The sequence below is a fragment of the Sinohyriopsis cumingii genome, chromosome 11 (genome assembly GCF_028554795.1).
Source record: "Sinohyriopsis cumingii isolate HCF-2022 chromosome 11, ASM2855479v2, whole genome shotgun sequence".
In the NCBI taxonomy this organism is placed as follows: domain Eukaryota; kingdom Metazoa; phylum Mollusca; class Bivalvia; order Unionida; family Unionidae; genus Sinohyriopsis; species Sinohyriopsis cumingii.
This window is the reverse complement of record NC_142971.1, coordinates 88,936,904-89,081,082: the sequence shown is the minus strand read 5'-3', so window position 1 is coordinate 89,081,082 and position 144,179 is coordinate 88,936,904. Positions and strand designations below refer to the sequence as shown.

Sequence of the window (144,179 nt, the reverse complement as noted above, 5' to 3'; positions counted from 1 at the left end):
GGCTTGTAAAGATTTCTACTTTAGAAAATGTGAAGTATCACAAGTTATTATCACAAACAGAAGTGGAACATAGGGGCTTGCAAGAAAGAAAATAACCCAGACAGTTGGTGTCATCAAGAGTGCTAGAGACGGAACCCGAACTTGCTTGCCTGCTTACTTGAATTAAAGTGATTTTCGCTCTAATGGAGCATGTATCACTGGTTTAATAACGCACCACGTGATTTTTAATTACTCCTGGGGAAGGAAAGAGAGCCTCATCCCCCAGGCTTTTATGTACTCACAGACTATTTTTAAATTTAGCCACTCAGGTGTAGGATTAACTAGTCCTTAACAACCTGACTGAAAGACTTTAAACATGAGTGGGAATTGTCTCACCACACACTCATTTTTCTGTCCGAGCGTGGTAAAGGAGGAAAAAGGTGCTCAGCAAGACAGCCATGGATGTTAAGTACTCACCAAAACGCTAGCCCGTACTTATTTCAAATCAAGTCCCGTTTTTGCTAATGGACAATAAAAGGTACCAATAATGTGTTAACCACCTGTGCAATTAGTTCAAATCTAACGAGTCTGTTAAATTTCCTATTTCCTAACATATCTGTCTAATATTAGTACTTAGTATACATAAAAATAGCCATACTGATCTTATTTTAAATTATTATGTCTAAGCGACATATACCAGTTTGGTCACTGTTAGGTTTAAAAAGTTAAGTTTGTTGTGGTGTTCCAATGGGTCAAGTTTGTTTCGAGAATAGTTTAGTCAAGGAGGGATACCAAGCCAAATATGGTTCCCTATTTAATAAAAAGCAATCTTTTGGAGCCCTAAAAAAAAGTCTGTTTTTTCTGTTAGAAGGTAACACGTCTCTCTTTTGCTTTCACGTTCTTTCCCGCACTCTTAGTCTCATGATTCTTGATATCAGGAAATGCGTAGCCATGATGGGCGGTAATGTAAGCAGCGGTTTCTACCAGTTGACTGAGGGGGTATCCAGTGTAGGCTTGTCTGTAGAATTGGGGAAGAACTCTGACCCCTAATCCCCATTGAGAAGGTCTTGGTTTAAAGGTGTCTAGAGATTTATAGGCAACGTATTGTATGGCTGTAATAAACTGCCCTGCTATGTTGACGTCATACAATGCTTGATCTAGCCCCATTTCGGTGTACTTCTCAAGGAGGGTCAGCGTCCCCCTCCTCCTCAACCGCCTCAATTTCCTCTTCTGGTTCTGATACTAATTCTTCAGTTGAGGTAGATAGTTTCAAATCCGCTGCTATGGTGTCTGTCGCTGTTATTGTTGTTGTAGTTGTTCTTTCAGCTGAGATTGCCTGTAGTATCGGAGTGAGAAAAGAACGTAGTGCCTCCGATAATTACATTTGAGTTTGCCATACCGTTTGTGTAACATAATTGGACCTTTGTTTTGCCACCACTCTTTCCGGGACGGGTTGTTTGTTAGGTATAGTCGGCTGTTGACTAGCTGTTATTTGTGTTCTCGAGGTGGGTGGAGTGCTAACTGGCTAGGTCTGCATTTCTTGCTCCCGCTGCTGTTGCGTATATTTCTTCCCTCCACACCGAGTTCTGGACCTAATTCTTTAAATTTCGTTGTACCCGAACTTACATTATCCATATTATCACCAACAAAAGAAAACAAAACGCACTGACCTAAAAGAAACACTCATTCACTTTTTACAGAACATTACTATTTTTAAAATTTTGATAAGCGACGGAAACGAACAACTTAGAGTCACACTTTCTAACCAAGATAAAGAAATCATGTGCTGATAGACTCACTTCTGTATTTTTTCTTCTAACTGACTAACGTATCATAGGCAATGGAATGTGATTTCTTTTCGAGAGTATGGGGTAGCCCTGAAATTTTTTTTGGGAAGTTGAAGCTATGGCGATCGCTTAGGTTATAAGATGACGGCCTCCTCTGACGACAGGCTTTCTCACAGGATAAGGTCTGCTTCTTCGGAAAGAGAAGAACTCTTTGGTGTCGATAAAACTGTTAACAAAGCCTCTGCCAGGTTCATGCTGCTGCTGCTGTTGCTGCTCTCTCTGCTGTTTATGAAGTCTGTACTTCTCCGTCCATTCTTCTTTCTCCTTCTTGAATTCCTCCTTGAAGAGCTCTTCTTTCAGGTCTTCAGTGACTTTCAACATTATGATATTGTCTATCTCTTCAGGTCTCGGTATCAGACTTGTCATGACCCTATGCAAATTCACATAGGCTTCGTTCAACTTGGCTTATCTTGAGCACATCTTCGTAGGAAGATGAGTCGACAATGGATGGACAGACTGGAGACACAACACAACACAACATTTTTGAATTCAAAAATGTCGACTTCGTTCAACTTGGCTTATCTTGAGCACATCTTCGTAGGAAGATGAGTCGACAATGGATGGACAGACTGGAGACACAACACAACACAACATTTTTGAATTCAAAATTGTTGTGTTGTGTTGTGTCTCCAGTCTGTCCATCCATTGTCGACTCATCTTCCTACGAAGATGTGCTCAAGATAAGCCAAGTTGAACGAAGTCGACATTTCTGAATTCAAAAATGTTGTGTTGTGTTGTGTCTCCAGTCTGTCCATCCATTGTCGACTCATCTTCCTACGAAGATGTGCTCAAGATAAGCCAAGTTGAACGAAGCCTATGTGAATTTGCATAGGGTCATGACAAGTCTGATACCGAGACCTGAAGAGATAGACAATATCATAATGTTGAAAGTCACTGAAGACCTGAAAGAAGAGCTCTTCAAGGAGGAATTCAAGAAGGAGAAAGAAGAATGGACGGAGAAGTACAGACTTCATAAACAGCAGAGAGAGCAGCAACAGCAGCAGCAGCATGAACCTGGCAGAGGCTTTGTTAACAGTTTTATCGACACCAAAGAGTTCTTCTCTTTCCGAAGAAGCAGACCTTATCCTGTGAGAAAGCCTGTCGTCAGAGGAGGCCGTCATCTTATAACCTAAGCGATCGCCATAGCTTCAACTTCCCAAAAAAAATTTCAGGGCTACCCCATACTCTCGAAAAGAAATCACATTCCATTGCCTATGATACGTTAGTCAGTTAGAAGAAAAAATACAGAAGTGAGTCTATCAGCACATGATTTCTTTATCTTGGTTAGAAAGTGTGACTCTAAGTTGTTCGTTTCCGTCGCTTATCAAAATTTTAAAAATAGTAATGTTCTGTAAAAAGTGAATGAGTGTTTCTTTTAGGTCAGTGCGTTTTGTTTTCTTTTGTTGGTGATAATATGGATAATGTAAGTTCGGGTACAACGAAATTTAAAGAATTAGGTCCAGAACTCGGTGTGGAGGGAAGAAATATACGCAACAGCAGCGGGAGCAAGAAATGCAGACCTAGCCAGTTAGCACTCCACCCACCTCGAGAACACAAATAACAGCTAGTCAACAGCCGACTATACCTAACAAACAACCCGTCCCGGAAAGAGTGGTGGCAAAACAAAGGTCCAATTATGTTACACAAACGGTATGGCAAACTCAAATGTAATTATCGGAGGCACTACGTTCTTTTCTCACTCCGATACTACAGGCAATCTCAGCTGAAAGAACAACTACAACAACAATAACAGCGACAGACACCATAGCAGCGGATTTGAAACTATCTACCTCAACTGAAGAATTAGTATCAGAACCAGAAGAGGAAATTGAGGCGGTTGAGGAGGAGGGGGACGCTGACCCTCCTTGAGAAGTACACCGAAATGGGGCTAGATCAAGCATTGTATGACGTCAACATAGCAGGGCAGTTTATTACAGCCATACAATACGTTGCCTATAAATCTCTAGACACCTTTAAACCAAGACCTTCTCAATGGGGATTAGGGGTCAGAGTTCTTCCCCAATTCTACAGACAAGCCTACACTGGATACCCCCTCAGTCAACTGGTAGAAACCGCTGCTTACATTACCGCCCATCATGGCTACGCATTTCCTGATATCAAGAATCATGAGACTAAGAGTGCGGGAAAGAACGTGAAAGCAAAAGAGAGACGTGTTACCTTCTAACAGAAAAAACAGACTTTTTTTTAGGGCTCCAAAAGATTGCTTTTTATTAAATAGGGAACCATATTTGGCTTGGTATCCCTCCTTGACTAAACTATTCTCGAAACAAACTTGACCCATTGGAACACCACAACAAACTTAACTTTTTAAACCTAACAGTGACCAAACTGGTATATGTCGCTTAGACATAATAATTTAAAATAAGATCAGTATGGCTATTTTTATGTATACTAAGTACTAATATTAGACAGATATGTTAGGAAATAGGAAATTTAACAGACTCGTTAGATTTGAACTAATTGCACAGGTGGTTAACACATTATTGGTACCTTTTATTGTCCATTAGCAAAAACGGGACTTGATTTGAAATAAGTACGGGCTAGCGTTTTGGTGAGTACTTAACATCCATGGCTGTCTTGCTGAGCACCTTTTTCCTCCTTTACCACGCTCGGACAGAAAAATGAGTGTGTGGTGAGACAATTCCCACTCATGTTTAAAGTCTTTCAGTCAGGTTGTTAAGGACTAGTTAGTCCTACACCTGAGTGGCTAAATTTAAAAATAGTCTGTGAGTACATAAAAGCCTGGGGGATGAGGCTCTCTTTCCTTCCCCAGGAGTAATTAAAAATCACGTGGTGCGTTATTAAACCAGTGATACATGCTCCATTAGAGCGAAAATCACTTTAATTCAAGTAAGCAGGCAAGCAAGTTCGGGTTCCGTCTCTAGCACTCTTGATGACACCAACTGTCTGGGTTATTTTCTTTCTTGCAAGCCCCTATGTTCCACTTCTGTTTGTGATAATAACTTGTGATACTTCACATTTTCTAAAGTAGAAATCTTTACAAGCCGTACAAAATACAAAACTTATATGACTTTGGCTTTTGACACTTGCACAGACTCTTCACTTTATAAGTGTCACGAGAAAATTGTATATCCAATTTTTACCATTTTCAAAAACACGCACACACTTGCAGCTTGACCAGAAATATGTATATCTTGTTTTGTGGATAAGTCACAGACAAGTCCAAGCATATATAGGTGGTTATGAACGTTAGGAATATCCCCTCCTTTTTTCAGAAATATCAAAGCTTGTATGTGCATTTTCCCTTTTCCACTCTATATTAGTGCTTAGATTTGTTCCAAAAAAAAAAAGAAAAAAGAAACGAAATAATTTTGAAGAAAAAGAAACAACTGAATTTTGAATTCAGGTTTCTCTCTGTTTATAATTTTTTTCAAGTTGACGGTGCATGACAGAGTACATTCGCCTACCTTTCCAAAGTGAGAGGCATTTCTTCACATGTCATTGCCTTTGTTAAATTCGGTTTCATTGGTTAGTTATCGTTAATCTTTAATTTTTTTCATGCATTTCTTTTTGATAGAAGATTTAAGGCTTTCTATTGTTGTAACGGTATTTATGTTGTTTGGTCTGTTGATGAAATTATCTATAGCAAAGTGCTTAAGATTTTTCAGTTTTTTTTATTATTTCAAGCCCTACAAAAGGAGACCAAGTTTGTCTTCAAAGACGATTGAAACTCTAAATTACACGGGCGTGAAGGAAAACATCGTTGTGTTTAATCTAATCATGCTTGCCGTATCTCTTTGTGTTTTAGAGGTCATATTTCTTCTTAAGTAAATACACGCATCAATAGACAGACAGATTGGGTCATCATCCTTGAGTTTCACTGTACTTTCGGTTCTTTACTTCATACAAACCCCAAATTTATTAGTTTGAAAAAGAAAAGATAACATGCCCCTCAATACTGTAACACGTCTGTTCTGACTCTACCGATGTGAGTGTTTATGTCGAAATGTTTAAGTGAGATATAAAAAAATGGTCAGCTTGAAAACGCGAACCAATACTGTGACGCTCAGTATTTTGATGTGGTAAGAGGAAATGGTACAACACACACAAAGAGGGCTTGTAAGTTCACATTTCAGTCTGTCTGCACTGTAATGGTAACAACGCAAGAACATAGGGATTATTATGCCACACAACCCTAGAACAAAACAATGCATCACCCGTTGTAAGCCATTTCATTGGCTATACTTATTTTCTTACCGCGTTCGCTTCGAATTGACTTGAGTAGCTATTCAGACAGTGACGAGAATGGCCATGCTTTACTGGGTCTATCCTATAGGCGATTTATATAAAAAAATATTTTTAAAAATTAAACTAATGCACAAACAATCGTACCATGGGCGATCCCATGGAAATTGTGTCCGTCTTATTGCAAAATACATCAACATTTAATTTAACCGTGCAGATCGCTAGAACAAACCTCTGATAATATACATTTTGAAAAGTGTTGTGTGACACGGATCGCCATTGTCGCTTGGTGTCTGCTTTCTTGTTCGAAAAGAGATCGTTTCGTCTTGACTATAAAAATCTAATTTGACTAAGTTTTACGCACTACTTGAACTCACACATTTACGTTGTAGGTGTAAGCCGTCGTTCTCAGTTTTCTGGATGTTCGTTTTTGCGTTTCTCAGATGTGATACTATTTTTTATGGACCGAACGAAATTTCTTTTGGCGTGAATCAGGACTCGTGGTTTTGTGGCATAATTGGAGAGCATTGATTAAAGCTCAGTTATGTCGTCTTCGAAATCGCTGACACGGATTTGAACTAAAACTTCAGGTTTTGTGTGAGGCGATACGGTACATCATTGCTTTTTACTTCCTCAATGAAATCGTTTCATCTTATTGCAAAATTACATTTGACTAGGTTTCATACGCAGCAGGTCCATGTATATAAGGAGAGTGTCTTAGCGTCAGAATATTCATTCCGCTCTCAAACGATCAAGAAGATGGAAGAGTCAGCACAGATCGACCTGCTGGTCAAATATTTGCTAAAAGTCATACGAAAGCATAATTCACATGCGAAAGTGGCAACAAAACTTACTCTTTTGGTCGTTGATTTGATGAGAGTCATACGAAAGTGTGTAAGTGCTAATGAAGTTTGCTATATCTGCAAAGGTAAATGGGTATTTGTCTCCAGAATACCTGCTTCGTCTAAGAAAGAGAGACAAAAGTCAAGATACCTAATATCGTTGTCAGGAGAAAGGACACTGGAATTCAGAGTGCCCTACGAGAAAAGAGAAGAAACAAAAACAAGACGAAACAGAGAAGAGGGATTCAGAAGAAGAAGAAATTGAAGATGATGAAGAACTTGTGCCAGTAAAAACATGGAAATGGAAAAATTGACAATGTGAGCCGATGTGTTGGCATTGATGTGAAATTTCATACTACCTTCTAAAAGAGAATAGACCAGAAAGAAAACGTAAGTGTCTCTTGGTCTTGACATTGTATAATAAGGATGGCGTGTTTTGTTTTTACTCACACTTTATGAAATTGTGCTCTTTCACCTCTCTCTATCCCTCTGGATCATGTTTTAGTTAGAATTGAAATGGAAGGATGTTTTCCTTCACGCACGCTCTTTAGGCATGCAAGTCCGTAAACAATAGTCAGTCTATTCGTCCATCATTTTGTGTCTTGATGTTTCCTAAATCACACACTGATGCCATAAAATAACGGGTTAAATGGGTTTTGTAGTGTTGGGAGTGGGGGTGGGTCGGGTGTAGGTGTTTGGCAGAGTTGGTCATTGCAGGTGAGGGCTTAGGTGCTTTCAAAAAACTTTTTCTTCTTCACTCTGTGTTGATGGAATATAATGGGTTATTTTCTTCACTCTCTGTTGATAGTATATATATAAAGGGTTATTTCTTCACTGCGTGTGGATAGTGTATAATGGTTTTCTTCTTCTTCCCTCTGTGGTGTGCGTGTGTGTGTGTGTGTGTGTGTGTGTGTGTGTGTGTGTGTGTTCGCGTACGTTTTGTAGATCGCATATTTGGTTGTTTTTCTTCTTCTTCCTCCCGAGTGTGGATAGTATATTTGCGGTTTGTATGCGTTAGCGACGTTGTGTGGATAGTATATTTGGGGTTTGTATGCGTTCGCGCACGTTTGTGTGGATAGTTTATTTGGGGTTTGTATTATCTCCCTTCTGTGTTGATAGTGTATTTGGGGTTTGTATGCGTTCGCGTACGTTTGTGTGGATAGTTTATTTGGGGTTTGTATTATCTCCCTTCTGTGTTGATAGTATATTTGGGGTTTGTTTTTTCCTCTTCCCTCTGTGTGTGTGTGTGTGTGTGTGTGTGTGTGTGTGTGTTCGCGTACGTTGTGTAGATCGTATATTTGGTTGTTTTTTCTTCTTCCTCCCGAGTGTGGATAGCATATTTGGAGTTTGTATGCGTTAGCGACGTTGTGTGGATAGTATATTTTGGGTTTGTATGCGTTCGCGTACGTTTGTGTGGATAGTTTATTTGGGGTTTGTATTATCTCCTTCTGTGCTGATAGTATATTTGGGGTTTGTATGCGTTCGCGTACGTTTGTGTGGATAGTTTATTTGGGGTTTGTATTATCTCCCTTCTGTGTTGATAGTATATTTCGGGTTTGTATGCGTTCGCGTACGTTTGTGTGGATAGTTTATTTGGGGTTTGTATTATCTCCCTTCTGTGTTGATAGTATATTTCGGGTTTGTATGCGTTCGCGTACGTTTGTGTGGATAGTTTATTTGGGGTTTGTATTATCTCCCTTCTGTGTTGATAGTATATTTGGGGTTTGTTTTTTCCTCTTCCCTCTCTGTGTGTGTGTGTGTGTGTGTGTGTGTGTGTTCGCGTACGTTGTGTAGATCGTATATTTGGTTGTTTTTTCTTCTTCCTCCCGAGTGTGGATAGCATATTTGGAGTTTGTATGCGTTAGCGACGTTGTGTGGATAGTATATTTTGGGTTTGTATGCGTTCGCGTACGTTTGTGTGGATAGTTTATTTGGGGTTTGTATTATCTCCCTTCTGTGTTGATAGTATATTTGGGGTTTGTTTTTTCCTCTTCCCTCTGTGTCTGTGTGTGTGTGTGTGTGTGTGTGTGTGTGTGTGTGTGTATGTGTGTGTGTGTTCGCGTACGTTGTGTAGATCGTATATTTGGTTGTTTTTTTTTCTTCCTCCCGAGTGTGGATAGTATATTTGGGGTTTGTTTTTCCTCTTCCCTCTGTGTGTGTGTGTGTGTGAGTGTGTCTGCGCGCGTATGTTGTGTGTGTGTGTGTGTGTGTGTGTGTGTGTGTGTGTGTGTGTGTGTGTGTGTATTGGTCTCTGTTTGTCCCTATAAAACTCACTTTATCCCTATCAGATACACTCTACCTACCTACCTACAGTAGCGCGTATTCAGGTCAGCCACTTGCAACACTGTTGCCATTTATCCCCTAGTGTTCAGTACAGTGACGTCACTGACGCTGGAAATTTTGAGACTATAAATATCGACTTGGGGATTTCCACATTTTGTAGCTATACATATATACTAGAATTCATAAACAGGAACGTCACTCAAGCTGAGGCTATAAAAAGATAGTGGGATTTTCCAAAGGAAAAACCCACAAGTTGGAGCTATAAATAGATAGTGGGATTTCATAGGAATTTCAGCTGATTATAGATACATAGGTATTTATCCACGATCGTCAGAGAAGTTGATATTGTAAGTAGTTACTAATTTTATCCATTTTAGTCTAAACCATTGTAACTTAATTTTCGGGGATATGTTTATTTTCCTTTAAATTCTGGGACAATTTCGTCATTTTAACGTTACTTTTAGTCACATCCATTTTGTCGTTGAGCATTTCCTTGATTATAGCTATTTATAGCATCATTACAATTATGCAAATTTTTGAACACCCCAGCAAGATTTCAGGTCTTGGTAACGCTTTATATATAAATCCCACGCTTGTACTAGTGTATGTATGTTTCTGTCTCTGTTGTGTTTGACCCTCTACCATCATTGTCCCTAGACAATCCCACCATGTTCAATTCCCCTTGACGCTATACAGACCCACCATGTTCAATTTCCATATGTTAAATTCCCCTAGTCCCTAGATAGACCCACACTTTATTCCCCCATGTTCAATTCCCCTTGAGGCTATAGTGACCCAAGACTATTTCCCATGTTCAATTCCCCTTGAGGCTATAGTGACCCAAGATTATTTCCCATGTTAAATTCCCCTTGAGGCTAGAGTAGCCCAAGACTATTTCCCATGTTAAATTCCCCTTGAGGCTATATTTGCCCACGATTTTTCTCCATGTTAAATTTCCATTGAGGCTATATTTGCCCAGGGGTCTCTGTAATGCTAATTCCCATTGAGGCTCTAGTGCCCCACTTAACTACTCCCCCCCCCCCAAAAAAAAAGTGTTGTTATGTGTCCATTTATCCCCCAAGGTATGTATGTTTGGAAATTTTATAAAAGAATTTTGATCAAAATTTTAGTTAAAACTAAAGTTTTGATGGGGTATTTATTTTCCTAGTGTAATTTGAAGGGTTATTCATCCGATTGTGGATTTGATCTCCAGTATCGGAATCCCTATCCTTGTTTGTTGAGTGATCTTTGGCAGAGATCGCCTATGTCCCGTGTATTCTATGTGTGTATTTGCTCTACTGTTTGTTTGCTAGATATTTTTATATACGTACGTCAGATTTTATCAAGTTATATCCCCAGTTGACTTGTCATAGGAAATTTTTCGGTCGTTATGAAATGTCCAAGTGGGTTTTCTGGGAATTTTGATTACATTTGAAAATTTCGAATTTTGACGAGAATCTGTGCGGTATATAGCATTTTAAAATGAAATCCTTGTGTTTTATGTGTGTTAATTTTGTGTCGTTTCTCGTTATAACTTAATTCGTAACAAGATCGAGAAATGCTATGCCTGAGTTAGGAGCCACATTTTCTTTATTTATTCATGCTTCTCTTAACTGCAGGTAATAGCCTTCTCATTTTTCATTAAAGAAGAATTCCAAAATAGTTTTAAAAAAGAGATCAGTTCCTAAAAATTAGTATGGGTAACTCTTTATGTTATGCTTACCCTTTAGTTAGCCCCCGTGGTTGTGTTCTGTTTGTTGATGTCCGGTATCGGGGTTTTTCTCGCGCACTTTCGCAGGCCAGTTCACTTCGCATAGCGCTTTTTGACATTGCCCTGCGACGTCTATGCATCATACTTCATCCGCATGGAGGACTTCACCCGCATGGAGGTTCCCTGTTTCCCTCAGGACTTTAAGATGGAAGAGAAGAGAAAAAGTTGACCGGAGAAAGAAATAAAAAAATAAAAAAAAAAGACGAGAAGAGAAATAGGGAAAGTAAATTAAAATTTGTGCTTTATTAGTATTTTAGTATTCTCAGTTACCAAGTTAGTTTTTTGTTGTTGGTTAGATTATTATGTTTTGGATATTGGTACCGTGAGGTGAGAGATGAGGGCAAGGTTCCAGCCCGCGCTCAGGCCGGTACACGCCTCTAAGTGGGCTGTAAACCGAAGCCCTACTCCCTCTCCGACCGATTTCTCTTCTTAGAGAGTTGTTGTTGTTGTTGTTGTAGGGTTTAACGCCATTTTCAGCACACGATAGGCTATACATGGCGGCCAGTATTAATGGTGGAGGAAGAATCCCGGAAAGAACCACCGACCCACGAGAAGTTACTGGCACGCTTTCTCACATACCCACATTGGCTGAATCCGAGACTCGAACCCACGCAGACAGAGCTAAGATGGCAGTGATCCGTAACGGAGAGCGCTTTAGACCACTCGGGGCCCCTTTATTAGAGAGAAAATATTTGTAGCTTGAACTTTAGATACTGTAATTTTAGGTGTTGGTACCGTGAAGTGAGAGATGAAGGGAAGGCTCAAGCCCGCGCACAGGCCGGTACATTACAACATTACAGCTGAGGAATCAGTGTTTGCTGCAGCTGTACACATGAACGTAGATTGTGTGCATCGAAACTAGAACTTTAAATATCTTTACATCGATACCTTTCTTGACGTAGCAAGACAATAATTTTACTTGATCAATGGAGTCAAAAGCTTTGAAAAAGTCTATAAAGAGTCAATAAAAACGAACTCCTTTTTTACTCGGACATTTTTCAACCCTTGCTTGAAGCGAGAAAATATTATCTATAGTTGAGTAACCTTTGCGGAATCGCGTACCTCTATCCAACATGGTAAAAGCAGATCAAGGTAAGGACACGAGTGCTGAAACTCCACCTTGATGATTCACGTAGTCCATGATTACATGGCAATGATACTGATTAATGCACTGCAATACAATTACATTATTTACTTCATGTCAGATTACAATTTAGAGATTTCAAGATGGCGTATTATAATTACAACTAGGTATACATAGTGGTAAATGTGGATTGTTGATCTTAATATCTGGGTGATGACAATTAAATTAAGCGATTATTGCGTGATATACTTCCTTTACTGTGACCAAAGCACATATCAAAACGTGTATAATAATTGATAGCGAGTATACTCTCGTACGAGTCCCACCGCAAACTGCATCGACCCAGATCTGATGTAATAGAATGCGCCGCCAGCAGATCAGGGTCTATCTTGTTTGCCATTAGACTCGAAATACAAGAGAGTATATACGGTATGAAATAAATTTTTGCATGGCCTTTTACATACTTGACTAACTGACGCTGTTTTCCTTCTGTGCTGCTTTTCAGAGAAATACAAATTTAGGATGCGAGACATCTTGGTCAACTCATAATATCCCTTAGATGTTTTTGGTTTACTTGTAGACTCGATTAATTTTTTATATTTTTTTCTTCCATTCATTAATAATGATGTTATTGAAATATCCTCGCGTGGCTTTGTTCATGTTTGTTTCTTTCAAGACAGTATACTACTCGAGAAAGAATTAGTCGACCAATGTTTACAAATTAAGTGTTTATAATTACTATAATTACTACTAACCATGCTTTATGGACAACATTATTCAAGGTGGTTTGATTCAGTTGCTATTGTCGACGAAAACACCTGTGTAATAGATACACAATGGAAGCGGCAGTACACTTTGCTTGACAGAAAAATTACATTACCTTGCTATTCGATAACATTTGCTTTTTTTAAAAAAAAACTTGACCTATTACTTAGTATATCGATAAAGAAACCGTCTTAATGTTTCTATATTGAAAATAATAATAATAATAATAATAATAATAATAATAATAATAATAAAACACAAGAAGACAACGAAACATAGATTTTAATCATCTAGTTGGCATCAATAAAATAACGGTGTTATGTTGACGAAATGCTTAAATTATCTTGGAAGTGGAAATCAAATCCAAATTTCTTCGCAAATGAGGTCATGTTCAAAGAGTAATGTGCCGAAAAAGGAAAATATTCAATTTAGATTATTAAAATAAAAAAGGGTAATTATATTTTGTCAAATGTTCAACAGTTTTTCAAAACAAGTTTTTTCTATAACATCATTGTAATGTCTCGGATATCCTTTATCTTGAGACATCAGATTCGTAAATTTGGAAAACAATTAGAAATGTCATCTTAACTTTTACTGGATGTCACACAATTTAAACTTTGATTTTCGACTAAAGGGATTTTACAAAATACAAACAATTCTGATATGCTCTCAGTCTCCACTCCGCTTTCGGGTTGGGCCTTGCTCTGTACCCATCCACCCCGGATAATGACTTCTATATGAATAATAATTACATGAATGTCAGTCCATACCGGTTATAGGACTAAGTAAAAAAGACTGTGTTATGTCACCTAGTGCAAATATGATCCACACGACGTACATGACAAATGCATACATATCAGGTGCTTTGCCTGGAAATCACCGCTCCGGTGGCCTAGTGGTTAGAGCGTCCGCCTCGGATGCGGGAGGTCGTGGGTTCGATCCCCGGCCGAGTCATACCAGAGACTTACAAAAATGATCCTAACAGCTGCCTCACTTGGCGTTCAGCATTAAGAGGTTAGTGTTAGGACTGGTCGGCCTGGTGTCAGGATAATGTGACTGGGTGGGACATCATGCTACATGTCTGCGGCATGATGCCCCAGTGCTAGACATCACTATAAACTGCCACATTGCAGACATCGTAGCGATATTCATGCTACATGTCTGCGGCATGATGCTCCAGTGCTAGACATCACTATAAACTGCCACATTGCAGACCTCGTAGCGATATGACTGAAAAATTGTTAAACCTACGTTAAAAATCCCAATCACATCACATCACATTGCCTGGAAATCAATGAAATAGATAAAGGTTATTTTTTTTTAAGGTTATCATATCGTGATTTTTATATCGTACCACGTAATATAATATATGTCACGTTGTGAAGAAAGCCCTCATATATACAACTTACCTAGGGTGGAGAATGTCGCCAAGACAATGGCGACTGACCTTTGTTGCGCAAGACTGCGGACTGAATAGGCACTGGAGTGAACAAAGAGGCGGCTATATTCAAAGAGACAAAGTAACTGGTAAAATCGTAAGAAGTTGTTTATTCACACCCGAGCCGTGGCCTAGTCGCGGGAGAAAGAATTTTGACATATGCGTGAAAAACAAGGCAGACTACAGTTCAAAGAGACCCCAGTATAAAAGCAGGGCTGTGTTAGGGAAATATGGGCGGGGCACATATCCGAAGCAGACCATTTTCCTACAGGTCATTTTACGATCACTACAGTATACGCCAGGATTTTGACCAGCGCAGAGGTCAAGTAAGTTAGGGAGCGAATACACAGAGTTATGCAAGAGTTGTTGTTCTTGAATTGCGAGTAAAAACTGGCATTAACGTGTGCTATGAAGCTTTAACTGTAGGAAGACAAGTCATATTTGATTGGGCAAATAAATAAAAAAAATGTGATTCCAGTTTTCGGAATGTCCCCGCTTCTCATTGCCGACCCTCGTATTTTTCCCCAATGGTATAAAATTCGTTTTAAAATAATCACGTGGCCGAAATTGATTGGTGTATCTATAGTCTGACTATACATCCCCGTTTGTTTGTACCCCCTTCCGATTTCAATTTCGAAAACGTTTAATGTAATGAAAAGTGCACAGAACTAAGTCAACTGAATCATTGATTTATAATTTCTAACCTGACTGTGACCAGAATGGCACTAATACTGGCATCACCGGTACCTTTCATGCTTAACGGACTTTCCAAAAGAACAAATGGGTTGGTAATGTAAGGCTATAATTGAGTCGGTTTTGCCCAGTACTTTGAAGTGCTGAAAATATTATCTGACTTATAGATACTGTTTATATAACAAAATGAAGAACAAAAAACACAAAACAACGCCTAACATAATTTTAAAATCAGTGAAATGGGAAGCACACATCACAGCCTTTTTCAGTCAAAAGCAATATTTTATTTCATAAGCCATAACAAAACTAATTTGTGTCTAAATAGCATTTCTTACTAGTATTTAAAACCGAATTAAAATTATAAAATTACTTTCCTACGTCATGAAATTGTTTTCATTTAGAACTAACTGCAAGATCACAAGTTAACTTCTTGTTTGCTGGCATTTTATACAGACCCTGGAAAGATTACTCGTACATACGGGCTCTACTAAACAAATGGCGGTGCTGATGAAACTGTTTATCGGTACATTCTAATAGGCTTACTCCGAATGACCAGCATTCGTACAAGGAAGAGCGGGAATTCAGACTTGAAAAGCTTCTTAAAGAGAAGCTTTCGGTGTTGTTCAATGTTGTTCAGGTTGGATCGAGTGCCACCCAAAGGTAGAATAACGGAGGCAGAAGTTTGAAGGCTGGCCGAAGAACGGACGTGGAGAAAGTGGAAGGGTGAAGGACGTAGTCGAGGGACGGAAGTGGTACTGGAGTACCAGTCAAGGAAAAGGGAAAGGAAATAATACGGACATAGAACACAATTAATTTTACTATATGTTCTCTACATTTGTTTCTCAGTACTGACCTTTGCACTGTGTGACAATCAATACAAATCATACGTTAATCTAAAATGCCTTTAAAGATGACTTCACGGTGAAGTTCTCGTCAAAGGTTGACCTGCTCTTTTTTTTTAGATGCTGGACTGTCAACATAACAGCATGTAAACAGAACACATATTTCACTTCCGGATCATCACCAAGGCCTTATTACTCACTGTGCACTGTCGCCGAAATACACACAGACAACAACACCCTGAGCTCATATTCTCAAGAATAAACAATTATCTTTAAATCCCTACCAAAAAAGCATAAATAAAACTCTTCTATCACTACCAAAATGAGAGAGGGAAAATGATCTATAAATAGACTAGAACTAGTGAACTGGAAGTATTAATTGCGACCCGATTCCATACAGAATTCTCACGTTGCACATCAGTTAATGAAATTGGCAGGTTAAATAGGTCGACCGAGTGGACATTGTGGAAATTTACTTCTGTTGTTTGAATATTTAGATTTGTTATTAAATTGTTATTCCTCACATTTTATTTTTTGTATATTATCCACCTAGACCCCGTCGGCATTGCTGACTATGGGCTCGGAGCAATATATATATATATATATATATATATATATATATATATATATATATATATATATATATATATATATATATATATATATATATATATATATATATATATATAATACCCTAGGAAACAACGTTACAATATACTATTTGAAACAATCATAACCCTAACAGAAGTTCTGGAAACTCAAAGTTGCCCTCTTCACGACAATAAGAAAAAGAAGTTTCAAGTTTGATTCGATCAACTACTAACATAATAATATTAACAATAATAATAATGTTAATAATAATAATAATAATAATAATAATAATAATAAGTAACAATAATAACACGAACAAGTTGGGAAATATTGAGGCAGACAGAGTGAACTTAGTTACTTGCTGAGTAAGATCAAACAAAGTTAAATTACAGGAATGAGACAGATGGGATAAAAATTAAACAGTGGGCCAACAAAGTCCAGTCATAAATCCAGCCATCATTTCGTGATACTTCCTTGCAAGGTATTTAAAACTTCATACATAAAGTTAAGAAAAAGATATACGTGGACGTGGAAATCCATTGTAATACGAATGTAAACTTTTGAGTTATGCTTACACTCAGAAGAGGTACCCGATTTAAAACAATTCAGTCGATAATTGTGTGTTTTTTGCATAGTTGCTCCAGACATTATCGATGTTGTATTTTTTTTGTCAGGTAAGTGCTTAAAAGTTATACTTCTGAACAGCAGTCATCATTCACCCTTCCCCTTTTAATGTCGCAGAACACTTTAAAATGCATCATTGTTATGGGATTAACTCTATAACACGAGGGTGCTTTGTAGGCTACTCACACCGATATATATTAACAGTATGTTAGAGATCCTGGAAGATTCAAAATTAGGAATAAATTAGGATGAATTCTCTCTAACCAAAAAAAAAAGAAGCTATGAATCGGTTGATGATATCGCTCTTATTGTGACAGCCCAGTTTCATTTACGAGCAATGCTTGACATCGTTTACATCTATTCAGTAACCTGGAATTTTAAAATCATTGGGAATAAGAGATGCGTCATTATTTTCAAATGGAATAGACAGAAGGAAAACATCAGTTTCCGGTAGAAAGTTCCTCGAAACCTTATTAAAATTTCCCGAACTACCTGACATGTATCTCTATGAGCTATGACACGAGTTGTGCAGCCAGGGTAGAAAATCATTGTTCAAAAGGAAGAAAGCCAATATATTTCCTTATCGCTACTGGGAAAACGGAATGTAAATTAAACCCCTAAAGTACAACAGGTATATAACAATTTTAGTTATTTTAACATAAATTCCTGGTTGCGAAAACTGTTCAAAGTTTGGATCGATGGACATTAAGCAATTAAAATTATTTCAGTATCAACGTGTGAAGCAAATTCAACACTTCTTCCATAAAACCAGTGTTACATGTACATTTTATTTGTATTATTTGTTGACTTTTCTTAATGATTATATGTTATGTGCATTTGTATTTTGTACGTGATATCTGAAAAGTTAAGTTAATGGTGTACCTGACAAGTAATATTTATTTTTCTAAAGATCATAATACAGTGATAAATATAATATTTATCTATGATTATGGATTAAATATTCAAATAATTATCAAAGGCAGCAAACACATCAGACGCCAGGCCATTAGCACGTTCAAGACCACACATCAACACATTCGATATTGGAACATCTTAGGAATTCATTTTGAACTTTATACTATTAGACTTGTGATAAAAGTTTAATGACTATTTGAGATTTAATTCACAATACTCTAAGTTCTTTTTTTTTAAATTTCACCTCTTATTCTAAATTATTTTTGAATTTTACAAAACTTCTTCGTTTTCTCTCTTTCCTGTTACTTAGTTTAAGATCATAGATTCGTAACGCCAGGGATATAATGGGCAAAAGATGAAGAAAAAAAATAGATTGAATATAACTGTTTTGTAATTGTATTTAATATAAGGACATTAAAATAGTGATTATCACCACCTTACAAGAAATTCATAATATAGGGTGAGGCAACTGTTATTATATATATATATATATATATATATATATATATATATATATATATATATATATATATATATATATATATATATATATATATATATATATATATATATATATATATATATGCGTTATATTGAGAATGATTGATGGATCCGTCAGGAAAACGATTATTGAAGTTTCGAAATGAATTAAGTTTTCTGGCAATGAACATTTCATGAAAAGTTTGAACGTTGCAGCTGCGTCTTATATAATGACAGGGAATAGACTCTTCCTCAAAACATATATCGCCAGAACGACAACGATCGTTATTTCATTATTTATTTTATTAGCTTGATTATGATAAAATGATTATTATTTATTCACTACTGCAGTTGTAATGATTTAGCTTACGACTCCACACTTGGCGTATGTATAATTGCCTAAAAATTGATAACACGAGGATAACTATAGAAAGGTTCTTATGTGAGTGAGCGAAGTGGGACAACAGTCGTGTGCACGAGGTACGCGTCTTGGAGAAACAATTTTGTACTGATAATTTTAGTTCCTATCTGTTTATATGTAATCTAGATCCTTATAACTGTGTATATTTGATCAAATATGTATTAGTAGAAAGCAATCAATTACATTACTGTTAGCTCACTTCTTGCGCTTTGAATTTTAATTAAAGTAGATGCAATATATATCATGTCTGGACAAATTATAAGCTGTATTTAGAGAGGTCAAAAAAAAAAAAAAAGAAAACCCAATAAATAAGAAACTTTCGTTGTTTTACGAGAATGAGGCTTGTTAGTTTTTGGTTCATACAAGAGAGTAAGAAGATTATTATAGTTCAATCGTTTCCTGACATACCTAATAGTAGAATCACAATTGGTAGATGGTTATCAATATATACATTAAGAGAAACAAATCGTTACCTGTCCAGCGTTACGCACGTTATGCATCATCCATGTCAAAGATAAACGTTTCGTGTAATACAAAACATGCTTTTCGTAAACGGGCATTGATGAATTTACTTACAATTTAAGATCGTGTTGGGCATGGCCACAGCGTAAATGAATCTATTAAAGAATTGAAAATATTATTTGTTGCATTCTAAAATGATCCATACAATGTTAGGTCCTTTGTCTTAAAGCTACTTTACTATTCAAGGGGAACAATCCAATTAAGACAATGCATCAGTCTAAACAAACACAAACAACTTCATGCGGTGGATATTAAGGACTGAAAGCTTTATAGCCTACAACCAATTTTCGACTTGTTTTAGATGGCTTTTTGCAGATCACATCGTGCTTGTTTCATGTTAAATACCTCATAGTGATCAGTAAGCGAATTCCAATGCAACTGAATAATGTGCTACATGTATAAAAGATTTTACGATAATTAAGTTTTTTTGTTTGTTTGTTTATTTGCTGTTTTTGAAGAAATCTAGTTTCGGAAGTCAAAATGTCTTGTCTAAAAGCATTTTTTTGTTGTTGTTGTTGTTTTTTTTTTGTGGGGGGGGGGGAGGCACCAGACAGATGCCCCCTCCCCTTTCCAAAAAAATAAAAAGTATTTTATGTTTGTCTTTCCTCCTCGGATGTGTTGTATGTTTTATTTAAAACAAAATTTTATATAATAAATTTAGTTTTTAGAATTTTTGATGGGGTATTTATGTTTCCTTAGTGTTATCTAAAGGGTTGTTCGTCCGAACCTGGTTTCCCTCACCTTCCCCTAAGTTTCTTCATTTGAAATTTTTGTGACCTTTGCTAGAGGTCGCATAGGTCTCAGTGTTTGCTATATGTAGTGGTGCTATCTTGTGTGTGTGCTATGTTTTCTGTATGTCTGAGATAGCAAGTATAGATTAAATATCTGTCCCAGTTGTATTTCTTCCTAATTTGGATCTAAGATCCGTTATGATGTGTTATATTTTATCGTTTAATTTGTTTTATGGTTTTCGAATTGTGACGATGGAACGGTGTACTAATTAGATTTTGTTTTTAAAAAAAATTCCTATTGTATTATTCGATTGATAATATGTATCGTTCCTCGTAATAGATTTTAAAGATGTTGATTGGTAGGTTACGCTCGATCCAAGGTCCACGCTTCTTTTATTCTCTATGTGTTTCTCCTGGGTCGAGTTAGGCTTCCTTTATTTAGTTTATCTGATTATTCTTTATTCAAAATTGTTTATGATACCACATTATTGTGTAGTGGTCAACCACACAGTGCGGGAGCTGTATGGTTTTTAAGATATAGAATAAGTTAGTAGGGTTTTAAACTAAGTGTTATCCAGTATGTATTTGTGTCTCTGTTTTGTCTGTTTATGTTCTAAATGGGGTGTTTTCAAAGACTCTTGCATGGCCCTGTCCACTTCACGTAGCGCCATGTGACTTAGCCCCATGATGTCATCGCCTTTTACTTTCCCCATATAGTTTCCCTGTATCCCTTACTATATATGTCTTTAGAATTTTCTTTCAGAAAAAAAAGAAAAATCAAATTATATTTTAAATAATCTTCTTCTTTTTGTCCTTTTAAAAAAAAGGTTATATGGGTTATTTCAAAATATTTGAAATATAATTTAAAATTTTCTTTGAAATATGGCTGTTGTGGGGTGAGAGGTGGGGGTATGGGTATGGCATCGGCTCGCAATTGCGCTAGTTGACCCTTCGGTCTGTAAAACCGATTCCTCCCTCCCCCTCTCTCGCCCATTTCCAACATAAATTGCGTTATATCAGACTGACGGTAAGTATCTGTTCGTCGTAAGACGTATTGAGTTCGTATTGTGGTTAATATTCTTTTTTGTACCACGTATCTTATTTAAAAATCTTTATTACCTGTTCATAGGATCTCATCGTAGTTACTATATAGTCTATAATTTTTAGGACGATTTTGTTTTCGTAGTCTACATCTATGAATAAAATGCTATTATTGTTGTACTTATATTTGTTTGCAAATTTCCATTATTACCATTATCCTAATATGTTTAGTTTTATCACATTTGTCAATCGCGTGTAGTTTGGTGAAGTTCGCTGTTTTACGTAAAGGGCATTTCGGCTTTATCCTCATCATACGATGTTTGATTGCTTCTTCGCCTGTTAGCAAGTTTTGCATTCAAGAACCTAATACGTACAAAATATTCATCACTGATACTATAGCGTATTTATCGGTTTTCCTTCATTGTATGTAAAATTAAACTGCGTTAAACAATCGTATCATCCCAAAGCTTCCTGTTTTCATTACTTCCTCTAGAGGCGACACGTAGGCTCGATCGTTAGGATGCCGTATTCGCGGTTGAAAGGGCACGGTTTCAAATTCTGCAATCGGGTCAGTCGCGACAGGATATCCTAGTACACAATGCTTTACCTAAATCTGCTAAGTATTATCAACCAACGTTGTGTTCCTATGTCGTAAACACCAACCGAACCATATCAAATATCTCCCTTGTTTATCATATTGTCATTAACATTTTATAAGCAATAATGTTGCCGCATTTTTACAAGTACAAAGCAAACGCTAGTTATATTAAAATGGCTTTTGTTTTCTATTCTCCCTATTCCTTGAAGCAAGACAATATTTAGCATTATATATATATATATATATATATATATATATATATATATATATATATATATATATATATATATATATATATATATATATATATATATGAAGCTCTCGTGTAATAAAAGCCATATGCAGAGTTTCGACACGACGGAAACTGTAGTTATATCGAGTTTTACCACTGTTTTGTTGCTCTGAAGTAGTCTGAAAAAGATGTCGATGAGCCAGTAGACTCTTTGCATTTAATCTTCTCGTATTCCCATATGAAACCATTACAAATGAAAATTTAAAATGATTGGACAAGTATTAACAATTTTTAAAACATGAAATTAGAATGACCAGACCAGTACTGTTAGGATTATTTTGAAAATGATTAATCTTACTAGACAACACAGACATGGATATAAATTGGAAAGCACAACACAATTATTCATCTGTTTTGCACAGCGTAAATAATGACAAATTGAAACAGTGTTTAGAGAGGTGAGATTACTATTTAACGAGTTCAGCACGAAAAGGGTAATTTTGGCCCCAATATATAAGATATTTTATTTTTAAAATTTTGGATGGATAAATGTATGGCCACGAATAGTAACACAATAGCATTACAAAGAGTACAAGTTTTTAAGCGGCAACACGAAATGTGCAACAATGCTTTATAAAAACAAATAAATTTAGATATTACATAGAGATAAACAACACAAACCATAATAGTAACACAGTGAAAACAGTGAGTTATGAAAAGGAATAAAATACGTGTTTGATATGAGTAAATGCACTTTATTTGTATTAGGCTAAATGTTATGTAGAAACGAAGACGTCGTGGACTTTTTTGATTCAGTCGTACAACCAATTAAACCTCAGACGTTATGGATGCGAACGATGAATAAAAAACAACAACAACTGGTGGCTCTATAAGGGCTCTTTTGCAACTAACCAGCAGAACAGAAACATTTTATGTAATCTAAAAACATTCGTACTTCGCAAAGTATTATTTGGAATTTAAAAAATAAATTTGTTTTGATTCTTTTGTTCACTGAAGGTTGAGCATGTACCAAAGGCAGAATCTTTTGGTGTAGTAGACTCTTGTTCTTTTTATAAACGTCCACTTTGGGATTTTCAATTTTTAAACGTCCAGTTTGGGATTTACAATTTTTAAACGCACAGTTTAGGATTTACAATTTTTAAACGTCCACTTTGGGATTTACAATTTTTAAACGTCCAGTTTGGAATTTACAATTTTTAAACGTCCACTTTGGGATTTACAATTTTTAAACGTCCACTTTGGGATTTACAATTTTTAAACGTCCACTTTGGGATTTACAATTTTTAAACGTCCAGTTTGGAATTTACAATTTTTAAACGTCCAGTTTAGGATTTACAATTTGTAAACGTCCAGTTTGGGATTTAAAAACAATTGTTGTGAGTCTTTTCGAAATTGAATGTAGGAACACATCTGAGTATCCTGTAGGATTTAGTGAAGATATGGTTTTAGAAAATTAACCTAGTCACTATTTAATCTGCAAAGTTAACTTTAAGAAGCGAAATTAATTTCAAATTAAATTATCTAAATAAAAGTGATGGTGTTACTTACGTTTCCCATGCACGTAGAATATAAACCATACCTGGCTGCCACGAAACCTCCCCGTGTTGCAAGACGTGTCAATATAACTTCTCAAAAAGTGCAGGGAGGAAATTAGAGAACGTAAAACATGATTGTACAAACGAAAACAGAGCAGACTGGATTAAATAAATGAGGTAACGATACCGTTTTTGATTTTTGACTCTGGTCCAGGGACTTGAGGGTTCTTTTGATTTTTAAATTTGATTAGGGGATATTAACGCGAGTGTCAATGAAAAACATCATTAATAGTATGGTGTGGGGATACGACTATATGATTTTCTGTTGCTTTTTAAAAAGGAAGAGTTCAGAAATGTTCTGCATAGAAAAATAATAATTTACACTGGAAAACAATTGACTGACTTAAATCGGATTAAATCTTGTTGAAGAAATGGAGTCGTCTACGAGCGGAACACCTATATTTTTAGACTGGATTCTTCACAGACCTGATGATAACATTCTACGGTCCTCCTTGGTATCCCACGACCTTGCATCAGATCACCTCTGCATTATATGTCATCTTGACGTATCAGTCCCTAACCCTCCACCTTTATCTGCTACTAAGAGAAACCTCCGTATGACAAAAAGAACCAAACTAATGCACGACGTCCAAGTAAACCTAACAACTTGCTTACCTCCTACCGCAGTACAACTCGATAGCTGTCTGCGTTCATTACTTGACAAACATGTCCCAGCTACCAAGTGCAGAGTAGCATTTCAAAAGTGTTATCCATGGTATAGCAGTGTTAGGGACCAGCTTCGCACTGCCAAAAGAGACCGCCGTAAAGCTGAGAGGCTCTGGCTTTCCACCAGACTCACTATTCATAAGCAAATCTATGAAGTGGCTAAGAAAAATGTCACAAATATGGTCCAAGCAGCGAAATCATCACACTATACTACTAAGATCATGGAAAGTTCCAGCTGCAAAGAGCTCTTCGAGATCACTAACAAGCTAATGTCAAGGAACAAATCAACACCACTTCCAACTACCTTCTCTCCAGTCGACCTTCCGGACATATTTGCAAATTTCCTCCATGACAAAGTACAAACCATATAAGCTTGACACCATAATTTCAATTGACTCGTCGTCACCATACAGTTGGGATACAGAATTTGAGCAGCAACCATTAGCAGCAATTGAACCTGTCTCTATGGATTTCGTACGTACAATCGTGATGAAGAGTGCACAAATGTCACGTAAACTTGATCCAATTCCAACATCACTGCTGCTTGAGTGCTTAGATCCAGTATTGCCTTCACTAACTGGTGTTATTAATACCTCTCTCTCATCAGGGGAATTCCCATCATTTTTCAAAACTGCCATTGTAAAGCCTCTGCTCAAGAAACCAACACTAGACCACAACGATTTAAAGAACTACCGCCCAGTTTCTAATCTCCAATTCATATAAAAAATCTTTGAAAATGTAGTTCTATCCCAGCGTGCATCTCATCTAAATTCAAGCAGTCTTTTTAGCAATGTACAATCTGCATATCGCCCTTGCCACATTCTCTCTGCGTTGGATAGCGGATAAATTACAGTCCTCACCCACCTTGATTTGTCTGCTGCAGTTGACACAATAGACCATGATATACTACTTCACCGTCTCCACCATGTAATGTATCTGCAAATGGAATACACTCCAGCCCAGTTGATCTATGTTTTTGTGTTCCACATGGGTCTGTTCGTGGACCTGTTCTCTTCATTCCGTACACTCAGTCGCTGTCATGTGTCACAGATCATCATCCAGGTCACCATATATCTCACTAATTGTACGCTGATGACACCCAAATATACAAATCTAGCCACCCAACTGAAGTTCGTGCTACCATCCAAGGTGGAGAGAGGTGCATTTTTGATGTGAAATCATGAATGACATGTAACAAGTTGCAGATGAATGATGATAAAACTGAGGCCATTCTGTTCACAACACAAAGACATTCTCATTCACATCCTTTACCTCAGACAATAAGTATCAGCAAAACCAACATTAAATTCACACAATCAGTACGAAACCTAGGTGTTACTCTGAACAGTACTCACATTGCACCAACATGTCATGAACATATGCAAGGCTGCATATCTTGAGCTGAGACGCATCAACTTAATTCGCAAATATCTTTCAGTTGATGCCACTAAAACACTTGTGTGTTCATTAGTACTTTCAAGACCGGACTATTGTAACACAATTCTGTCTGGTTCATCTCAATATCTGCTCCAGAAATTTCAAAAAGTTCAAAACACAGCTGTTCGGATCATACTTAGAGTACCAGGATCAGAGCACACCTCCCCGCTGCTCTGTACCCTACACTGGCTATCCATTTAATCCAGAATCAAACAATTTTTTTTCTCTGTACTTTATTTCACTGACGGACTCTACTCCAACATACCTATCCGACCTCACCCATGTGTACACACCAGGAAGATACTTACGCTCCTCTTCTGACAATCGTATACTCATTATTCCCACAATAAAAACAAAGTCATATGGACAGCGTTCTTTTGGATACCAAGGCCCAGCAACGTGGAATGAATTGCCCACTGAACTTAGACATAAAGACACAGTGATCCCATTCAAGAGGGCTCTAAAACTCACTTATTCCGACTGCAAGAACAAACTTAAAGACCTATCTTAAATATTCTCAGCATGTTTTTTAAAATATTTTCCAATTTCATGGTGTTTGGTTTTGTAATCATATCATTATATGTTTTTATCTTATAGGTGTTTAATGTTGTAAAGCGCTTAGAGCTTCTAAAGATTAGGCGCTACACAAAGTCCTCATTATTATTATTATCCGAGGCGGACGCTCTAACCACTAGGCCACCGGTGCGGTCAAAACTTAAAGAAATAAAAGGAAAAATGTGTACTCTGGTAAAGGAATGATAAGATATAATAAATGTTTAACCCTGTGGGAACCAAAAGAAAACGTTGCCTTACTAAAGTAGGTCACAATAAATAAATGTTATGTTACTAAAGTAGGTCACAATAAATATCCCTAAAATCATCTTAGTCATATGATAATGTTACGACTTTTAAAAATATGTTTGTTTTGCCCACGTCTCAAAGGTATTTTTACTTAACGTGAACAGTAGCGCCCATTGCTACTGCAGCAAATGAATACAGAAGGTTTGTAAAATAATTCAGTTTAGGTTGCTCGGGTTTTCCTGAAGCGATAGTAGAAGAATATCGACAAAAAGCGTCATCCATCTTGCTTGAATATCCAGTAGTCAAAATTTTTCTCTCTTGACTTTTATCATGGCTTGCTTCTCTTTTCATCAGCTCCATTGGAATCAACCAATTTACACAAAAAATTTACTTTCTGTACAAGCTAAACTATTAGCCTGTACACATAAATTTACTTTTGCAGTGAACTTGGTATTGTATCTAAAATAAACTTCAGTATCTGCTGTTTTTCTATTTTTTTTAAAAAAAATCCTTATTGAACAAAGTAAAATATTGTTTTCCTCCAAATATATTAATTTCGATTCTACTATTCTTTACCATTCCATATTAAGTACAAGATTACCCAAATTTATTTGTTAAATTTCTTTCTTTATTTTTAATGGATAAGAGAAGATACATGTGGCTTATTACGTGCTCTTCCTTTATTATGCAGATTTTTAAAAAAATAGCTGAAAATATATCGATACACGCGTTTTGAGCTTTGAATAATTTAAGTTCAAAACATAGCGACCGCTCCGGTGGCCTAGTGGTTAGAGCGTCCGCCTCGGATGCGGGAGGTCGTGGGTTCGATCCCCGGCCGAGTCATACCAGAGACTTAAAAAATGGTACTAACAGCTGCCTCGCTTGGCGTTCAGCATTAAGAGGTTAGTGTTAGGACTGGTCGGCCTGGTGTCAGGATAATGTGACTGGGTGGGACATCATGCTACATGTCTGCGGCATGATGCCCCAGTGCTAGACATCACTATAAACTGCCACATTGCAGACATCGTAGCGATATTCATGCTACATGTCTGCGGTATGATGCTCCAGTGCTAGACATCACTATAAACTGCCACATTGCAGACCTCGTAGCGATATGACTGAAAAATTGTTAAACCTACGTTAAAAAAAAATCAAATCACATCAAAACATAGCCTGCGATTCGTTTGCCAATATATGCTTTGAGTCACGTGGTCTAACATGAAATGCTAAATGACCCCTTCATTTACTATATGCTGTTGTTGTTGTATGGTTTGACGCCCTTTTCAGCACAATTATGACTTCCTCAAGTATTTTTTCATATTATAAACCTTTTGCATATCCATTCTGACGGTGTAGCCACGTGGTGGCTAGAATAAATGGTGGAGGAAGAACCCAGGAAAACCCCAGAAAAGAACCACCGACCCACGAGAAGCTATTGACAAGCTTTCTCACATACAGTGATCCGTAACGGTGAGCGCTTTAGACCACTCGTCCAGTCGGGGCCCCTACTGTATTGCTAATGAACCAGATCTTTTTTTGCATTGTAAAATAAATATTATGTCACCGATATAGTGTCACTGAAAAATGGTTTAAATTAAATCGTTCTAACACATTGTACAGATTAGCAAATCGTTCGAAACGGATTAGTAAATCGTTATAATGGATTATTATATCCTTTGAAAAAAGCATTACTAATTTGCTTTTCTTCGGAGTAGAAAATCGTTCGAAACGGATAATTATTTTCCGTTATAACTGCTTAGTAAATCGTTCGACCGCATTGTCACTTCACTTGAATGGAGTAGTCGATTAGCAAAAGGGATTAGTAAATCCATCTAACTGATTACTGAATAGTTATAACGATTCAATAATTCGCTCAAACAGATCAGGACATCATTTGATTAGTAAATCGTTCTAATGGATTACTAAAAGTTGCATAGCAAATCGTTTTAGAGGAATACGTAATCCAAAGGCGTATATCTGATATGTATTTACAAAAGAAAGCGTCTGCAAAGAAAATCAAGAAAAGTGACTACAATGCAGACCAAACGGTAGTATAAGACGGCGATGTAGCCTCAAGATGGAAAATCCTTCATTAAATCGGTTTTCTTTCATAGGATTAACATGTTTGTGGTGGTGGAAGGGGAAGGGTGATATGGACTCTAGATAGGAAAAGCCTGTGATGAACATTTGGCCATTTGGTTTAATGCTTGTCCAAGCAAGCTGCCCATAAGTGCTACACCGTCAGAATGGATATGCAAAAGGTTTATAATATGAAAAAATACTTGAGGAAGTCATAATTCTAGTTAATGGGTTTATGTGAGAACTTTGGAAGACTAGTTCAATTAAAATAATAAAACAGTCATGGAGTGGACTGTACCTACATACAACAAATACAACAAAAGGTGCTTGAAATTTTTTAAAATGAAAATATTCTTTTTCTGTCCAAACACAAACATACTATCCAACAATCCGTTAGAGTGATCATCACTCAGTTATGTATCATCCAACACCCAAACAATACCATCAGTATGCCGTTACAGTGACCAACAAGCAATGATCTAGTGTACAACACCCCCACTATACACTCAACACGTTGTTGGAATAACCAGTACCCTTATAAGGTTAACACGTGGCAATTATCCTAGTTATTCAGTATGCAAGAATCATTCCGTTTCATCGACACGCCATTGCCGTGAACAATACTCAATAATCCACTATACAGCACCCACAGTATACACCAGGGGTGCAAAACACCTGGCCCGCGGGCCGGATCCGGACAGCGAACGTGTTCTGTCCGGCCCTCAAGGAAAATTAAAACAACACAGAAATCTGGCCCGTAAACAGTACTTATATTAAAGAAATTAGTGTTTGCGTCCCTTGAGTGGTCTTAGAAAATGCAATCTGGCCTTTGACAGAAACAGGATGTGCACCACTGTTATACGCCAACCTGCAGTTGTTTATTAGGAGAGAATAGAGATGTTAATGGCGGAGAATCATGCTAGTTTTATTTGAAAGGGTTTTAAATCTAATTTAGATTCATTCTTTTACAATTAGTTGGGGATAGAGGTTTACCTTTGTAGCAGCAGAGGGGGTGAACAGACCGAAACTAAAATAGTACTGAATAGACAAAAACAGTTTCGGTTTACTTATTTCGACGATAAACCTTTCCATGACGACCACAGAATAAAAAAAAAATATCCCTGAACGTCGAATAATTTCTCTCGGAGAGACTCTTCGACGACCGGGGAAATGCAATAACATCCGCGCGCTGACGTTCTTGGTTTACTTCAATAAATCTGAAACTATTCCCCCGCGGGTCATCATTGACACGGTCGGTCGGTCCAGCCCCCCCCCCCCCTCTGCTGCTCTACGAAATGAGTTTCCAAGGAAAAACATTTTTATGTTAGCGGAATTAAATCATTGACAAATAAATAATGGCAAATATTGGAGAAGCACATACGACTAGATTAGCTCGAGAACGTCTCGAAGCAATTCAGAAATTTCTTCCTGTCCGTGATAGTGTCAGACAAAAATTACAACTAAGACAGCAAGCACGGGAAGGCTTTGCAGAGACTACGGAGGAATTATTTAAACCCGTGACCAAAGCTACTGAAAAATCCGCAGCTGTTACCAAAGAGGCTTTAATAGAGCAAAGGAAAATTTTACAGGATATTTCAGCTGGACTTAAACCCCCGCCTCCACCCGATGAAGTTGTTGTGTCAGTACCTGCTGGTAAGCGAGTAACAGGGAGAATTACTGACCCCGCCAAAAGATTTACGCCGGATTATATTGAACTTCTTAAAAATGTACCAGAAGAGAAATTACCTGAGACAATACTGTTAGGATTGATTAGAAGAGATGTGTCTTTAAACCCAGAACACGGTTCTATGACAGATGATAATTTTATCAAATATTCGTATCGTATACGTGAAAATAAAAAACAAATCAGCAGGGACGATACAAAATACGATAGACTTGTAGATGCTATACGTAAACTTGAAATTCCACCATCGCAACCTCAAGAAGAAAAATCACCGTTGCAACACACAGAACGACAACAATATCCTTCACGGCGAAGAGCAATAGATCCTGACCTAACTCCGTTAAGTGAATACGAGGCTGCATCTGAAGGAAGTCCGCGGGGGCAAAAATTCAAACAAACTAGGTCGCCGATAATTAGCTTAACAACATCTTCTGAAAGTTTGCCTCAAGACATTTTATCCCCAAGAATTGTACCATCAACAGGGGAGGGTTTAGGATCCGGTTTTATTGCCTGCCCTAATAATATCATCGATGATGTATCACGGTTGGAAGTTCTCATCGGAGGAAGACGTGCCGGAAACAATTCTCCGGAAATTATAAATGAAGCCGCAGATATCTGTCAGAGACTATTTCAGCGTGGCATCATGGATATCAGCATCTACCGGGGGCTCATTGATGAACTCGCAGACGGTTACCACAGCGACTAATAATTAAATTTGCTAGCAAATTCAGTTAGATAAACAATAATTAAATAAAATGATACTACACGATTCTTTTCGCAGACCAAGAAGTGTCAGAGTAGTAAACTCACGATTACCAGTATACGAGGTTGTTTACGGAGATGGAGTCGGTGATGTTGTTAGGGATTTAGTCACAAGAATCGCTCCGAAAGCTGGACCGTTAGCAAAACAATTCGCGATGAAAGCCGCTGATGTTGTCAAGGATAAAGCCATTGGCACTGTTGGTAGTCTTGCCGGGAAAGCATTTCAATCAATCAAGGATCGACTAGCACAGCTGATACGAAAAAAAAACCCAGTCGAGAGGTTGGTGCCAGTAAAACTACCATCCACTGAAGCTATGCCGGCAAATGTTAGTAGCGTAGTAAATAAGGCCATAAATCAGAAATTAGCTGAGATCGCAACAGCAGGAATTACCTCCAAAGCGTTGCAAGATAGTGTAACTGCTAATTTGATAGCTGGTAGTGGTTTCCGGTGACGATAACATTTTAATTAGATCATCACAAATAATAATAATGTTTGCACGAAAATCCAATGACGCGTTTGATATGTCCAAACCAGTACTTAAAGATGATTCTGTACGTGATTTTCAATATTATTCTTATGAAGCACGTGATCCTAACCAACGCGGAAGAATTGAACTACAGGTCCAGGATACAAGTAGATACTTCTTGCCCGCTGAGGCCTTCATCGAAGTTGAAGGTAGGCTTTTAAAGAATGATAACACTAACTACGGAATCGGCGACCGAGTTGGATTTGTTAACAACGGCATCATGGCGTTATTTAAATCCGCTATTTACATGATAGATGGAAAAGAAATTGAAACAATTCATGATAACGTCGACGTTGCCACAACAATTCTCGGGTTGGCGAGATACTCGGATGATTACACCAGATCAGCCGGACCATCAATGATGTTTGCAAAGGATATAACCGACAGCCCCGAGAACAGGAATGTAACAATGAATAATGCCGGTGACGCAGTTGCATCGATGAACGAAAATTTTAATTTGGGTTTTGCAACACGTAGATCGATGTTAAGTGGAGATGAAGAGTTCTCAGGTGTGATTCCATTGTCTCACATCTTTGGATTCTGCAGAGATGTCCACAAGGTCATATTCGGTGCCAAACACACAGTTGTACTTGTGCGAAAACCTGATGATAATGACGCTATCTGGCGAGATGCTGCTGTTTCCCCTGGTCAGGTAATACTAACTAAACTGTGGTTGTGGATGCCAGTGTTGTCTCCGTCAATCACCGAAGAACAACGACTGTTGTCTTTCATGGACACGGGCGGTAAATCACTGCTATCCTGGAAAACAACAACCACAGACGTTATTCAGGGTGATAATGGTGGGTTGTTTACATGGCATATATCATCGCAACAAGGAGTATCAGCACCACGACATATTTTCATTGCATTTCAATACCGTGCTAGAACAGATAGCCAGGAAAGAAATCCAATGGTATTTGATACACTTGGAGTTTCTGAAGTTTCGTTGAGAATAAATGGGCATCAGGAGCCATCTGAGGATATATTAATAGATTTCGAACATCATCGTGTCGCACGCGCGTATCATCGTCTGATGTCATTTATGGGGCGCGACCTTAATGTAGACACTGGCCTGCAAATATCACAGCGAGACTTTATGAGTTTATATCCGATTTATTACTTTTCGCTGGAACATCTTGATCTGGTTAAACAATCTGTTGTCGACCTACATTTCCGAGCTCGTGTAGGTGTTCCTGCTGGTGGTTACAGAGCGATTGCTGTCATACTCTCCGATAAAGCAATGCTGCTTGAAGGTGTTGGCGGACGAATGAGGGTCATCGACGCTCCAATCGAGAATATGTAACGCAATTAAAATCAAACTTAGGATATAATGTCATACAGTCATGTTAATGTCACCTTGACTTCCGGTCAAACGAAGAAATTGCAATCAAAGAACGCAAGCACGTGCGGGACATCAATAACACTAAAACGAGATCAGATTACTGGTGGTCCAAACAAATTGTCGTTGACTAATACTCAGCTTAAACATTTTAATAAGGCACTAACAGCAAAAACCGGTGTCCGACTTGATTTCTCTGCTGCAGCTATCAAGGACATGACTAAAACCGGTGGAATATTTCCTCTTCTCGCAGCAATACCGGCGTTGATTGCCGCGGCAGCACCAGCCGTAGCAAAAGCCGCAGCACTCGGTGCAGTTGGAACTGCAGCTGGAATGGCACTAAAAAAGGCAACGGGAAAAGGATACAAGAAAAAAAAGGGACGCGGTCTAAGACTACCAGGAACTCCACCATCATGGTATCCAAAAAAATTCTAACGCCGTTGAGCAATTTTGATTTACTCGATGCTGTTAAAAAATTGCGTGTAAAACATTTCAGAGGCGTATTTATGCGAGATCAATTACCGCAACGACCGAATAATCCAGAAACTGGCATTATCAATCTCGACAACAAAGATGGTCCGGGAACTCACTGGGTTGCTTACGCGATCGATCCACGTGGAATTATCTATTTTGATTCGTACGGTTTAGCACCGCCAGTTGAGTTTCTCAAGTATGTCAGCAGATTTTCTAATGTTCCAGTGTGGCAGTCGACGTTACCAACACAAACATTAATTGATCCGCCCATTTGTGGGAGGGAGGTTTTAAATGTTCTTGATGCAATCTCAAGAAATCCAGCAACTCCTCCTCATAAAGTAGTGTATGAATATACCGCATCGAGAAATGCTAGCATTTGAAAAACAGCAATAAGAATAATGGTGGATATTTACGGAAGACCTTTCACACGAGGAGGTAAACCAAGCACAGATGCTGATCTCTCAAAATATGCGACCAAAGATGAAGTCGATAATCTTTTGAATATAGCTGGAGTTGACCCAGATGAAGTTGCTATTTTCCAAGACAGGCAAGGAAAACTAAGAACGAGCAACATTAAGTGGAATGATATAATTCGCAGAGTTCTTGGAGCTACCAAGGATAACTTCGTTGCATTTAGTGATGGCGGCCGGATCAAGGACTCGAATATATCAATCGCAAGCATCAAAGACAGTATTGATAAAGGTGTTGATAAATGTGTGAAAAAAGCCGGTGACACGATGACAGGCGAACTCAGCATGAGCGGCAACAAAATAACCGCGTTAGCGAATCCCGAATCCGACCAGGATGCGTCAAACAAACAATACGTGGACATCGTCAACGGTAAACTAAATACGCTGCGTGCAGAGCATGATGTTCACGTGGGCGCGTTTACAAGATTTCGAAGAAACTTCGTAAAAACTGATGAGGTCGTGGATAAGTTCTTTGGAACTCCTCCAGTCGTCGATGTAAAACTCGCTGATGTAAAGACCGACATTAACACGATCAAACAAACACAGCAGGATATCGTATCGGGTATTCCTGATATCGTTAACAAAACCAGTTTGATTAAAGTTCCCACTGGAGTTACTCCGGGGCATATCACCAACATCGTATTCACGGTATCATCGGGATTCGCAACATGGTCACGACAAAATAACACTATCAAATATACAGCAACAGCCACCGGTGTTTACAGGTTGTCTGTGTTTTCAGCCGCTAAATTTGAAATCTTCACAACATATCCTTGGAGACATTCCACCGATAAGTATTCCGGGGTTTGCACTGTAATACTAAACAGCGGAACCGAGGAAACATTTATGCTTGAAGCCGAGGACGATAGTTTAACAGCAACATCTTACTGGTTTTGTTTGGAATTCGTCGCTGCAACGCCTCAATTGGTTACCGCGTAATTGAATAATGTCAACGACGCCAGATGCTCAACAATATCGATACAATCAAGTCCGTGAGTGGCAATCTGAGTTAAAAACTGTCATCGAAGTAACTAGTCAAAAAGTAAAAAAATACAAGCGCCGCATAACAGTGCTGGATATTATGGTTTATTCAGTATCTGCCGTTGTTGCATCTGCCGGAGCAATACTATCAGCGGTCACTCCGGTAACTGCAGCAGTCGCCGCCACGATCTGTGTTTCCGCGGCCACAACAACAGCTGGAGTTTTCGGCATCATAGCAAAAAAAATATCATCATGTGCTAACACAAAATTACACGATTACACGACAAAATTAAATACAGCCACGACCGCATATCAGAAATTATCATCGCTGATATCATCATCGTTAGACGTGCAAAGTAGCGACGCTACGATATCAGATTCTGAATTCAAACTAATGTCAGATGCGTACAATGACTATTTGAAAACTAAACAAATAAATAATGTCAATAGAACTGCTTCAACAAATAGTCACAAACACAACACCGGTAAGGACCACAATGATCTCAGTGTCCTCGACGACACCAGAATTCGGTATTAATTTTCGAACTCCAATTCCAGTGAGTGAAATCGCGTTAGCAAAGCTCAGTGTGTATCACAGCTGGCCCAATGTTAGGTCGGCATCATTTGGTGGTCTGCAGCCAAATAATTCATTCGTGTTCGGGAAAAGCAAAGCCGACTCCGGCGAACAGGGTGAACTTGACTGGAATACAATTACACTTCCCACTGGGAGTTATCAGATCGAAGAAATCAATAATGAGATACAACGCCAAATAAAACGAATCACCGGCAAGGAAGCCAAAATATCTATAACAGCTCATGAACCAACGCTGTCTGCGGTCATTGAAATCTCAACGCCAGGATACGCCGTGGATATTTATAACAGCTCAATCCGAACATTATTAGGATGGCCAAAGGCCCCCGAGGTTAAACCTCGTCCACCAAAACCTGAAAAATCGGATTTTATGACCTATAAAGAAGCACTACACGACCTCGAGTACAATTATTATTTACTCCTTGCAGATCAATTACTAGCAAGAAAAAGTACTTTAATGCCCGATACTTGGAGTATAGAAGCTCCACGTGTTAAGGGGGGGCAGGAGCTCCGTGTTTACCGTCTAGATGATATAGAATCTGAATTATTTATTCCGATCAATCTAGTACATAAACAACAGCTACAACTCCTGCGAGTATATTTCCAAGATTATATTTCTGATTTAACAAGTCCGCGTGATAATATTATCACAACCATAGAAAAACTAAACAAACTCGCATCGGCCATGGAAACTATAAATCTAAGAATAATTCAGGCTTTACTGGATCTTAAAGACTATATCGATGATAATTATAGACAGATAGCCAGAGCAGATTTTGCAATTAAATATGGTATTCAAGTGAATGATATTTCAGATTTTAAATTTCCTGGATATAACGTGCCCGAGCTGAGAAAATCAGTCTCTGATCTCATCGATCAATCTTTCGAAGATATTCTTGCCGCGTACGAACGAATAAAACCACAACCTGTTATTCTCAAGCACGACAACAGTACAGCATCCGATGGCAGACACATCTCACCCGGGATCGTAAATATCACAGATGTTATTGCGGTCAATCTTGTATGTGACGTCATCGATGGCAGTTACAGCGCATCAGATACTACGACGGCACAACAGGGGTTTATCCTGTATACGTTCACACCAAGAGACCCCCCTGGTTTTCTGATTGTGCAAGAACCAATCAATCCGGTCTATCTACGGTGTCATAACCCGTGGTTGTCAACGATAAATTTCAAACTCACCGACCAGAGGAGGAATTTGTTGGACCTGCGTGACGAGACTGTTAGTATAAACTTACTGGTGAAGTCCTAAGTCAAGGGATCCATAATATTTATAATAGTTTTTTTTTCTGCACTGATCCATTTTCGTCATTTTATCGTGCAAATACCCTATCAAAACCAGCATAAGTTATCGTTGAAAGTGCTAGCACGCATTTAAAAAAAAACGGTTGTGTATAATGTATCAACCCGAGTACATTCATGCACGAGTTCATATTCATGATAAGCAAATTCTTTACGAGGCAATAAAAACCGCATTTCAAATACAGACATTCCCAGAACAGTATTTCCCCGTTAAAATAGTTATTGACGTGTATGGTGACGAAGACTTCTTGTTAACTCCGTCACAATTAACAGAGCTACAGCAAAATCATATGATCATAGTTTGGTGTCAACGAGAACAGATTATGAACTATTCTCATTCCTGTATTGATGTTGAAACGCTTAAGCAAATCCTGAAAATCTGAAAGCGCCCTTCACTTGAGAAACTCTTTGAGTTTCCAAGGGCAAAAAAAATAATACACTTTTTTTTTTACCCGTGGAAATGTGCTTTACACTCCAAGCGGGGGGGGGGGGGGGGGCGCTAGCGTTCTCAGGTTCTACTTTCACTTTGTGCTGTGAGTCACACGCTATGCTAGGTTTATACTTCCTTGTCGGCCTCGTAGTCAGAAACACTAGTATTTTTGTCAGAAATGCAAGGCATTTCCGTGTCTAGATTCTTTATATAACCTTTTAACCGTCTCACCCTGGTGCTAATTAATTTTCGAGTCTCATACTCTTGTGACAATCCAAGACGAATCTTCTCAACTGCACGGCACAGTGGAATAAATTCAGATACCTGATTTTCAGTTATCCCGGCAAGTGATCTGTAAACACGATCTTGCAAACCCTTAATGAACCTATAACGAGCAGGGAGATTGTTCTTCCCCAAGCGTGATAGCTCATTCAAGGATTCAAAATCTGACATAATTGTTTCAGTGTCTAGTAAAATATTAAAACCTCGCTGTTGTAATTCTTTAATTTCAACAAGTATGGTATTTATATTTTCGTGATTCATATTATTATATATTTTTATATTTTTAATACAAACACTTTGCATAAAAAACGCTAGCTTTCCAAAACAAAACGAGACAGTCGGAAACATTTATCCCCTGCAAGGGCCTAGATCGTCAAATAACGTTCTAGAACCCCACGAGGACTGCTTCCGACATGACAATACAACATGTAACACCAAACACTTTATCCCCTGCAAGAGCCTCTAGATCGTCAAATAACGTTCTATAGGCTCAAGAAGACGTGTTTAGTGAATTGACAAGGACAAACATATAACACGTAACTTATCCTAAGGACGGACCCCTCTGACTGCCAAGTGACTCAGAGGCACATTTATTTACAAGACGAGACAGCCCTGGCTTCTAGGATCGAGTTCTCTAGCAGGCCCGGCAAACATTTATTTGACAACACAAACAACCTTTACCTCTGATTCGAGTATCACAGCAAGCAAAGGTACAATGAACATGTAATCTTATCCTAAGAGACGGTACAGAACAGACAACCTTTACCTCTGATTCGAGTATGACAGCAAGTAAAGGCACAATGAACATGTAATCTTATCCTAACTTATCCTAAGACCTTATCCTATGACGACACAAACATACACAGGTGGGTCATTTTCTACGGTCAGCAGCAGAGCAAAACCATCCATTGAATCGACCATTGGATGGTGCACAAAAGACACCCGCCATTGGCGGATTAAATTTATGGTTTTGCTTGCGCGTGCTGACTTTCGATCGACCCAAAGGTCTTAGGGAGCGATTTCGTATATAACCCAACTGTTACTTGCGAGTTGGAAATTCGCTCTAGCAGTGGGCGGGACTTGTTTAAAATATTTTAATTGTATGTTTTCTTAAGCGCGGTCATATAACAAGCACAGAAGAGCAAAACAGTCGGATATATTCAGTAAAACGAGGATATTGTTTGTAAAAAAATATATATTCTACGGTAAATAAATGATTACATGTTATGAACTCGATAAAATATTTTATCAAGGTGGCTTTCTTAGGGGGAGCAAATCCTCTGACCAGCAACGACAACTCTGCAAAGCGTTACACACTCTCGGAGGAGTTATCGTCGTTTGTGTCAACGATAAGAGTTATATAACAGAATGAAATCTTCTGTTTGAGCTTCTTTGAAAATGCTGTTTTGTAGATCCCATCTGCGACATGCTGTACAGAAGGTGGACAAATACCGAAATACCTACCGGCGGCGTTTATTGACTGGAATACAATTTCTTCACCTGTAATTGCGTTTATAGATTTAATAGCTCTTCTTGCAACTGTTTTACAACGCCCTGTGTTACCCAGTAGGCAGTTCTTGCTCTGAGTGACCACGCGAAGATTGTTTATAGAGTTATCAAGTATGTTACCGTTAATGTGATCAATGACAAAACCCTTAGGGATCACTCCAAAGAAACATTCGTAAATAAAACGATGACATAAATACCTCTTTCCGCACGTGGCAGTAAATCTTGAATAACCACCATTATCAACTCCACCAACTGGTCGTCTTCGCGTGCAGTGTCGTACTATGCCATCTCGGTTTGCCTCATAATTTGGAATAGTTGGATGTCGGACGAATTCTTGATTCATTATACTATAAGCAAATCATTTGTCTAATTCATAATTTGTCTGAAAACTTATTTATGTAATCACGCTCCGAGAGAGCGTTATCACAGTCTGGATTTTTTTTATCATAATACCGTTTTAGTTCTCGATAGCGTTTTCCCCCACACGCTGAACATAATTGCGTTTTTCCTCGTACTCCAATGCCGCATCTGATACACGGTATCGGTCCTAGACTCCCACCGCGGACCTGTTGAGCATGTTGTCCACAGTATTCGCCTCTGCAGGGTTTGCTACACGGCGCTGATGAATTTAGTTTGATCCACTTGCATTGGTTCATCATATAATATATTTGTCTATTTAAATATTTGTCTTAATTATAATAATGGGTTTTGAAAGACTATCCAGAATAAAACCCATATCAGGTTCTAGATTCGATCTTGACCGGTTAACCGCTGATCCACGACGAAGAGAGTTAGCAGAGGTAATTGGTGTTATCAAGAATGCCAAAGAAGAGTTTCGTCGTGATGGTGCCGCACACACGTGGTCTTCGTATAAAATTATCCTCGGAAACGCGAGCGTTTCTCGGGAAATGCAAGGCATTTCTCGTGACCGTATCATTGATGCTACCATGAACGATACAATCGCGCGTAACATAATTGGGTATCTCGACGATAGAAGATATTTCGTACAGATAAAATTTATTGTTGGAGTCGGCGAGGGAACGTGGATTATCAGAGACAAACTAGACCCTGTTCTTGATGCCAGAAGGGGCGGAAAAACCGTTCTGTTAAGTAAAGACTCAAAACCGGGAGTACTTGTTGGGATTGATATACCATATTATTCCAGAGCGTATCCTGTGACCGCAGTCATTTATGGAATTTATCCGATGAAGAAACCACGCGTTGATAAACTCAAACCGATGAAGGTGTCGCCGTTGACAGAGTCAAGGATGAATTGTGTAGCTGAGCGAGTAATGGAACATTTTAAAAATGCAATGCGAGGAAACGGCCTAACACCGCTAAGACAAACTAAAATAACAGCGTGGGCGACACGAGTAGCGGATAAAGGAGCGTCAATAAATGATGTTGCTGAGCTAGAGCGATTACTAAAATTTCCTATAACGGTTTCATCGTTAACCGGTGAGGTATTGTATGAGTGTAAATACAATTCCCGTGGAACACCAATAACTATTATCGATCATAACAGTCACGCCTGGACTGACTCGGTTAGGATATTTCCGCAAGACCGTGTTGTGAAGTATTATTCGCAAAGCAATTCTGGGAGCATGTTTGATTTTATTTATCAGATAAGTAAAACCGATCCAGTGTCTGTGTGGTTATTCAGAAGTAGCGAAGATGGAGAATATGATCAGTTTGTGAGACCCAACGGGGAAATATACAGAACAATGGCGTTACAGCAGGAAATGAAAAAACTCGCAGAAAAATATCATGCTGGCAACACTGATACGTTACTGACACACTGTTTTACTGTCCCGGGTGTTGTCGCGCATGTAGCCCGGGAACGAAATTCATGGAGACCAACTCCGAAAAGTTTTCTTGCTGATATCCAGCAGAGCTGTGTCGAATACGGACACGGCGGTTTGTGGAATACTCAGTATGATCACCGCGGTATGATATCCGTGGACATGACGGCGTGTTATCCAGGAAGTTTCCTTGGGCGTGGAGAATGCAGCGAATATTTTAAACGGTTTGGCCACGCTGGCAATACCATGACAAGAGTAGCTGTCAACGGTGTTTTACCCGATTTTGACTTGACCGGATTTGCTTGTGTGTCGTCGTTTAAATTCGCTAAGGATTTACATCCTGTGTGTTATGTTTGGTTTGGCAGACATTTCGTTGAGAAGCGATGGGCACCGATAGTGTTATTGCGATACATGCTTGACAGTCGAATACTGTTGTCGCTGACGGTCAGCGAAGCGATTATATGTTATTGTCGTCAAACCGAAGTTTGGTTGCCAACTCCAACGCCGGTTACGTTAGAAGAAGTCATCGAAGATTGGTCACGAGAATATCCAGAAACTTCTATCGACGCTATCATCAAGAAAGCTCCTGAAGTACTTAAAAGCAAACTCAGAAATGATGAAAGCACAGCAAAAGATCTAGGACGAAGAATAATAGGGAAATTCACTCAAGGTGGAGCGTATGATCATAAACAACATCACAGTCGATTAATCATGGACAAGACTGAATTGGATCTTATTGTCGCTGATGCAGCCACGAACAACATGTTCTGTAACCGCGAAGATGTGTTTCTGTCAAACGGGGAAAAACTAGGGACTGTTTTTAGTTATATCGACGGAGAATCATCTCAGTACACACATTTGAGATCTTCGATGCTGGCTTATGTATCCATAAATTTGTTGTCGATGATCAATAGATTCCCCGTTGCCGCAGTGAGAGTTGCAACGGATTCATTTTATATCGATAAAAAACACTCAGCGCTGTTGGATAATGTTATATCGGATGATCCATCGTGGGGCTCGTGGAGAATAAAGAATGAAATGTTACACGGATATTGTGAATCGGCTGATGTTGAAATCGAGGATGAGTATCGCAGCGCAGAAATATCTTCGACGGTTTCGTCGGGGACAACTTCGTTGTTGCCGCCGGTGCACGATCCTGTTACAAGACACAAAACAGTTTATCTGAACGGTCCTGGTGGTTCCGGTAAGACAACTCGAGCGATTGAATTATTTAGAAACTCTGACATGATTGTGCTAACACCCACACACAGACTTGCCAGGGAGATGAGACAACGGGATGTTAACGCGAGCACGTATCACAGTTTTTTCAAATACAGCGGCGGCACGTGGACACCTGAACGAATGGGAACGAAATATATTCCCGAGAAAATCATCTGGGATGAGATAGACACTGTGCCGTTGGATACATTAAAACAGTTTCTGGATTGGCTGCTAAAGAAAAATACCGCAGTTGTTATGTGCGGCGATCATGGCCAACCACCGCCATTTACAGGTGAATCTCCACACGAGTGGCTGAAAACTTTTGTAGATTATTATGAGGAAATAACTAACGATGTTAGAGCACTCGATGAAACGCTGAAAGAGTTTAAGGCACTGATCAGGCTACAAACCAATAAAGTCCAGTGTGAGATAATGCGTGAAATAATTCCAGAGACTTCGCTGAGCGACTTTTGGGAAACGTGGAAACCAGGTGATTTAATTGTGGCAAGTAGAAAGATAGTCAGGGACACACTTCAGCAGCGGTTATTTCAGTTACATCAGAAGAAATTTCCCATGTTGCCAGTGCCGTTGTGTTATAGACCAGCTGATACGCGATTGCAGAATATTGATGTTGATATTCCAGGGCGCCTGACTGCGTCGGGTCCGGAGAAACAGAATTTAGTATTAAATGATATTGTCACAGTTGATGTTGATGCTGTTGAACAGGCACTGAAAATGAGCAAATCCCCGTGGACGCTAGGATACGCTATGACCATCCACAGTTCGCAGGGACTAACTATTTCAGATACAACAGTTTGGATTGTTGATGATCGCATCGAGTGGTCAAATTTAGTTTATTTAGCCGTGTCAAGAGTAAGAAGGATAGGTCAGTTACGAAGAATTGTATTAGATGATGTTGTCAACGACAGCTCAATCGCTGATGACACAATAAGAAAGAAATTAGCCGGTTACAAACAGAGCGACAAAAAAAATGGTAGAGAGTTTGATCCCAAACAAAGTTTGGATGTTGAATTTGTAATACAATTACAACAACAGCAGAATAATCACTGTGCGAGTTGTAATTGTTTATTGCTGTGGCAGTATTCGAAAAACGACCCAAGGCAATTCACCGTAGATAGAATAGATAGCAGTCGCGGTCATACACGTGAAAATGTGATGTTGACCTGTCTTGAGTGTAACCGACGCAGAGGTGTTGCTGCAGTTATTTAAATGATTGAATCACTTCAGTGCGGATCACTTTAGTGATCGGGGTGGTAATTGTGTATCCTCGGGAATCACCTGAAGTTGCTCGCGTTTAAATCCGCGTTGAGGAGCAGTCGAATCTAATCTGTAGATTGCGTTTCTCCCAGTTGATCTGGTTATGCTGGATATCTTATGTGTAGTAACACTCCATGTGGGATCGGTTGCTCTTTTTTTTCCTCCTTCTAGTTCGCCTGGTTCGTATAAATACCTAACGGTGACATTACCCAGCAGTGGGGACGCTAGCGTCCCTGGCTGCGTTGAAACATTTTGTTGCTGTTGTCCGCGTTCACTGACGCGGGGTATATATTTTTTTGTGATTGCATTTACAGGTCTCATGTTTGTTGTTCTGGTAATTTCATTATTCAGTGCGGCTATCACGTTTGGCAGTCTTGCAACCCATTCACGAGATCTCGTATCGTAAATGAATTCCCTCGCGTACTGGTATCCGAATAATCTCTCAGCGAGTGTTCTATTAAATCGCTCAACAATTGCCTGATCCCGATGAATTTCAGTATGTCCTCGTCGTATAACAACGTTATGCTGCTTTGTCAGTGATGACACCGCGCCCTGAAATTCCTTGCCAGGATCAACTTGTAATAATCGTGGCCAGTTTAGAGGTCCTCGCTGATAAATTCGTTTAAACGCAGAGGCAACTTCAGTGGCTGTTTTAGTCGCTAACGGTTCTGCTTCTTTGTATCTACTGGCAACATCAACTACTGTTAGCGCGTATTTGTATGTTTTTCTACGGACAGTATCATGAGGCAGGAATAGTATGTCAGCCTGATGAACTTCATTGGGGGTACTAACATCAAAATGTGCAAAGTTGATTTGTCGAGGTGGTGGTAAGTAGATTTGCCATATTGCTTGTTTTGATAGCCAATTTTTGGCAACCTCGCGTGTTACTGATGCCGCGTTGGCGAGTTTATTAATTGCTGAGTTACCTCTCCAGTATCCGATTGGGGAATAATAAATCGCTTCCATTGTTATTAATTATCCAGCGCCTAATGCTAATTTAGATTTCATCGCTGATCTTATTAACCAATTAGCGAGTGACTCCTTAAATGATTTATTTTTTATGGCGCTTAGTGCATGAATTAATTTCACATCCGCGATATGCCTGTCTTGTAGATCTTTACTTCGATAAGCAACATCATGTATGTGACACGCTGCGTCGATAGCGTTTATCGGATACTCTCCCGGTTTTGGTTTAGACTGTTCATCAAGTCTGATATCTAGTCGTGTCCCTGGACCGCAGTAATTGTATCCTGGGAGATGTTTTTCTCCGGGATACTTTGCCCAGGGAGTTCCGGGGAGCTTTCCAAGTTTGGCTGCAATGTCACCTCCGCTAAATTCTCGCTTTTTTTTTGAAATCTAAATTTTTTTGTGCCACATCGCGTACACTTACCAGAAAGTGCTTGTCTGTTATTTTTTGTTGTAATGGTTGTTAGATCATTCGTAGGGGTTCGTGCCTTACACTTCACACAATATAGATCCATAATTATTATTCTTTATATACAAATGGAAATTACAGATTTTTCTGCGACGCGAAGAAAGGAGCCAGTTAAGCATAATTCAGTGCTACCAAACTCTATCAGAATGATCATCATAGGACCGTCAGGATCGGGTAAAACGCAACTGCTGTTGAACATGATAATGAAGTGGATGAAGTGGGATAAGCTGTATTTGGTAGCACCATCTGTAGATGATCAGCGATGCTATAATGTTATAAAAGATTTTAATGAGAGTGCAAAAGCGCTGAGTGAAGACGGCGAGGAAGTAGTTGAATTTATCACTGATATCGAAGAAGCTCCCAGCGTTGAAGACCTTAACGGGGAAATAAATAACCTAGTAGTGTATGATGATGTGATGCTGGACAAGCAAAAAAATCCTGCAAGAATATTTTCCCGGGGTCGTCATAAAAACACCGATGTCATTTATATTACTCAACGTTACACACAAATACCAAAAGTAATCAGGGATAACTGTAATCTTCTTGCTGTGTTTAATGGAGTTGATGTTCATACGCTGAGAAATATTCATCAAACCTGGTGTAGCGGCGATATGGATATTAATAAGTTTAAGAATTTCTTTAGTCACGCTCAAAGAAACCAGCACGGATTTGTGACAATAAATTTACACGACCCGCGGACACGATACCGTATCGGACTTGATACATTGTATGGTTAACATAAAAATGTTTTTCCTTGGAAACTCATTTCGTAGAGCAGCAGAGGGGGGGGGGGGGGGCTGGACCGACCGACCGTGTCAATGATGACCCGCGGGGGAATAGTTTCAGATTTATTGAAGTAAACCAAGAACGTCAGCGCGCGGATGTTATTGCATTTCCCCGGTCGTCGAAGAGTCTCTCCGAGAGAAATTATTCGACGTTCAGGGATATTTTTTTTTTATTCTGTGGTCGTCATGGAAAGGTTTATCGTCGAAATAAGTAAACCGAAACTGTTTTTGTCTATTCAGTACTATTTTAGTTTCGGTCTGTTCACCCCCCTCTGCTGCTTTTGTTTATTAGGAGATTCTATGAAAATCATAAGGTAATAGATAAATTAGTTTTGTTTATAAAGAGGTTAAATTCTGTATACATCAGTATTTTGTACTTGAGCTTGTACAAAATCAATGTCACTCTGTTCATGCCTAGTGACATTTACTTTGTAAACAACATAATACATAGCTAAACTGTTCTCTATGACTGTGGATTAAATATTCAGATCATTATTAATTGTAAACATGTTTACTTGAATCTGAATATAGAACATTGGTTTCTCACTTGGCAATTTCTAAACGTGTTGACCACTTTGAACGTTTTTAAGGAGACTGACCTACATCTTGGGTCTGTTATTGTGTCTGAGCTTTTTATATAACATTGATTACTTGAAAAAATTGCACATGCTTGCCTTATGAGCTGAAGCAGAATCAGTCTTACTTTTGTGTTCAGTTTTTAATTTGGTTGGAATTATTTATTCAGATTATTATTCACTTGAATTACACAGTGCCCAATAATATTCTTGGTATCAAACATTAATTTGGAAAGATAATAAATTCAGACAAGGACCTTTTGGATTATATTATTGTGATACGTCAAAAGGCTGTTAGCACATTGTCACACTTCAGGTCATTGGCACATTATCACGTTCGACACTACATGCACATCAACATATTCAATGTCTGAATTTTTTTTGGAATATCACTGGAAATAAATTGGAACTTAATACATTTTGACTTGTGATAGAACTCGTATGACTCTTTGGGATTTAATTCACAATAATTTAAGTTCTTTTAAATGTTTACTTTGCATACTGGGAAATAAATTGTTTGTTAACTTTTACAAAACTTGCTGGTTGTCGCATTTTTCTGTTACTTAGTTTAAGATACAGAGTCGTAAGAATATGCTTTCTTTAGCATCCTACACTGTGTGGTCAGCAAACTAGTGGCTGTTGGCTATCATACAACGTGTTGATGATACAGTTTAGGTTTTAGATTGTAGAACATTGAGTCTTGTCCACCTCAAAGGCTTGTTGATGGTGTATTGTAATGGTTTGCAGTAGATGACTAATTTATTATTTATTCCAACAGTGTTTATGATATAGTGTGTATTGGATAGTAGATTATCTGCTGTGAGTCTCTTGAAACTTCGTTTTAATGGTATATTGGGTATTGATCATTCCAATAGCGTGTTGATGGTATAGTGTGGGTCAATGAGAAGATATAAATGGATGTTGGTCACTCTAATTGTCAGTTTGGTGGTAAGAGTGGGATCGAATAGAAAATAAATTCTTTTCTTAACAATTGCATTTTTATATGTTATTTTTTGAGCGTGGAAAAAAGTCTATACCAAAGTAATCTTAATGTTTAAAATTAACTAGTGCTCCAGAATTCTCATGAGTTACACACTGGCTGGAATTAGGTCTTTCGTACATCACTTATGTAGACTAAAGTTTTCGCACAATGATTCCGACGGCGTTAAGCTTGGGGCAGCATTTTCGTATCAATAACAAGAAGTTTCGTGTTTGAGCAGGAGCGAAACGATGCCATTTTACGGCCAAGTCGTCCAGTGAATCATCAATGTTATATTTAGAGACATGATAACGAACCAAAGTAATTTCTGAAGGATGATAAAAATGTATGGATTTTATCTGTCGAGACTGGAATGTTCTCAAGAAACTAGAATTCATATTCTTCATTTCTGTGTCTCATTAAACCCCCAACGACTGCATTCAAGAACCATTATTTTATCAGTGTCGGGACCGTAGCGTGATTCAAAGGAGACCAGTATTGTATGCTGGTATCATTCGAAAGTACATTTCCAAGAAGACCGCTGCCTACGACTCTCGAGATAAAAAGTAGAGACATGTTCTATAGAGAGAAAGGACATTGGGCTCCAGAAGACCAGCACGAGGAATAGCAGAAGACAAACCCATGCTAGTGAAGAAATTCAAAAACAAGGCAGTATAAAAATAAGGCGATAAACGAAGTTTTGTGTTGTGTTTTGAAGTTTAATTATGATTTGATGACAATATAACAATACACGTAAAAGTGTATCTGTCTTGATTTGTGCTTCTATTACGGGTAAGATGACACAAATCCACACGCACATACATGTCTGATAATGGTATATTTTTCCAATAAATAATCACTTTCTCAGTAATGCTGATGTCAAATAAGTATAAACGAATTGCAACAGTAAGCCAGTGACCTGATACATGGTTATTTTTCTTTCCTTTGTGCGTTTTCAGACTAGAGGAGAACAATGTTACAAATTCTGCCTTCAATTAATGTGAACAAATTAAGTATGACATCATTTGCTTCTAGGTCATATTTCATTCACTGTGCGATAAACAAAACACAAAACATTTGTAACAAGTGAACTAACAGTGCGTGAAGTCAGTGTATCAAATCTAGAGAAAGCATCTCGTTAATTTGTAACAAACTGGAAAGAAGCAATGGCTTCGCAACAACACTTTCTGCTATCAGATTTGTAAAAATGATAAACAATACTTAAAAAGTCCCACTTCGTTTCATTAAAGAAAATGTCCGTTTAGGATGTCATTTCCATATTCCTCGTACCCATTGTGCCATCTCCACTGTTGTATCCTGATCGCCATATCTATGTTACATTCCCGTTATTAGCCATAGAGGCCCGTGCATATTATATCTATGAACGTTCTAACATTACATTAACGTTAGATGCCGGACAAACCCAGCATGTTCAAGTAAGACTCACCCATAACATTAAAATCTTACATTCCCCATTAGAAAGGCCCACGATGTTAACTCTTGGTCGACATTTTAACATTTGATTTCCCATCCTGTCTCCAGACTGCTATATTATGATAATGTCTATTTTGAAACTCAATTTGACATTTAGTGTCTCATTTTGACCTCAGAGTGGCATATAGTGTTATTCCTATTTACATGTTTAGTACAGGAATTCTCATCTGGAGACCAGGGTATCATATAATCTTTCAAAATTTAAAAATGTGAGGCCAAAACGCCCTCACATTTTAATCTTATGAGAAAAGAGAAGAAGAAAAAACATAAAACGATTGAATATATGATTTCTAATGTTTGAGTCTAGATCGAAGTTCTATACTAAATTTAGGTTTGCAATGTCGTCACTTTCTATGCGGAAGAGTTCCTATGGTAATTCCTACATAGCAGATATACAACAACAATTTTATTCATCCACTAAAACGATTTACTATTTTAATATTCAAACTAATCCGTTCAAGTAAATTAATGATCGGTTTGAACGAATCACTAATCGGTTATAATCATTTATCAACTCGAAAGAAAGATTTAGCAGTCCTTTATAGGAAATTACTAGACCCTTGTAACGATGAATTACTCCGTTCGAATGATGTTACAACGTTCAAACAAATTTGTAATCTGTTCGAACAATTTACTAATCAATTATAACGATATAGTAATTCGTTCAAAAATGAATTAGTAATCAGTTTGAATGATTTCATAATTCGTCATAACGATTTACTAATCCGTTATAACGATGAGCATATTGTTTCAGACAAAAATAGTAATCCATTCAAACTATTTATTAATCAATTATAACGATTTACCATTCCGTTAGAACTATTTACTATCCTGTTATGACAATTTACTTTTGTGTTCAAACAAATTAGCAAGCCGTTGGAACGATTTACTAATACGTGATTGCAATTAAATTCTTATTTGTCAGTGACAATATATCGGCGACGTTGAATACATTTTTTTACCAGTGTTCAGTATTATAGATTGTTGACATGTATTTGCTTGGTAAATATGCAGTATAGGTTCATGTCTCTTAATACAGAACAAATGTACCGTTAAGTAAGAAACCCCTAAAATGTAATGCAGGCTAAATTTACGTCATGCTAGGTCAATAAACAGATAAAATAGATTTGATTCAGAATATATATATATATATATATATATATATATATATATATATATATATATATATATATATATATATATATATATATATAGACTCTATGGTCTTAAAAAGAGTAATATAATTAAATCCAAAATAATCCTAGAAATACTAACACAAGTCTTAATGAATAAAGTTCTGAATAATCGTTAGTGGAATTCCAAATAATTTCCATCACAGAAGGTGTTGATGTGCCTGTAGTGGCCTGTAGCCTCTACTGTACAAATGTACCAATTACCTGAATTGTAATGATGTGCCAACAGTCTTTTATTGAATAGCAGTAATATAACCCAATGTTTCCTTGTCTGAATTCACTTCCCAGTTAATATCTCTTTCCAAAAATATTACAGACTACTTTGTATTTCCAGAGAATAATACATAACGTCACCCAACCAAAATCTGAATACAACAATATAAATGATGTATGCCCAGTTGTTAATTTTCATCCAAACAAGATTTATATATATATATATATATATATATATATATATATATATATATATATATATATATATATATATATATATATATATATATATAAACAAGACATAAAAGGAAAACCCGGAATTAGAGTTCATTATTCTAGAAGAATCTAAATTATTACTAGGTCTGTTACTAAAATTATAATTTAAAAAACATGGTAAACACAATGTTCTGACTCAGACCAAGATAAATATGTTTATTCTACTGATAATTATCGTACTATTAAACTCACATTTGTAGAGAAAATATTAGCTATTCAATTGTTGTTTACAGAATAAATAAAATAAAATCAGTGATTCAGGTCAGGTGGACGACGAACTTGGACAAGGTCAGCTACAACATACAATTTTACATAATCCCTATCATATAACATAGCATATAATACAATTATATATATATATATATATATATATATATATATATATATATATATATATATATATATATATATATATATATATGCGTGAGAAAGTATGAAGAAGACATTAACTACTACAACTTATTTTTAAGAAGGCAACTTCTCTTCAAAGTAGGTTGCTAGATTTGTGTCGTCATGTGACTCGGAATGCCATAGGTCAGATCCTAATTTTAGCAACGACGTAATTTCGTCTCGTCTGTCAGCGGATTAAAGACATGACGAATACTATGCTCACGATTTTTGAGAAAATAAATGATATTCCGATCGATATCATGCATCTATATCTAGATGAAAGGTCGTTCAATTTTGCTGGGTCGGCTAGTAAGCGGCTACACCATGCCGACACCAATGGTGTCGGCGAATTCCAACTTTTCGATAAGGAATGGACTCTGACCCTACACCCCAGCATAAATATCCAAATATAAAAAATGGGGTGGCAAGGGTCAGAAGAAACTCGGTCTAGTATTACTCTTACCGTGCTGTATATCCTACGTCATATTCAACCTATGAATTGAATATTTGTCTTAGCCCGTACACCTTATCTGCAAGGTAAGGGTTATGGTTAGGATCAAGAAACCAAAATGGCACAGATCGAGGTAAACCTGTTGATGTTTTTGACAATTTTTGTGGGTAAGTTCACACTTTTATTCATCTGAAACTATACAGGTGCCAAAATCCAAACACAATTTACTGGTCAAGAGTGCGCTTCGTACTTTAGGCACGCTGATCTCACTGTAATCAAATTGTTACCGTATAACTTCGTTTTCTGTATTAGGTTCCATGTATTTATTCACTAGCAGGATATGAAAGAGAGAGAGAGAGAGAGAGAGAGAGGGAGAGAGAGTCTGTCGTTTTATCAATAAACTGCAATGGAATCTCTGACAACACGAAATCATCTTATCTATACCAGTGTTAATTTGTGGTACAGATGAGGTGATTTTGTGTTTTCCGAGATTTCATCCTACTTTATTGATAAACGTGACAACACGAAATCACCTTATCTGTACCAGTGTTAATTTATGGTACAGATAAGGTGATTTCGTGTTGTCAGAGATTTCATCGTACTTTATTGATAAAACGCTAGACTCTTGGAGAGAGAGAGAGAGAGAGAGAGAGAGAGCTATTCGAGGTGTCATATGAGATATCAAAGTTAAACTCTAGCACTTAATAAAATAAGATCAGTAATTAGTATTTTCATGGCTCCTAGTTTCCTTGATACACATTAAAGTGGTTGTAGGTTTTACATTTCTTTTCTCATTAATGAATTTGTTGATGAACCAGAGGTACCAGTATTATAGTAGTCTTATCTCGCCCTGTTAGAGCATATGAGTTTACACAAAACTGACCCCCCCCCCGCGAGAACCACAGAAAAGATAAAGATTAATAGAAGGAAATCAAATTCGAGAAAATGTAAGCAAAATATATTATAGTTGCCGTGCATTGGCGTCTAAAAGTGTAACTCATGCGTGTGCACTTTCGTCAAGCACGCGGGCCGTATAAGCGGTTTGGAAAGTCATACCAGTAGCTTGCACATGCGTGGGTCGGCGGTTCTTTCTGGGGCTTTCCCGTGTTCTTCCTCCGCCATTAATACTGGCCGCCATGTATTGCCTATCTTGTGCTGAAAAATGGCGTTAAACCCTATAACAACAACAACAACAACTACAGAGCTTGCACATGCTTGGTGTACGTTACTACCATGATGATCACAAAATAAACCAATGTTGACATACACCATGGTCCGTCATTCCTATTATGGACGTTAAGGGACAGACCATTTCATGTAGGGGCAGGGTGGAGAGGCATTGGGATTTTCTTTCCAACCATGATTATTTCTATCTGAATAGAAATTTCTTTTCCAACTAAACTTGTGGTATTTTTCTACATATCAGAGGAAGAGAGTTTGATTTTTTTTAAAATTCTGTACACCACAGTAGTGAATAGGGACCCTATTCACTACTCACCACCTTCTCTAGTACCGTTTAATGCTCGGGTCCCTACACCATATTGCGTTGGTTCTATGACCAATTGTCTTGAAAGTTTACATTATAAAATGTTGTGTGGGATACCAAACCATATCACAGCCTCTTCGCCATATTTATGCTAAACGTGTTAAGATGTTGATTATAATTATTAAGGCCAGTGATAATTAACTATAGTAAGTATTTACTGCATAATATGTGTAAATTAGAAAAGTTATTTTCGTCAAAAATCGATGTGTTGTTATAAATAATTATGCCAATTTTATTATTGAATTTTGGTAAGGGATAATTAACACACGTCGTTCACATCAAATTTTGGTGCTTTTCCCTCGCATGGCCGTTTAGTACACATTTTGATATACACTGATTTTGTTTGTAATTGCATACACATCCATAGCCTTTATTTTGGAGAGAGAGAGAGAGAGAGAGAGAGAGAGAGAGAAGGAGGGGGCACGTAAGGGGTATAATGTCTCAAATCCGGACAGAAACAGAGGTCAAAACCCCAAAATGAAGTCGGCTAACTGTTTATGATAAAGAATAAGAGTACTTGTAACAACCGAAACAACAACAACAAGGACTATATATTATTACTTTAGAAAAGTGCCAAAACACGAAACAAGTGAAATTGCTTGAAACAGGTGTTACTGTGTTTCCTTTTCCACGAAATCAATGGAAATTAAAGATTTTCACTTGTTTCACGATACTGACAAAAATATGAAGGTTGCCGATAAGATTGAACCATCATGTGTTTCATTTTTCTGAATGCAGTCTCACCTGCTTCGTTGGTTAATACTCCATGTACAGAGCAAAGCTATATTTCATGATTTATTTTTATTTCTGCTCTTGTAAGTGATAAAGTTGAATGCATGCATGAACTTAATTGACATCTATCTGTGCTACGTGTAACTGAATAAGAAATTCGTAGAGCATGGAACGTACTACTGCGAGTTTTCTCTAAGCTTTCCCACCACGTTTAAGATCTTTTGGATTGTAATGATTGTTTCGGAGGTCAATAAAAGACTGTCGAAAAGATAGAATGAACTTCGGACAAGAGGCGTACACGTATGCTATTATTATACTTGCGTACACGTATACTATTCTTATGTTTCTTACTGTCTGTGGTAATTTCAAATGTGACCACACCCATCATATGCCATAGCTGTATATACAAAGTCTCTGTGATCACTATGATCAGCTTTGCATATAATTACTAGTGCCCTCTATGTACAACATACCATTTAGTGAAAACTCGATACGATTGATCTGTGGTCACTTGAAATTTCGCACATGACACAATGCAGTATGTTGTGTCTGCACATCCAATGATTTCCGGTGTTCATTGCCAAATTAATCGTGTTCGCTGGACAAATCTTACCACAGTACGTTTCTAAACTGTTACACGTGTCTCGATCCTTCGTTTAGTTGCTAATATGAAAAATGTTCTCCCACAAATCGGTTTTTCAGTGGAACAAAGTACCATTCACCCTAACCCCCAATCCTGCAAACCCCAACCCCCATCGCTCGTTTTGTCCATTGAAACCTAAACATAATTGTATAAATGTGCACATGCACCACACATTCTTATCTAACTTGAGAAGGCCTAGGATTTGAGCCACCCTTTGTTTGCATATCCAACAAGGAAGTTTTCTTTTGCTTCAGTTAATAAAACAGCCCATACTCAAATTTTTTACTTTATATCTGATAAGAGAGCGTTATAGCATCCATAGCAACAAAGGCATCAGTAAACAATATGCGTGTGTTTTAGATTTTTAACGTAGCTTGAACGTTGTTTAGTCATATCACTACGATGTCTGCAGTGTGGATAATTATAGTGATGTCTAGCACTGGGATATCATGCCACAGTCGTGTAGCATCATGTTCCCCCAGTAGTATATCCTGAAACATGTCCAAACAGTCCTAACACTAAATCTCGTAATGCTGAGCGCCAAGAGAGGCAGCTGTAAGTACCAATTTGATGTCTTTGGTACAACGCGGCCGGCGTTCGAACCCGCGATCTTCTGCATCCAAGGCGGACGCTCTGACCACTTAGGTCACAGTAAATAATTTGTATTCAAAGAACTATTTGGCTTATGAAGAATATATTTAATTTGTTATGACCCCCCCCCCCCATCTCCGAATTACAGCTTGGGTTTGCTTAGTGTTTGGCGGCACATCGTGATTGCTAAGATTATATTGTGCTGAGTCAAGTGTCTCGCACAAGGATATAACACGCTAGCATATCTGGGTTGATACTATCTTGGGAATGTAACCCCCCCCCCACCTTTCTGATAAACACAGTAACTATTGAGTCACACTGGCTACTCAATTACGCCAAAGCGTGATAGATCGAGAACAAGGGAAAGATTGACTAGGTAATTATCTGAGGAGGGGAAAAAAAGCCAATACATATATGAGTGAACCAATCGATAGCTAACATGAAAGATTTACTTCGGAGCTCATTTGAAACTTACTGACAGAGAGTATGACAGAGATACAGGTAGACAGAGAAACACATATACCTTCGCATGCAGCTAAATACACGCATTATACACACACACACACACACACACACACACACACACACACACACACATATATATATATACGTGTGTGTTATACATGGTGGTCAGTACATAGTTACATACATACATACATACATACATATGCAGACAGACAGACACTGCTGCAGCTTTTCCTCCATTTCTCCCCAGGAGTCACATTTATTGAGAAAATAATACAAATTAATGTCGATTGCCATAAAGAAAAAGAGGGCATCCCTTCATCATTGATTATTTAATTATCAATGTTCACGTGACATTAAAGCAATTTATTTAAAGGTTTATAAATGCACGCAGACACCAAGCCCGTAGAAACTTCTGTTCATGCAAATAGACACCGAACCACCACAAATATATATTCTTTCATATAGCCACCGAGCCATCACAAACGTATATATATATATATATATATATATATATATATATATATATATATATATATATATATATATATATATATATATATATATGCATACCGACACCAAGCCGTCACCAACACATTCTGAAGAGTTCACTTTACAGATGTTATTTAAAACATTGTTCCAGCTTTGTTGCTACCGTAAATAATTGGATGTTACTACTTTAAACAATCCTGCAGTCATGAACCTTACTAAAAATAGAAATACTACAACCACCATCACTACTGTTACTAAATTTCAGTCAACTGTTGCTGCAGTAGGAGTATTAGTAATATTAGTAGTAATAGAGTAGGTGGTATTAGTAGCCAGGCTCTTTCAGAGGATGACAGATGCCCGGGCCACTTCGAAAGTTCAGGCCACTAGAGCCTTGTCATATTGAAATTTGGAGTTGAATCGAATGCCAAAATAATCCCATATAATTTATTTTGTAAAGATTTAAAATACAACTAAGTGCACAACCAGAGTATTTAAGAGAGCTAAAACAACTGATACAAATATGGGCCATTTAGAGCCTGAGGCCCGAGCCATTATAGCCCGTGCTCCTCCCGTCTTTGATTGAGTTTGTTAGCTGAAGAGAACTCGTAATATCTTTTGTCTTTTCAGGTCATGCGAAGACATATACTACTTGCTATGACTATGGTTATACGACTGCAAAATACTGCGAATACGACTGTTGTGGATCAGGTGGCTATCAGTATTGCTGTAATACATACAGATACAGAACAGAGTAACTAAATGTTATATAATACTGCGTACATATTTTTTTGAAGCATCAATTACGCTTGAAACCATTGAAACTGTCAGCTTTTGATATATTTTGCTTTTTACTATCCTTTTTGCGCGTCTCACTTTTGCGAAAAATCCCCCAAAATGAAAGATTTTACTTCATTTATTTAAAACCAAGTCTTAAGCCTGAATTAATCTCTATATGGAAAATATAGTGAAGTGTCCATCCATCAATCCATTTTTTGACTTTTTTCCTTTAACAGGGTTCGGGGGCCCCGAGTGGCCGAGTGGTCTAAAGCGCTCTCCGTTACGGATCACTGCCATCTCACCTCTGTCTGCATGGGTTCGAGTCTCAGATTCGGCCAATGTGGATATGTGAGAAAGCTTGCCAGTAGCTTCTCGAGGGTCGGTGGTTCTTTCCGGGGATTTCCCGGGTTCTTCCTTCACCATTAATACTGGCCGCCATGTATAGCCTATCGTGTGCTGAAAAATGGCGTTAAACCCTACAAAAACAAAAAACATTTAACAGGGTTCCCTCGCTTCCGAGGAATCCGGAAAAAGTCAATAGAACAAATAGGTTTATTCATGACCAGGAAAAGCCCTTGCAGTATACAGATATTGATCAAAGTCAGGAAGGAACTGGGCACCGAATTGTAACTAAAATATTCAATTTAATTTATTGAGTTCTTACCGGAATATCGTGACTCTTCAGCAAGCTGAGATAAAGATGCAAAATAGATCATTTTGGTGCTTGCCATAAACATATTTTAAAGTCTTTCCAAGTGCCCAGATGACTGGACTAGTAAACTCCTTTCCTCCTTGTCCGCGACATTTGAATACTTGCTTTGTTGTTGAAGCTACGAAGACCAGTTTTGCGTCACAGTGTGTTTATATGGCAGTAGTGAATGGGGTCAACCTAGCGTCAAGGGGAATTAGCATTACAGAACCCCTTGGGTCACTCTAGCGTCAAGGGAAATTTAACATGGGGAAAAAATCGTGGGTCACTCTAGCGTCAAGGGGAATTGAACATGGGAAAAAGTCTTGGGTCACTCTAGCGTCAAGGGAAATTGAACATGGGAAAAAAGTCTTGGGTCACTCTAGCGTCAAGGGAAATTGAACATGGGATTTTTTTTTTATAAAAAAATAAAAAAAAATAAAAAAAAATAAAATAAATAAAAATGGGGTAGGCAATTGAAAGTAGATCTCTTTTCGAGAAATTGGAGTGGCCCTGAAAAGGGCCTTTGGGTTTCTTCTTCTTCTTCTTCTTCTTCTAACTCCTTAACTTCTTTATCCATCCCCTTATTTTTTCCATCATTCCTTTCTTCTTCTTCTTTTCTGTTTCCGTTATCCAGTCCGGGTGACCCATGGCTCGGAACGTTTCCTGGACTTTGATCCAATTTTGATTGAGTCTCTCAAACTCTGCCTCTTTCTTTTTGTTTTCCTGATCTTTTCTTTCTTTATTCCATCTCTCTTTAATCTTCTTTACCTCTACCTCCATCACTTTTCACATCAACTCCTCTCCTTTCTTCAGTCTGTCCTGACCTCTCTCCACAAAAGAGCACTCTGTCCCATGTGACATATTTTCAAGAAAGCACCTGACTTTGCTTGCATTGTCAAGTTCTTCCTTTAGGCTTCCCACTCTGACATAGGTGGGATTTATCATACCTCTCAATCTCTTTTCCTCCTCTTCTATCATTTCTGCTATCACTTCTTTTGCTACGTTTAGGCATTTAGCGTAGTCCAGATACTCTGCTATCTTCCATTCTTTTTCTAGTCTCTCCACTACATATATACCATCCATTATCCAATTGTATATATGTACCAAGTTGTTGAACAACTCACTTGCAACCACCATCTTCGTTTTTATTATTCCGTAGAATGGTTCAAACATCAAACCTTGTGGGTTCTTATAGTTAAAGCGCGTACGTGAAGGAAAACATCCCCATAAAACAAAATTGATATTACCTAGATCATAACCAAACAACGCGCGGACGTGAAGGAAAACATCCCCTACTTTTCTCATTCCATGTAATATACTATCCACATAAGTGAAGCAGCAATACACAAACCCCAAATCTACTATCCATACACGCAAAGCATTAAAATTAAACCCAAATCTACTATCCACACAAACGTACATGAGCACTTACAAACATACACACACACACACACACACACACACACACACACAAATAAAAAAGAGTCATTGTTCATATTCACACTACTCTACATGCACACATTGGCAAATCGATTATTATTTCTTTTCTAGAGTATTGGGTAGCCCTGAAAAGGGCTGTTTGTTTTTGAACTCCAGTGCCACCTGGTTAATGATGGCACCTTCCAGGACTGGCACCACACACACATCTTCCCCAGTCTCCTTTCACTCTTTTTGGGGGTAGAGCAGAGGCGGGATAAGTGGCTTCAGAACCCCAATCTTCTGTCTCTGGGATTCTGAAATTTCTTCTGTCCTTTTCTTCCTCTTCTTTGTTTCTTCTCTCTTCCTCTTCTTTTTTTCTTCTCTCCTCCTCCTCCACCTCTTCCCTATCTCTTCTCTCCTCCTCCTCTTTCATCCTTACCTCTTCTATGATAGCCACTGCAGCCAGCTCGTTTACTATACGCCTGGCATATTCCAGGTGTATCTGGAGTTCAAAAAGTTTTTCAAGTCTCCTACTCATTTTCTGGTGTTGATCAATCAACAAGGGTAGCTAGACTGCCGAACGATTTTTAATTTATACTAAAAGCGCGGACGTGAAGGAAAACATCCCCCTAAAACAAAATTGATATTACCTAGATCATGACCAAACAACGCGCGGACTTAAAAGAAACACTCACTGACTCTTTTATACTACCCATCACTATTCTAAAAAATTTCATTAAATTAATAATATACTATCCACAAATTCAAACCAGTCAAATCAAACCCAAATATCTGCTATCCACGCACGTTAAACAGCAAAAAAAAGAAACATCATCATAATCTACTATTCACACAAACGTACTTGAGCCCTTACAATCACTCACACATATTAACCTATACAATCACACCAGAAATGAGTGAGTGTTTATATTCACACTACTCTACATACACACATTGGCAAATCGATTGTTATTTCTTTTCTAGAGATTGGGGTAGCCCTGAAAAGGGCTGTTTTTTTTTTTGTTTGCGTCAGATTGAAGCTAGGGCCATCTTTTAGTTTCTAAGAATGTGACGTCCTCTGAAGATAGACTTTCTGACGATAGGTCTGCTTCTTCGGAAAGAGAAGAAGAACTCTTTGGTGTCGATACGACAATCGACAAAACCTCTGTCAGGTTCAGGTTGCTGCTGCTGCTGTCTCTGAAGTCTGTACTTCTCTGTCCATTCTTCTTTCTCCCTGTTCACTTCTTCTCTGAAGAGCTCTTCTATTAGGTCTTCAGTGACTTTTAACATTCTCACATTCTCTATCTCTTCAGCTTTCGGTATCAGACTGTGTCTGACCCTATGCAAATTCACGTAGGCTTCGTTTAGCTTAGCTAGTTTGGAGCACATCTTCGTAGGAGGATGAGTCGACAATGGATGGTTTGACTGGAAACTACCCCGGTTCTTAAAGTCAAAGCGCGGACGTGAAGGAAAACATCCCTACACGGTTTTCGAGCCGGAACGTTTAATGAGTGCCATGAGAGAGATAGAGAGAAGTCAAAGCGCATGAATCAAAATTCTTATAGCCAAACAAAAGACAAAGGCATTTTTTTCAAAACACAACATTTTTTATTCAAAATCACTTAACACTAACAAACAACTCTAACATTTTTAACAATAATCCAACAATATAACATCAAACATTTTTTTTCAAATACCAAACATTTTTTTCAATTTACACATTATTTTGGACAGGGCTGACAACCTTGTGAATTAAATTGTGATTTTCACTGTTGGAAGTCATTAGGCCATTGATGGACACTACGTTTCCTAGCTTGAGACAAAAGATAAGCATAATGGTCACAAAACCATTGATCTACTTTCACATCGTTTCTAGCAGAAGAACGAGGATAAAAATGAGTCACTAAATGTTCTAAGGAATAGCCCAGGCTGCGATGATGCAGAAAATACACACAATATTGTCCACACACCAAGGAATCTGTGCCTTGTAATTTCACATTATTGAATCGGGTGGTCTGAGCATTTCTTCTCATAAAGTCAATGATATCGTCTTCCAGAGGGGGCAATCCATAAGAATCGAAATATTCCACACATCCTTCTTGAGGAAAGTAGACGGCTACCCAGTGGGTTCCTGGGAGATGACTGTTGTCCGTGTTGATCACATAAGCTTGATGGCTTTGAGGTTTGCGATGAGGGAGTTCATCTTTAGCACAGACAACAGGATTCCAAGAAGCCGTGTACGAACTGTGGTTTAAAAGATAATAAAGTTCCCAGGTATCCATTGATTTGTGTGGGGCTTTTTCTTCACAGGTAATGATAAGTCATCAATTCGATCCTGACCTTTTGCTTGAAAATGTCTGACAAGTAAAAGGCGTTTGGCTCCGACTTCTTATTCTGGTCAAAGAGAGATTCGATGCGACGGCGCTCCAGAGACGTTAATGGAGGAGAAGAATGCTTATCCAAGCCTTTATACCACTCGTTCAACACGAATTCTATCTCGATGACACCCCAAGCTTTGTCCAGATATTCGTCCAGTTTTTCTTCTTGGCTCAACATCAGACATTTGTTGTGTTGAATTTGACTGCGATGATCGTTGTGACATCCATAGCACTCTTCCTTGATCAATTCTTTCATTACATCTGTCAGGAATGTAGCAAAACAGGAGACTAAATGGGCTTCTTGTTCAGGCCATCTTGACTTCATCATGATAACTTCTTCGTCTTGGGATTCTTCTTCTTCTTCGTCTTCTTCTTCTTCCATGGTCTCCTCACATTTCATGTCCAAAGTTTCTTCACTAGGTAAAGAGGGATAACAGTCTTCCATGGCTTCTAATAATCTAGAATGACTTCTCTCAAACTGTTGATTTCTATGGTATTATCGAATTCGGCATACAGGATGACGTTTACTGTGTGCCCTGCTTCCAGTGCACCCGCAAACTGAATTTCCACACGAATCTGGCCTGATTTTATAGGGTGGAAATGTCCCTCGGCGCTGCCCTGGTCTGGAGTAAAATCAAACGCCCACAAAGCATAGCCTTCTGGATAATCGTCGTACGTAATACCGTGACTGGTGTTGGTTCCTAACTGTCCTGTGGCTTCGTACAGAGACAAGTACGACCTCAAGTAATTCTTTGCGGCACTAAAGTCAGGTTCAAAAGGTCTGGTACACAAGGCCTTGCCATCGCGACTGACTTCGATTTTGGACACTTTGTAGTGTTGAAAGTTGAAAGGGTTTTCGTGGTAGACTCCGTTAAAGGCTGAATTGTTGACGATACCAACAATCAAACGTTTGGGTAACTGTCCTTGGAACAGTTGATCTTCGATCATGGATCGCTGTCCAGCAGGAATGGTGAAAGTTTTCACTTCCACTCGTCGGATTGGATACTTGGCGGTCGTTCTGCTCAACGTCTGACTGATGTTGTTTCCCACTTTAGGCAACACTTCCACACGACGCACATAGAGTCTGGCTTCTTCGATTTTGGTTTTGTAAGTGGCATCAGCAGCAGCCATCAAATGGAAAGCGGCACTGCTACGGTTCAGTCTCAGGCGGATATCCACTCCGTTCAGCAAATACTTTTCTTGCAACCACATGTCTAGATGCAAGCGATCCATTAGTTCTAAACTACGACTTTCAGCAATTTTCATTCTTCGTTCTACAAATCCCGTTAAATTTGAATCATTCCCAGCAATTGCAATGCTGTCGAACTTAGTCGGTCTGTCAGGTTTCCATACCACGCAAGCATCCAGATGAGTGTTCTTGGCTTCTTTTCCGTACGTCAAGAGATTTTCCAGGTAGGCTCGATAAGGGTAAGTATCCATGCTGCTGCTGACTAGTTTGTTATTCAAGTACAAGTCCACTTCGCTGAACAAGGAATGCATGAAATTATTGACGGGAGCTACTGCCTCATCAGCGTCTAGGTTAGTGTTGGGTGGTTCGATCACTTTCACTTTCAAGTACAGGTAACTGCTATTCAGATCGATGTAATCTTCGGGCTGTCCTTTGATTTCAAACTCGATAGGTGCTGATTCCGTCAAAGAGGAGACGGGATGAAATTCCACCCATTGGGATTCTTGCATCGTCATCATGGTGGGTGGCATGGCAAACAGATCCAGTTCCGACTTGGAACAAGCGCAAGATTCTCGGTACATCATTTTTTTCTCTTTCTCAATAATCGAAAACGTCTGAGTCTCGAACAGTTCTTCTTTTCTTAGTCTTTCTAGTTTTGGACGTGTGAAGTCTGGTGAAAGGGTGTTTTCTTCGTCGTCTCTTTCTGCCTTGTCCTTGCTGAATGCCTGACTCGGTAGCGTGCAGGGCATTTATAGGTGTTTCTCGTCGGCCCAAAAGGTCTTTACCCGTTTGCAGCAAGACATTTTTGCCTGCCCTCAAGAAAGCTTCTTTGGGGTTTTGTTTGTGGATGATGACATTTTGGAGAAATTCTTTACCGTATGTCAATGCCGCATCTTTCATGGCGTGCAATCCGTGTGTCACCATCGGTTTCAACACGGGGGCCACCGAACGAAAGGCCGATTTTAACATGTATCCTAAACCGTGTTCTCGCTGTCCAGCAACCCCTCGGTACACTGGATACGTGACTTACGAGTCGTGAGAGAACCGTTTTCGAAAATGGAGTTTCACCGTGACTTTCCATTTGGTGAATGGAATATTTTGTCCCAGATCTCCTTTTATAGCAATGTTGACCGTGTCCAAATACGACTTGCTGACAGGCAAATAGTGAGGATGTACAAATTCGCGGTGAACGTGATAAGTGTTTCCCCCTTCTTCGTCAGCGGTCGTGACAGAATCCACTTTGAAAGGAATGACACGCAGTTACGGTACGGAGGTGTGTCCCACCACGTTTTACTCCACCACATCGGAATACACAAACATCAAATTCAGTCCTTGGTTCAGTTCTACCGGGGTACGAAAATACTTGGCAAACGAATCGTTGTCGTAAATGACTACTACTTTGTTTTCTTCTTGTTCTACGTGCTTCCTCAGTTCCATGTCCCCACCCAACATGGCAAACAATTCAGGACAAAATATGAAACCCATGATTTTACTCCCCTCAGGAAATTTCATGAGGAAGCGACGAGCTGTTTTGTGGTACTCCAGGGTGACACTTTTTTGGGCAGTCTCCAAAGCTTTCCCAAACACGACATTAAACCTGGAAGCTATGATGCTGACCAAATGTTGACCGCTAAAATAATAAGCTGGGGGAATGGACAAGTAATAGGCGACCCACTTTTGATTTTTGGTGCTAGGGGCTTTTTAAAGTTATATTTGCTATGGGTATCCAAGTACTTTTGTATTTGATCGTCATGACCTTCCACTTCAAATTTGTTTTGATTAGGAAGGACATTGAGGACTTGGGTTGGGTGAATGATTTCTACCAAAGCCACTTCCCAATGGGCTTCGTGATCTAATGGGATGGGTTGAGGTACTTTGGCCGTGTAACAGCACAACGTGTTCTTGGGAAACACCTCCATGGAACTGTCACTGGGTAAGGTTAAGTAAAATTGGTTTTGGTGACTCATAATTCCAGAGTTCTGTGGCTGTCCGAGGGGTTACTGGACGTCAGAGGCGTGTCTCCGCCCAAAATAGGGTTGTTGTTGTTGGAGTGGTGACTGGCACTGACACTGGACACAAGGTTCCCGTTGTTCCCGTTCGAGGTGAATTTTAGGGAGGGATTAGGAAGCAGGTAACCGATGCAGCTGCTTAATAAAATGGTCCACAATTGTTTGACTCCTTGTTGCAAACTCAAATTGGCGATGGCTGCCCCGATGACACAATACACTACGAAGATTTGACAGAAAAAGACGATTTGCGTTTTAGGCACACGTTCTCCACACCACACCCACAAGGGTTGTTTCTGTAAATCTTGCAGATGAACTGGGTGAAGGATTGGTCGACGTAGCTGCGTCTGTGTGAAAGGGCATGATGGTCACTTCTTTTTATAGTCGATGACTTGCGAAGCGTCGATCCAAGAATCAAAACTGGGCGGGTATCCTTTCCAACGTACTTTGACTTCTTTGACATGTCGTTTGTCCACTTTACGGGTTCTGCGTTCGAGAATGCTTTCGATGTCGTACACGTCGTCTTCTTTTTTGGTGACACGTTGTAACTCGGGCAAATAAAACGTTCCTTTGAGTACTTCTCCGTTCATGTCTTCCAATTTATAGACGGCAGGATCACGACCATGCACTCGTCCAGTGACAAGAAACAATTCTGTAGTCCAGTTAGGTAAGTAACCTTTGTCGAAAGTGCGTTTGGTTTTGCCAATGCGTACCCAATCTCCTACGGTCAACACTCCACTTTTCTTGGGGACAGCCCTCGTCGGGGACGTGCCAAACAGGCGCTCAAACACCAGCACTTCGTTGTCGGGAGTCACTTCTTGCGGGGCACGTCCAATGCTTCGATGGTAAGATTGGTTGTACGTTTGCACCAGGTGCGGTAAGATGTCGATGTACTTGAGAGTGTGGTGATGCGTAAAATATTTCCACATGCGTTCTTTCAAAGTGCGTTGAAAACGTTCCACGATGCTGGCTTTGGTTTCAGGATTCTCGGTGGTAAAAAAATGAATGTCACGTTTCTTTAATTCTTTTTGGAAAGCTTGGTTCAGAAATTCGGTGCCTTTGTCCGTTTGCCATCGAAGAGGGTGACGACCACTTTGTTTCAACACTCGTTGCAGGGCTCGCACTAACTCGCTGCTCGATTTGGAAGTCAAGGGTACGACCCAGGCAAATTTAGAAAAGACGTCGATGACACAAAACAAATATTTGTAGCCACGATTGTAGCTGGCCAAATGAGAGACATCGGCTAAATCGGCTTGCCATTGATGATCGATGCCTTCCACTTGGGTGCGACTTCTGGAAACCTTGCGTCGAATGGGTTTGTGTAAAGTGTAAGTAGCTTGTTCTTGTAACCATCGTTGCACTTGAGGTAAACGGAGACTTTTCAGTCGCGTTTTGGCAGCACGATACAATTTTTGTACTCCTGCGTAACCTCAGGATGGGAGGGATCGTAGTAAATGCTGGCTAACACTTTTTCCATTTTTCTGGTTTGTGTGTTAATAAGGCACCCACTCTTGGAAGATGCTACTCTTTTTCTCCTGGGGTATTTTCTTGGATTGTAATGCTTTGCGTGTGCGACCGGCAATATGTGTCGAGGAGGAGGAGGAGGAGAATGTCTGAACAGGGGATATTTTTTCTTGTTTCACTTCTGTCTTCACCTTTTTTTATCTCTTCTGATGAAGAATGGGTGGTCATCATCTTTTTAATCCATCCAATTCTGGAGGTAGGTGGTGTTGTTAACTTGCGTACTTTTTCTAGTGGAGTTTGAAACCCTTCCTCTTCTTCTTCTCTTTTTTCTGTCTTGGTCACTGGTAGTAGTAGTGGTGGTGGTGGTGGTGGCGGTGATGGTGCTGGACTTTTCATCAAGGTCTTAAAATCTTTCAGAGTGGGAAGAGCTGTTTCGTCTAAAGCTTTTTGGTGAAAGAGTTGCAGTCGTTGCAAGAGTTGGCCGTACTTTTGCGATTTTTCTGTTTCGGACAAATCTTGGCGATCCATCAAGGACTGCAATTCGTGTTGTAACTGGGACATCTCGTTCAAATTGGGATTGGGAGGTAAATGCGGGGTGCGTTGTTCTTGCCAACGATGGTATTCCATCCATCGTTTGTAAGGCACTAAAGCTAGTTTTCGTCCTTCCATGGGATGTCAGGGGTCGATTCTGAGATCTTGGGATTCCAGAGGTCCTTTTTATCTTGCTCCCATCAGTCCTTCCAACACGGTTCCCAAGACTCCTTTCAGTAATGGGCCTAGCAAGAGGGGTAAAATTCCTCCACGTTACCAACATCTTCTTCTTTTGTCCAATGTGGATTTTCTTTTGAACCATTTGATTCAGAACGTGACGATGTTTGCCTAAGCATTGTTTCTGGTGTTTGGACAAAGGGATCGTGCCTTTCAAGACGTTCAAACAACATTCGCACACGGTATCGATGACCTCTTTGGAGGCTGATTGAATGAGTTTTTTTCGTAGGGGTGGAGAAGCTTTGGACAGGACAGATAACATGTCCCCATGTTTGACTAAACGTGGAGGCAGTCCTTTCCTTTTCTTTCCTTGGGGTTTAGAAGAGGAATGTTTTCTGGAGTGTGACATCTTTGAGTCTTCAGCACCAAAAACACTGATACCCCTACTTAGTCACAGATCTTTTTTATACTGGAACGCGTCACCACTGATTGTCTTTACGTCGTATCAACTTGAGGACAGGCATGACACGTCGTGCAGGGGTACGCAACGGACTAAATCGAGGCAGTTCTTGCTTGGACAAATCCAGTAAACTTTGTAACATGCCCGATCTTTCATGGACTTTGATTTTGGGAGCAGGTACTTTGTGAGCCGCAGCCACTGTCGCTAAATGGGAAGGTCCTGCCACTGGGGAAGTTCTTGGGGTCATCAACGGAGAAGTTCTTGGTGTGATCAACGTCTCCAAGTACTGTTCAGTTCTTGGTGACATCAACGGAGAAGTGATTGAACCTGAGGCTACCGGAGATGCAGTCACCGCCATGGCAGGTCGTGGTTTGCGAGTGAAAGTTTGCGTCCTGGCCGAAGTGCCTCTCTTGCGACTAGTTTTCTTCTGGGGGCTTTTCTTTTTCTGGAGACTTTTTCTCTGTTTCTTTTTCATGGGGGCTTTTCTTTTTCCGGGGTGGTGTCTGGTAAGTGGAGGGTCCCGCCACTGGAGAGTTCTTGGAGACACGGGTCTCTTTGGGGACCTGGTCTTTTTCTTCTTTTTCTTCTTCTTCTTCTTCTTCTTCGAGCTTCGTTTGACTTCTTTTTTTTCTTGGGGAGAACTTTGGGAGCATTAGGATCCCATCTTAAGAGAGAGCGAATGATGACCCCTCCTAGAGTACCGCTCCCTCCAGGTTTCAAAATGATTTGTTTTTTGGTTTGAGTGTCGATGCGGGGATCGGCCAGTTGGGTCAAAGCGACTTTGTTTCGATCGAAAAAGCGTTTGGTTTGATGAGGAATCTGAATGATTCCTTGGAGTAATTGACGTGCTGTCACCGTGAACCATCGTAAGACTTCTTTGAGACTAGCTTCTAAGACACGAGCCCGTATTTGTGGATTTTTTTCTCGACTGATGCCATACAAGGCACGAATCAATTTGACGGGAAGATGTGATTGAAGGGACGGCATGTTCACACTGTGTGAGACAGACGAAAAGTGCCTGAGGTTTATATAGATTTTTTGGTGTGAAGTTAAGTCGAGGACGGAGACGTGTACAGGACAGGCCCTCCGTCTTGGCACCAGTGGTGAAACAAGTGGGTACGAAATCGCAAATCCTCGGGAGTCGTAGGTTTCAAATCGACGAGTAAATAGGCGTGTGGAGTGTGAGTGGCATCGTCGTACGCCTGAGTCAGCCAATGCGTTCCTAACTGTTTGGCTAAGACTTGCACTTGCGATTTATCTCGAGGGCTTTTATACAAGACCACGTAATGCGCATTGAGACTGATGGTGCGATGGGCTTTACTTTGTTGAAACAAATTTTGAGTGATGTAAACGACACTGGCATTACGATGATGCCATTTGCGCGTGAACCACAGTTTAATTTCTTCTTCGCCTTCTCCTAACATGTCGTCAAAAATGACCAAATGGGTTTGACAGGAGTCAGAGACGATGCCATCGGCTTCTTTAGGAATGCCTTCCACAAACACGATGGAATCGCCTTGACTTTCTCGCAAGAGGCTGTACGGCAATTACCACTTTTTGTAACACCACACGATTCGTTGAGTTGAACGATCGATCAAATGATGTTTATGTTCGATCAAACGTTTGACGAATTCGGTTTTGCCTGAACCGCTAGGCCCAGCAATGAGCATGTTAAAGGGATGGCGAAGATACAAAGCCTCCCAACTGGCACGATCTAAGTGTTCGTCGATGACTTTGACAGTAGAGGAAGAGGGAGCAGAAGTAGCCATAGTGTTAGGAATGTCACTTGTGACACGAAAACAAACGAGACAAGAGTTTATATACTTTTTTCACGACACGTTTATTGAATGTTTTAAACATGAATACGAAATACAAAAATACATAAAAGCCAAAGACTTAAGTACAACGATAAAAGGCACATCACAATTATCAACGTGGAATAGAAACAAGTGTCTGTACAACACGTTTCGGGTAAGGTTCTAACCAGTTCTATAGGGGGTAAGGTCATACAAGTGTCCTCCCGAAAGGGTCTTTCAGGCATGTTCACGACAGTCCTGTCCTGGGTGACGAGTTCTTCTTCTTCTGGTACTGTCACTAACACAGGTTGAAAAGTAACTTTTTTCCTTGAACAACTCTCGTGCATACTGGGCCACTTCTTGGGTCCAAGCCTCAAAATCCCATTCTTTCCAGGCACGAACATCTGTCCAATGGGGGTGTAAGTCACAATCTACACACACATCGTCATACACGTCTTGGGTAGCTAAAAGTTGACGAATCTTTTTTTCCCGTAGAGGTCGAGAAGTATCCAGATGAAAACGCAAGGCTTTGAGCAAAAGGAGTCTTTCGTGACCATTTAAGGCCATTGGGGTGGTAAGTACTGATCGTAAAGAGTCCACAAGGAATCGGCTGGTAAATGAAATCTTAGAAAACAAGTCACTAAGACACACACCACTTGTCGACCCAAATTGAATGGATACAGTTCTTGTAATAATCGATGGTAATGATCCACGGTTTGAATATGGTCATAGAGTTCCTTCCATGGAATCTGTTGGATCACATGTGATAAAAGTCGTGGCATGGCAGCCTGTTTTTTTAGTCTCTTTGTTTCGGAAACAATACACGTACTTTCTAGCCAGAGATCTTCGTTCTCCCGTGGGGAATTTAAATGTTGCCTACTGTAATCGAGACGCCAGAGTTCGTTTAGAAGTTTCCTCTTCCGCTAAGTAGATTCCACGTAAAATATGTTGGTAACCCTTTAACTTGTCTTCCTCAATGCGTTTCACTAGGTGAATCTCGAAGTAACCAAAATGATCAACACGTCGATCATCGGGGGCCTGGAAGTATTGAACAAGGTCTGGCCACTGAAACAATGTCTGACGAATCAGTTCTTTTATACCATTCAGGTACCAGTGGTTAAAGATCTGGTGACGTAACGGATGCAACTGTTCTTTACGTTTGACTTGTATTTTGACCAGCTCTCGGTAAATGCGTTCTCTCAACTCCACAGGCAAAGCACGAATGTTTTCTTGTAAAGTATCCATGAATAGGTCATACTAAATTCTCTTTTGTCTGACACAAGAAATGTACCGTTTGCAAAGACATGGCTTTAATTCATTGTCGAATCTAAATCATTTAATCACTATTCTACACATTAAAATTCGTTCAGAAGTTTCCTCTTTCACTAAGTTGACATTGCGTAAAAGATGTTGGTAATTCGTTAACTCTTCCTCTGGAATTGGATCCAGTACGTTTACAATGTAGTAGATAGAATCATCCATACCAAACCAATTCCTTTTATAACCAGGGGTCGTTGATCAACGTCTGTCCAATGGAATACTTTCAACTCAATCAATCCTTGTATAGCATTCAGGTACCAGTGATTAAACATCTGGTGACGTAACGGATGCAATTGTTCTTTACGTTTGACTTGTATTTTGACCAGCTCTCGTTAAAAGTATTCTATCAACTCTACAGGCAAAGCGCGAATGTTCTCTTGTAAAGTATCCATAAACAGATTATGGTAAGTTACTTCAATGTCTCGGTCCCACTAAGGGTAAGTAATGACAATTCGGTGACCATCGAGCATGTTCTACGTAGGCCGAATCTTGTGGTTCTCAGTGGTGAAGTGACACACCGCAACTGAAGCACTTGACTTTATCTCCTTCGCCCAAGTAGAACAATCCGGCTCTGGCTAATTCTTCGGGGGTCGGTCCTCCCAGATACTTAGGCCATTTTCCTTTGAACGATTGAAGACGATTTTCAAAGTCGCAGTATTCCGACAAACGCACTGGGAACGAATATTCGTCTTTCACAGGTTCGTTTCGATGAGGGTTGGGTGACATGGACAGGAGTTTGCTCAGGGCTGGATGAGATCCGTAGGAGGGTAAACGTGAAGGTGAAAATCCACCTTTAAAATGAAACCCAGTAAAGTGTCCAAAAGGACAAGTGGCATCGCTTTCGCATCCCTCAGGTTTGGCACGCACAGCATCACTTTCCATGATAGGGGTAGTGAAAACAAAGTTCCCAGGATGCTTTACGGCATCGCTAAGGTCACAGCGTACAGCATCGTTCCCATCGCAAGGCTCACAATCGCATTCTACTTCAGAAGCGCCACAATTGAAGTGTACCTGTTTGAACTTGTATTGTGTTTCTCTGAAAGTATTCATCTTGTTCGCTTGGTCTTGGTAGTCGATCTTGCCTAGGGTCCCTTTTTATATACAGGCCAATACCGACGTGTCCGTACGGTAAGGTGAAATGATTGGGAAGTCGCACTCGCTTCTGGTACACGATTTGATAGACTTTTTCCAAGGGTCGAATGACGATGTGGTGAGTGGGTAAACGTACAATCTTGTTGGGTTGATAGGTGGTCACTTTAAAGTGTTCATCTTTTCGAGACTGCAAGGCTTCTTTCAATACCCCAAACTTCACCACTCGACTGGTACGATAATTCAGAGTCAGTCCTTTCACTTTACACTTCGTGTGCACTTCTCCTTGTTTGTCCCGGTATTCGTAGCCGTAATGTTTAGGACCGCCACTGGCGAAACTTAGAATCTTGTCGTCGGGGTGATCGTCTGTCCAGGCTCCTAAACGGTCTCCTTCAATGTCAGGGTTTTGTTGACTCGGGTGATGGATGTAAATGCAACTGTACGTGTCAAAGTACAGGACGCGTTCCCCTAACAGCTCTAAAGCTTCGTACAATTTTAAGCGAGCATGAGCTGTCACGTAAGCTGCAATGATGACATTTCCAAAGGGTTCGTCTTGTACAAAGTCTAGATATTCTTCGTAATTCACTAAAATCAAATTCTCGCGAACTACGTCCACGTGTTTCATGAATTTGGTTTCGTCGTGAATCATCTGGAAGTAGCGAGAAGGTTCTGTCAAATATTCCGTCTTGGGTAAACACGGGTGTTGTACCATTTTGCCCCACAAGCAATTTAACATCACTTTGGCAAAAGATCGCCTGCCTTCGTTTTTCTCTATGTAATCTAAAGTGATGCCTTCTTGTGCCGAGTATTTCTCTTTGAATGTCTTTTGGTCTTCGGGAGTGTGACACCAGGACGGATAGCCGCTGGCTTCTTGCTTCAGTTTCAAAAAGGCATCTACGTAGTCTGCAAAAATGCCTTTCTGCGTGGGGTCACCCTTGTGGTATTGTTGTGTCTTGGGAAAGTGACAAATTTCGTACACTTCTAACAGCTGGTATCCCATGTCCAGAGCTTTGAACAATTCTACGCTGACCCAGGTTCCCGTCAAGGCCCGTTCTTCCTGGGTGTGCTGACAAGTCTGGTCTTGGTTGCACGTTTCGGCACAAGTACGACACAAAGGAAACATCAGTTTGCCTTGGCAATGGTGAGGTAAGACGGGAGGGTACAAGTCCGTGGGAGGCAAAACTTTACAGTTGATCAGACCTTCGTATTGTCGAATGTTTTTCAGGTCCATGTGTTCCGTCAACAATTGTGGGTGCCCTGCAGGAAAGCGACAATATTTGCACACGTAGGGATACAGCGAACACACGTCCAAGTATTTGATTTCTTCTCCTTTCTCTTCGTCGGCTTGGTACAGCAAACAGGTGGCATTGGTCCTTCCTCCGTACAAACTATCCCTCGGGTTCAGCGGGTCCATGAACTGGTAACTTTCCACGAGGCGTTTAAACTCGGGATCGGTTTTCAAACGGTGATCGTACTCGTGTTCCCACAGTTCCACCACTTGGTATCCTTCTTGTTCTAACTTTAGACGTCGCTGACAAGTAGCCTGGTACATGTCTTCCATGGTTCGTTGTAAAAACTGATTTTTAGTGCCGCGGTCCGGGTAGCAGACGGGACATCCGTGAAATAAGCAACCGTTAAATTCGTACACGATCTTGGGGTTTTCTAAATCTCAGCCATCAACCGAATGCGTTCCAATGGTCTTTTCGCCCCCTCCATTGCGGGCATGCTGAATCCATTTGTCTTCCTTGTCGCACAAGTAATGTAACCAGCGTAGGGCTTTGACCGAGTATTGACGTTTGACAAAGTGGGTCGTTTGAGAACTGATGACAGCCACGGTGTTTTCAGGCATGAACCGTTGTCGGTACACTAAGGAACACGCGTTGGCAATGGTGCAAGCTTCTTTCAAAGGATCGACCCCTCCGTGTTCCATGAACAGTTCTCGAAATTTTCCACAGCAACGTCGTAAAATGTCCACGTCGGAACGACAATACTTTAACATTTCTTCCTGAAAGTCGAAAGGGTAGGAGGCGTGAGCCTGGTACCAAGCGTAGAAAGCTTCTCGTTGTTCGGTACGCATGTTGTCGGGGTCGTAGTCTTTAGCCTCAGGCAAATGGGGTAGAACGGCATGTTGATTGGCTTCCGTATTGAAAAAGTGTGGAAAGCACCCTTTAGCCATTTCTGTCATTCCAAACGTTTTAGGCATTCGACTCAAAGGCATGGCCAAATAGCTCATCGAATCTTTAAACTGCACTTGTCCCACTTGCATGAAAATGATTTTGGCTCCGTTCAAAGTGACTTTAGGACGTTCGGTTCCATGTTCCGTATAGTATCTAAGAAGAAACTGTCCATCGTATCCGGAGAAATTGTGAGCCAATCACTGTGGCATGACGATGACAGTCTCGGTAACTTTCGATGTCCTCTTGGCTCCACGTCTTTTCGATGGGGTCTAAGACCCATCGAGCGAAATCGGCTATAGTGTTCGGTCCGCGAAAGATTTTTTCACGCCCTCCAGGAATCTTACTGCAGTGAGGGCAATGACTGAAGATAGGTTCTTGAATGCACTTTTCGCACGCTCGATGAGCCACGCAGAAATTAGGAATGTGAATGCCGGTCTCTTGCATGCATTCGAAATCGAAAAAGATGAAATTGCCTTTCTTCTTGTGACCATCGTCCTTCTCTGGTTGGGGTTGGTATTTCCGCACGTAGCATTGGTGTTCCATGTCCACGATGTGGTGACAAATGTGACATTTTTTCTTTCCTCGACATACGTGTACCTTGGCACTGTTGGTACGTATGCCTTGTCTACACGTAGGGCACAATCTCAGGAGTTGACAAGCACATTTCTGCTGTGAACCTTGCGTTTTCAGATGGTGTTGGTAACAGGCAGGGCTGACAAACGTGCGCAGACAAGTTGAACAATGCACTGGTTCTTGTCCTTCGCTCAGACAGAGTGGAGAGGCCAAACATCCTGAGCATTTGGATCCGCAATGCTTGTGTTGCTCTCGATTATTATAACCATAGTCACATTTCTCACAGTAATAAACATATCCTAGGAATCCTGTGATACTGGTAATGGTATCGAAATGGTCATCGTGATGATAAAGGTGAATGTATTTTCCATCCTTAAATTCTTTCCCTCGAAACAACAGAGGCCCACGCACTTCTTGAGGGTGCACTTTCACGGTGCAGCGTGGAGCTAGGACGTCTTGCAAGTTTTGCAGCTCAGGAATGCCACAGGGTGTGTCTTTGGACAGACCAGCTTGTTGCAACAGGAGTTCTGCTTCGTTTCGTTGTTTGGCTCGGTCGGATTGTTGAATAGTTTTCCAGGTTCTTTTCCATTCTACCGTGTCGTTCTTGTTGGCATAGGTTCGTCCCACAACAATGGCTCAGGCTAAACACATCTGGTCTTGAGAATTGTGAATTTGGACGAGACTCTTTTTGGTGTTGCGAAGGTCGTTCACCAATAACACCTTATTGCGTTGTCCGGTCCCTTGAAGAGGAGAGACGTGGGCCATTTTGAGTGTGGCTTTACCATCGGTGATGTCAAACTGGTCATTGGATTGTTGTACGTGTTGAATCTTGTCCATGACTTTGGAAGCGGTCAATTCTGCAGGGCTGCTAAACTCGATCCAAACAAGGGATTTCAAGCCGTCGTGTTGTATGGAAAGTCTCAAGCGATCGTCTTCTTTGGGTTGACATTGTCGCTTGAGTGTGGTGAGCAAAGAATCCCACACCCCAGTGATGAACCCTTCTGCTTTCTCTAACGGTACTTCGGACTTGAACTCTTTAAACTTCACCGTGTATTTGTAAGCCGTGGTTCTAAATTTTCTAGAGGAGCGCTTTTCGGTGTCTCGAATGAAATAGTATTTGTCAGGGTTAACTAAGGGCGGTGAACTTTGTTTAGAGGGTTTGGATTCTGGTTCACTCATGTCCTCTTCAAAATCACTGGCATGAATTTGTGCCAAGACTTCAGCTCTGGTACGAGGCGATGGATCACGTTTCTGCCTTTTACTTTCTTCTTCTTTCTTCTCATATGAATTGGATCGTTTCATCTTGAGTGAAAAACGTCAAATGAGTAAAGTTTAAACACCATGGGCTACCTTATAGTCATGGCAGACCAGCGTATATAAAGGGTGTGTGTCTTGTCCTTTCATTATTCATTTCACTCTCTAACCGAGCACAACGATGGAAGAGACTACCCAAATCGAACGTTTCATCAAAGTTTTGCGATGGGTCATTAGAAAATTTTCTTCAGACCAGGCTTCGGACTACTCTCTTTCCTTGCGAGATAAAAGTGAAGATACTTGCTATATCTGTCAGAAGAAAGGGCATTGGTCTTCAGAGTGTCCAGACCGTCAAAAAAGAAAAAAATGGGTTAGAAAAGACAAAAGTCAAGATACCTGTTATCATTGTCAAGAAAAAGGACACTGGTCTCCAGATTGCCCAAAAAAGAAACAAGCGGAGTCAGAAGAAGAGAGGGTTTCTTTAGAGAAAGAAGAGGAAGAAGAAGAGGAGAAAGAAAGTAGAGAGGTAAAGAAAAGAAACAGGAGAAGAAAAGAAGAAGGGAAGAAAGTGAGGAGGAAGAAGAGGAAAAGCCTGTGAATGTGAAGAAATTTAGAAAATAGAGAGAGTAAATAATGACACAGAAGAAGTCTATGAACCTTTTAGAGTGTTTTGTTGTGAATTGTGAATTAAATTGTAAATATTTATAAAAGAAGAAATTAATTATGAAAGGTAAGTGTCTTTGGATTTTTGATTTTAAAATAAGAACCTACACTCACGCACTCATACACAGACACGTACTATAGGGGTAAAATGGGTTGTTTTTTGAGTTATTGGCAATTGAAATTGTATCTCCTTTCGAGAGACTTGGGTGACCCTGAAAAGGGCCTTTTTTTTGGTGTAGGGGTGAGTTTAAGCAATCAACTTTAACTGCCTTAAGCCTTTGCCACGGCCGAGGCCTACTTCTGATGATGATGATGATTTGGTTCAAATCACTAAAGGTGGTACGGTAGGCTTAGTCACAGGGTTGGAGTGTTTAGCTCGGGAAGGTCGTATTCTCTTCGGTCGTGATAAAGAAGTCTGATACATTTGTTTCAGACATCTTAACTCCGCTAAAATGTCCAACAGTACCGTGACGGTTTGACTTTCACTCTCTTGTTTCTTTGCTGCTACTTCTTCTTGTTGTTGTTTTTTTCTTACCTCTTCTTCTTCTTGCTGCTGTTGCTGTAGAAGAAAAGCTTGTTCTGCTTCCTTTTGCTGCTGTATAAATTTCTCCAATTCTTCTTTCTGTCTCTGTCTAAAATTCTCCACGTGTGGTAATGAAGGAGAAGGTGACGAAGGTTCTGGAACAAATTCTTGCGAGGTAAGAAAATCCACAAAATCCCAATTCACCTCTTCTGAAGGTAAGTCAGGGTTCCCTTGTGTAGTCTCCACGGCTGGTGCACCCCAATTGATCGTTTTCTGAGTTTCCGTCATGTTGAAAAACTGTCGCATGGATTGACTGCACACAGGCGATAGCGAATCTATATAGACTACGTGACGTCACAGACTGCTCTCTTCGGATTGGATGTGGGCTGACTGAATTTTGTAATGCGTGTTTGGATTGGTCAACAAACTCAATCCGTTTCAATCCTTTCTGTCCCTATAAATAAGCGCAGTTCACTGCATTGATTCACCTGTTCTCGGAGCCTCAAGATGTGGACCGACGTTCAAATTTCAACCCTTGTGTCAACAATGATGTTCAGGACGGACATACCCATGTATGTCCGACCCAAGTGGACCGTTGTCCATAGGACCACCACCAGCCTATGGATACGTAGGATTTACGTGGAGAGGCAAGGATGGCTCAAAAGAGTGCTAGTTTATGGACCTACACTGAGACAAAGTTTAAGGGGAAGAAGATGTCGCAGATGCCCTTTATGTTAAGGGCATATTAACATAAACCCAAAGGCCCTTTTCAGGGCCACTCCAATTTCTCGAAAAGAGATCAACTTTCAATTGCCAACCCTATTTTTTTATTGTATTTTTTTTTTATAAAAAAAAACATAAATCCCATGTTCAATTTCCCTTGACGCTAGAGTGACCTTAGACTTTTTTCCCCTGTTCAATTTCCTTTGACGCTAGAGTGACCCAAGACTTTTTCCCATGTTCAATTCCCCTTGACGCTAGAGTGACCCACGATTTTTCCCATGTTAAATTTCCCTTGACGCTAGAGTGACCCAAGGGGTTCTGTAATGCTAATTCCCCTTGACGCTAGGGTGACCCCATTCACTACTTATGGCTGTGTCATTTAATCGTAGTGATTCTAAGTGCAACATAAAACAATGTTTCTCTCTCCATTCTCCTTTTTGACATGTGAAGCTAATGAAAAGGAACTGCGATCAATCTTTGCTTAGTACATGTTTGATTGCACTGGTAATACTTTACTGCACTTATCGTCTATAATGGCCTTCGCGGCTCTACACTCATCTTTTCGGCGATCTTTAATATAATTCCTTGGTACATACGTCACGGATGATTCCAACAATTACACGTAGACCCAAGTTTTTATGATTCTTATCGCTAAATGAGTATTTTGGGGAATTTTTAGCAGATAGTCTTATAGTTTCTAACATCCTATCCCTCAAGTTATGTTCAGTACGAAAGGATATGAATTTATGCAGTATATCTACCACGCACATACATGTCAACAATTATAGGTTGCTGCATTTGTATGGGAAAATATGAACGAGTTTTGGGATGGAATACTGCACGACCTTGGGAGTGCAGTATATCCTTCCGACAAAACGAGATTTTTTATTCTCCCTAAGGTTCAATTATTTAAACAAAATACACTACATGAAACAATGTAAATGAACGAATGCTGTATTCAAAACTAAATACACGCAGATTTGCCATTACACAATAACATCATTATTAATGCGCACATAACTCCGCCCAGATAAATTTGAACTTAGTCGCGCGCTCGACATAACTTTCGAAAGAAAATGGCATGTATAGTTAAAATTGAAATTTGCAGTCATATTGTGAATGAATGTACATTGCAACAACTTTTCCGTTTGATCTGGAATGAATATATTTTGGTATTTTGTTTCGATTCGACGATAGTTTGTGATTTTGGACTGGATTCATCTGTGCCATTTATACATGAAATACATCGGATTGAAGTGGCGCGGGAGAATCGTGTTTACATCAGGTAAATGTGTTTCTGTTTCTGTCATTGAATGTTTGAAATCATAATGTGGGAAAAATATGAACTACTTCAATTGCAATTATCAAAAACACGTTAATGCTTATTTCATTTTGAGTGCAGGAAGGAGGATGCAATTGCACTTATCATCGAAATTACAGCACAACTGCCATTCTTATTGCAAGCTAAAGAAGAGAGTATATGAGAGTATAACGACCACTTTGTTTCAACACCAGTTGAAGGGCTGGCACTAACTCACTGCTCGATTTAGAAGTCCATGGCACGAACAAGGCAAATTTAGAAAAGATGTCGATGACACAAAACAAATATTTGTAGCCACGATTGTATGAGGCCAAACTAGTGACATCAGCTAAATCGGCTTGCCATAGATGATCGATGCCCTCCACTTGGGTACGACGTCTGGAAAATTTTCGTCGAATGGGTTTGTGTAAACTGTAAGTGGCTTGTTCTTGTAACCAACGTTGTACTTGAGCTAAACGGTTATTCTTGAGTCGAGGTTTGTCAGCACGATACAATTTCTGAACTCCTCCATAACCTGTAGGATGGGATGGATCGTAGTAAATGTTGGTTAACACCTGCTTCATATTTTAATAATTTACCCACTGTGAAGTTCTATGTGACTCCCTGTTATGCGTTGGGGTGGGGTGCTCCCAATATTTATTTGAATTACTGTGGAATTCTCACCCTGGCTCGTTTTTGTAGGAAGTGAAATTAGTGATAGAGAGAGGTAAAGCTCCGAGCCCCCAGTCAGCAATACCGACAATTAAATTATTAATAACACAAAGGTGAAATCCAAAAGAATAACAATTTAATACAAATTAAACTATATTAATTTCTCAACCAATCTTCTTCCTCTCGACCATGTGACAACCTATTTCATCACGTGGTTATAGTGTGAGATGGCTTTCCCCTGTACTTGGGTTCTACTCATCTGTGTTTACTACGTCAATTGCTTTCCTCCTTCCGACGTTCTCCGATTCTTCCTGTCCTCTTCCCCTTTTGTCTTCTTTTCTCCTCCTCCTTTTCTTTCTCTTTTTCTCCTTCAACGAGGCTTGTTCTCCGCCTACTTCTATTCTCTATTTCTCCTTCAACGAAGCTTGTTCTCCGCCTACTTCTATCCTGTCTCTCTGAGACTCGGGACTTGACTACTCTGTCCCCAAAAGCTTCCAACGAAAAACACAAGGACGTTAGCATTTGTGTTAGCCATCTCGCTCACACTAAATCAACAATCAATCAATCATCAGATCAAGGTTATCTACATCTTTGGTCACGCATTCGTGCACATCGAAAAACACACACGTTCTTATAGAAACAACGATGCAATAAGAGCGGTATCATACTTATCTTACAGAAATCACTAAATTGCGTCACATCAATATATATATATATATATATATATATATATATATATATGTATGTATGTATATATATATATATATATATATATATATATATATATATATATATATATATATATATATATATATATATATATATATATATATATATATATATATATGTATGTATGTATGTATATATATATATATATATATATATATATATATATATATATATATATATATATATATATATATATATATATATATATATTCTTAATCTCATTATTCTCAACAATATCACAATAATCCGACGCATTTCTGTACACTACTCCCCCATAAGTGTACACAAATATTCAAATATTCATATTATTTAAATTTACACACTGCAACTATTTCCAAAGTTACAATTTAATTCAACAATTGCAAAATCTAGAATATCACATGAATAAATACACTAGTGTACTATGAAGTAACTAAATAGCGTATTACAATATCAATTCTGACGAGCGAGCAATCTACATAATCATAGCTCATTTCTCAAGTACGCATGTAAATTAAACAATCAAAGGGTAATTCTACGTCCTAACGATTCTAGTAAGTAGATATACATACTGCACTTAATTACAATTACAATGCCGTAACATTCTGCAACAATCGAGCAAATAACTCACTGACCTTTACGAAGCTTTCTGTCCTTAGAATGTACTAAGAGTTTTCCCACCAAATCACGAGTGGCTCCCTCGGAGTGAGTATATTCTGCTTTACCAGTACGACGGCTTACAAATCACTAATTCGTTATCAGTCTGAATGACTGTTAAGTTCTGGTTCGAATTGATGGCCCCACCCTTCCTCAGTTCTGATTGGATATCAATTCTACCCCCAGTCTATCCAGATTAACAGACGAGCCTCAGGCCATCTGTCAAAGCGGGAAGATGTACAATAGCGTTGAGGGTCCTTTGTTCTTAGAACAAAGCTTCTAACATCTATATGCGAGTGTTAACACCTAGCGAGGCGACTTTTGTACAAACAAAAATCGCCATAACAGTGCAGGGTCGACATACTCATTGCGCTAACCCATTCCTTTGTTCCTGACTTACGTAATCGCGGGCAGGCAAACGTGACACCCACTCTTCTCTGATGCTATTTGGATGGGGCGAGATGGTGGTTTGGAAACAGCATTACATGGCCGATGTGACATGGGAGGAGAAGTCGAAGGTAGTGGCGGTGGTGGAGTTGGTAAGGGGATGGATTTGGTCTTCTTTTTCACTTCTATGTTTCCTTTCTTTCTTTTTAACATACGTCGGAAGCGGAGTGGACATCATCTTTCAAACCAAATGTTTCAGTTTTTCTCGTTGAGGAGTGGAGAAGGGGCCAAGAAAGACTCTAGTACCTCTTCTTCCTGAGACATTCGTGACGCTATGCCTGTCTTGACCGCTGAGGTGGTAGTGGTGATGATGATGGTGATGGACTTTTCATCAAAGCCTTAAAATCTTTCAGAGTGGGCAGAGCTGTTTCGTCTAAAGATTTCTGGTGAAATAGTTGTAGTCGTTGAAAGAGGTGACCGTACTTTTGCGATTTTTCTGTTTCGGTCAAATCGCTGCGGTCCATCAACGATTGTAATTCGTGTTGTAACTGGGGAATCACGGTCAAATGAGGATTGGAGGCAAATGCGTGGTCTGTTGCACTTGTCAACAATGATATTGTATCCATCGTTTGTAAGGCACTAAAGTCAGTTTTCGTCTTTCCATCGATTTCAGTGGTCACGTCTGAGGTTTTTGGACCCAAAAGTCCCCTTTTATCTACTTCTTCCTTTTTATATTGCTCCTATGAATCGTCCCAGCATTGTTCCCAATCCTCGTTTCAGCATGGGTCCTAACAACAAGGGCAAAATTCCTCCACGTTGTACCAACATCTTTTTCTTTTGTTCAATGGGTCTCTAATTTTGAACGATTTGACGACGAACGTGATGATGTTTGGCTAAGCATTTTTTTTACTGGTGTTTAGACAAAGGTATCATGCCTTTCAAGACGTTCAAATAATATTGGCACACGGTATCGATAAAGTCTTTGGAGGTTGTTTGAATTAGTTTGTTTTTCTTTATGGACAGGCTCTGGACAGGACGGACAACATGTCCCCATATTTGACGAAACGAGGAGGCAGTCCTTTCCTTTTCGTTTCTTTGGAGTCAGAAGAGGGATGGCTTCTGGGGTGATGGTGAGATCTTTGGGTGTTCAGAGCCACAAATACACTGATTCCCAGTTTTTGCCTCAGGTCTTTTTTTATACTGGGACGCGACGCCATTGATTATCTTTACGTCGTACCAACTTGATTACAGGTATCACTCTGTAACATTCCCGATCTCTCTTGGACTTTGAATTTGTGAGCAGGAACTTTGTGAGCAGCTGCCACTGCAGCTAAAGAGGAAGAGGGTGTCACCGCTGGAGGAGGAGTTCTTGGAGACGTGGGTTTCCATTGTTTCATCAACTGAGGAAGAACGGGTGTGAAATTGGACTTGGCTGACATCACGAGCAACGAAGAAGTGGAAGAATCTGAGGCTACTGGAGACGCGGACACCGTCGCTGCAGTTGGCGGTTTGCAAATGTAAGGTTGCGTCCTGGCCTTAGTGTCTCTCTTGTGGGTAGAAGCTGCTTGCTGGGGGCTTATCTTCTTCTGTGGGCTTTACTTTGTTGGAAAATTGGGCAATATAAATGACACTGGCATTACGATGATGCCCTTTGCGCGTAAACTACAGTTTAATTTCTTCTTCGTCTTCTTCTAACATTTCGTCGAAGATGACCAGATGGGTTTGACTGGGGTCAGACACGATTCCGTCGTCTTCGTTAGGAATGCCTTCCACAAACACGATGGAAACGCCTTGACTTTCTCGCAAGAGGCTGTACGCCAATTACCACTTTTTGTAACACCACACGATTCGTTGAGTTGAACGATCGATCAAATAATGTTTATGTTCGATCAAACGTTTGACAAATTCGGTTTTTCCTGAACCGCTAGTCCAGCAATTAACATGTTAAAGGGATGGCGAACATACAAGGCCTTCTAACTGAAGCGATCTAAGTGTTCGTTAATGACTTTGAAAGTGGAGGAAGAGGGAGCAGAGACAGTAGAGGTAACCATAGTGCATGGAATGTCAATTTTGACACGAAGACAGACAAGACAAGAGTTTTGTACTTTTTCAGGGCAAGTGTTTTGCAAGTTAAAATGGAACATCACGAAAGACAAAAACACATAAAATCCAAACGGTTAAGTACAGCAATACAATACACATCAAAACGATCAAAGTGATATATAAACAAGTGATTGTACAACATGATTTAAAGTCTATACATTGGGTACAGTCACACAGGTGTCCTCCCGGAATGATCTTTTGGGAATGCCTATGACAGTCCTGTCCTGAATGGAGTGGTTGTCCTTGGCGACAGGTTCTTCTTATAGCACTGTGACTAGCACAGGTTTAAAAGTTGCTTTATTCACTGGATGTTTGAACTGAGGATCACAACTCTTGGGCATAATTGTCCACTTCTTTAGTCCATGCCTCGAAACCCCAATTTGTCCAGTCCTGTACATCTGTCCAGTGAGGGTGTACGTCACAAGCTATACAAAAATTGTCATACGCATCTTCTGCACCTAAAAGTTGACGAATCTTTTTCCCCCGTAGAGGTCGAGAAGTATCAAGATGAAAACGCAAGGCTTTTAAAACTAGTTTCTCGTGCTCATTTAAAGGGGCTACTTTTATGCTTTATTTGGTGGCAAGTACTGTTCTTAAAGAGTCCACAAGGAATCGGCTGATACGCGAAATATCAGAAAGCATGTCACTAAGACACACACCATACGTCGACCCTAATTCAATGGAGAAAGTTTTTGTAATAAGTGTCGGTAATCCTCCACTGTTTGAAAACTATCATTGATTTCCTTCCACTGAGTCTGTTGTATCACTTCTGATAAAGAGCGTGGCATGGTAGCCCGTTTTTATACCTTTTTTTGTCGGAGGCAATAAGTGTACTTTCTGCACAGAGATGAAACCGACAATATTTGCACACGTATGGATACAGCGAACATACGTCCAAGTATTTGATTTCTTCTCCTTTCTCCTCGTCAGCGTGGTGTAGCAAACTGTCCCGTGAGTTCAAAGGGTCCACCAAATTGTAACTTTCCTCGACGTGCTTAAACTCAGGATCGGTTTGGCCATTTCTGTCATTCCAAAGCATTCGACTCAATTGCATGGCCAAGTAACTCATCGAATCTTTAAACTGTACTTGTCCCAATTGCATGGAAATGATTTTTGCTCCGTTCAAAGTCACTTTAGGACGTTCGGTACTTGGTTGCTTATGGTATCTCAAAAGAAACTGGCCATCGTATCCCTAGAAACTGTTTAGTCATTACCTTGGCATAGTCAGAACAATGACTAAAGATAGGCTCTTGGATGCACTTTTCATACGCTCGATGAGGCACACAAAAATTAGATATGTGAATGCCGGTCTCTTGCATGAATTTGAAATCGACAACGATGAAATTCCCTTTCTTCTGGACATCGTCTTCCTCTTGGTGTTTGGAATGGTATTTTCGAATGTAGCATTCGATTTGGTGACAAATGTGACATCGTTTCTTCCCTGAACAATACGTGAGCACTGGCATTGTTGGTACGTATGACTTGCCCACAAGTAGGGCACAATCTCATGAGTTGACAGGCACTTTTCTGCTGTGAGCCTTGCGTATTTAGATGTTGTTGGTAACAGGCAGGGCTAACAAAAGTGCGCTGACAAGCAGGGCAATGCACTCGTTCTTGTCCTTTGTCGAGACAGGGTTATGGGGCCGAAAATTCCTCACATTTCTTTCCACAATGCTTGTGTTGCTCTAGGTTTTTATAGGTATAGTCACATTTCTCGCAATAATATCCATATCCCAGTAATGCAGTGATACTGGCAATAGCATGATGATAGACGTGAATGTATTTTCCGTCTTTTAAAATCTTTGCGTCGAAACAACAGAGGTCCGCGTACTTCTTGAGGGCGTATTTTCAAGGTGTAGCGTGGAGGTATGACGTTTTGCAATTTTTGCATTTCAGGAATGCCACAGCTTGTGTCTTTGGATAGCCCTGCTTGCTGAAACAGGAGTTCTTCTTCTCGTTGTTGTTTGGCTCGGTTCGATTTTTTAATTGTTTGCCAAGCTCTTTACCATTCTACCGTGTCGTTCTTGTCGTCCCACCAGGATGGTACGGGCTAAACGGATCCGATCTTGAGGATTGTTAATTTGAACAAGGCTACGCTTGATGCTAGGAAGGTTGTCCACCAGTAACACCTTTTTGCGTTGTCCGGTCCCTTGGGAAGAGAAACGTGGATCATGAAAAGTGTGGCTCTTCCATCGGCGATGTGAAACTTGTCGTTGGGGTGTTGCACGTGTTGAATTTTGTCGATGACTTTTGACGGTGACAGTTCTGATGCACTGCTAAACTCGATACAAACGGGGGACTTGAAACTGTCGTGATGAATGGAAAGTCTCAGGCGATCGTCTTTTTCACATTGCAGTTTCTTTGTGGCTAGCAAAGAATTCCATACCTCGGTGATGAACTCCTCTGCTGTTTCCAACGGTACTTCGGACTTGAAATCTATCAACCTCACCGTGTACGTGTAAGCCGTGGTTCTGAAGTTTTTGAGAACAGCGCATTTCTGTCTTTCGAATGTGGTAGTATTTTTTAGGAGGGTTTACTGGTGGAGGTGAACTTTGGTTAGGTGTACTATCTCCGGGTCTGAATTCTGGCTCACTCATGTCATCTTCAAAATCACTGCTATGAATTTGTGCCAAGACTTCGGCTACTGTGCGAGGCAATAAATCACGTTTCTGCCTCTAACCTTCTTTTCCTTTCTCCACGACATGATGCGATCGTTTCATCTTGACTGCAAAAGTCAAATGACTACATGAACGCCATGATATATTCATGTCAGACTAGGGTCTTCCTTATATAAGGGCCAGTGTCTTCCCTCCTAATATTTATTTCACTTTCAAACCGACAAGAACGATCGAAGACCCCACACAGATCGAACTTCTGATCAGAGCTTTGTGAGGTGTCATAGAAAGTTGTCTTCAGACAATTCGACGGACAACTCCCCTCCTTCGAGATAAAAGTCATGATACTTGCTATATCTGTAATAAGAAAGGGCATTGGGCGACAGAGTATCTAGACCGTCAAAAAAAGGCAGGACCGGTGCCAGAAGAGACAAGGATCAAGATACCTGCTATCATTTCTTTAGAATGCCCTAAGAAACAGCAGGATCAAGAGGAAGAGAGGGGTTCCGAACAGGAAGAAGAGGTACCCTATCCAAAGAACGAAACCAGACACATCCAGAAAGAGACAAAAAAGAGAAAAAAGTAGACGAAGATAAAATTAGGAAGAAGATGAGGAAAAACGTGTCAAAGTAAAGAAATAACAAAAATAACAATGAGTGAAGAAAGACACAGAAGAAGTCTATGAACGTTTTAAAAGGTTGTGTTGTGAATTGGATACTAAGGTTTGTAATAGAATAGACCAGACAGAAAATGTAAGTGTGAATGTGCAAAAACTTTAGTCCACGGCAATTCAAATGCGAAAGGTCCAATTCCACTCAATTGATAATATAAGCTAATTCTGAGGCGTTAATTACTTTGAAGTAGTATAATTGTTTAGGCATGGACTGTGCCGACTTATAAAAAGAAAATAAAAATGTTTGGACTCGTTACTAAAATAATTTATTTTCAGTTCTACCACACTTATTATTCAACATGCCGTTAGTGTGACGAGCATCCATTTACATATTATACAATATAATATACCATCATCAATCACACTGTTGGAGTGAACAATACACACTTTGCCATGAAAACGTACAGTCACCAACAAAATGTAATCTACTATCCATTACACATACTATAATACTAATACGCTGGTGGAATGATTGATAACCTAGTAACATATTATCTTACATCCACAATACACCACCAGGAATCATTTTCAGTTGGCAATACCCAATGTTCAACTATCTAGCGCTCATACAATATCGTCAACACGTTGTTGGATAAGGCGACCAACGCGCATGTACTGACCGCACAATGTATGATGATTAAAAAGAAGTATAAAATAGAATTTAAACTCCTTTTAAGTAACATTAACTTCCCTATCCCTCAATGACATCCATATTCTTTCCTTATAAACAACTGCGTTTTGATGGTATAATGTGGGTACTGCATTGTGGATCATTGAATACTGATCAATCCAAAAACGTGTCGAAGGTACGGTGTCGGTCTTGGATAGTAGATAGCCGTGATATTTGTAACTCAAACAGAATGCTTGTGAAATAGTATGGTATCGGATAGCAGATCACTGAGTATTGGTTTATGTACGAGCCTCCTAAATCCTGTAATGGGTACCTGTTACTCCAACAACATGTATATGGCACAGTGTGATTGTTGGATTATAGATAATTTGTTGTTTGTCACTCTAATGTCGTGTTGGTATTGTGTGGGTGTGGGATAGTAGATAACTGGAAATTGATGACTCTAACGACCTTTTGGATTGCATGAGTGAGTTGAGACAGAAGAAAAATATTTTAATAAAAAGTGTTTTTGGTTCAGCACATTCAAGATTACTGTAATTCATTCGGAATATTTTATAATTTTTTTAATTAAGGTAAGGCATTTATGATTATTTGAGATATAATTAAATACTGTAAGTTTCTCTTGAATTTTCATTTTGTATTGAAGAGAAATAAATTGCTTGATGATTTTACATAAATTACTGGTTTCACTTCTTTATGACACGTTTAAGACCTAGAGTCATAACAATTATAACGAGTTACACGCACATGTATATTATTTATGTTTGTTTCGAGTGATGCTACCCGTATTTTGGTACATGGGCATATACTTAATTTAGATATGAGAGAGTATAAAAACAGAAACAGCTTTCGATTTTAAAATTGCACGTTTCCTACGTGCTTTATTCCGTTCAATAAAGGTCATAAGTGATCGTGGAGAAGAAATAAAATCAATTTCACCCAGGAAAAGAACATGAAAAGATTTGGAAAATTGTTCTTCAAACAGCGTGGGATCTATGTTAAAAAAGCAAGCATATACAAATACTAGTAAAACCAAATATATAACAAAAGGACGTACAGGCATCACATTAATCTGTAATATAAGAAAAAAATACCAGCATTTGTAAGTATTTATCATCTGCATGTTTTTATGCATCTTTAAGAGTAAAGACCATGAGCACATATACATTAATCCACAGACTCCCATAAACAAACAAATAAAAACTGGTGCTAACAAAGTCATGAGTGGTAAATGCTTGCTACTCCGTGTGAAGATTGAGTGATAGACAGACAAGAGTTCTAGTTTCAAACGTAGTTATGGACAAAATGTAATGTATTTCACATTAAAAGTGGATACTTTCTTATGTTGTGTTAGCACGCTCAAATCAGTTGGGGCTTTTGTGTGTGGAAAATTAACATGTTTCTTTAAAGTTAACCACAATAAGAAAGCACGTGAATTTCTTCTGTTGAAAGTTACGCCAGCTATATATTTAAATAATGTAAACTAGATTAATTTTGCTTGAGCATATGTACAGCTACACCAGGAGAGAGAGAGAGAGAGAGAGAATTATCTGACCATTGCCATCCTTCAGCATCGCCTGGTTGCTTAACCTAAAAGCCACAAAAAGTTATAATTAATATATGTCATTTGGACACGATATTAAAACATCAGTGAAAGTAAAAATGTCCTCTACACCATGCGCGGTGTGAAAACAATCTAAGTTTTAAAATAATTTATAGACATGAATCCCCACCCCAGCGACAACTCTGTTCTAGATCGATCCATTACGACTTTAAAACTGTTTTACTGTTCCCTTTGTTAACTGCTTGGAAAGTGACGGGTGAGGGGGTGTAAAATAAATAACTATACTATTTATACTTTCACTTGGTCATTTCGCCACCCTACTTACATACCTACGTCGAAGGTTTTCGCCTTACCGTTTACAACATTTAACGATTTTTTTTAAAACGTATCAGGTACACCCGGTATCAAGTAGGAGCCATCGTCGGAATCGTACTCGGAAGCCTTGCAGGGCTTGGAATTCTGATATGCATTATCACCTGCTGCTGTTGCAATCAATGCAGAGGAGGAACAAATGGGCAAGTCCTCCAGCCTCATACAAATCCGGGTAAAAATAGTTCAATCAAATGCTTGCACAACTGTTTTCACGTTCAATGATGTTTTGTTGTGTTTGATTCTTTGTGAGCAGCAGAGAGGGTGAACAGACCACTTAAGGGAGTGGTCACCCTTGTGTTTGGACCAAAAAAAAATAGTGACCACTCATAGAGGTCAATACCACGTCTACGATTATTGTTTGTCCCAAACAGAATTGTAGACGAACCCTCTCTGCTGCTATCCATGTTGTAAAGAAATTTTAAGTTTGATGAATATTTTTCTTTTCATCTTCATCTGTTTCATCTTCATCTGTTTCATCTTTATTTGTTCTATGTTTCAAGTAATATTCAAGTTCTGATGGTGGTTTTTCTATTTTTGGATTTATGTTCTTTCTGTGTTTATAATATATCATCAAACTTCTGTATTGATCTCCGCCGCAATTTTTGCAAATCTGATATAATCCTCTAACGCCGTTGTTACATCCAACACATCTTAGTGAACCAGCATGAGGGTTTTTCTTTATAAGATAATTATGTTTTTTACAATATTCTCCACGACATTTTTTATCACATTTGTTAGTGGTTCGTTGACGCAGCCACGTACAATTGTTCATTATATGAATGATATCAGTTTAATTTAATTTAATTTTATCATCACCCCTGTTACCCAAATATTTTATCAAGACCCACACGATATCTTGTTCTTGGATCATGTAGATTTATTGTTATAAATCCATGTGGAGTAGCTTGCGCTCGTGAGAAGAAATTTTTGAATTTAATTATATCCATGTCACTACCACACCAAGTTTGATGAATATTTCTAAGTGTGTGTGTGTCTACGCCATTAAACACAACTAAAATGTTGCAGTTGTCTCTGATCACCTTCGGAATTTGTGTATATCGTTGAGTAACATAGATCACGTCTGTATTTTTATGTCTACCTCGGGAAAATATTCTGGCTGGATTTGATTGTTTATCTAGCATCACATCGTCGTATACAACTAAATTATTAATAAATCCGTCTATGGAATCTACGGATGGTGCTTCATCAATATCGGTTATAAACTCTATAACATCATTACCTTCATCCAGTAATCGTGCGTTTTCATTGAAATCTTTAAGTACATCATAACATCGTTGATCATCAGCGGATGGTGCTACTAAATACAATTTATCCCATTTCAACCATCTCATTATCAGATTAAGTAATAACTGCGTCTTACCCGATCCAGATGGTCCTATGATAATCATTCTGATGGAATTTGGTAGCGCAGGGTGGTGTTTAACTGGCTCTCGTTTTCTTGTTGCTGAGAAATCAATTATATCCATATATATTATGTCATGAATTTATATTGTTTACGCTGTAAAGTTAAAACTCCAACTACTGATTTAGCTACGGTTACAACAAAAAATAAAAAAATAGCGTATGGTGGAAAATGTTCTATATGCGGTAGAAAGAAATTTTCGTTTTTACCTAATAAGCGCGGTGGTGATATTGTTAATTTGATGTCAAAGTTTCCAGGTGCTCCATGGGCTAAATACAGCGGAGAAAAACATCTACCGGGATATAATTATTGCGGTCCTGGTACTCGACTCGATATCAGGCTTGATAATCAGGATCAACCAAAACCAGGCGAGGAACCAATAAACGCTATTGATCGAGCTTGTCATGTTCATGATGTAGCTTATAAGAGTAAAAATCTACAAGATAGGCATATTGCAGATGTGAAATTAATTCATGCATTAAATTCTATAAAAAATAGAAATATCAGAGAATCATTAGCTAATTGGTTAGTAAGATCTGCGATGAAAAGTAAATTAGCGCTAGGGGCTGGTAATTAATAATGGAATCGATTTATTATTCACCAAGAGGATACTGGAAGGGTAAAGCAGCAATTGGTAAACTCGCTGATGCAGCAGCGGTTAAACATTCTACTGCTAAAACGTGGTTGTCCAGGCAGGCAATATGGCAAATTTATCTACCACGTCCTAAAGAAATTCAATACGCGTATTTCAGTGTCAGTGTTCCTAATGAAGTTCATCAAGCTGATATTTTATTTTTACCGTATGATACTGTACGTAGAAAAACGTACAAATACGCGCTAACTGTTGTTGATGTTGCAAGTAGATATAAAGAAGCAGAACCGTTAGCGACTAAAACAGCTGCTGAAGTAGCCGATGCGTTTGAACGAATTTATCAACGATGACTCGGACCACAAGGTGGTCTGCGATGGCCACAGCTGCTACAGGTTGATCCTGGCAAGGAATTTCTTGGTCCAGTATCATCGTTGATGAAACAACATAATACCAAAATACGACGAGGGCATACTGCAATTCATCGTGATCAGGCAATTGTTGAGCGATTTAATCGAACACTCGCTGAGCGGTTATATGGATATCAATACGCGAAGGAATTGATTCAGGATACGAGATCTCGTGAATGGGTGGCAAGATTACCAAGCGTGATAGCTGCATTAAATAATGAGATTACACGAACAACCAACATGAAACCCATTAGCGCGGTCACAAAAAAAATATACCAACACAACGAAAAGATATTGAAAAACAAAAAATATTGGGTGATGTTACAGTTAGATATTTATATGAGCCCGGCGAACTTGAAGGCGGTAAAAAAAGAGCGACTGATCCTATTTGGAGTGTTACCACGCATAAGATATCCACCGTAACTAGATCCTCAGGTAGACCCGCAATCTACAGACTAGATTCGGCTGCTCCTCAACGCGGATTTGTACGTGAACAATTACAAGTAATCCCCACGGATACACAACTACCGCAAAAATCACTTCAGTGATTTCGATCACTTAACTAGCACTGGTGCCTGCACCCCGATGTCGATTACATTCAAGACAGGTCAACATGATATTTTCTCGTGTATGACCAAGATTGTTATTTTTTCTATCTACGGTAAATTGTCTTGGATCATTTTTCAGATACCGCCATGACATTATACAATTACAACTTGCACAATGATTATTCTGCTGCTGTTTTAACTCAATAATAAATTCAACATCAAGATCAAAGTCACGTTTATTTTTTTTATCAAATTGTTTGTATCCGATTAGTTTTTTTCTTATTATATCATCATCGATGATGTTAAATTTATCAACGATTTCAGGAATTATAATTCTACGTAATTGAGATATTTTTCTGACCTTCGATACCGCTAAATAAACTAAATTTGACCACTCGATGCGATCGTCTACAATCCAGACTCGTGTATCAGAAATAGTTAATCCCTGAGACGAGTGGATCGTCATGGCGTATCCCAACACCCATGGAGATTTGTCAGCGTGTAATGCATCTTCGACCACACTGATATCAACAGCGACAATATCATTTAATACGAGATTCTGTTTTCTTGACTCTATCAAGGGTCCTGGAATATCAACATTAATATTCTGTTTTCGTGTATCTGATGGTCTATAACACAACGGTACGGGTAATTCTGAGTATTTTTCTTTATGTAGTTGAAATAACTGCTGTTGTAAATCGTCTCTGATTATTTTTCTGCTTGCTACGATCAAATCGTTGGGTCTCCATAAATTTAAAAAATCGCTCATTGAGGTCTCTGAGATCACTTCACGTAATATTTCACACTGAATTTTGTTTGATTGTAATCTGATTAATTTTTTTAATTCCTTCAAATTTGCATCAAGAGCTCTATGATCATCATCTATTTCTTCGTAATAATCAACGAAATTTTTTAACCAATCATGTGGAGATGGTCCAACAAAAGGCTGCGGTTGACCATGATCGCCACACATTATTATAGCGGTATTTTTCGTCAACAACCAATCAAGAAACATTTTTAATGTATCTAATGAGACCGTGCATATCTCATCCCAAATAATTATTTTAGGTATATATTTTTCTCCCATCCGTTCAGGAGTCCATGTATCCCCGCGCCACCGAAAGAAACTATGATACGTGCACGATTGTACTTGCCGCTGTTTCATCTCACGTGCGAGTCTATGTGTGGGTGTCAGCACGATAATATCTGAATTTCTAAAAACATTAATCGCTCGAGTCGTTTTGCCGCATCCACCAGGTCCATTGAGATATACTGTCTTATATCTAGTTATTGGATCACTCAACGATGGTGCTTTCGACATTTCTGATATTTTATTACCCTTACGATAAAAATCTCTCATTGGAACATCTGCTGATTCTGCATAATTGTGTAATAGTTCCTTTTTTATTCTCCACGAACCCCATCGTTCATCATTACTTGTAAATTTCATAACAGGTTCTAAATATTTACTTGAAATATAAAATGAGTCTGTTGCGACTCTGACTGCGGTCTTGGGAAATCTATTAATCATCGATAATAAATTTATGGAAACATAAGCCAACATGGAAGATCTTAGATGAGTATATTGTGGGGAGACGTCATTTATGTAACTAACGATCGTGCCCAATTTTGTTCCGTCGGATAAATAAACACCTTCTCGATTTACAAATATATTTCTCGCTGTTGTATCAGCGATTATAAAATCGTACTCGGCATCATCTAAAATTAATCGTGCGTGATGTCTTTTATAATCATATGCACCACCTTGAGTAAATTTACCTATAATTTTTCTACCGAGATCTTTTGCGGTTTTGAGTTTATTAGAAATATCATCTTCGGAAACATCCTTAAACTCGCTAATAACTTCAGAATCTGACATGGGCAACCAAACTTTCGTCTGTGCATGATATGATATAATCGCCTCACTGACCACCAACGATGTCAGTATCATACAATCTAGCATATATCGTAACAAAACTATAGGTGCCCAACGTTTTTCACAAAAATGTCTACCAAACCAAACATAACAAATCTTGTGAATATTTTCGTTAAACTCGAATGACTCGATACGAGCAAATCCAGTCAGATCAAATTCAGGTAATGGTCCATTAATTGCCACTCGCGTCATCTCGTTTGTTGGGTCACCAAATCTTTCAAAGTACACAGAACAATCTCCGTATCCAAGAAAACTTCCCGGATAACACGCAACCATATCAACCGAAATAACATCATTGTAATTATATTTGGTATTCCATAATCCGCCATGTCCGTATTCGACGCAACTTGCGCGTACGTCCTCGAGTAAATCAAATCGTGTTGGTTTCCATGAATTTCTTTCTCTAGCAAAATGAGCCGCAACAGATGGAACGGTAAAACAATTAGTTAGTAATTTTTCAGTATTTTCCGCGTGCTTGCACTCTAAAAACATCTCCGCAAGATTTTTCATTTCGTCATGGAGGGATTCTGTTCGATATATTTCACCATTTGGTCTGACAAACTGATCAAGTTCACCTTCCTCATTACTTTTAAATAACCATACCGATACAGGATCGGTTTTACTTATTTCGTTAATAAAATCAAACATGCATCCGGAGTAAAATCTAACAGTTCGATCACGTGGAAATATTGTTACTGCGTTAGTCCATGCATGCGCGTTATGATCGATAATATTTATTGGAGCTCCTTTCGATTTATATTTCGAGTCGTACAGTACTTCTCCCGTTATTGTCGCTACGGTTATTGGAAATTTTAATAGTTTACCTAGTTCAGCAACATCTTTTATTGTAGCACCTGTATCCTTAACTGAATCAGCCCACGAGTTTATTTTTTTCACACCTTAAATCAGTTAATCCATTTCCACGCATCGCGTTTGTAAAATGTTCTATTACTCGTTCAGCTACACAATTTAACCTTGAAAATTTCATGGGTGCCAGTTTATCAACGTTGGGTTTTTTTATTTATCTCATAGATTCCATAAATAACCGCTGTTACAGGATACGCTCGCTCATAATATGGTTTGTCAATACCCGTCAGTAGACCCGGTCTGGAATTTTTACTTAATATGACAGTTTTATTATTGCCAAGGACAGGATCATATTTATCACGGATAATCCAACTACCTGTTTCTGTTAATACAATAAATTTTACTCTGAAGAAATATTTTTGATTGCCCTCGTATTCAGCGATGTAGTTAATGATAGTTGCCGCTCGTTTGTCATTCATTGTGGCGTCCGTGACAGTATTGCGTATAATCTTGAACGTTGACCATGTATGAGATGCACCATCCGTGTAAAATTCCTTCTTGGCGTCGTGAATTTTCGAGATCAGACTTTTATTTTTCGGATCAACCAGATCTCGTACTGGTAAGTCAGAAGATAATCTGTGGAGGTTGAATTTATATTTAACAGGCCTAGTTTGGGATAATCTCTCAAACTCATTCATATAATTAAAACAAATATTTAAATAAAGAAAATTATATATATACAATGTCTCAATGCAAATGGTTGATGATTGGCTCAGTAAATCGATGCAACAAATCCTGCAGAAAGGAATTTTGTTGGATGGACTCACAAAGCATACGACGAGGAAGTCTAGGACCAATACCATGTATGCGGTGTGGTATTGGAGTGCGAGGAAAAACAGGATTATGTGGAAAGTGCGGGGGGAAACGGTTCAGAGAACTTAAAAGATATTATGACAAAAAAAATAATAATAGTGAAAACGCTATAAAATCCGTGGAGGATTATCTAACTAAGTTTTCAGACAAACAATGATTTAAACAAATAATATTATTATAATGGAGCAAAATAAATTTGTCCCACATCCCACAATAACAAATTACGAATCAAATCGTAACGGAATGATTAGAAATTGCAGGTTGAAGAGACCGGTTGGTTATATTACTAATGTTGGTTATCTAATGTTCAACGCTGGAGGAAAGAAACATTATCTGTGTCATAGATTTACGTATGAGTGTCATAACGGATTGATCGAAGATGGTTTTGTTATTGACCATCTTGACGGGGATCCTCAGAACAACTCCTTATCCAACCTTCGTGTTGTCACGCAAGGCGTGAACTCTGCACGTGGTAATACTGGAAGATGTAAGACAGTTTCTAGAAGGGTAGTAAAGTCTACAAACATAGAAACCGGTGAAGAAATTACATTTCAGTCTATGAACGCGGCTGCGAAATATTTTGATATTAACTCGCGTTTGGTAAAATACGTCGCAGAAAATATAACCAAATCTACTTTCTCAAAAGTATATAAACAGAAAATCACCTTTCAATATTGTTAACTATCATCACCTCCTCGAATTATATTTAACCACCTCGAATTATATTAGTCGCTGTATGTCCCCCTTATACTACTGAATTTTTAATTATGCAAAGGGAGATTACCTTGTAATATATAGTTTTCTTCGTAAATTTCCGATTTTTATGGTCAGATTAACCATTTACGTCGTAATTAATTACTCGTAGAAGTATATTTATGGTTTCTAACTTACAAAATAGAAATTTCCCATCATACAACATAGCGAGAAACTGAGGTAACTTGACCGTTGTTATTGATCCGCACGTAGCTCTATATGCTGCATTTACAAACCATTGTTATGCACAAATCGATTTGCAGTTGATTCATACCGCACGCAGGTTTATATTTGCAGTCTGTTACGAAAAACACTGTTATATTCAGAAACCGCTGTTATAACACAGATATATTCAGAAACCGTCATTTTAATGTAGAAACTATTCCGCTGTTTTAATTCAGAAATGCTGTAGCTATATATTAACTTCCGAAACATATGTTTGTAATAAGATTTGATAGCTCAATCCGTATCGAATTGGACTGTGACGCTCGCGGTCCAGGATCGAATCCCATGACTGACAATTGGTCGGGTGGTTACGCATATTAGCGATTTTTATAATTAATTGGGGCACCGCCAGCCTCTCTCCGCTCTCAAAAACCATCCAAACCACATACCACCGGTGGTTAATACATGTTTTGTATTACCTACGGGTTGATTATCGGGGTAGGTGGTTCTATTGAGCGGAGAAAATGGCCTCATTCATTCATTTCATTCATTCATTCATTTCATTCATTCATTCATTACATTCATTCATTCATTACATTCATTTCATTCATTACATTCATTCATTCATTACATCTCATTACATATTTACTGAACCTGCTAAAAGACTCGAATAGAGGTTCATTCATAATATATGTTTGTGCCGTCCCCCCTTCTTGGGCCTCTAGACCGTTGTTTGACGGGTTAGAAGCTCTCGTAGAAGGAATATTTCATGTGCCTGGTGAACTTGATAGAATGCGATGGCAAGCTATGAGTTCTTGGCTGTACTGTCTTTCATTCATTTCATAATATATGTTTGTGCTGTCCTTGAAACATCCCGACGAACTCGCTAAACACTCGCTAGGGGTTCTCTATAGGGATAATTTTTTTATTTTAAATATATGTATGCTAAATAATGAACTACGAAAATATCAGTGATGTAATTGTTGCTATTAAAAAATTGGAAAAAGATGAAATTAATATATCTAATGAACTAAATCCTGAAAAAATAGTTTCTGATTTTGAGATTTTACAAGAACGTAAAAACCAAGGAATACACACACTATCATCTGAATATAAGCTCATGAAACGGATTCAGGCAGCTATGTTTCAGTCGCTAGCTACCGTAGAAGATAATCAGGTGAAGGAGTTCGTTCCTCTCTCTGCCGCAGTGGAAAAAATTAGATCGCTGTTATCCCGCGAGTACGAGGCAAAGAAAACGATTAGTACTCGCATAAGACAATTAAGAAAAATTATGTTAGCGAGTAACCCCGTTCAAATTAATAATTCCGATGAAGATGACTGAGATCTTTGATGGGTTAGTTGGTACTTAGATTTATGCAATTTTGATGGGTGAGTTGGTGCTCAGATTTATGCAATTTATAACTCTGATGGGTGAGTTGGTACTCAGATTTATTATTTATTTCTGAATTATTATTTTATTTCTGAATTATTATTTTATTTATTCTGAAATTGATGGGTTAGTTGGTACTCTGAATCATGCAAACCAATCAATTTTGTAATTTTGATGGGTTAGTTGGTACTCTGAATCATGCAAACCAATCAATTTTGTAATTTTGATGGGTTAGTTGGTACTTGGATTTATGTAAAATGATCAATTTCGTAATTTTGATAGGTTAGTTGGTGGTCAGATTTATTATTTATTTTATTTTTTCTGAATTATTTTATTTTTTCTGAATTATTATTTTATTTCTGAATTATTATTTATTTCTGAAATTGATGGGTTAGTTGGTACTCAGATTTATGTAAAATGATCAAATTTTCAGAAAAAAAATAAAATATTTCAACATTTGTCAGTGAAAATTGATGAATTTTCCATTATCATTCGGGTCAAACCTCAAGCGGTTCTCTAATTGATTTATCGATAAATCGTCAAAAATCAGTAAAATTAGCTCAAAAAATGAGACTTTTCATGCGATTTTTGTTAATTTTTCTGGTAGTTTTCGAAAAACATGAGGGTTTTTGACGATTTATCGATAAATCAATTAGAGAACCGCTTGAGGTTTGACCTGATGAAAAACTGTAATTTGACAAATTTTCCCTGACAAATCGACTAAAATACCCATCAAAAACACGAAATTTGTTGATTTTTCACTGAAATTCAGAAAAAAATATTTCTGATGAAATAAAATATTTCTTAATCCGCTCCTTATTTTATTCATTCTGGAATATTATTTTTTTAAGTTGATCGACTTTAATGCAGGAATGTGCCTGGCTCTGCTACAGATCTCTCTCGACGGAGTTCATTGTGTTAATAAGAAATCCTCGTTTCCGTGGCTAAATTGCTCCATGTTTTGTGAAAACGCGCGTTTTCAAGTGTATAAAAACCCTCACGTGCTGGATCTTTCTACGATTTTACATACAGATTTATTACAAGCTCTTCTCCACGTAGATCAATTAAGCGATTAAGGTGGTCTGTGAGTTTGAAATTTATTCGTGACAAATACTGATTATGTGTGCGTAGATAAACAGGATTGGTTGGTACTTGCACGATCAAATCGCCAGGGGGAACTTGTGGTGTGAACGTGTATAGGATGTATCCTTGTTGAGCCTGATTTGATTTTCCAAGATCTATTTGATAACTGCCTTCGATTACGTCACAAACTAGATTAACCGCGATCATCGATGTTATATTAACGATTCCCGGAGATACGTGTCTACCGCCGCCGAGTGGATCATTATTATGTCTGAGAACAGTTGCTGGTGGGGCTATTTTTGTCCATGCATCAAGTATTTTAGGAAAGAACTCATCAATGACATCATTGACAGATTTTCTTAACTCAGCTACACTATACCCGGGAAATTTAAAATTTGGTACATCGGCTTCTGTTAATTTATATTTATCTAACCATTTTTTTGCACCAGATCCTTCAGAAAATTTTAAACTAACCATAGCTTGAATTATTCGGTTATTAAAATATTCCATATCTGATACAAGCTGATTTAATATTTCCACACGCGTGATGATTTTTTGACGTGATGACGCTGATATGTCAAAAATATGTTCGTTAAAATATTGATTTAGTTGATCTAGTTGTTTTTTACATTCTTGATTGATTTCCTGAAAATATTCAATAATATTACTTTGACGAATACCCAAAGTAGTTGTTTCCCTGGGATTTTTAAAAGTCCATGCCTCAGTACCACCGACAAGGACAAGTAAGCTAAACAGTGATTTATTTTTTAAATTACGTAGTCGTTCCCGGTATGATGGATTAATTTCATGATATGATTGCCTATTCGTGACATAATCAGACTTTTTCGGTTCTGGTGGTGTCTGTGTTATCGGTGGTGATATTTCAGGCCATCCTAGTACGGATCTTATCGTGGACTGATAAATATCAACGACGTAATCAGGAGAGTTTATTTCAATCGTCGAGGACAGCGTCGGCTCATGAACATTAATCGATATTTTTGCTTCTTTTCCTGTTATTGATTTTATTCTACGAGCAAATTCATCATTGATTTGTTCGACCTCATAACTACCAGTTGGTATTCCAACAACAACCCAGTCAGGTGTTCCATCGGGTTTGTTTTTATCAGCAAATACAAGCGAATTATTTGCTGGTGTACCATTAAATGATCTCGATCTGATGTTTGGCCAGCTGTAATATACTCGTAATTGTGCTAGTGCAATTTCATTCGCGCGAATTGCTGTTGGAAAATTGATGTTAAATTCAGGATTAATCGAGCTTAGCGAGATCATCGTTATCTTTGGTGGAGTTGTGTTGGTCACGATCTGCTGGAGTAATTCTGTCATTATTAATACTTGTATCTTTAATACCAGCGCAATTGTATACGCTGATCATCATTGAAAACTCAAAATCGGATATAATTCCATCATTGAGACTCGCTGATAACAACGAGGATAACCTCGTGTATGCAACAGTTGCTATGTGTAATTTTATCTTGTAATCGGATAATTTTTCATTCGTGCAAGTACATATTTTTTTTTGCAACGATATTAAGCACACCTGCAATTGTCGTAGTTGCACAAACACAAATAGTCACAGCTACTGGTGCCATCATTGTTACCGCGGATAATATTATTCCGCTTCCTGCAACAACAGCGGATACCGAATAAACAACAACGTCGATGATAACTAATCGTCGTTGATACTTTTTTATTTTTACTGTATATTGTTCGACTCGATCTTTCAACGCTGCCTGCCATTCACGCGCTTGATTGTACCTAAATCCTTGAACGTCGATAGCACTCATTATATTTTATGCCGTAACCAATTGAGGTGTTTCAGCTACAAATTCCAAACACCACCAGAAGGATGTTGCGGTTAATTTCTTATCAGCTGCTTCCAGAATAAATATTTCCTCGGTTCCGTTATTTAATATAACAGATACAACCCCGGAAAACCTGTCGGTGGAATGACGCCATGGAAACGTTGTAAATATTTCAAATTTTGCAGCACTAAACACAGACAGCCTGTACACGCCAGTGACTGTTGCGGTATATTTGATAGTATTATTTTGCTGCGACCATGTTGCAAATCCCGATGATACCGTGCATACGATGTTTGTGATATGCCCGGAAGTTATTCCGGCTGGGATTTTAATCAGACTGGTTTTATTAACGATTTCAGGAATTCCCGCCACGATGTTTTGCTGTGTTTGTTTGATCGTGTCTAGGTTAGTTTTGATATCAACGAGTTTCATGTCAACGGCGTGCGGAGTGCCGAAGAATTTATCTGTGGATTCGTCGGTTTTTTGAAAATTTCTTCGAAATCTTCCAAAAGCGCCTACGTGAACATCATACTCGGCTCGCAACGTGGATAATTTACCGTCTACGGTGTCAACATAATTTTTTGTTGCAGCATCTTCACCGGATGTTGGATCTCCCAAAACTACTATTTTATTTCCGTTCATGCTAAGTTCACCTGTCATTGTGTCACCGGTATTTTTTACGCGATTAGCAGCAGCTGCCGTAATTTGATTTCTGATGGTTGTAAACGATATACTTGAATCCCTGATTTTGCCGCTGTCAGTAAACACGGGTATATTATCCGTAACTGCACCAAGTACTCGTCGAACTATATCATTCCATCTGATATTGCTCGTTTTTAGTTTACCATGTCGATCTTGAAAAATAACAACCTCATCTGGATCAACTCCAGCCAGGTTCATAATATCAGCGAGGTCATCCTTAGTCGCGTACTTCGATAGATCAACGTCGCCGGGCTTTTTCTTAACACGTGAAGAAGATCTTCCGTAAATATCAACCATTATAATAAGACCTGTTGTTTAAAACGCTTTACGCGCAACGAATCGGTTACTTGTATAATCATGCACAACTTTATGTGGCGGCCTGGATGATTTTGATATAGCGTCGAGTACATTAATTACTTCACGACCGCATATTGGCGGATCTGTCATTGTTTGTGTGGGTAGCGTTGAATACCAAACTTTGGTTCTTGCGTGAAGTGGTGCAACATGCTTGATAAATTCAACAGGCGGAGCTAACCCGTATGAATCAAAATAAACGATTCCACGTAGATCAACCGCGTATGATACCCAATGAGTACCAGGTCCGGAACGTTCGTCGAGATTAATAATACCTGTTTCGAGTTTGTTTGGTTGTTTTGGTAATTGATCTCGCATGAAAACACCTCTAAAGGCTTTTATTTTTAATCGTTTAGCGGCATCAAGTAAATCAAAATTTGATGCTGGAACGTCTAACGTGGAAGCCTCAGGCCTCTTCCCCAACGAGATCCTGGCAATCTTAAGCCGCGTCCCTTTTTTTTGTATCCTTGCCCTGTTGCTTTCTTTAGAGCCATTCCAGCAGCTGTTCCAACAGCACCTAACGCGGCTGCTTTTGCTACGGCTGGCGCGGCAGCCGCTATTAACGCTGGAATAGCCGCAAGAAGTGGAAATATACCGCCTGTTTTAATTGAGTCTTTAACCGCACCCGCAGAGAGATTGAGTTTGACGCCTGTTTTTGATTATTTAGCGTCGTTGAAATGTTTAAGCTGGCGTTCTGATAATGATAGTTTATTTTGACCACCCGTGATCTGATCACGCTTTAGTGATATTTTCATTCCGCAGTTTTTTGCTGAATTTGATTGAAGGTTTTTAATCTGACCGTGAGTCAGACTGACACTAACGTGTTGATATGGCATTTTATGATAATACTCGTGTTTTTAAATAACACGATTAAAGATTTTCCACTGGTGCATCAACGACTCTCATTCGACCACTACCACCTTCAAGCTTTAAGATGTATATCAACGACAGATTGTTTTGATAGATCAAGATGTTCCAGTGAGAAATAATAAATCGGATACAAGGTTCTGAAATCATATTGTGATATTTGCAACCCAGTATCTACATTTTGATCATGTCCCATAAATGACATCAAACGATGATATGCACGTCCTACATGATTTTGTGCATAATTTAGTTGTATATTTTCTGTTGGTTCTTGTTGTCCGTTTATCCGTAAGGAAATATTTGTGAGACCTAGTTGGTTAAATATCATATGAGAGTGAGTTTGTGAGTTTAAACGATTAGTTTCCTGAAACGCAATAAAAATATGCCGTGGTGCAGAAACACCTTGTTGTGATGCTATATGCCATGTAAACTGACCGTTAACGTTAGTTTGCATACTATCTGTGCTTGTTATCAACCATGACAACAAGGATTTACCACCTGTGTCCATGAAAGAAATCAATTTTTGTTCTTCTGCGATCGTTGGAGTCATTACCGGCATCCACAGTGAAAGTTTCGATAATATTACTTTACCAGCATCACCAACAGGTCTCCACAGAGCGTCGTTATCATTAACTTTTCTTACAAGAACAACCGTGTGTCTAGCTCCAAAAATAACCCTTTTAACATTCCTACAAAATCCAAAAATGTGCGATAGTGGAATTGTACATGAAAAACCTCTATTGTCTCCTGACAACATATTTCTACGCGTTGCAAATTCCAAGTTGAAATTTGGGTTAGCACCAAGAACCACTGGCCACACAGCAGCATCAGCGGTATCGGTATCGTTTCTTGGTCGTCTTATATTATACGGATTGCTTTCAGGGTGATCGGAGTTATCTTTCACAAACATCATTGTGGGACCTACTGATCTTGTATAATCATCAGAATATCTTGCTAGACCAATTATTGTTGTAGCAAGGTCTACATCTTTCTCAATCGATTCAATATTTTTTCCATCAATCATATACGTGGCACTATCAAATAATGCCATGATCCCGTTGTTGACAAAACCAACTTTTACTGCATCTGCGTAATTAGTATCATCCGTTTTTATAATTGTACCTTCTACCTCAATAAAGGCCTCAGCGGGTAAAAAGTATCTACTTGTGTCATGAACTTGTAGTTCAATTCTTCCACGTTGATCTGGTACTCGTGCGTCATAAGAAAAAACTGATAATCACGTACCGATTCATCTTTAAGGACAGGTGCTTCCATGTCAAATGCTGTGTCGGATACGCGCTTGAACATTTTATTATAATTATTTCGTCTAACACGTTGATTACCGCGTTCGGAAAATTCCACCTCGGGAAGTTCCACTTCCGGATATCAAACTTGAGATATTATTTCCCGATTCACCGAGTCCCTGATCTGCTAACGCTGCTAGTTTTTGATTTGCAGCTTGATTTATTATTTTACTTACGTCTGCGGGCATAATATCAGTACTTGCCAGTTTCACTGGTGGTTGTCGTTTTCGTCGCAATAATCGTGCTAGTCTATCTTTGATCGCCGAGAACGCCTTACCAGCAACATTGACAATTGCTCCAGGAGCTTTTTCACGAACAATATCGATAGCTTTCATCGATAATTGTTTTGCAATAGGTGCTGCTTTTGGAGCTATCCTTGTGAATAATCCCCGAATGACATCACCAAGTCCATCTCCGTAAATAACCCTATAGATTGGTAATCGTGAGTTTACCGCTCTGACCTGTACGGATTTACGATGATTATTATATATGATCATCTTATTTTATTTACTATTTATCTAATCGCGGTGACTAATCATCAACGAGCTCATCAATAAGTTCTCGGTAAACGCCGATATCCATGATACCACCTTGAAATAGTCGCCGGCAAATATCAGCTGCTTCATTGGTTATTTCTGTTGAGTTATTTCCTGCACGTTTCCCCCCTATAAGAACCTCTAACCGTGAGACGTCATTGAGGATATTATCAGGACAAACAAAATTATTTTCTCCTGATGCAGTCAAAAAACCACTTCCTACAGCGCCAGGAGGATCATCGTCAGGATCTCTTTCTTCTGTTGTCTCTGTGTCTTTAGATAAGAATCTTTTTGCTTTTTTAAGATACTTCTTTTTAAGTTTCGGCAAAGAAGACTGTTGTTGTTCTATCTGTTGCGGAGGTGGAGAAGACTGTTGTTGTTCTATCTGTTGCAGAGGTGGAGGAAGTTGATACTGAGAGAGTTGTTCTTGTTTTAGTTGTTTCATTCTCTCTTTATAAAGTCTTTTTACTTCTTCATGAAGACTTTCGTATTCTGGACCTCTAGCTTGTTTTTTGTTGTAATATACGCGATATATCCATTTAATAAAATTATCATCATTTACTTTTTCATGACGTGGTTTTAAAATACTAGATTTATTAAATATACCAAATAATATCATTTCAGGTAATTTTTCTTTTTCAGTATTTCTAATATCTTCAACAATTCCTTCGTTAAATCTTGCAATCAATTCTAAGTTTTCTCCTACTGGTTTGGATTCAGATGCATGTTTTTTTCTCACGTCGGCGACTTCAGTACGAAGTTTTCCAATACCTTCAAGTATTTCTTCACCGACAGGTGGAGGTTGAGCTGCAGCTATATCAGTTGGAAGATCTCGTAAAATCTTTTTTGTCTGTTTAGTTCTTCTTGCTATTTTTTCAGTCTGCGCCGCAGTTTGTTTTGATACCGGAAGAAGATCTTCTTTGATGACTGTTGTAACTTTTTCAGTAGCTGCAGTGACGGGCTTAAACAGTTTTTTAGTTTCTTCTTCGTACTCAACTTGAGCTTCTTGCTGCGCTTGTAGATTTTTTCTAAATGAATCTCTAACAGGAAGAAATTTTTTAATTGCTTCTAATCGTTCTCGAGCTATCCTTGCAGTATGAGATTCCGGATGTACCATTTTATTATAACATAATGATTTAATTATTATAACAGCAGAAGGGGTGATGATTAAATTAAACTGATATCATTCATATAATGAACAATTGTACGTGGCTGCGTCAAGGAACCACTAACAAATGTGATAAAAATGTCGTGGAGAATATTGTAAAAAACATAATTATCTTATAAAGAAAAACCCTCATGCTGGTTCACGAAGATGTGTTGGATGTAACAACGGCGTTAGAGGATTATATCAGATTTGCAAAAATTGCGGCGGAGATCGATACAGAAGTTTGATGATATATTATAAACACAGAAAGAACATAAATCCAAAAATAGAAAAACCACCATCAGAACTTGAATATTACTTGAAACATAGAACAAATAAAGATGAAACAGATGAAGATGAAACAGATGAAGATGAAAAGAAAAATATTCATCAAACTTAAAATTTCTTCACAACATGGATAGCAGCAGAGAGGGTTCGTCTACAATTCTGTTTGGGACAAACAATAATCGTAGACGTGGTATTGACCTCTATGAGTGGTCACTATTTTTTTTGGTCCAAACACAAGGGTGACCACTCCCTTAAGTGGTCTGTTCACCCTCTCTGCTGCTTTGTGTGTTCATTTAGGTTGTCCTCCTGAGTCTCATGGCTTGTCTATTTAAATGAATCATTCGTGTCTGTTTTCTTTGCTGCAGATACAAATCACATGCACACAAGCTTTACACAATAGCTGAAAGCTGTATCCCGAGAATATGCGTACTCTTGCATGTTTGAATGGCACGGACAATCCACAAATCAAAATTAGATAATGGAAGAATGAAAGAATAATAATTGAAAGTTACCTCAAATGGGTCAAATACACACATATGTGCGTTTTCGTTTGACCAACACAGTTCTGAAAAAATCAAAAGTAGTGAAGTAAGATCGTCTCTAACTCACAGAGAACCAGTATGTTTTTACTCTGTTCTGGACATGGGACAACGGACGGAAAGTTTACCTGACAAACATATAAGTCATCTACAATTCGTACTAAAGAAATTATGTCCCGGTAAAGTTATGCTCTGAGTTAGTTAAGAATTTGGTTTTGTTTTGCGAGATTTGACGCCGTTTTTAACCACAAGATAGGCTATACATAACAGCCACTATATTTGGTGGTGATTTGACCTTGGGATAAACCAGTGACACACTTGAACATACAGACGAACTTTCTCACGTATCCACTTTGGTCGAACCGAGGCTCGAAAACAAGCCAACGGAGGTGACATGCAAATAATCTGTAATTAAGGCGAGCGCTTTTGATCACCCCGGGCCACCAGTAGTAAAGGAAATATCTAATGAGAATGTTGTAGCGGGATACTACTAAAAATAATTAATAATGTGAAGAATTACTGGGGTAAACATTATGACAGAAATTGTGTATGGATGATGACATTATCGTTCCTCAAGTGTGCGTTCTACATGGGTCCACCCCGGGTTAGATTCAGTCGGTAGAATCTCGACGGAAACGACCAATTGCCCAGTCAGATTATGGTGGTTGGATAGTTCCCGTTGATTTTGTTGCGAATGTGACTCTTGTGATTATTCATTCATTTAATCAATCATAGAATTCACCAACACTTTGAGAGTCACCAATCTTGCATGCCAGGAAACAGATTACATGTTTGGGTTGACATCGTAATTTCTTTTCATTTCCCAAATAGGCAGGTTTAACCGTTCTTCCAGAAAATCAATTAATTTTTTATTTTTGTAAAATGTTATCCGAGCACTTAATAAATCTTTCCAAAAAGGAACACATATATTTTTTGTATTGTTCTTAGTTTCTTCGAGTACTCCTTCCCAATATCTGTTTCATTTCCCGAAGCAGTTTTATAAACATATCATACAAGCAATTTAAAAAAAGAAATATTCTTCTAATCCAGGATGATTTCAGTGCTTGAATATAGTTCTTTAAATTCTCCATACATTCTCCAACCTTTTCATATATTTTTTGAAACAATTATACCCGTTGGATTCTCTCTTTTAATTCAAATAATGTTAAAAATTAAGATCGTCCCTTCTCCAATTAATGTCCTGCAAGCCTGATCATACCAATCATACCAATCTTCCGATTTTTTTGAAATTTTTTTATACCTCCTACCCGTATTGTTTGATTTTATCATAATTTACATTGAGGCCTGATGCTGATGCTGAACATTCTAATCGTTTGAGAACGGAGTAGAATGATTTTTAGGAACTGTCAAGGAAAAAATATTGCGTCAGCGGCAAAGCTGTGCAACTTTATATTCTGTATAATAAGCTTTTATTATGGAACAGAAATGTTCATCAAAGGTATGTTTCGGTTTTCACCTAATAGTATTACATTATATTGAAAACGTGTTTATTTTGCACGTCACAAAAAGGCAATTCAAGTTCTAATTAATGAATGAATTGTATTGTTTGTCATTGTTTCTTGATAAAATAACCATATAAACTGTAAACGCTTTCTTAAATGAAGTATATCTTTTGATGCTGATCTTTAATTATTTTGACAACTTGTCTACATACATGTTTATTTCTACTAATTTAGTCCGTTATTGAATATGAAAATGCATTTTCATTGCTGTTGCGTCTTCGCTATTGTTGTAGCGTTTTCCGTGACATCAACGACAACATCGACGAATGAAACTCAAATGCCGATGACCCACCTATCTCCGGGAATGTATGCTCCATCCTACCCGACATTTCCGCAAATGGCTGGAGGTTATTTGCCCAGTAATGCGGCTATGAACAACCCGTATGGTGCCCCACTATCAATGAACAATCCGCATGGTGCCCCACAACCATCCTACGAAAACGTTGCCAGGAAGTAATCGACTTTTGAAAGAGGGGGAAAATACAATTTTCTGTAATTGTTTTGTAATGGTACTTAATATAAGGACAATAAAATAGTAATTATCACCGCTCTACAAGAAATTCATAATGTATTGTGCGGCAGCACTGTTCTGCAACTATTCTCATTATCTAAAACGTGTGTCAAACAGGGGCAGACTGGATTACAATTTGACTAGCCATGCTATAAACAGGGCAGACTGCATTACAATTTGACTAGCCATGTTATAAACAGGGCAGATTGTATTTCAGTTTGACTCTTTATTCTTATATCGTGCCAACCCCAGCCCCCATTTTAGATTCATTTACATTGGGCAGGATTGTTGGAAAAGTAAGTAAATTCATTAACAAAACTTCGGAAACGTTTGTGCGTTGCAGCTGTGTGTTGTGTAGGTATAGGATATAAACTTTTCCTCAAAGAATATTTTGCCAAAATGATAACAGTCGTTATTTGATTCAGTATTTTGCTAGCTAATGTCTTACAAATTCATTTTTATTTCTCATGGCTACACTTATAATGATTTAGCTTAAGATTCCGCACTTTGCATTAAGTACAATCCGTTGTTTTCACGTGACGTCACAAAACGTGTGTACTTCCACATCCGCCATGTTGAGTCCTTAGCCCCGCAAACCGACACCTAATAACATTGTTCTTCCTGCATAATTACGAAGACACGTCTCATTTTGTGTGTAAGAATATAATAATACATCGCATTCTGTTGTTCCTGTCAACCGCACGAGACCGAATGCGTGACGTTTCAACCTTTTTTCTTCAAGTAAAACATTTTAATTTCAACCATCTTTGTTATTCTTTCATAAACACATTAGATCGATCAATAAACAAACGCGTACACAAATGGGTACACAAACAAGTAAAAACATGTAATGATTTTCAATTTTCATGGGCTGAAATTAATCAATTGGTTATCGTTCAAGTTAAAAAGCTAATTTTTAATATATAATTTCATATTTCTAAAAGCATTTCAGGAATACTTCGTTTTGACATTCGACACAAAGTCATGTTCCGTTAGGCACGTGTTTCGTTTGAACATTTCCACCACAAATACAATATCTGACCATACTAATTAAAGTGTTTTGTCAACAGTCTTTGGCACAAACACTTGTTGACGCGAAAAGAATTTGTACATACATGTTCTGGCATAAAACACATGCTATGAAATTTTAATTCGTAACTGATATTGAATCCCTAAAATCATTGTCAGCAAATACTCTTTCAAGATTAGGGATATGATACGAAACGCTTTAAAAATGTCAGTATTGTCTGTTAAAAAAAAAACATTTCTATTTGATAGCAATTTGCACGATTATGGTGTTGTGATTTGGATTTTTAACGTAGCTTTAACAATTTTTAAGTCATATCGCTACGATATCTGCAATGTGGCAGTTTATAGTGATGTCTAGCACTGGGGCATCATGCCGTAGACATGTAGCATGATGTCCCACCCAGTCACATTATCCTGACACCGGGCCGACCAGTCCTAACACTAACCTCTTAATGCTGAGCGCCAAGCGAGGCAGCTGTTAGTACCGTTTTTGTAAGTCTTTGGTATGACTCGACCGGGGATCGAACCCACGACCTCGCGCATCCAAGGCGGACGCTCTAACCACTAGGTCACCGGAGCGGTGCACGATTATGGTTCAACTTCACTATTCTGTCTTTCAATATAATCAAGGGAACTTCCAGCTTTATTTTTATTTTCATGCTCTAGGGCAATTAATTTCAAGTATAATCTATGTATCCTTTCCATGAAGTAAATGTCCTTGTCGACAGTTAAATCAGATTAATATCTTGAATATACATGATGACTAATGTTGACAAAGATTTGTTAGGGACTCAAGATGGCGGCGCAAGGTGCGCGCGCGTTGCATTGTGGGCACTTGCGTACTCAATAGTGACGTCTGTGAAAACAATCCATTGTCTTCAACTAAACAAAAGTTAATATATGAGTGAACAAAGCGGGGCAGCAATTGTGCACATGGTTAGAATCTTGGAGAAAAGAAAAATGTATCGATAATTTTAGTTCCTATCTGTTTATATATCAATGTGATCAAGATAATACAGCTATTTATGTTTTATGAGATATGTGTTAGTAGAATGCAGTCAGATACATTACAGGTTGCTCATCTCTCTTTTTTTATCTTTAATTATAACAGATGCAATTCATATCACGTCTGGCCAAATTATAAGCTGTATTTATATAGGTGGAAGAAAACAAAATTAAATAAGAAACTTTTCGTAGTTTTATGAGGATGAGACTTATTGGAGAATTCAGTTTTTTGGTTCGTACAAGAGAACAATCACGAAGACTAATTTATTTCAAGCGTTTCCTGACATGCCTGGTATTAGAATCACAAGTGACAGATAGTTGTCAATGTATGCGTTAAAAGCAACAAATCTTTTCCTGTTCAACTTGGGGCACGCTATGCAGCATCTTGGCAAAAGAAAAACGCTTCATGAGGCAAAGAACGTGCTTTGTAAAGAGGCGCATTGGCTGACTTTACTTGCAACTTAAGATAGCGTGGGGCATGCGCAAAGAGTAAATTAATCTTTAACAAAATTGCAACCGTTATTTTTTACATTCTAATATGACGTATACCAGTCTAGGTCCTTTATCTTGAAGTTACTTTAGTTCATGCAGGATCAATGATTTTCACTTAGTAATTCTTTGCATGTTGCCTCTATACTGATAATATATTAATCGGTTAAAATTATCGTATGCTGCTACTGATTTTTTTATTTATAACTATACAGTATTCTAATTACAGTATGAATTGGTTTTAAATTTCTGACTGTTCCTGTCTGAATACTATTCAAGGAAAACAATCCAATCAAGACAATGCACTAGTCAAAACAAACACAATCAACTGCATGCGGTGGGTATTATGGGAAGGCCAGCTTGATCGTTTACAATCAATTTTAAGACTTACTTTTGTCGGTATTTGCAGCTCACGTCATGCTTTAGTTCAGCTAAATACCTCATAGTGATCAATTCAGTGAATTCCAGCACCAGTTAAATAATGTTTTAACACGCATGAAAGATGTGATGATAATTTAAAAACAGTTTATTTTGCTGTCTTGAAAGAACCAAGGTTAGAAGTAAAAATGTCTTGCTATAAAGCAGCTCAAGAGCACAATGCTTATTGAATATTTATTACTGATCTATTTCTGATTATTGCATGTAATATTAAACTGCTTTAAACTTTATATTACCACAAAACGTCCTGTTTTTATTACTTCCCTTGGAGGCGCCGCGTAGGCTCGGTTGTTACGATGCCGCATTCGCGGTTGAAAGGGTGTGGGTTCGAATCATGCCATCGGGTCCGCAAGGACAGGATATCCTAGTTCAAAGTAATTTACCTTAATTTCCTAGCCACTACCAGCCAGCGTGTGTTCCGGTGCTGTTAAACATCACACAAATATATAAAACAGCTGCCTTGTTTACCATATTGTCATTAACATTTTTATAAACATTACTGTTTCAGCATTTTTTTAAAAAACAAAGCAAAAACGATTTATATTAAAACGCTTTTGTTTTATGTTTTTATATAATACTCATTTTTTTCTCTATTTTTTGTAGCATGCACTAATTTATCATGATACTGATTCACTGTAAGTTGATTATGGGAGTTTATTTTAAATTTTATATTTTTTTTCAAATTAAGCTCTCATTAAGTAACAGTCATAAGCAGAGTTCAACATAACGGAAACTGTAACTCTGTCGGGTTCTACGACTGTTATGTTGCTCTAAACCAGTTTGAAAATAATGTTAATGATATCATCGACTCTTTGCATTTAATCTTCTCGCATCTATATAAGAAACTATTACAAATGAAAATTAAAAAATGAGGCGACAATCAATGATTGTTTTCTTTTTAACACGAAATTGAGAATCACCAGAGCAGCAATATTGGTATTATTTTGAAAATGATACTCGTTACTAGGCAACTAAGACATGACGATATATAACCAAGTACAACACAAATATTGATTTATTGTGCATAACATAAATAATAGCAAAGTGATACATTGCAATGATTTCACCAGTTTTTAAGGAGGTGAGAGAATACTTAACGAGTATATTTATTTACACATTTTCGATAGGACAAGTGTGTTGTCAAGAGTTGTTACAAACTATCATAACAGAGTACCTTTTTTTAATTATTAAATGGCAATCTTTTTTAAGCGCCAAAACAAAATATGCAACATATAAGTAACATAAACCCTAATAATTATAACCAAGTACAACACTTGATTTATAGTGCATAACATAAATAATGGCAAAGTGATACATTGCATTGATTTCACCAGTTTTTAAGGAGGTGAGAGAATACTTAACGAGTTCAACACGAAACGAGTAATTTCGGCATCAATGGATAATGTATATTTATTTACACATTTTCCATAGGACAAGTGTGTTGTCAAGAGTTGTTACAAACTATTATAACAGAGTACATTAAAAAAATAGCAATCTTTTTAAGCGCCAAAACATAATATGCAACATATAAGTAACATAAACCCTAATAATAAGATAGTGAAGACAGTACGTTATAAAAAAGGAATAAAGTACGTATTTGATATGAGTCAATCCACACATTTGTATTTGGATAAATATGATAAGAAAATGAAGATATTGTGAATTTATCAATATCAGTCTACAATTATTCAACACATAAAACTTCAGAATTTAGGGATGCGAACGGTATATTTAAAACAATAATTGGTGGTTCTAGATGAGATGTTTTACAACTAACCAGCATAATGGAAACATTTTACAAAATATAAAAATATTCATTCGTTTGTAAATTGATCTTTGGATTTTTAAAATGATTGGTTTCATTTCTTTTTTGTTGTTCATTGAAGTAACAATACGTGCCATAGGCAGACTCTTATGATGCTGTATACTATCGTTGTTCTTTCTGGAAACGTCCAGTTTGGGATTTTAAAATCTGTTCTTGTGAACATTTTCCACATTGAATGCCAGGAACTCAGCTGGATGCTCTGTAAGATTTAGTGAAGGTATGTTTTAAGAAAATAAATCAAGTGACAATTTGATTTGCAGTTTAACTTTAAGAAGCGAAATTAATCTCAAATTGAATTATCTAAACAATTTAATTACATTTCCTGTGCGTGGAGAATATAAAACATACTTCATTGCCACGAAACCTTAGCCTGTTACAAGCCATGTCAAAATAGCGTCTCAAAAAATGTAGGGAGTAAATCGGAGAACGTCAAATAGAAAAACATAATGGTACAAATGAAAACAGCACACTGGAGTAAATAAATGAGGTAACGGTATCACTGGTCCAGGGACTTAAGGGTTGTTTCGATTTTTAAATTTGTTTAGGGGATATAAAAGTGAGTATCAATTACATATATAATTTATAATATGGTGTGGGGACTAGGCCATATATTTTTTTCTGTTGCTTTTTTATATGAATAATCCAGAAATGTTCTGCATAGAAATATGCGATTTTAAGTTGGAACATAAATGACTTGCTTAAACCGGATGAAATCTTTTTAAAGAGATGGATTCGTCCATGAACGAAACACACATAATGTCTTGTACCAGGATTTCTTTCTAAACCACAAAAAAAACCAGCTGAAATGAAAACTATACATATTTAATATCCAATGATAGTAAGCTAATGCTTAATGCGAGTATACAGTTTATGTCACTTTCGGCAATATATACTACGTGTTCAATATGACGGAACACGTGGCCATGTTTGACACTTGTGACCGGAACTTCCGTTTGGGCTGGATCGTCAATCAGATATTTTGTTGACTTTATTGATCTAAATTCGTAATTCTAAATATGAATCCGTTTCCTTTAACCATAAACAAGGTTAACATAACACAAGTGCAATAGTTAAAGGTGAACTAATTTTTTGTTCACAGTACCGAAAAGTATACCATATAGTCAAATTTTTAGCGTGCAAAATCATCACATGTGCAAAACAGCAAGCAATTAAAAGATGCCAATAAATTCTATGTTGTCATAGAACACTGTTGGACAATGCCTTTAAAATTAACATTCAGATTTGCACCAATGAGTCGATCAACAAACTTCCGAATGGTTTCCATTCGATCTTTACGCGTGTAGTTGTGGATGATGACGTCATCGATGTTTGCGTTATAATTATCTAGCACAGATGTTTCATGTTCACCAAACGCGGAATGTTGAAAGAGAATTTTTTATATCATAGGACATCACTTTATATTGATAAATTTCATATGGAATAGCAAATGCCAATATTTCATTTGCTCTTTCCGCAAAAAAGTGTTTTTTGGAAAACGTTAGAAATGCAAAATAATATTTGTCACCAAGCTTGATTTTTCCGGCATTTAACGTACTCTTTTTAAAATTTAAACATATTGGTCATTTCTAATTTCCTTCCAAATAACTTGTTACGTTGTGACAACATGATTTAGTGAATTTGCTGGAATGTTGTTGCAACGTTATTGTTTAATGTTATGATTTAACACACCTGCATCATCCGAAAGCGTTCAAAAGCAACGATAAACCGTGATGAATGAAAGTCACTTTGCGTTTGTGAAAATCATATGCCCTCTACTGCTATGTATATCCCAATCTACAATTAAACATTACAAAAATAATTTAGGAAACCCTGTAACCTCAACGTACATAAATTTTAATTCAAACGGTTCTAAAACCAACACAATGTGTCAAAAATTGTTACGTAAACGTGTACCTTAAAGAGATGCATATTAAGTTTATGTGATTTAGCAGGGTATAATCTACTGGAATATATTAAATATCTTTATTAGAACATATCATACAATGTGAGAATGTACTAAACAAAATAACCTTGATCCTTATATCTACATGACTATTTATTGATATTTGACTGGCGTAAGCTTAATGTCTGGGTTCATTTGTACCTTTGGCATACCGTTCTAAGATGTTTTGTTGACTACATTCTTGAACTGTATCAAATGTAACAAAATTTGATATATGGGGTAGATTTGAACCTGCAAAACCTAAAGTTTGTTCCTGTCGGCCACTTTTATTTTCCGTCAGTCGGTTACTTGGTATAACTCTCTACCATGTTGTGCGTGTGCATAAAGATTGGCCATGGCAAGCCAAGGATGTAGCCCAATTGTTGTGTGTGTGTGTGTGTGCATAAAGCTTGGCCATGGCGAGCCAAGGATGTAGCCCAAGTGTTGTGTGTGTGTGTGTGTGTGTGTGTGTGTGTGTGTGTGTGTGTTTGTGTGCACAAAGCTTGGACATGGCGAGCCAAGGATGTAGCCCAAGTGTTGTGTGTGTGTGTGTGTGTGTGTGTGTGTGCATAAAGCTTGACCATGGTGAGCCAAGGATGTAGCTCAAGTGTTGTGTGTGTTTGCATAAAGCTTGGCTATGGCGAGCCAAGTATGTAGCCCAAGTGTTGTATGTGTGTGTGTGTGTGTGTGTGTGTGTGTGTGTGCATAAAGCTTAGCTATGGCGAGCCAAGGATGTGGCCCAAGTATTGTGTGTGTGTGTGCGCATAAAGCTTGGCCATGGCGAGCCAAGGATGTAGCCCAAATGCCCAAGTGTTGTGTGTGTATGCATAAAGATTTGCGATGGCGAGCCAAGGATGTAGCCCCAGTTTCTGAAGGTATTCTCGGGCATGTCTAAGGAATATATACACACAACTGCAAAGGTCGGGGCCGAAAACGTTTGCATCATTTTGAGATGTCGGCAGAAAATAGATTTGACTCTGTGTTCTTTTAAAGTATTTTCGGTCTAAATATTATTCAACTCTCTCTCTCTCTGTCTCTCCAAAACATGTACCCGCAGCATAATCTCTTAGGATTTAGCATACTTTCCTACCATCCAAAAGATTACGTGATATAGACTATCTGAGTAATAATTTTTTGTTGACCTCCGTAATTTTAGAAAGATTTAATTATTTTGCTTTCAATAATATATAAATACATCCTTTCGAATTTGTGCACCACTCATATCCTTAGCGTGAACTTAACCCGGATCAAACACTAGATTGCAATGCTTCAAAAACTTCGTTGTCACTCTTCACGTGGTGTATATCTTATGTTAAACGTCATGTTCCAAGAATCAACTGTATATTTAATTTAGTACACACACACACCCTATCGAGAAGGGTTAGAGTTCGAGTTAGCATCCATATTGGGATCAATAAGCCAAGACAGCAGGGATGGAGGCGTACCTGTTGATTTTCCTGACAGTGTTAGTGGGTAAGTTCATACTTTTATTTGTTTGTAACTATAAAGTTATCAAGAACCGAAAACAGTTTACTGGTTAAGAATGAAATATATACTTTAAGCATGTTGATCGAACCGTATTTAATTTTTATAGTATACATTTAAAAAAAAAATAAAGTTCCTTCTCGACTTCACTTCGATGTTATCTATAAGGAATTTCTTAAATTTCGTCCTGAAGTTTTACAATTACATGTAACACGGATCGTGCAGAGTGAATTAGCTATAGTCCCTATTATATGATTCACCCGTTTAACAACCACTCCAGCCAAGAATTGGTATCTATGGTTCCTACTTCCTGAGAGAGAGAGAGAGAGAGAGAGAGAGAGAGAGAGAGAGAGAGAAAGAGAGAGAGAGAGAAAATTAAGTAATCTAAGGTATCACATGCGAAATCAAAGTTAAAAACTATCAACTATATAACACTAGATCAATCTTTAGTAACTTTTTTGCTATTTGTTTCCTGGCACACATTAAAGTGATCGTTGGTTTTCGTTACTTTACTGTTGATGAACGAGAGTTACCAATATAATGGGTGTCTTATATCAACACTGTCGAGCATTCATGTTTATACAAAACTGCGACCTTGAGAACCACATAAAAGATCTTAGCAGGGAATCTTTTTTGTTGTGGATACCAATCCGATCTCTAGTCAGTTGGACTGGAAATCTTCAAAATGACTTCCTTTAGTCGAAAGATTTTAAAGAATTGTATATGCTAATGTTATTCTCCTTAAGTGTGTTGCTGTTGGTAAAAACTGAGTATAGGAGTTTGGTAAAATATTTATGACTTTTGATTAGGGTTTATTTATTAATTTAGATAAACGTTTACCTTTGCAGTTCCTTTTCAGGAAAACTGTCCGTTCTGCTTCCGGAACTAAAGAATTTGACGGCTCGAACTCCCCTCCCTAAGGTATTAAACCTTTCGGGTAGTTTCCTTGCCATATTAGTAATATTTGCAGAAGATTTAGTAGTGTTTGATGTTTGCCATGTGTAGTTTGCAATGTTTTTGTGTTGGCATATCGTGTTTGTGTTTGGACAGTCTATGATGGATCAAATTTATAACTGCCAGTTTTCTTTACTTATTGGAAGATCCTTCTTGGTGTTCCTTCAGGCTCTCTGCTGAGTCGAGTGACTGCCTTTTCCCTTTCTTCCTTGAGGTTTTTAATCTTCCACCATTAGTATTGGAATCTTAAGTCCATATGTATTCTACTATAAGCAGACAGAGTATAGGAAATAAAAGTATATATATATATATATATATATATATATATATATATATATATATATATATATATATATATATATATATATATATATATATATATATATAATAAGAAGAAGAAGAAAAAAACATAAAAAAGAGAATACAGGATATTATTGTTCTATGTTTGTATGTTGTGCGTGTAGGTTTTCAGTCGTATTCCTAGTGTATGTTTTTAGTCGTATTCCTAGTGTAGGTTTTTAGTCGTATTCCTAGTGTATGTTTTTTTTTTTACCCCTTGTAGTGATATGTTGATTACACTGGACTTCCATTTTCTGATAGTCCTATGTGACCCGTACAATATTGCATTAGCCTGATAGCATATGCGTCATACTGTCCTTGTGTCTTACTTAGGAAACCAAAGCCTTGTATCCCGTGTTTTTCCTGTTTGTCAAGTTTTTAAATTATGTTAGAAACAGTTAATACGCCTCTTGTATTACTTGTTATAGTTTTGTTTAGTGTTCCCATATCTCACCAGGAAAGACATTTCGAGATCATATGAGCAAAATATATTATCTTTTAATGTCTCTAAGCGTCTAATGGCTTAATGTCAGACATGTGCAATTTCCATCAGCGTGCGAGACGGATAAGCGGTTTTTAAGGTCACACATTGCGATGGAAATAAACTGATTAAACCAGGTCGAGGGCCAAAGGTCGCACATAGCTGGTTTAGATTAATACGATAATGATCACAAAGTAACTAATGTTGCCGTATACCATGCCTGTGAAGTACAAACATGGATTTATTTTGTCGTACATGCCAATCCTATTTTAGGTGCCAAGGGACCGACCCTTTAATTTTAGGGGCAGGGTGGAGGGGCTTTTGGATTTTCTTTCCAGGAAGGATACTTTCTATCAGAAGATAATTTCGTGTTCCACTTAATCTTATGTATTCTATTCTACAGTTCAGAGCAAGGGATATTTTCAGGTCCCCTGCCACTCAATCCGTTGAATGGTAGATCGCTAAATCGATCTGTGGTAGCACTATGACATACGTCTTGTAAGTTTACATTATAAATTGTTCTGTGGTCTACCAAACATTTTGCCTAGCAGATGCCTCATTTATAATGAAAGTGTAGAGATAGATTTTAATTATGTTGAGATTTGTTAAAACTATTAAAGACAATGTTAATTAAGAGTAGTCTGCCTTTTGGGGCACAAAACGTGTACTTTAAACAGTGTTATTGTCGGGAAAATAAAATGAAAATCGATGTGCTGACAAATTGAAACGTGACCACACCGATCATGTGTCATGGCTGTATATACAATGTCTTCATGATCACAATGATCTACTTTGCTGTTAGTTACTAGTACCCTCCATGTACAACTTTTAGTGAAATGAAAATCGATCTGCTGACAAAATGAAATGGGACCACATCGATCATATGTCATGGCTGTATATACAATGTCTTCATGATCTCAATGATCTACTTTGTTGGTAATTACTAGTACCCTCTATGTACAACGTTTAGTGATAACTCGATAAGACTCGTCAACGGTGACTAGAAATTTCGCGCATGTGATACGATACAAAGCTGTACGATCCGTCTGTGCATTTAATGATTGCTGACGAGCTTTGCCAAATTAATCGTGTTCGCTGGCCAAATCTTATTATTTTATCTTTTCAAACTGTGTTGCACGTGTATCGCCCCTACCTTTAGTTGCTAATATGAAAATATGTTGTCCCACAAAACCGTTTTGATTAGAAAACAATACCATTCCACCCTCACCAACCCAAATTTGCCATACCCCTGAGCTCCTCTTCCCCAGTCAAACCTAAATCGTATCGAATAAGTGTACATGCACGAAAAATCGTTATCTAACTTTAGAAGGACAAGGTTCAGATTTAATAAAGTATCAGAAGCAGATTATTAATATTTCGTTTTAGGTCACGTATTACGTTTTTAAAATAATCATTTTGCACGCTGCTGTCGATCATCCCTACCCAGCAAACATCTCATGCAGAGAAAATGGAAACGTGTTGTGATGGTATTATCCTGTTATAATTAACCTTCTCTCACGTAAACAGTATGATACTGTCAGGCACACTGGTCTAATTCAAATGTGCGTGATGCATACATCATTTTGCTATTTGATTCAGCAGTTATTGCTTAAAAATAAATTTGAAACCAGTCAAATAAGGAAATACTATTTTGCTTCAATTAATAAAACAATTCGTAATACTCTGATCTGCTATCTCAGATCTAATAAAGAGAGCGTTATAGCATCCACTGGGAACACCGACATAAGTAAATAATATGTATTCAAAAGACTGTTGGGCTTATGAGACAACGAATTAACTTTTTAAAAAATTAGAAAACAAAAACTAAGACTTGGATTCGCTTAGTATTTTCTGGCACATCAACACTGCTAAGATTGGATTGTGCCTAGTCAAGTGTCTTGCATGCTAGCATATCTTGCTTGATCCTATAATGGGTGTCTATAAACATATTATTCATGCATATAGACACCGAACCACACAAATATATATTCTTTCATACAGACACCGAGCCATCACAAACGTATATATATGCATACCCACACTAAGCCGTCAGCAACACATTCTGAAGAGTTCACTTTACAGATATTATGTTAAACATTGTTCCAGCTTTGTTGCTACCGTAAATAATTGGATGTTACTACTCTAAATAATCCTGCAGTCATCAACCTTACTAAAAATAGAAATACTACAACCACCATCACTACTGTTACGCACAATGTCAGTCAACTGTAGCTGCAGTAGGAGTATTAGTAATATTAGTAGTGATAGTAATAGAGTAGGTGGTATTAGTAGCCAGGCTCCTTCAGAGGATGACAGATGCCCGGGCCACTTCAAGGGCTGAGGCCACTAGAGCCTTGTCATATTGAAATTTGGAGTTGAATCGAATGCCAAACAAGCCCATATAATTTATTTTGTAAAGATTTAAAATACAACTAAGTGCACAACAAGAGTATTTAAGAGAGCTAAAACAACTGATAAAAATATAGGCCCTTTAGAGCCTGAGGCCCGAGACATATGACCGTGCTCCTCCCGTCTTTGATTGGCTTGTTAGCTGAAGAGAACTCGTAATATCTTTTGTCTTTTCAGGTCACGTGAAGTCATCTACTTCTTGCTATGACGAGTATGGATTTACAAAATACTGCCCATACGACTGTTGCGGATCAATTGGCTACCAGTATTGCTGTAATACATACGGATACAGCACAACGTAACTAAATGCTATATAATACTGCGCACATATTTATTAGAATCGTCAATTACGCTTGAAATCATTGAAATTATAACCTTTTGAAATATTTTGATTTTGACTATTATTTTTGCGCGTATCACTTTTGCGATAAATCCCCCAAAATGAAAGATTTTACTTCATTTATTTCAGACAAAGTCTTAAGCCTGAATTAATCTTCCTATAGAAGTTATGGCGAATTGTCCATCCATCAATCCATTTGTTTTAGTTTTCTTCTACAGCAGGGTTCCCTCGCTTCCGAGGAATCCGGAAAAAGTCAATAGAACAAATAGGTTTATTCATGACCAGGAAAAGCCCTTTCACTATACAGATATTGATCAAAGTCAGGACGGAACCGGGGAGCGAATTTTAACTTAAAGATTAACTTTTATTTATTGAGTTCTTACCGGAATATCTGCAGGTTTCATGACTCTTCGGTCAGCTGAGATAGAGTTGCACAATGGATCAATTTGGTGCTTGCCCTAAACAAATCTATATAGTTGTTCCAAGTGGATCAAATAAACTCTTTACCTCGATGTCAACGACATTTTAATAATTGCTTTGTTGTTGAAGTTACGAAGACCAGTCTTGCGTCATAGTGTGTTTGTATTGCTGCGACATTTAATCGTGGTGATTCTAAGTGCAAAATAAAACAATATTTCTCCCTCCAGTCCCCTTTTTGAGATGTGAAGTTAATGAAAAGGGACTGCGATAAATCTTTGCTTAGTACATGGTTGTTTGTACTGGGAATACAGTACTACACTTATCGTCAATAATAGCCTTCGCGTCTCTACGCTCGCCTTTGCAGCGAACTTTAATATAATTCCTTGATACATACGTCACGGATGGTTCCAACAATTACTCTGTGGACCCAAGTTTTTATAAATCTTATCGCGAAACGAGTATTTTCGGGAATTTTTTACGGTAATTCTCCGTTTTAACGAAATAGTAAGACGTTATAACGGATTAATAAATCGTTCTAACCGAATAGTATATCATTATAATAGATTAATAAACCGCTCAAACATATTATTAAACCATTTGAACGGATTAGTACTTCGTTATAACAGAATAGCAAGTGGTTTGAATGGAGTTCATATTCTTTTGAACGGATTAGTACTTCGTTATAACAGAATAGCAAGTGGTTCGAATGGAGTTCATATTCTTTTGAACGGATTAGTACTTCGTTATAACAGAATAGCAAGTGGTTCGAATGGAGTTCATATTCTTTTGAACGGATTAGTACTTCGTTATAACAGAATAGCAAGTGGTTCGAATGGAGTTCATATTCTTTTGAACGGATTAGTATATCGTTCGATCGAAGTAATACGCCGTTCAAATGGACTAGTAAGTCGTTATAAGGGAATACTAAATCGCTTTAAAAAATTGCTAAAACCGATCATTAATTCGTTTGATGAGATTAATAAATTGTTGGAATGGATATATAAATATTGAACATTGTTATAGTTATATTTTTCTCATAGGATTAACATGTGAGGGCGTATTGGCCTCAAGATGGGAGAACCCATTTGTTCAAATTTTAAACGGTTTTATGACACTTTGGCGTCAAGATAGAAATTCCTGTGTTAAAAACGTCAGTAGGATTAACATTGTATGACACTCTGAAGTCAAGATGAGAAAACATTCGTTAAACTGAGTTTCAACATTTATGGAACGGCGATATGCCAGTCGGAGGACAAGATGGGAAATCAAATGTTAAAATGTTGTCCGTAGATTTAACATTATGGCTTTGTCTGGCGGGCAATTTAACATAGTAATATTATACTAATATTACTTGGCTTGAAATGAACATGCTGGGTCAATCGGACCTGTTATGTTAATATAATGTTATAGCTTTCAAAGGTTTAATATGCATGGGTCTGTATGGTCACTAACGGGAATTTAACATGAAATCACGAGGGGGCACAATGAAATTGTACAATGGGTGCGAAAGAACACGGGAATGACACTCTGAAAACACTTCATAAAGAGATATTAATGTTTTATGAACCTAAATGTTAATTTCTTAACACTGTTTGTCGTGTTTATTAATCCGATAGCAGAAAGGTTGTTTCAATGCCAATGCTTCATGAGGCAGATTTTGGTTCTTCAACATATATTGCAAATTTTCGAAATTCTACCCTAGATTTACTACACTGACTGACTTTACCTAATGTCAATTCACTTGTTAGAATATTTGTTTCTGAATTTTGTTTATCGGCAGGCGAATGAAATAGAATATAGAAGGAATTGATATCAGAATTAAATTCGCTAACACCACGCGTTTCAAAAGCCAAATCGCTCTTATCAGGACTCACCTAGATATATTGAAAAATAGATACGAATTAAATCATTGCCCATCAAACGTAAACTAAATCCTTCCATTATCAGATGTGTGTATATGTGTGCGTGTATGTATGTTATCGTATCCATAAAAGAAGATCAAAGCAATACGTAGAGGCACTTACATTTTTTTGGTAGACTTTCGTGAATGTGAATCAAAATGAAATTTAAGAACACATCACGAAGATACATTTATCGTCCTTTTACTGCCTTGTTTCCGATTTTCCTCACTGAAATATTTTCATTTTATGTTATTTCTCGTGCTTATCTTTTGGAGACCAACGTCCATTACCTCGAGGTCTTGTTGGAAGTGTGCTTTCAATTGTTACCAACCTACACTCACTGATCTACTTGGAATCACGCTGAAAATTCGACAGTGATAAAATAAATGTTTTTGAATGCAGCCATTGCGAGTTTCATTAGACACACAAAAACGAGGAATATGAATTACAGTCATCTTGAGAAACTTCACAGTGTAGAAAGAGAAATTCAATGCATTATTTATTCTGATCGTCATTCAGTAATTCCACTGGTTCGTTATCATATCTCTGACTATGACATTGAAGATCCAACTGGACGACTTGGCTCAAAAAAAGGCAAAGTTTGTTTCCACCACAAAGGTTAAACCTTTTGTTATTGATACGAACATGCCGCATATAAGTTCTACGCCATCACAATGAATGTGCAAAATCTTTAGTCCACGGCAATTGAAACGTGAAAGGCCCAATTCCACTCAATCGATAATATTAGATAATTCTGGGGCACTAGAAAATTTATAGTGGCATGATTATTTAGGTATGGACTGTGCCCACTTACAAAAAGAAAATAAAAATATTTGAACTTGTTAATAATAGAATTTATTTTCTGTTCTACCACACACTTACTATCCAACGTGCCGTTAGGGCGACGAGCATCCAGTTACAAATTTTATTATATGCTCATTTTTTCCCCCGTTAACTTTACATTGTCAGAATCGTTCAGTACTACTCGATACTAAACCCGCGCGTCAATACACATATAGCATTTACGTGCATAAAGGAACTAATTTCTATTGTAAACAAACAATGGACGCAGACGCCAGCACTTTTGATTTGTAAGCAAATCGTGTACACTCGCGTAAGAGGCGCTTTACGTTGTGGTTGTTCAAATTTGTTTCTGAATGAACTAAAACAGATATTTCGTGGACTGCCACACACCAGCTGTTTTGGCACATTCCGCGTTGATATAATGTTTCGGATTTAGGCTAGCTACAGTATACAACAGACGCAAGAACAGGTCCTTACAAATAACATACAAGTGACAAGTCATATACTGTCTTCTTTAGCTGGTGATAAGAATTGCAAAAAACAAATATACTTACAGTTTTACATCCTAAATTTCCTCAAAATGTACTTTCTTAGTTCTTCAAATCCGAAGTAAATGAGCCATGTGATAGGTTCTAAATCTTGATTACACATTTCGAAATTGTACTGTAATTTCGATGATAAGTGCAATTACATCCTTCTACTGCACTCAAAATGAAATAAGCATTAAATTCCATAGCGTCTTTTTGATAATTGCAATTGAAAAACTTCATATTTTTCCCACATTATATTTCAAACATTCAATGACAGAAACAGAAACACATTTGCAGATGTCAACACGATTCTCCCTAGCTTCTTCAATCCCATGTATTTCATGTGGAATTGTCACATACAAATCCAGTCCACAATCACGAAAGTTTGTAGAATTGAAAAAAATACCAAAAATCTATTCATTCCAGATCAAATGGAAAAGTTGTTGCAATGCACATGCATTCACAATATGACTCTAAATTTCAAATTTAACTAGACACGCCATTTTCTTTTGAAAGTTATGTCGAGCGCGCGACTAAGTTCAAATTTATCTGGGCGGAGTTATGTGCGCAGTAATAATGTTGTTGTTGTGTAATGACGAATATGCGTTTGTAAATTTAGTTTGGAATACGCCATACATTCATTTACGTTATTTCTTATAGTGTATTTTGTTTATATAATTAAGCCTTAGGTAGAATAAAAAATGAGCATATGATAAAAAGGTTACTACATTTGTATGGGAAAATATGAACTCGTTTTGTCGGATGGATATACTGCACTCCCAAGGTCGTGCAGTATTCCATCCAAAAAACTCGTTCATATTTTCCCATACAAATGCATTAACCTATAAATACAAACACTATAACATCATCACACTGTTGGAGTGAGCAATACCCACTTTACCAAAAAAAATACAGTCACCAACAACAGGTAATCTATTATCCATTACACACACTATACTATTAATACGCTGCTAGAATGATTAATCACCTATTAACCTATTATCTTACATCCAAAATACTACATCAACAAAGAAACCTACACGCCTCTACTGACCACACAAAGTATGATGAAAAAGAAAACAAAAAAGAGTATAAAATATAATTTAAACTCCTTTTAAGTAACACTAACTTCCCAATGCCTCATTGACCTTCATATTCTTTCTTTATAAACAAGTGCGTTTTGATGGTATAATGTGGGTACTGCATTGTGGATCGTTGAATACCGATCACTCCAAAGGCGTGTCGAAGATACGTTGTGGGTCTTGGATAGTAGATAGCCGTGATGCTTGTAACGCAAACAGAATGCTTATGGAATAGTATGGTATTGGATAGCAGATCACTGAGTGTTGGTTTCTGTAACAGCCTCTTAATGATGTATAGTCGGTACTTGTTACTCCAACAACGTGTAGATGGTAAAGTGGGATTGTTGGAAAATAAATAATCTGTTGTTTGTCACTCTAACGTCGTTTTGATGGTATTGTGTGGGTGTTGGATAGTACATAACTGAGTATTGATGACTCTAACGGCTTGCTGGATGTAATGCGTGGGGTGGAGCAGAAAAGATCTTTTAATAGAAATGTACAAGTATTTTTGTTTTATTTGTCGTTTGTGGGCACAGTCCACGTGAAAACGGGTTTTCATTTTGAAATTAACAAGTGGTCCAAATGTCTCAGTGTATTACCTGTTGCCTTAAGGCCTTTATAATAATTTCCCGTGGACTAAACTTTGGGCATATCGATGTTGACGGCTTAACACCTGTATGCAAAATGTTCGTACCAACATTAAACTTAAGTCCAATGTTTTTCACAGGATTTCCCATATTGAGGTCATGTCCCCCGCATGTTTATCCTATTTAACGTATGATTTACCATCTTGAGGATATATCGCCATCATGTACTACAATTTGGTTTGCATTTACCTCAAGTTTCTTGACCTTTTTCCTTGAAGAGTTCATTTGGTAGTTCCCGCATAGCAGATCTACGTCTATGTTTTTCATAATCCATGAAAATGATTTGCTATACAAATTTAGTAATCCGTTAGAAAGATTGACTAATCAGTGCGAATGATATCCTGATCTGATTGACCGAATTACTATTCCGTTCTAACGATTCAGTAATCCGTTATAACAATTTGCTAATCGGTTATGACGATTTATTACACCGTTCAAACGAATTAGTAATCCATTCGAATGATTTATTAACCAGTAATCTCCGTTTCTACTAATCCGTAACAATGATTTACTAATTTTACTATTGTTTTCAAACAAATTAGTAATGTATTAAACATTTTAATATTTATTTTTCAGTGACAATATATCGGCAGTGTAATATTAAATTTACAATGCAAAAAAAAAAAAAAAAAAAATGACATGCACAACTTAATTTGGTTCATCAGCAGTAATGTAATAGAAAGAGTCATTTGGCATTTCATTCCAGCCACGTGACTCTAATTACATCTTGGCAAACGAATCTCAAGCTATGTGTTGAATGTAGTTAATTCAAAGCACAAAAATTGGAACAGAGAGAAAATGTATCCGTCGCTATGAAAGTGATGAAGCTGTCTGCTTATTTGTCAGCTTTTCGACAATGCATATGTGTTCAATAATCTGAATCCTTAACAAGATCCAAGCTACGGTGTGATTGAGGCAAAATAATGGTATTAGAGACTCTCAGTTCACCTAAACAGGCCCCTAAAACGACGTTCACTCCCACCCCCTTCTGTTTCGATGCAATACTTTATTAACCAAAGTAAAATATATAATAATATCTAATGGATAATATAGAATTGGTTGATGGTTTCATGCTAGTTTTGAATGGTAGATAACTGGATTTTGATGATTATAACGGTTTGTTGGATAATATGTGTAAGATCAGACAGAAAACATCTTTTAGTAAAACTTTACGAGAACGTTTATTTGAATTGTGCGTAGGCAAAAACCACGCCAAGATTTATCATACTACATTATATAGTGGGCCAGAGTTTTTCATCTTATAACACACTGGCTCAAAGTAGGCCCTTCGCATATCAGTTCTGCGTATCCATTCTGATGGCGTAAAACGTGTTGGCAGAATGTTCGTAACAACACAAAACTTATGATCAAATATTTATCACTGGATTTCCCATCTTCAGGACACACGAACCCCTCCACACACACACACACACACACACACGTGTTAATCGTATAGAAGAAATGCCCATTTAACACAGGATTTCCCATCTTCAAGCAATATTGTCCTCCCATACTAATATTGGGACTACAATGTCGTCACTTTTCTTGATTTCTTTGCAGAAGAGTTGCTAAAGTAATTATAACATGGCAGGAGTTCTCTCACCCGTCTTTTTGCGGATGACGTATCTCTGCATTATTTATTCACTTATTGTGATGAAATAGAGCTTTGCATGAATAATGATCCAATAAAACTGAATAATTGGTCCAATCAATGGCTCTTAAGGTTTAATCTAGAAAAAAAACATTGGGTATGTTTTCCATGAACAAAAACGTAACAAATATTGATCTTAAGTATGTGGATTCTCATCATCATATAGGACTACTGCTTTTAGCAAATATCAAATAGACTTGTCACATTGATATCCTTTTAAAAACATCATTTCGAATAGCCAATCTTCGAAAATTAAAATACAAAATTAGCAGGCCAATTTTATCAAAACTATGTACAACTTATAAAGGCCCATCTTGTCATATGCCAGTGTAGTCTGGGATGGATGTACGTTGATCGAGTCAGAACAATTGGAAAAACTAAGCTTGAAGCTGCAAGAATAGTTACAGCACTTCCAAAACACACTAGCAGCAATCTCTCTAATTTGAAACAAGGCGGGAAAGTTAGCGGTCTAAAAGAAAGGGGCAAAACTTATTAACACTCTGGAACATTAAAATGAGCCAAACTCCGAACTATCTCTTTAAAATACTCCCTATGGTCATTTGCAATTTAAGGCTAAATTCTACTAAATCATCTTGCATACCCTGTACTGAAGCCTTGTGGAGTGATCTCGAATAGGATACTCAATGTAGCATGTCTTACGGTGCTTTGAAAAGTGTTTTTGTCTAAAATAGTATCTAGTAAAATGCCCAGTTTTAGTAATCGAACCCTCGATATAATCCATACTAGATTACGACAGTAAGTTCACTAAAAGCTTATCTTGACCGTGTACAGGATCATATGATTTATTTAGATCATATTGGACAGTCTCCTAATAGAAACAGTTTTTGATATTGAAAATGCACGTTTCCTGAACAAAAACGTTTTCTATTCCGTTCTGTAAAGGTCATAAGTAGTGGTTAAAATAAAGTCAGTATCACCCTTGGAACAAACCTGGAAAAGACCTGGCAATTTGTCCTTCTAAAAGGGCCAGATCTGTGTTAAAAAAACACGTACACATCTACAAATAATACTAAACGCAAGTGATATGATTAACATCTGGATCACGGAGTCTTCAGATTAATGCTGAAATGTAAGAAAAAAATAACAGTCTTTATTAGTATTTATGACGTGCACGTTCTTTATGTACCTATAAAACTAAAAACCACCAACATTTAACACTAATGTAGGTCATGTGCCAGAACCTACCCAAATCAAACAAATAAAAAAACAAATGAAGCTCACGTATTTATTTAATAGTGTTTACACTGTGTGAAAATTGATTGATAAAGCAGCTAAGGATTCTAATTTTCAATGGGAGGATGAACAAAACTTAATAAAATGAAAAATAAAAGTGCACAGTTTCCTCTATTGTGTAAGCCCTCATTTTAGTGTTCTTTGGGGAATATGTTGACATAATTTGTTTAAATTGAACCACAATAATAATGACATGGGCATTTCGTCTGTAGAAATGTAGTCAGCTGCCAGATTGAAATCCTTTGTGCTTCAGAATATATTTCCCAGGTACGCCGGGGTACAGTTAAGGGCACGCTTCACAAATTATTGGCTATATCATGTCCAGGAATTGGGAGCAAGGTGCATTTCACAAGGATACACCGAACCAGGCCTGAGTGAGCTGGGCTCGAACCCAAGACCGTTGAATTGCGAGTTCGACGCTTTACCATCTGAGCTCTTGCGGCATCCACGTGGCTCTTTGACACTAAAAGCCACACACATTTATAGTTAATCTATGACGTGTGGCCACGATGCTAAAACATTAGTGAAGGTGAAAACTTCCTTTGCATCATACGCGGTGTGAGAAGAATAACAGTTTTAAAATAATTTATGGACACGCACCTCCAGTACTGTTACATATCGATCCAGTACGACATGAGAACGGTTTTACTGTTGCTTCTGTTAGCTGCATGAAGCGGGAAGGGTGAGAGGTGTGTGAAATAAATAACTCCACAACAAACTCCATATTATACTTTGTCCTTTCTCCACCCTGCTTTCATATCAACGTCGAAAATTTGTGTTTTTCTCTTTACTATATTTATCGATATTTTAAATATATCAGATATACCGGGCCTACTATAGGAGCCATCGTCGGAATTGTAATCGGAACCCTTGCAGGGGTGGCAGTGCTGATAACCGTCGTCGCTTGTTGTTGCTGCCATCAATGTAAAAGTCAAACAAGTGGGCAGGTCGTCCAGCCGTATGTGAATCCCGGTAACAATCGTTCAGTCATGTTATTGCATAATCATATGTACACTTTATAATGTTTTGCTTTGTCTTATCTCTAGTGTGTCAGTTTAACTGAATCATTCGTATGTTTTCATTGTAGTAGAAAGAAATCATATGCGTCTCTCTCTCTCTCTCTCTCTCTCTCTCTCTCTCTCTCTCTCTCTCTCTCTCTCTATATATATATATATATATATATATATATATATATATATATATATATATATATATATATATATATATATATATTTGTTACGTGTTTAGGCTCATGCAAAAAGTAACAAGAAAAGTGAAGACAGCAAGCTTCGTAAAATTTAACGGATGATTTATTTCCGTAGAAACCAAGGAAAATGAGAAAAAGAACTTACGGCTTTACGAATCAAATCTAAAATTAATCTAAGAATTAAAAAATAAAAGTCATATTATTAAAAGGCCCTAATTAAATCTGACTTCAAGCTCCGACGAAATCCAAAATAGAAGGCGATGACGTTTGTCGCAACCTTTAAAGTGATATTGTGTCAACAGTTCCTTGTTTAATCACCAAAAATTAATCTAGTTTTGAATTCAGAATAAATTTCAATGAATGTCTTTATCCAAGAATTCTGTATGAGCACTTATATATTTCCAGAGAAAAGAATCACTTGTATTCCACAAAATAAAATTTCAGCTCAAACTGGTCACAACAAAACACCTTTAAGTGCCAATAGTTTAGAGCCCAAATGACCAAATTCTATTGAGAAACCAGTTATACACTAATTTAAGACACAAAACAGATTCCCGTATGAGGGTCACGTGATCACCCTTCTAGGACAATATAGAAGCGTTTTACAGGTCTAACATCACGTACTATCAGTATGGCCTTAACAGAAATCAATGGTTCTTACTCTGAGAAATAATTAAATATATTAAAAAGTTGTTTACTAGAACTGCCACTGCTTCTGAATAAAGGTCAGGAGCTAGGTCAGCGTTACATACAATGTCTCTATTATTAGCTGTTTCCGTTACAAATTTAAAAAAGTCAGTCAGAACTGAACTCTATTCTGGACAATATTTAATCCAGTAAATAAAGCTACATTACCATAGCATGTAACGGAAATAAAAAAATTGAAACTAACAAATAAACAATTAAATATAAATCAAATATAAATTAAATTAAATAGATATAAGAATGGAAGAAAGAAGGAATAAATAATTGAAAACGGGCTTATAACATTTAAGTTGCATATTTGTTCTGCGTTTTCGTAAGACCAACATAGTTCTGAAGCTAAAAGCCAACGTAGTAGGGTCGTCTTCATCGAGCAGAGAACCAAAATGTTTTACCTAATTCCAGACCTGGGTCATAGGGCGAAAACTATGCGTGAAATATGTTCTAAAGAAATTATATCCCAGTGAATTAATGCTCTTATGTAGTTGAGTATTTTGGTTTTATTTTGCGATATTTAGCTCACTTTTTCAGAACGTGATATAATATAAATGGCAGACAGTATTTTTGGTGGAGGTTGAGGCTGGGATAAATATCTGACCCACTGGAAGGTACTGCCAAACTTTTTTCACAATTCCACTCTTGTCGCAACGATCTTAAAATTTTTACAGCGGGATAATACTACTAATTAAAGAGAAAAGTTATGGATTTATGGAATATGTTCTTGGGTGATCATTATCGCAAACATTGAGTACGGATGATACACGTACCTTTCCTGCGCGTTCTACATCGGTCCACCCCAGGTTAGACTCTGCAGGTAGCATCTAGACGGAATCTACCTAATGGATAGTCAAATTATGGTGATTGGCAAATACCCGTTGATGTTGTTGCGAATGTAACGCTTGTGGCTATTCATTGGTTCCTTGAAATCATTTGTTTTGCAAAGATGTTTAGAGGCATCTGTCTTGCAGGTCAGGAAATAAATTACACTTGTGGGTCGACATTTCAACATCTGATTGATTGTAAAGCTAACTTCTGTCGTCGAACTTCTCAACGCTTTGGTCTCTGGCATACGTTTGCAAATTAGGCAACGCTTGTCTTTGTAGCAATATGTGCATGAACACGTGGTCTTCTATGAAGTTACCGTGACACGTATCAGATGGTCCTTGAGATTTTTAGGTCAACTGTACGCAATCATCGGAACCTTTCAAAAACTTCTTAGACTTTTGGAAGATTCGATCTCGCGTCGAAAGTTTCGGATTAACTGTTGTAAGTTCGAGGCATTGTAGTGGGATATATATATATATATATATATATATATATATATATATATATATATATATATATATATATATATATATATGTGTGTGTGTGTGTGTGTGTGTGTGTAATATCAAGTAGTGAATACTAATGCACACCAGCAAATTTACATTGATTACCTCAATAATGATCCTTTTCTCATCTTGGCGTCATAATTAATGTGTTCTTGGAATATGTTCGTTATGTGATGTTTCTGACCCGATATGGGATGATATGTAGTCTGTAGTACCCATATATATTCGGTAGGACCCATATGTGGTCAGCAGTACCCACATACTGCCGCCTTATTGAAATTCTACTGACTCGACATAATACCGTTGGGAATCATTAATACCACTCTGCTGCCGTCTTATTGAAATGCCACGGATTCCAAACACTCCCATATTGAATCAGTAATATCCATATGCTACCGTTTCATTTGAATGCTACTGACTCGATACAATATTTGCTTGAATCAGTAATAATCGAATTCCACAGATCCCAAGCAATCCAATAATATTTACCCAGTAATACCTATATGCTGTCGAAAACTTCGGATGTTTAGAACCCCATTAAATCACATATTGAATCAGTAATAACAAAGTCAAATAATAAATTTACATCATATTTCCTATCAAACTCAACACGCATAGTAAAAGGGTATATTTCGGTTTCCACCAGATATTTCGGCATACATTATAACTAAATCGTTTCTGTTTTGCACGTCATAAAACTGGGATTTTACAGGTTAATTAATGAATGAAAAGTCTATATGTATAGTCATCATTAGTTAACGAAAAGACACCCATATACACTGCACACTCTTTCTTAAATGAAATACAACTTCAGATGCCGATAGTTTTGACAAAATATCTACGTACATGTTTATTTCTACCAGTAAGGTGAATTATTGACTGAAAAACGTTTTCACTGTTGTTGAGTTTTTTTTAAAAAAAATTTATTAAAGGGATTTCTGTGGTGACAACCACAGCAGAGACCAACCGAATGCAAATGCAGATGAACCAGATGCCTCCGACAATATATGCCAATTCCTACCCGGCCACCCCGCAAATGGCCCGGGGTTATGTGCACCATATGCCGGACGATCCGTCTATAAACAAGCTGTATGCTACTCCTCCACCAGACTACGACCACAATGAGAGGAAATAGTCGACTTTTGAAATGGAAAAAAATGAATAGAATGAATTTAATTGCTTTGTCATGGTATTTAATATATTGAAAGAAAATTATATGATTATCACCACTCTTAAATTGATAATATATGGTGGGGCAACAAAACAGCAGATTGCATTGCAATTTGACTATATATATATATATATATATATATATATATATATATATATATATATATATATATATATATATATATATATATATATAGAATGAGTAAGAATCAATTAAGTTTTTTGGCATCACAAAAATTATTTAAGAGGTTTTAACTTGGCATTGTGTGCAGTGAATAGACGCTTTCTCAAAGCATATTTTGCCAAAACGATAACGGTCGTTTATTCATTCGGTGTTTTATTACCTAGTATTTTTTTTACAAATTCATTATTATTCTCTCATAGCTACACTTTTAATGATTTAGCTTACGATTTCATCTTTTGTATAATTATGATTGTCTTGAACTTGGTAGGACGAGGGTAACTAAAGAATTGTTAACATATGAGTGAACAAAGTGGGGCAACAATTGTGCACAAGGTAAGAGTCTTGGAGAAAAAAATTGTATTGTTAATTTTAGTTCCTATCAGCATGAACAGCGTTTTGTGGTGGCAAATGGGGCGACCGCCCTTGGCCCCGCTCTTGAGGGGGCCCCGCGCTTCAGGCCTAAGGTCGTCCTTATGAGTTTGTCTAGCTATATTCTCCGTCAAATCGCGAAAGTTGATCTAGTCTAGACATAATCAGTGTTTGCAGTAGCATACCAATCGAGATACCGATACTCTGGCCCTGTGCGGTCATGGTCGGCCCTAGGCCCCGCGTACTCCTAACGCCGCCTCTGCCTATCAGTTTATATATTTAATGTGAGCTAGACATTTGCAATTATGTATGTTTTATGAAAGCAACCGATTAAAATTCAGGTAGCTTGGGTCTTTGATTAAAATAAATGCAATGAATATAATGTTTGGACAATTCATAAGCTGTATTTAGAAAGGTCGAGCAAAACAAACAATAAATACAAACACTTTAGGAGCTTTTGGAGCAAGAGACTTATTTGAAATTCATTTTTGTTTCGTACTAGAGAACCATCACAAAGACTGAGTTTTATTTAAAACGTTTTCTGACGTGCCTAATAGTAGAATCATAAGCGAGAGATGGATGAATGCATTGCAGGCAATGAGGTCACTAAGATGGATGAATGCATTGCAGGCAATGAGGTCACTAAGACGGATGAATGCATTGCAGGCAATGAAGTCACTAAGACGGATGAATGCATTGCAGGCAATGAAATCACTAAGATGGATGAATGCATTGCAGGCAATGAGGTCACTACCTGACCAGCTCTCTCTGCAGCATCCAGGCCAAAGGAAAACGTTTCTCAAAGGATATAACCGAGTCTGCAAAGAGGCGCATTGGTTGATTCACTTGCAACTTAATATGTCGTCAGACGTGCGAAAAGGGGAAACTGACCTTGTACACAATTGTAATCATTTTTTGTCACATTATAGTATGAACTATACAACTTTAGGTACTTTAACTTGAAGCTACTTTAGTTTAATTTTATGCAATGTCTGCGGGATAAGTTATTTCAGTTAGCAATTGTGTGCACGATATCTCTATATTTGATAATGTGTTCATCAGGAGTAACTTATCGCAGATTCATTAATAATTTTACTTGTTTCTAATTACACTAATGAATCGGCTTCAAACGTGTATATGGGACTGCGTGTACTTTTTGTATATTACTCCAGGGGAGGAATCCATTTAAGACAATGCCCATGTCTAAACAAACATTAGCAAATTCATGCTCTAGTACAGCTAAGTATCTATTACTGATCGATCAGCGAACTCCAGTAGAAATTGAATAATGTGTTACATGCATACAAGATGGATTGACAAATAAATTATATATTTTTTTTAACACTGCCTTGGAAGATACCGAGGTTTACAAATTAATATATATTGCCACATAAAGAAAAAAGAAAGAAAAAAAAGTCGGGCAAGTTTTGTTTTTAAGAGCCTGATAGTTCGAACTATAATCTGTTAATAAGTTTTACTGTATGTAACATTAAACTGCTTTTTTCACTAAATCTTTAAGTTTTTACTCGTTTAGCTTGGAGGAGTCTCACATGTACAGTCGTCAGTATGTAGTACTCATATTTGAAAGGATGCGGGTTCAAATACTGTTATCGGTTCAGCCAGGGCTGGCTATCCTAGAGCAAAGTACTTTATCCTATGCACTTGTTACCAACTCGTGTTCCTGTGCTGTAAAACACCAACCATATAAATGTTTCCTTCTTTATCATACTGTCATTAACATTTTATAATCAATACTCTTTTAGAATTTTTACAAGACAAAGTAAACACGATTTGAAATGAAAATGCTTTTGTTTTATATTTTTATATTATAATAAGTTTTCTCTATTCCTTATAGAAGATTAGCATGTATTTATTTAGCATTATACTAACGCAACGTAAGTCGATGTTGGGAATTTATTTTAAACTGTATATATTTTCAAATTAAGAGCTGATTGAACACCAGCCATATGTAGAGTATCGACACAATGGAAACTGCAACTATGTGGTTTTACGACTGTTATTTTGTTCAGATGTAATTTGTAAAATGGTGATGATGAACCAATGAACTTTTTGATTTTATCTTTTCGTAACCCTATATGAAGCAATTACAAATAAAAATTTTAAATGACCAGACAAACACTAATTGTTTCTTTTTTTTTGAAAAATTAAATTGAGGATCACCAGACCAGTAGTATTGGGGTTATTATGAAAATGATAAAAGCTACTGGCAATTCAGACATGAAGACAATTAGCAATGTACAACACAATTATACATTTGTTATGAAGATCATACTATTTTTCAACACTCTCACACATAAAATCTTAGCATTTAGAATATGTCCCCACCTTAACAAAATATGCGTAATATATACTTTTTGATTAATAATCATTTGTTGACATCCTTAAACAACAAAATGTTACATTATTTTGTTTTATTCCTTTTAATAATACGTACTTGCTTCCTTTCGTGTTTGGCTGCACTCATATCTTTAGCGTGAATTCTACCCGGATTTTATACCAGATAGCACAATCTTTCAAAACATTTTTGACAACGTTCAGGTGGTGTATATCTTAATAAAAAAGGTGATGTTTCACCAATCTACTATAGGTTTAATTTAGTACAAACACATAACCTAGAAGTATTAGGGTTAGGACAAATATTGGGATCAATAAGCTACCATGGCATAGATCGATGCATACCTATTGATTTTTCTGACAGTTTCAGTGGGTAAGTTGACGCTTTTTAAAACTATATCTATACAGGTACTACGATCCGAGCGCAATTTATTGGTCATTAATGCAGTATTTGCGTTATGCTTGTTTACCTGTCGTAATAACATTTTGGCAATACGATTTTCATTTTTCATTACGTTTCATCTTGAACTCACTTAGTGTTCTCATTTGAGAATTTCCTGAATTTCGTCCGAAGACTTGCACGGATCCTGCAGAGTGAATCGTCTATAGTATCTACTGTGTAAATCACCTATTCGCCAATCAGCCAAACCAACAGGTCTTATCCAAGGTTTTTACTTCCAACTTCCATACCAAACTTCTGACCAAATCAACAGCTTCTGACCTAATCAACAGCTTCTGACCTAATCAACAGCGTCTGACCTAATCAACAGTTTCTGACCTAATCAACAGCTTCTGACCAAATCAACGGCTTCTGACCTAACCAACGGCTTCTGACCTAATCAACAGCGTCTGACCTAATCAACAGCAGGTTACATGTCTATCTGCCTACCTAGCTCCCAGCCTGCAAACCAGACCAATTATCTACCTATACGTACTAACCATCTTCACGATTACAAACACCCACCCATGCATTTATTGTCGAGTATGATATAACTTGGACTGAATCACATTAAAGGGAAAATATATCTACTTCATTAATGTGAGTGAAAGAGAAGGATTGAGGGAGAGAGAAGTCATTCGATGTGTCAAACGCGATATCAAAGTTAAAAGCTTGCCACTACATCAAATGAGAATAATAATTAGTAATTTCGTAGCTATTGATTTCACCGAAACACAATAAAGTGATCATTGATTAGACAACAGTCTAATTTTAGTTACTTTACTGTAGTTGTTCATTAATAAGAGTTACCAATATTAGAGGTGTCTTATCTGACCCGTATCGAGGATATACGTTAATATAATATTGTGCCCTTGAGGACCACAGAAAAGATCCTGTATCTTAGCAGGAGATCGAATTCAAGAATATATTAACAAATTATACAATCTTTTAAGCGTCTAATGGTCTAAAGCGCTCACCGTTCCGGATCAATGTCATCTCACCTCTGTCTGCGTGGGTTTAAGTCCAAGGCAAGGCTAGCGTGGGTACGAGGGAAAGCATGCCAGTAGCTTCTCGTGGGTCGGTGGTTCTTTCCTGGGTTTTCCAGGGTTCTTCCTCAACCAGTTATACTGACCGCCATGTATAGCCTATCTTGTGCTGAAAAAATGGCGTTAAACCCTAGAACAACAACAACAACAATCTTTTAAGCGTCTAATAATAGAAATCATGCATGTGCACCTTACACCAGCGCGAGAACCGGATAAACGGTTGTTAAAGTCACACATTATGATGCAGATAGGCGGATAAAACCAAACCTGATGTAGGGTAGTGCCTGGATAAAAGTTAAAATGTCGACCATGGTATCTGATGCACATTCACGTACTTAACTGTTGTACTTGGCACTCTTATTCTGGAAGACAAAGGTCCAAACATGTCATTTTAACGACATGATGGAGGGGCGTTGTGATTTTCTTTCCCACCAGGATTATTTTTAGCATAAATATAATGTATTTTTTTCTACGCATCAGAGCAAGAGATTTTTATTTCTTCAGGACCCTTTCACCCCGCCAATGACACCATTAAATGGTCGGTCCATAAATGTGTTGCGATGGCCCTATGACACTCGTTTTAAAGGATCCATTATAAATTGTTCTGTGAGATACGAAACCTTAGCAATACTTTTTTGTCTTGCAGGTGTCTCATTTAGACTAGAAGTGTTCATGTTGATTATAATTATTAAGGACAGTAATAATTAACTGTAGTACGTCTTTGCTGCACAAAAATGAGAACAAAAAAGTCATTGTCGGTAAAATAAAATAAAATCTGTGTTGACATGTTGAAATCACGCCATATTTATCATTGCATGTAGGTAAGGGATAATCTCAAAAATTCATTCAGGTTATAGTTCGGTGCCTTTCCCTCGCATGGTATATTTCTGTAAAACATTTACACTGACTGTTTTGAAGTAATTACATTCGCAAACTTGAGTTTGAAGAGAGAGAGAGAGAGAGAGAGAGAGAGAGAGAGAGAGACTGGCACCTAAGAAATATAATCATTCAAATTTGGCCGCAAGTAGCTGAGCCGTCAGTAACTCAAGAAAGAAGTCGGTTGACTGTTAATGATAGAGAACAAGAGGTCTTGTGACAAACGGCAACAACAACAACAATAACAACACCAATAGTATCTACACATTAGTGCCTTGGAAAGGGATCAAGAGAAACCACGAGGGAAATTGTTTGAATCTGGTGTTACCGTTTTTCCTCTTCCACAAAATAAATTGAAATTAAAGATTTTCTTGTTCAAGGATTATAATATTCATAACGTTTTAAGGTCGCCGTTAAGAATGAACCGTGTTTTTATTTTTTATATAAATGCTGTGTCACCTTGTTCCTCAGTATATACACGACCAACACAACAGAGCTAACTTTGCAAGAAAGGTGTCATTGCAGCCATTGTTTATTGTTTTGGGTGCTATTCTAAGTGACAAAGGTGAATGTAAACATAAAGTTATGGAACTTGAAACTTTGTTTCATGTAATATAAAAATAAATTCATAGAGCCTGGACCGTACTTGTAAGAGTGTTTTGTTAGTTTTCCTCACCATATCTGAGCTATTTTGGACTGTTTTGTTGAATTAAGAGAACACTGAAAATGGTATAGAGCAGGGCAAGAAGCGTGCAAGTATCAAACTTCAACTTTCTGCCTATTTTGATTTCAAATGCGACAACACTCATTACAAGCCTTGACTCTATATACAAGGTGTCTGTGACCATTATGATCTAGTTTATCGAAAAGTACTTTTACACTCCGTGTGCAACATACCGCTTAGTGATAACTCAGTACGATTGGGCAGCGGTCACTTGAAGTTTCGCACAATGATATAATGCAATATGGCGGAACTGTGCATCCAACGGTTTCTGGTACTTTTTTGCCAAATTAATCGTGACAAAGTTTACTACAGTTCGATTTTTAAATTATCGCAAATAAAAAAGCAGTGTTCTCGCAAGAATCAGTTCTGAGTGGGATACAGAAGCATTCCCCACCCCACGCTGATCCCTCCCTACACAAGTTCCTCTTGACCAGTGAACCGTACATTGTATTGGATAAGTGTTCACTCGCACCATAAAGTCCATATCTAACTGGAGAAGGCCAAAGAGCAGACTTGATGAAGTATCTGAACGTCATGCAGCATACGTGATAAAATATCTGAAGTTCAAGGAACAAACTTGATAAATTAACTAACGACCACTGAGTAGACTTGATGAAATAACCGAAAGCCATATAATAGAATTGATAAGGTATTGGAAGATCAAGGAGCAGACTTGATAAAGTAACTGAAGCAAATTACTGAGCTTTTCGTTTATGATCACCTACTATGTTGTAAAACTACTTTTTGAACGATTTTGTCGATCCTCCATATCCCATGAAAAACGCATGCAGAGAAAGCGGAAAGGTGTCATTATGGCATTATTCTGTTATAGTCGACCTTCTTTTTTCAATTCTTTCATGTAAACGGTCACACTGGGCTAAATCAAATGTGCGTGATGTATGCTTCATGTTCTTATTAGATTAAACCATTCATGTATAAAGGTGAGGAAAACGAACAAAAAGGAAGTACTATTTTACTTCAATTAATAAAACAGCCCATAAATACACTTATCTGTCATCTCATATCGTATTAAGAGAGCTTTATATCGTCTTCTAGCAACAAAGACATGAATCAGTAATAAGTATTCGAATGACTAGGATGCTTCAAAGGCATCAATCACAACAAGTATTCAAATGACTAGGACATTGCTAAAATCAAAATGTGTCGAGTACAGTGTTTTGCGCGTGATCATATCACACTAGGGTACCTGGGCTGATCTTATTGGCGGGAATTGAACCCGTATTTTGCTAATGAAAATATTAACTAATGTAACATAGCGGCTTTCAATGACGAAATGTCTTGGATGAATGAGAACATTATAAAAGAGTGACTCAGCATTTATCTGGGAAAAAGGTGATACATATCTGAACAAGAGCAGCAGAGAGGATGAACAGACCATTTTTTTAGAAGGTCCATTTTGGTAAACTAAGGCTTTTACGAAAACAAAAAAAAAATGATGCCGATAACGTGAAACCGAAGCCTATAACTTTCCGAGAGTTTTTCTACCGGGTTAGCCTTTTTGTTACTTTTTTCGCATTGGTGTTTTCGAGTACGTACGTGAGCGAGTTTATCCACAGTGACACATATCTGTGGCTGGACCCTCTCGTGAAAAAGCTCCTGGCAATCAAGAATATACTAACACGATTAATACAACGAAAACCACAACCAGTGAAATTACCAAGCACTGAAATTATGCCCGCAAATGTCAGTAAAATAATAAATCAAGGAGCTGGTGAAGCAGAAAAAAATATTGCTTCAAGTTTGATAGAAGGAAGCGGAATTTCACGAAGTTTCCTCATGTCCTTCGCAGGCCAAGACGACCATGATTTAGATAATGCAATTATAATAAAATGTTCAAACGTATATCCGACACAACATTTGACATGGGCGCACCGGTTCTCAAAGATGAATTAAGTACGTGATTATCAATTTTATTTCTATGACTCACGAATACCGGATCAACGTGGAAAGATTAATTTACAAGTCCATGATACAAGTATATACTTTTTACCCTCTGATGCTTTTATTGAGATGGAAGGTGAAATTATAAAAAAACAGACGATAATATGTATGTAAATGATGCTAGAACTGGTTTTGTCAATAACGGCATTATGGCGTTGTTTAGCAGCGGTACATATTCGATTGATGGAAAATACATTGAGGTAATTCAGAATGACGTTTACGTAGCCACGACGATAATAGATTTAGCAAGATACTCTGATGACTTTACAAAATCTTCGTAGGAAACCGTAGAGCTTATTCATGCGCGATTCCACTGTCACATATCTTCTGATTCTGTAGAGATGTTAGAAAAGTTATCTTTGGAGCTAATCACACGGTTACTCTTGTGAGAAAATCTACCGACCCCGACGCTACTTGGCAACCTTTTGCCGATGATGGTAAAATAATACTGACAAAACTTCGTTGTGGATGCCGGTTATGATTCCAACGATCACCGAAAAGCAACGACTACTTTCTTTTATGGATTCAGGTGGTGAATAATTGCTGTCATGGTTGACAGTAACCACGGATAGCACGCAAACTAACATTAACGGGTTATTTACGTAACATATACCATCACAGCTAGGAGTATCTAGACCGCGATATATATTTGTTGCTTTTCAGAATTATAATCGATTAAACTCACAAACTCGTAGCCATATGATATTTGAAAAACTTGGAATCAGCGAGGTTTCTTTACGAATCAACGGACAACAAGAACCAACGAAAACATACTACTAAATTATGAACAAATTCATATAGCACGTGTATATCTTTGGTTAATGACATTTATGGGACGCGATCAAAATGTAGACACTGGTTTACAAATATCACAACTAGATTTTAAAAATCTATCTATTACTTTTCGTTGGACCATCTTGATTTATCCAGACAATCTGTTGTTGATATCCACTTTCGAGCCAACGTAAATACAGGTGGTGGTGTTGATTACAGATCAATCGTGGGGTCATACTCAGCGACAAAGCAGTGTTGCTTGATAATGCTGGTGGCCGAATGAAACTCGTTGATGTATTAGTAGAAAACATGTCACCACGCGGTGATTTAAAAATACGAGTATGATCATAATGTCATCAAATAATCATGTTAGTGCCAGTCTGACTCCTGGTCAGATAGGAAAACTACAATCCACATCAGTAAAAAAATCCGTAACCACAACAACTCTACAAACAGTCAGATTACAGATGGTCAAAATAAGTTGTCGTTGGCAGAACGTCATCTTAAACATCTTAATAAATTCAAACAATCCCGAACTGGAATACGATTTGAACTTTCCACCGGTGCCATTAAAGACACTGCTAAGACAGTGGGTATATTCCCACTTCTTGCGACGATACCAGCGTTGATAGCCGCTGCAGCTCCAGCCGTTGCAAAAACAGTTGTGTTAGGTGCTGTTGGTACAGCTAAACAAAACAAGAGGAAAGGGTCTAAGACTTCCGGGAACTCCAGTAAAGGGAAGGGGTCTGAGAATACCATGTACACTTCGTTAACATCTATGTATAATTTTGATTTACTTGATGATGCTAAGCAACTAAATATCAAAAACGTTAGAGGTGTTTTTACACGCGACTCATCTGGTAGCATACGCGATTGATCCCCGTGTAACTGTTTATTTCGATTCGTACGGGTTAGCTCCACCGCAGGAATTTATCAACAATGTTACTCCGTACAAACTCCTGGTTTGGTACTCAACGCTCCCAACACAAACACTAACCGATCCACCAATATGCGGCCGTGAAGCATTTGCTGTAATCGATGCTATTTCAAAGACGCAATCGTTACCACCTCACAAAGTCGTGCACAATTATACAAGTGCGTCGCTTATGAATAATGGTAGATATCTACGGAAGATCCCGCGGAGATACTACTAAGAGTAAAATAAGTTCGAAGAGATAGATTTGTCAAATTACGCGACAAAGGATGAACTCGCTGATCTTATGAACCTCTCTGGAGTTGACCGAGATGAAGTTGTTGTTTTTCAGGATAAATACGGCGTTTTAAAAACGAGTAACATCAAGTGGAATGACATAATTCGTAGAGTTCTTGGTGATACCACAGATAACACCCCTGTATTTACTGACGGCGGTAAAATCAGAGACTCAAATGACTCAATCGCGGTTATCAGAAATTAAATTGCAATAAGCGCAGCTAATCGTTTGAAGAATAGCGGCGACACAATGACAGGTGAACTCAGTATGAACGGAAATAAAATAGTCGTGCTAAGAGATCCAACATTCGACGAAGATGCCACAACAAAAAATATGTAGACGTTAACTACAATACCGTAGACACTAAATTATCCACGCTACGGGCCGAGTATGACGTTCACGTAAATATGTTCATGAACACACGGATAAATTTTCAAAACTCAATAAAATCGTGGGCGATTTCTTTGGCACTCAGTTCAATACTGACGTGAAACTCTGATATCAAGACGAGCATTGAAACGATTCAAAAAACTCTAGAAGATGTCATAAGTGGAATTCCTGATATCGTTAACAAAATTAATCAGGTTAAAAGTCCTCACAAACAGTTTGTCAATGTAGTATGCAGTGTCATCAGGATTCTCAATATGGTCACAACAAAATAGTACAATCAAATATACCGATGATGTCACTGGTCTTTATATGTTGTCTGTGTTCAGCTCTGCAAAATTTAGTATATACATTGCATATCCCTGGCGTCATTCAACCGATAAGTTTTCCAGGTTGTGTCTATTGTGTTAAATAGCGGGGACGAATAAACATTTATATTAGAATCAGCTGATAAGAAATTAATATCAGCATCTTATTGGTGGTGTCAGAAATTTG

The 144,179-nt window shown here is 38.1% G+C and overlaps 2 protein-coding genes across 2 annotated transcripts; both read left to right on the top strand.

Annotated features, from left to right (window-relative positions):
* The first annotated feature begins 50,995 nt into the window (after positions 1-50,995).
* Positions 50,996-111,113, top strand: LOC149788943 (uncharacterized). Its single transcript, XM_089975086.1, has 4 exons — positions 50,996-51,157; positions 56,087-56,210; positions 88,372-88,523; positions 107,645-111,113. The coding sequence occupies exons 1-4, from the start codon at positions 51,109-51,111 to the stop codon at positions 107,866-107,868; spliced, it is 549 nt and encodes a 182-aa protein (XP_089831212.1). The 5' UTR covers positions 50,996-51,108; the 3' UTR covers positions 107,869-111,113.
* A 4,893-nt stretch (positions 111,114-116,006) lies between these two features.
* On the top strand, positions 116,007-135,713 carry LOC149788942 (uncharacterized). The gene is made up of 4 exons (XM_089975085.1): positions 116,007-116,123; positions 120,496-120,616; positions 129,768-129,919; positions 133,120-135,713. Exons 1-4 carry the CDS (start codon positions 116,084-116,086, stop codon positions 133,320-133,322), a joined length of 516 nt encoding a protein of 171 aa, XP_089831211.1. The 5' UTR covers positions 116,007-116,083; the 3' UTR covers positions 133,323-135,713.
* The last annotated feature ends 8,466 nt before the right edge of the window (positions 135,714-144,179 follow it).

What these genes read in the sequence shown, in the direction of transcription:
- LOC149788942 (XM_089975085.1), top strand. Translation starts at nt 116,084, where the DNA reads ATGGAGGCGTACCTGTTGATTTTCCTGACAGTGTTAGTGG. An exon ending in ACATACGGATACAGCACAAC is followed by an intron (nt 120,617 to 129,767) that starts GTAACTAAATGC and finishes TAAATATATCAG; the next exon opens with ATATACCGGGCCTACTATAG. An exon ending in CCAGCCGTATGTGAATCCCG is followed by an intron (nt 129,920 to 133,119) that starts GTAACAATCGTT and finishes AATTTATTAAAG; the next exon opens with GGATTTCTGTGGTGACAACC.
- LOC149788943 (XM_089975086.1), top strand. Translation starts at nt 51,109, where the DNA reads ATGGCACAGATCGAGGTAAACCTGTTGATGTTTTTGACAATTTTTGTG. An exon ending in GTTTTTGACAATTTTTGTGG is followed by an intron (nt 51,158 to 56,086) that starts GTAAGTTCACAC and finishes TTGTCTTTTCAG; the next exon opens with GTCATGCGAAGACATATACT. An exon ending in ACATACAGATACAGAACAGA is followed by an intron (nt 56,211 to 88,371) that starts GTAACTAAATGT and finishes AAAACGTATCAG; the next exon opens with GTACACCCGGTATCAAGTAG.